Genomic DNA, 111,306 nt, shown 5'->3' on the forward strand with positions numbered 1-111,306 from the left:
CTGCTGGGCTCCAGCGATCCTTCCGCCTCAGCCTTCCGAGTAGCTGGAACTACAGGCGCATGCTACCACACCGGCTGATTTTTTGATTTATTGTAGAGATGAGGTCTCGTCAAGGCAGGTCTCAAACCCGCGGGCTCAGACAATCCACTCATCTAGGCCTCTCAAAGTGCTGGGATTACAGGCTAAGCCACCGAGCCCGGCCAATAATTCTGATTGTTATGTGAAATCTTTTCTAAAGTTGTATGGATATCTTATTAATGTAAATATTAAAAAGATTATATGAAATTTATAGAAGTCTGATGGTCCTGATATGATGCTATTGGTCATGGTTCATTGTCTTAAAATGCCATATGTAATAGAAATAACCAAATTTCTTTGTCAGTTGGGAAAGTTCATCAGATCTTAACCATGGCTAGTCTACATTATTGTCATCCACAGTTATTATTTTGAATCCTTCATCTAAAACATTTACAATCAGCTATGATACAAAATTGGATTTTTGTTTTGAGTTGGAATTTCACTCTGCTGCCTAGGATGGGGTGCAGTGGCACGCTCACGGCCACCACAGCCTCGACCTGCTGGGCGCCAGCTATCTTTCTGCCTCAGCCTTCCAAGTAGCTGGAGCTACAGGCATGTGCCACCACAACTGGCTAATTATTCTTGATTTATTGCAGAGACGAGGTCTCAAAAAGTTGCCCAGGCTGGTCTTGAACTCCTGGGCTCAGGCAACCCTCTCACCTTGGCCTCCCAAAGTGCTGGGATTACAGGTGTGAGCCACTGTGCCCAGCCACCTTAACCTTTTTAAAGCACAGTTTTCTTTCTCTCTCTCTCTCTTTTTCTTTCTTTCTTGACAGGGGAAGCTTAAGGGTTTATTAAAGGTTTTAGACGGCCAGGCTCGGTGGCTCAGCCTGTAATCCCAGCACTTTGGGAGGCCGAAGCGAGTGGATTGCCTGAGCCTGAAAGTTCAAGACCAGGCAGGGCAAGTTGGCGAGATCTTGTCTCCACAATAAATCAAAAAATTAGCTCGGTATGGTAGCGTGCGCCTGTAGTTCTGGATACTTGGAAAGCTGAGGCAGAAAGATCACCTGAGCCCAGCAGGTTGATGCTAGGGTGGCTATGAGTGTGCCACTACATTCAAGCCTGGCCGATGGAGTGAGACTCCAACTAAAAAAAAAAAGTTTTAAACAAAGAGGACTTTCCCAAACACACTTTGAAGTCAACATACTTGTTCTCAGTGAGCAAAGTGACTAACAGAGCTGCTGTTCATGAGGAAATAAAGCTCAACTTTCAATAAGCTCAGCTAAGCAATAAAAAAAGCTAATAAAGACAATTCAGGAATTTTTTGATAGCATATAAAATCTCTGTGTATATGTGTGTTTTAGGCCAGTTACCAAAAAGGGGAAGGAAAAACCTCTTGTCATATGATTGCTTCTTGTGGGAAACCCGTTTAGATAACTTGGAAGTCAAACCCAATGGAAAGGGAACTTAAATTTAGCCAGACACAGGACGCATGTGTCCAGGGGCATAATTGTACATTATATTATTTATTTATTTATTTTTTTGAGTTGGAGTCTCACTCTGTCACCCAGACTGGAGTGCAGTGGCCGCTCCCCGCCACTGCAGCCTCGACCTGCTGGGCTCCGGCGATCCTTCCGCCTCAGCCTTCCAAGTAGCTGGAACTACAGGCGCACGCTACCACGCCCGGCTAATTTTTGATTTATTGTGGAGATGAGGTCTTGCCAAGTTGCCCAGGCGAGTCTCGAACCCGCAGCCTCAGGCAATTCACTCACCTCAGTCTCCCAAAGCATGGGATTACAGGCTGAGTCACCGAGCCCAGCTTGTACATTATAGTATAAAGGGATATAAAGAAGAAAACTAGTACCTGATCAGGGGAACACATAGCTCTTAGTATCAGCATAGGGAATTTCTTATTGCATGTAACAATTTAGGCAAATCAAGAATAGCCAAGAGTACAGAATTAAGTTACATCAGAAGAAAACATTGTTTTTCTAGACCATCAAGATAAACTTTCCAGTGTCAGGCCACAACAGTGATTTAGAACCAGAAGAAAAAAGATTGTAAGTGTTAATGAAGAGAGAGTTATCACCCTAACCAAGCAATAAGATATACTTCTTCAAGAGGAGAAAGAACAAAAGTCAATGATGTATTACTTGAAAATCATGTGCAGTAAGATACAGCAAAAGCTGAATTTCTGAGATATAAATCTGAGAAGTTTAAAAAAGAAACAGATTACAGAATAAACAAAACCTTTTGTAATTTTATCAAGAGCAAGTCAATACTTCAAGAAAACTTTGTTGATATAACATAGGGAATTAAAGTTTTTAGTTTTGTATTAGAGCATTTTAAAGTCAAAGCTCAATCTTGAGAAGGATTTAGAAATAATTTTCTTTTAATTATCGCCAAATCGGTCACGTACAAAATTCCTTTCATGAATTTCCTTTTTCACAAAAATGATCCTAACCTTACCCAGACCACGTATGACATGCTTGGACTTTCTGCTTTGTCCCATATTTTCTCTTTCTTAAACAACAGTCATTTTACTTTAGAGCAAGAATTTACCATACAGAACTTTGTCTCATACAAAATTAATTTCTTTTCTTTTTAAACTTTCATACTGAAAATATATCTTAAAACATTTGTGCCTGGCAAATTTTTCTCTTTCCTAATACTGAGAGCAGGTAAAAATGTGAAAAATCTAAAGCTGGATGCTGCAAACTTCTGTCGTTAAGCACAAGTGAAATGGTCTTTTCTAAATTGTCACCTTTTTCACTATACAGCTGAAAGTTGCAGACATATCCAGTATTTGCCTCAGACAGCATTCTGACTAGCATTCCATACTTTGTATTTTTATTTGGATTATAAGCCCAAAAAGACAGTCTTCCATGATGAGGTAAATTCATGTCAGTGGCAACCAGGAACAGAATTTGGAATTAGGTAAATTCATGTCAGTGGCAACCAGAAACAGAATGTGGAATGATGTAAATCCACGTCAGTGGTCGCGAATGAGTAAATATGCACAACTTTCTTCATATCTTTCTCTCTTCTACTTACTGGTACCTTTTTATATTGTTTCTATTTCCTTCCTAAATCTATATTTTTAGCAACCTTTAATTAACCTCCAAATTAGATAAAATTATTCTTTTTAAATAAGGAACACAATTTTATGACTTTCTTATCATTTTTTCTTATTTAAAACACTTCTGGTTAGGTTCGGTGGCTCAGCCTATAATCCCAGTACTTTGGGAGGCTGAGGCAAGTGGATTGCCTGAGACTGTGGATTCGACACCAGCCCGGACAACTTGGTGAGACCTCATCTCTACAATAAATAAAAAATTAGCTAGGCGTGGTAGTGCGTGCCGGTAGTTCCAGCTACTTGGAAGGCTGAGGCAGAAGGATAGGTGGAAGAATTGCCGGAGCCCAGCAGGTCGACGCTGGGGTGGCCGTGTGCATGCCACTGCACTCCAGCCTGGGCGATGGAGTGACACTCTAACTAAAAAAATAATAGTAAAAAACAAATAAAATGCTTCTTTTCAGCACACTTTATATACAGAATTATATATAATAATTATATTTTAAAATTTTTAGTAACTTAGGAAGCAAGAAATATTGAATTTTCTGTCATATTTCAGGCAAATTTTATAGATGAAAATCATTTTATAATTTTTAGAAATATTTATACATAATTTTAAAATTGGAAATGACTCAGGCATTTAATGAGTATCTATTGTTTAATTCAATGTAACTTTATATAAAAATTTTATTTACGGACAGTTATCCTGACTACATTTATTTAATTGCTATAACAGTTTACCTAGATGACTTATGAGAACAGTGATATTAGATAAAGCTAGTCATCATTTCAAGTCATTTTCTCATTAAGAGTTTTTGTAGCTGGTGAATATCTGGTGTTCACCTAAGAAAGAACCTTAAATACATGGGTATTTTGCTAATAATTCAGGAGATTCAGCTGTTTTCATTAAACTAAAAATATTAAATTAGTCTTGCTTATCAAAAAATCTCACAAATAAAGATCATTCTCTTTTTGGCTGTGTTTATAGTTTTATAACCTTTATCATATACCATGAGACCTTAAAATATCTAGTAGAGACAAATGTAAAACTGTCTGACCAATAAATCTAGACAAAAATCCAGACAATTCTGAAATAAGAGCTTGAAAATTTGTATTTTATCAATAATCTAAGGCTCAGCTTATTTATTAAAGTTTTACTTAAATCATGTGAGCTTGGAAAATATTTGGGATTAGTAATTTATGAACATTCATTAATTTGTAAGTTAATTTGGTACCAATTAGACACAACAGTTACATGTATGTTTACATAAACACATCTAGACACACAAACACATACAAATAAAGATTTTAGAACTTTCATTTTAGAATGGTAGTTATTAGATAGTAATGCTAATTCATTTATAAAAGAAAGTTGGGTCCAAAAATTTTTTTCTTTTTTTTTTGTAGAGATAAAGTGTCAGTATGTTGCCCAGGCTGGTCTCAGACTCCTAGTCTCAAATGATCCTCTCTCCTTAGCCTCCCAAAGTGCTGGGACTACAGGTGTCAGCCACTATGCCCAGCTCTAAGCTATATTTTTGACAAAATTGGGGCTTGTTTATGTGGTTAAACTTTATTTGCTCCAATAAGTAATCTAATGAAGGCTGAACCAAAATTTTGGGTAAACTAGTTTTTTATGACAGTTTGATTTTAATAATCTCTTTACCCTTTTTTCCTTTAGTTTCATATGAATTTAGGATTTAATTTTCAATGTTTACATTTTAGCTTGGAACTGGCTGAATTGTATAAGAAAAATAAAATCTTCAGGTAGCCTTGAATTAGTAATACCATAAACAATGAGTTGTATCTCAGCACCAGTAGAAATGTCAACAGAGTCAATGTAGAAAGGGAAAAAACTGACTGAGCATGGTGGCTCAAGCCTGTAATCCCAGCACTTTGGGAGGCCAAGGCAAGAGGACTGCCTGAGCTCAGGGGTTCAAGAATAGCCTGAACATCTTAGTGAGACCTCATGTTACAATATATCAAACAGCCAGGCATGGTAGTGCATGCCTGTAGTTCCAGCTACTTGGAAGACTGAGGCAGAAGGATCACCTAAGTCCAGCAGGTTGATGCTGGGATGGCCGTGAGCATGCTTCCGCACTCCAGCCTGGGTAATGGAGTGAGAATCTGACTCAAAAAAAAAAAGAAAGAAAGAAAGAAAGGGGGAAAACTACAGAGAATAGAGAACTTAGAAGACTCCATGTTTTAGCTCTATATTTGTACATTGACCATTTGAGCTTTGAATTTTCCTTGATGTAATTTGCCTACTAGTCTAACAATGTGCACAAGAATGCACATATGTAGCCAGTCATAATATGTAGCCAGAAGGAGTCCTGGAAAATATCTTGGCATGCTTTTGAACTTTCCTGGGTTAATGCTATCCAAAGTCTTAAATAGGTGCAGGAATTTTCCCCATTGTCTAACATGAAGGCCACTGTAATACTGAAAGGTGGGTGATCAGAGACCACCTTAGAACATGGGTTACCCATTGCACTGAACTGATGAAGTCACCTCTTTCAGTGCTTTTAGAGGGAACATCCCTACAAACCCTGAAACATGAGCATATCCTACAAAGCTTGAGCATATTCTGGAAATGTGAGTGTATCCCACAAAGTATGAGCATACTCCACAGGGCCCATAGAGCCAGATGAATAGGCTCTCTGAAGAAAACTAAGTCTCTGAGACCTCAATTTAAAAATGGGATGTCTTAGCCGGGCTCGGTGGCTAAGCCTGTAAACCTGCATCTTTGGGAGGCTGAGGTGAGTGGATTGCCTGAGCCCGCGGGTTCGAGACCCGCCTGGGCAGTGAGACCTCATCTCTACAATAAGTCAAAAAAAAAAAAAAGTCAGCCGGGCGTGGTAGCGCATGCCTGTAATTCCAGCTACTTGGAAGGCTGAGGCGGAAGGATCACTGGAGCCCAGCAGGTCGAGGCTGCGGTGGCCGGGAGCGGCCACTGCACTCCAGTCTGGGCGACAGAGTGAGACTCCAACTCAAAAAAAAAAAACAAAAGAAAATAGACAAAGAACAAACCAAACCCAAAACTAGCAAAAAAAGGAAATAGCAAAGCTTAGATCAGAGATCAATGAAATAGAGAACAGAAAAACAATAGACAAAAATCAGTCAAACCAAAAGTTGTTTCTTTGAAAGGATCAGCAAAATCAAGAAACTTTTGGCTAAATGGGCTTAGAAAAAAGAGAGAAAATGCATATTACTAAAATTATAAATAAAATTGGAAAAATTACTACCAATTGTACAGAAATAAAAAGGATTATAAGCATGTACTATGAACAATTGTATGCCAACAAATTGTTTAGCATAAATAAAATAGTCAAATTCCTCAAAACACAAAACCTACCGAAAAGAAATTACAAAATAATAGAAAATCTAAATAAGCCCATAACTTGTAAGGAGATGGAATCGGTACTCAAACATTTCCCAACAAAGAAAATTTTTGAACCAGATGGCTTCATTAGCCAACATTTAAACAACTATCACTAATACTTTTTTTTATTTGAATTGGAGTCTCACTGTTGCCCCCGCTGGAGTGCAGTAGCAAACTCATGGCCATCCCAGCATCGACCTGCTGGGCTCCGGCGTTCCTTCTGCCTCAGCCTTCCGAGTAACTGGAACTACAGGTGCGCCTACCTGTCTATCATGCCTGGCTCTTTTTTTTTTAAATTGTAGAGACAAGCTCTCGCCAACTTGCTCAGGCTGGTCTAGAACCTGCGGGCTCAGGCAATTCACTTGCCTTGGCCTCCCAAAGTGCTGGGATTACAGGCTGAGGCACTAATCCTTCTAAACTTTTTTGAAAACTTGTATAGGAGAGAAAACTTCCTAACTTATCCTATGAAGCGAGCATTACCCTAATACCAAAGACAGTACAAGAAAACTATAGACCAATATCCCTTATGGACATTGATGCAAAAATCCTCAACAAAATATTAGCAAACCTTGGCCAGGTGTGATGGCTCAAGCCTGTAATCCCAGCACTTTGGGAGGCCGAGGCAGGAGAAACTCAGGGGTTTGAGACCTGCTCAGGGGTTTGAGACCTGCTTGGGCAACTTGGTGAGACCTGGTCTCTACAATATATCAAAAAATAAGCTGGGTATGGTAGCATACGCCTGTAGTTCTGGCTACATGGAAGGCTGAGGTGGAAGGATCGCCTGAGCCCAGCAGGTCGAGGCTGACTGTGGTGGCCGTGAGCATGCCACTGGCTCTCCAGTCTGGGCAAAAGAGTGAGACTCCAACTAAAAAAAAAATAAAGTTAGCAAACCACATTTAGCAGCATTTTTTTTTTTTTTGAGTTGGAGTCTCACTCTGTCACCTAGGCTGGAGTGCAGTGCCATGCTCATGGCTACCACAGCCTCAACCTGCTGGACTCAGGTGATCCTTTCACCTCAGCCTTCCAAGTAGCTGGAATGATAGGTGCGTGCCACCATGCCACGCTAATTTTTTGATTTATTGTAGAGATGAGGTCTCTCCAAGTTGCCCAGGCTGGTTTCGAACTGCTGCGCTTAGGCAGTCCTCTCTCCTCTGCCTCCCAAAGTGCTGGTATTACAGGTATGAGCCACCATGCCCGGCAGCAGCATATAAAAAGGATCATATACCATGACCAAGTGGGACTTATTTCTGGAATACAAAAATGGTTCAACATAGGAAAACTGATCACTATAATATGCAACATTAATGGAATGAAGAGGGGAAGAAGCTCACATAATCATCTCAAATGATGCAGAAATGGCATTTTATAAAATTCAACATCCCTGCATGATAAACACACTCAACAACCTAAGAATAGAAGAAAACTATCTCAACATAAAAAACACATATGAAAAACCTACAGTGACTATCATGCTCAAGGATAAAAGACTGAAAAATTTTTGTCTAAGGTTAGGAACAGAGCAAGAATATTTTCATTTATTATTCATATATTTTCAAATATATTTTCATCACTTCTATTCACTATTGTACTAGAAGTTGTCACTGAAGCCACTAGGCAAGAAAAAGAAAAGAATAAAAAAGGCACCCATTCAGAAAGGAAGAAATAATATTCTGTTTGCAGATTATATATTCTTGTATGTAGAAAATTCTAAAGCTTCCATAAGAAAACTGTTAGGATTCCATAAGAATCCTATTAAATGAATTTAGCAAAGTCATACACAAAAACTATTTTAATTTCTATACACTAACAATGAACTATCTAAAAAGGAGATAAAGAAAACAATTTTAGCCGGGCTCAGTGGCTCAGCCTGTAATCCCGCGCCTTTAGGAGGCCGAGGTGAGTAGATTGCTTGAGCCCGCGGGTTCGAGACTCGCCTGGGCAGCGAGACCTCATCTCTACAATAAATCAAAAAACCAGCCAGGCGTGGTAGCGCATGCCTGTAATTCCGGCTACTTGAAAGGCTGAGGCGGAAGGATCGCCGGAGCCCAGCAGGTCGACGCTGTGGTGGCCGGGAGCGGCCACTGCACTCCAGTCTGGGCGACCGAGTGAGACTCCAACTCAAAAAGAAAAAAAAAAGAAAGAAACTGAGTAATGGTCATAGTATAAGACATAGTTATTATTAATCAGTAGTGGGAAAAAGATAAGAAACTGTATGTTTTATTATAAATACTTGATGAAAATGAACAGGTTTTTGTGGATACATAGCCAGTTCCCTAATCCCATGGTATCAGAATAAAACTCTTCTCTCAGCTTTCTGCCTCTGGATTTTGATTGTGAGGGAAGCTGCTAATTGTTGGATCAGGTTGTAACACAGCAACTTGATGATTTTTGCTATGGAGATCTATGAAGGGCTTTTATCACAGATCCTTACAGCTGGAAGATGCCGCAGAAGTTTTACAATGTGCATGCATGCACAAACACACACACACACACACACACAATGGCCTCTTGCTTAACTAACTGTGAACACACACACACACACACACACACACACACACACACACTCTCTCTCCTTTTACGCTTTGTTTCTGCTACCTGGTTTAATCCTCACAAAACAACAGGAGATAGTTTCAGGTTGTGAACAAAAGTGAACCTGAAGGAGCCAATTCTAAATGATGGATAGCCACCAAGTGACCACTTGGTGACTAGAGGTTAAACAGTTATTCAGAATGCCGCGAAAACCCACACCTTTTTAGCTTTGGGACCTTCGGAACTCACCTGAACCAGCCAATCAGAGCTCACCTACCTCAGCCAATCAGGGCTCAGCTGTATCGACCAATCAGAACTAAGTAAGTTTGACTCCATTATTTCCATAAACAGACTTGATTGAGAACCTGGGAAGGAACTCTTGCTATAAAACCAAACTTTTCCTGCATTCTCTGGAACACAGCCTCCATTTACAAGGAAGGTTATCTCCCGTTTGCAAACTGCTGACTGGAATAAAGTTTCTTTCCTCCAAATTTATTTTTAGGTACCTTTCGTTTATAAGGTTAAAAAAGACGGTCACACGGCTGCTGACTAGACGTTGGTTTTTGATTTATAAAATCCTGCCCCGCCCCACCCTTTATTGACGTACAGTCCTATGAGTTTTATTTTATTTACTTACAATTTTTAATTTTAAAGATGTTGGGTACGATTCAGGTTAGGTATACAAATGTTCCAGTCCTATGAGTGTCCACACATGCACTGACTCTTGTAACTAACAAGACACAGAACAATTCCAACACAACGCTCCAAAGGATTTCCTCAGGCTACCCTTTCGTTGAGTCCGGTTTCTGGCCCTACTCCAGGTCTAATGCCTCATGGTAAAGAATCTAACCATCACGGGCTCTGAGACAGGAACTGGCTGGCACTGAGTCCTAAAACTTTTTTTCAACGGCTGAGCCGGACTAGGTCTGGAGCACACGTCCGTGAACTCTGGTCTAGGGCTTCTCCGGCTAAGAACTCCCCAACTTTCCTGGTTCCCAGAAAGCCGCGCGCCGCCTGCGCCCCGCGCACGCGCATGCGCCCTGGCCGCCTCCCATCCCCGCCCCGCGTCGCCTCTGGCCCCGCCCCGGCCCTGAGGGAGCCCCCGTGCCGCCCCGGCCTCTGTCAGTCCCGGCAGTCGTCCGCGGCGCGCGCCTCAGCCCAGCACCGGCCGAACCATGTCTCCTTCCCTGCGCCGGGTGTTCGTGGTGGGGGTTGGCATGACCAAGGTAACCAGAGCAGCGGACCCGCGGAGGGGGGCCCTCTGCCCCGCTCTGTGTCTGCGAGGCGGGCGACCCCCGAGGTGACCGGGAATCGCGGCCCGGGTCGGCGCCGCTCCTCTGTCCTTCCTGCCCCCGAGGGCGCCGGCTTCAAGGCGCGAGGGGCGTCCGAGTGGCCATTCGGGTGGCTGTCATCTGGGGGTCGTCGTGTCTCGGGCTCGTTGCCGCGGCCATTTCGTCGCCTCCCTCCTTCCCTTTCCTCCCCGGTCGGAGTTTGTGAAGCAGGCCCCCGGACATAAGCCCACGGTTCTCGCCCCTAGATTCTGAGTGGAGTCCCAGGGTAGGTGTGGCGTCGCCCACCCGACGGGAAGCGAGTCGTGACTGTCACCAGCGCTGCCCTCCCAGGAACACTCCCCGTAGGGACCCTTAGAGCGGCCCTGCGCGTGGATGGCCAGGAGGGACACTCGCGATGCTCAGCGTCTGGGCGCAGGTGGCAGAGGCTTCCTGTCCAAGTGCCTGCTCCGCACTCGGGCGGCCCCAGGCTCCTGCGGTCTTTTGTCCTGACACCCTCACCACCCCCGTGCCCTAGCAATGCCACACTGCGTGCAGCTTCTCCCCAGAAGGTTGTTTTAGGCCTCTGTTAATTTGCTGTCGTTACTACTGTCGCTGCTTGTACCCTTTCTCTTCACCTGGCTAATTTTTTTTGCGTTCTGTAGGTTTCAGCTCAGATCTTTTCTTAGGGAAGCCTCTAAATCCTCCAGACTTTCCCCTAAAGCCTTGTACTGTATGCACCTCTACCCTAGTACTTGCTGGGTTACGCGGTGGTTGGGTGCCAGGTCTTAGTCCCTGGTGTACCCTCTTACCCTGAAAGTCTCTGGTACCTGAAGAACCTCAATGCATGTTTGCTGAACAACGTTCAGTGGGTGTGCTTTGTCAAAGAGTTCCAAGGGAGAGTTCTATTTCAGCCAGTGGGCTGAAAGGACACAATTCAATGGAAACATGTAAATAGAAAAGTTGACCAATACCTTTTAAAACTGAAGTTTGGGCTTACCCGATTGTTTCACAGGAGAGGGGATTTCTAACATAGGAGGATACTAAGACCTTTTTAAGAATGATATTAGTGCTATCAGATCTTTCATTGGCTGTTGAGTGTCTGATTATGGGCTGTATGAAAAGTGTAGTTTTCTAAACTTTGGGGAAGTAGATGTATTTCTTTTTCCTCAAGTTGGGAGGTAGAGGTGGGAGAGTATGGAGAGTGCCATTATTGATGTGCTTATTAGGCCAATGTGCTTCCCTGTGGGTCTGGTCTTCTGGACCTTGGTGTGTGTGGGGGTTGCGTGTGTGTGGGGGGGGGAGGGTTTGATGAAGAGGGAGAAGCCCAATAGGTAATACTTTCAAGTTCCATTGATAGGTCTCAACTGGTTGGGTTCCTCTGTTATGTTTCTTAATCAGAACAGCTGAATTCTCCAGACAGTCTGAAATTCTCTTAATGAGGGTTTGTTCTTCAGTGTAGAAAATGTGTTAGAATTCCTATGGTGGATGTCAACATGTTTTTTGTATTTTGGATTGGAGTCTCACTCTGTCGCCCAGACTGGAGTGCAATGGCATGCTGACGGCCACCGCAGCCTCGGCCTACTGGGCTCAGGCGATCTTCTGCCTCAGCATTCCAAGTAGCTAGAACTACAGGCACGGTCCACCATGGCCGGCTAATTTTTTTGATTTATTGTAGAGATGAGGTCTCACCAAATTGTCCAGGCTGGTCTCGAACCTGTGGGCTCAGGCATTCCTCTCACCTTGGCCTCCCAAAGTGCTGAGATTATAGGTGTGAGCCGGCCGTGCCCGGCCGTGAACATGTTTTAACACAACTAAGTTCGCAACTTCCATCTGGCTGACCGCAGGCCAGACCTTTTGCTTGTGCTGCCTGCCTGTTGATATGCCCTTTTTTCATCAACTTAAATTTTATCCATTTTCAAAAACTAGTCCCATATTTTCTTAAAATTCCTTAGATTACTCTAATTTATACTGATCACCTTTGAAATTCTGTGCCCTTGAGGTCAGGACATATAATTTGGTACTTAATTTTTGTAATACTTTTATGTGTACTAATTCTGTGACCTACAGAAATAAGTGTATCTTACATCACAACCCAGTACCCAGTACACACAAGTGAAACAAGTTTGTAAAAGCAATGTTTATCTTTTATGTGAATTTTTGTTACTTTCTAATCTATTTCATTTAAAAATCTGCTCACAACCTAGTAAATTGATTTTGTCAGTTTTTAAATAAGTTCAAATTTCAGTTAGAAAAATATTACATTATCTCATTTAATTTGCACCATGTGATGGATTATTATACACATTCAAGTATCTGCCTCTTGAGCCTCTGAGCTGTACCTGTCTTGGTACAGCTTAAAAGTTTTGGAACTGCCTTATTTAAAATCTCATGTTCCTTCCATGCTTTCTCTACCATACATTACTGTTATAGTTAATTTATCATTTAAGCGTAGGTAAGCATATATTCAGTACACTAGAGATGCAGAGATGAAACAAGGTTTCTTTTCCTAAGGAATGTATGATCTGAAGGAGAAAAAGACAAGTCATTTAAACAGGACTAATTTGAGACATTTGGTTAAATATGGCAGATTGAAGTAATGGAGTAATCTCTATTGGTGCTTTCTAAATCTTGCTTAAACTATTATAAATAAGGAAATAAAAAGATATTAATCCATGAAGTCAAAGTGAATAGGAGAAGAAACAGTGATATAGAGATGTCAGAAGATTTTTGGAAGAAAAGCTGATAGAGAAGTGGTCACTGACTCAGAGTTAAGGAACCATAACCCAGGTTCCCAAAGAAGGGTTATACTGGCTGAGTGTCCCTGAAGAACTCCAGAAAGCTCAAAACTTAAATATACTAGGTGCCAGGTAAGGCGGGAAGAAAGAAAAAGACTCCTATGGAACAATTAGATCCCAAGATCTTTTTACCACCAGCTGGTGACCTTTCCACAGCAGAGTATCGGAGGCTTTTTCTCCGGGAAACTGAACAGATAAGGGGGCAGTAGAATCAGTCTGGACTGTTAGGCTTAGTGGAAGGCAATAGTGAGACCTAAGTTGAAGCCTAAGTTGAAAAAAGGGAATGAAGTGAAATTCTGCATGCTAAATGGTGGTACTTTCCAGCTGTGTTCTAAGAACACTAGCAGCCACACATACACCACTTCCTGGCAGAAGTTTGGAAAATTATTTGAAATATCTCCAGAGAAAAGCCAGCTTGTCACTTTATCATCTGTGGTAAAGCTTGGTAGTTGATAAACCTCATTCATACACAGACAGCTTCCTTCAAGCTTTTTATTGTCTTGCTTTTAATTATGAACAAATGGTCAAGGATCACCAGACATTTGAGGAAAATGTCCAACAAGACAGAGTCAACTTTCTACTCAAAAACAACAACAAAATACTAGGGGAAAACACTTGTAGAAGGCAGCAGAAGACATCTAGGGAACAAAATAAAACTTAAAACTGTAACTCAGGGAGATAAGTGAATGTATTACGTCTGTGAAAAAAGAACTGAATTCTATTTAAATAAGCATATAGGGAAGAGCTCTTAGAAAATTAAACATATTTTGGCCAAAACAAAAAATTCAACAGAAGATAACATAAAGGAAATCTGGAAAATGAAGTGGGAGCAAATAAATAGGCATTAGGAGAGAAAATAAAATTAAAAGATTACTAAAAACAATCTCATATTGAGTTAACGAGTTGCAGAAAAAGAAGAGAGAAGCTAGGAAATTATCAGAGAAATAATAGAGAATTTTCCAAAGCTTAAGGGCAGCTTCATTTTGAAAAGCCAAGTCAATGAATAAAAAGAAAACTCATATTACTGGACATTATTTTGAAATTTCCGGACCCTGGCATTGAATTTCTCAACAGAAACCTTGGAAACTAAAAGACAACAGAAAAATGCTTTAACATTTTTTGGTAAAAATTTTTTTTTTTTTTGAATTGGAGTCTCACTCTGTCGCCCAGACTGGAGTGCAGTGGCCGCTCCTGGCCACCGCAGCCTCAACCTGCTGGGCTCCGGCGATCCTTCCCCCTCAGCCTTCCGAGTAGCTGGAATTACAGGCATGCGCTACCACGCCCGGCTGATTTTTTGATTTATTGTAGAGATGAGGTCTCGCTGCCCAGGCGGGTCTCGAACCCGCGGGCTCAGGCAATCCACTCACCTCAGTCCCCAAAGGCGCGGGATTACAGGCTGAGCCACCAAGCCCAGCTGGTAAAAATTTTTATCCTAGAATTCTATTCCCTAATAAGATTATCCAAATTTGAGGGTAGACAATTTTTTTGAAATGTGAGCACTAAAAAACTAACCTTTTACACATCCCTACTCACAAAGCTATTTAGAGAATGTGTACACCAAAATGATAGAGTAAATCAAGGAAGAAGATACTGGATCTTGGAAACAGGGAATTCAACCAAGGAGGAAGATACTGGGCTGTAATTTTAAAATGATATTTTAGAGATGTAGTTAAACACATACAAAGCAAATGAGTTATGCAAATTAAACAAGTTTCTCAGCAGTTATATTACTGAACACTAGTATTAGTATTGTTATGAGGTTATTATGAATATAAAATGGTCTAAAATATATGAATAAATATAGGATATTCTGCTTTATCCCTTGGTGCTTGAGAACTAAGGTTCTTGGTGGAAAAGAAAAGAAATAGAGATGTAATACAGAAGAACATAAGTAAAAAATTCTGTAATCCTGAATTTGAATTAGAAGCATTAGTGTGAAATAATGAAGTATTTTATCTTTAAAAAATTTTCTAACCAGGCATGGTAGCTCACATCTGTAAGCCCAGTACTTTGGGAGGCTGAGGCAAGAGGATTGCCTGAGCCCAGGGGTTCGAGACCAGCCTGGGCAACATGGTGAGACCTCGTCTCTACAATAAATCAAAAAGTTAGCTGGATGTGGTGATGCGTGCCTGTAATTCCAGCTATTTGGAAGACTGAGGTGGAAGGATCTCCTGAACCCAGCAGGTTGAGGGTACGGCAGCTGTGAGAGTGCCACTGCATTCCAACCTGGGTGACAGAGTAAGATTCCAACTCCAAAAGAAAGAAAAAAAATTAGCCAGATGTAGTGGCATGCGCCTGTAGTTCCACCTACTTGGAAGGCTGAGGCGAAAGGATTGCCTGAGCCCAGCAGGTGGAGGTTGCAGTAGCCATTAGTGTGCCGCTGCTCTCCAGCCTGGGTGACAGAGTGAGACCCCGGCTCAAAAAAAAAAAAAGATTCAGGAGCCAGCTCTAAGTATCCACTTACCAAAGATGGGACAATTTGAGCTTTAAAAAAATTAATAATAATTGCAATTAATTAAAACCCATCAAATGGACTGGGCACGGTGACTGATGCCTATAATCCCAGCACTTTGGGAGGTGGAAGAAAGAGGATTGTCTGACCCTGGGTTCAAGACCAGCCTGGGGAATTGATGAGACCTCAACTCTACAATAAATAAAAAAATTAACTGGGCATGGTGGCCTATGTTCCTAGTTCCATCTATTTGGAAGGATCACCTGAGCCCAGCAGGTCAAGGCTGCAATGACCTTGAGTGTGCCACTGCTCTCCAGCCTGGGCTACAGAGTGAGACTCTGACTCAAAAATAATAACCAACAACAACAACAACAAAAAACAGTATGAAAAGTTCATTGATAGGGTTTCAGATTCTACATTGCTACTAATCTTTAAGAAACTCCCACTTGTTGAGTTTTAGTGTAGTGTTAAAAAGGAATATCTGACTGAGCTCGGTGGCTCAGCCTGTAATCCCAGAATTTTGGGAGGCTGAGGCGAGCGGATTGCCTGAGCCTGCGGGTTCGAGACCAGTCCAGGCAACTTGGCGAGACCTTGTCTCTAGAATACATCAAGAATTAGCTGGACATGGTAGTGCGCGCCTGTGGTTCTGGCTACTTGGAAGGCTGAGGCAGAAGGATCGCTGGATCGCTGGAGCCCAGCGGGTCAACGCTGGGTGGCCGTGAGTATGCCACTACACTCCAGCCTGGGCGATGGAGTGAGACTCCAACTCAAAAAAAAAAAAAAAAAAAAAAAAGAAATATCCACAGTTATCTAAAAAGGTGACTTACATGTACCTTCCTTTTCCAACTACGTATCTGTGAGAGGTCATATGTACTTCATAGACTTCAACCAAAACAACAAAGTTTGAGTGAAGAATCAGATATGAGAATTTAGCTATCTCCTATTAAGGCAGACATTAAAGAGAATTGCAGACATGCAAAATAATGCCTCTCTTCCCACTTTATTTTGGAAATTTTAGTTATTTTTATAAAAATTATTTATGTTAATTTGTATAGGTTTATTGTTTTTGGATGAATTTATGCATATTTTAATCTTGGTTTAAAGTTCTAATATGATAAATATTGATAGATATAACCTTCATAATCAAAAGCTGTTTGGCATTTTCAGTAACCTTTAAAAATGTAAAGGGGTCCTGAGATCAAGAAATTTGAGAATTGCTGGATCTAGTCATTGAGCACCAATGACTGCTAACAACACAGAGAAACAATCAGATATTACACACTTCCTGATAAAAGAATACTACCTATAGTTTTGTCAAAGGGATAGAATGTCTGCCCAAGCTTCTGAATCCAGTCACCAATTTACAGGAAAGACAGGGAGCATGTTGAACTACTTGAGTATGCAGTCTGCAAAATCCAGATTCTGGGAAACTATGGGTCAAATGCTTCGGTTAATTTTACTGTTTTTGAAAGGAAAAGAAAGTAGTAGAGGGGGAGCCTATAGGTTAAAAGAACATTAAAAGACATACATTTTTTAAAATGGGCATGACTAAACTGTAATGTGTTTGGATGCATGCTTGAGTGAAAAAACTATGAAATAGTCCGAGAAAGTGATTACTGTAAGAATCAGGATAGTAATTACTTTGGCGGTAGGGTGAGGATTGAGATCGGGACAGAGTGCTTGGAGGAGTTTTTGCGGTGGTGAATACAGTTCTATTTTTTTATCTGAGTGGTGGCTACAAAAGTGTTTGCCTTAAAACAATTCATTAGGATATGAATTTAACTCCAGAAAAAAAAATTGTACAGCAAAGAAAATGTAATCATTAGTAGACAACTTGGCACAGTATTAAAACATATTTACTTAATAAGGCAAACACTGAGTATTGAATTAACAACAAATTATTATTAATATTTAGTTATATAAGGAGCATGAATGAAGTGTAAATGTGTGGGATGGCAGAAGAGACTGACTCCTCATTGGTCTTTATTAGAGATTATGGCATAACGTTTTTTTTGAGTTGGAGTCTCACTCCGTCGTCCAGCTGGAGTGCAGTGGCACACTCACAGCCACCCCAGCATTGACCTGCTGGACTCAGGCGATTCTTTCACCTTAGCCTTCCAAGTAGCCAGAACTACAGGCATGTGCTACCATGCCGGGCTAATTTTTTGATTTATTGTAGAGATGAGGTCTCATGAAGTTGCCCAGGTTGGTCTTGAACCTGTGGGCTCAGGCAGTCCTCTCACCTTGGCCTCCCAAAGTGCTGGGTGTATAGGCTTGAGCCACCACACCTGGCCTAACTTTTTTTTTTGAGTCGGGTTCTTATTTTGTCACCCAGGCTGAAGTGCAGTGGCACAGTAGATCACAGCTTGCCATAGCCTCAGCTTACTAGGCTCAAGTGATCCTTCTACTGCAGCCTCCTGGGTAGCTGGAACTTCAGGTGCACCCCACACATGGCTAACTTTTTATTTTTCTGTAGAGATGGATTTTCACTATGTTGCCTAGGCTGGTCTCGAACTCCGGGTGCAGGCAATTTTCCTGTCTCAGCCTCCTGAAGTGTTGGGATTAGAGGTATGAACACCAGGCCTGGCCAATATAACTTCTTAAATTGATAAAGAAAGAAATATAGTATGAGAATATTTAGAACCATGGCAGTTTATAACAGAAGAACTATCTGAAAGAAATTGAAAGTGAATGTTTTGGGAGCAAGTAAAACAAGTTGGTGGGAGTAGTGAAAAAGGATTGCTGTTTTTATAAGGCTTCTGGTATATTTTCTCTCTTTCTCTCTCTCTTTTTTTTTTTTGCTTTTCTTTGATTAAAAAAATAATCTGGCTGGGTATGCTGGCCTATAATCCCAGCACTTTGTGAGGTGGAAGCAAGAGAATTGCCTGAGCCCAGGGTTTTGAGACCAGGCTGGGCAACTTGGCAAAACCTTGTCTATGCAATAAAATAAAAAAAATTATCCGGGTGTGGTGGCTTATAGCTACTGCAGACTTGACCTGCTGAGCTCAGGCAATCCTTCCACCTCAACCTTCCAAGTAGCTGGGACCACACCTGGCTAATTTTTTTCTTTTTTTAATTTATTGTAGAGATGAGGTCTTGGTATGTTTCCCAGGCTGGTCTCGAACTCCTGGGCTCAAGCAATCCTCCTGTCTCAGCCTTCCAAAGTGCTGGGATTATAGGCGTGAGCCACTACATCTGGGCAACTTTTGACCTTCAATACCATGGATTAATTCTGGCTTTTTTGTTCAACATTATGTTTTTGAAAGTGATTCATAATTTTTTGTGTAGTTACAGTTTATTCATTCTCATTGATATAACATTAACATATGAACATATAGCAAAGATGAAACCCTACACTAGTTAAGTGGTGAGGAGAGATTTTAATCAGTAATAACTATTGCCATAGGGAAGAGTCCAGCTTTGATTTGTACAAAAGTCACTGGGAGAATGAGGAAGTAGGAGGAGGGCAAGTAAGGGCTTGGTAGAGTCAGGGAAGTAGAAAGTTACAGTTAGTGTAAATGCAATTAGGCCAGCTGTGTCTGCTGTGTCTGCTGGCTGGCAGTTATAGGGTTTTGTGCTCCTACAGAGAATGGGAGACAGAGGTGCTATCCTCAGGGTTGTCTGGAACAAGCTGTACGTTCTTTTGGCAGCCTTGAGTTTTCTCAGACAGGTTCCTTAAGGAGGGCAGAGGTTATTTTAGGGATGTAGACTTGTGCTGTTAGAAAGTATTTTTGTCATAGGATTCAGTGTGAAGAATGTGTCTGAAGGACATTCAGTGCGGGAATGTGGCTAGAGACTGCAAGAATGATCCACTCTGTGGAGGCTGGTGGTTTTGTGGCTCAGGCGATTGTCTTGAACCACTCAGGGCAGATCCATGCTGGCTGCTCCGCAGTGCTGGACTGCCATACATTCCAGTCACCTGCAAGTTTGCTGAACTGAGGGGAAAGGCTGGTCGGTGCTCTGGCAAGAAACTGGAGGAGAACCCCAAAGCTCTGGAGTTGGGTGATGCAGCCGTTGTGCAGATGGTCCCTGGCAAGGCCATGTGTGTGGAGACCTTTTCTGTGTACCCACCTTGAGGCCATTTTACAGTGCGGGATAAGAGACAAACAGTGGTCGTTGGAATCATCAAGGCTGTGGACAAGGTCACCACTGCAGAAAAGGTCACCAAGTCAGCAGTAAGGGCCAGCAGGAAATGGAGCCCACCCTCTGCAGTTTGCTTAGCTCCCTGCCCACAAATAACATTCTACGTATTTCCTGAATAAAATTAATAAAACTTAAAATGATGTTTGTTTTGTTTTCTTTTTTTAAAAGCTTTTCTCATGCTTTTCTTATCACAGAACACACCACCTGTTATATGTGCAAAGAGGAAATGAGGGATAGAGGGAAAGGAAGCCAAATTGGGCTGGGTGGTCATTTCATTTCTTTTCCTTCTTCTTGTCCTTCTCATTCATAGCCAGGATCATTATGCATTTTTGAAGAGGGTAACGAAATCTAAGAAGAGGTCAATGCAGTGCCAGATACAATCCCTATCTCCATTTCCAGCCTTTTCAATAACGAGTTGAGTATCAAAAAGGACAAAGCCACACATGACCACCAGCCCTAAATGCAGGATTGCCTGGAAAAGCCAAATGGATCCAAAGAAAAGGTTACCCAAGGAAGATAAGAGCATCAGGCTTAAGGCTGTCATCAAGATACCTTCCAGAAGGAGGTAGCTACAGCACTGGGCATAGAATGCACTCAGGGTGAAGCAGGTGAAGATCATTGCTGTGCCCATGAAGGCAGTGGGAAGGATGCTGGGGTTGATGGCAACGCACAACTCCAGGACAGGACCAGGTCAACTCCTGTAAGGAAAGCAAATCCAGGAAGAAGTCCCAGTCCTTTCTGCTCCGTTTCATGGTTATGAGGTGTTGCCATCAGCCAAATCATCAAGCCCAGGGAGCCTAAGGTAGAAAGCAAGCCAGCCTGAATGAAGTGAGTGACCACATGGACATAGGCCCCTGCTGCCGCTGCAAACATACAGAGGGCAACACTCGCATAGATCTTCTTCAGATGCTGCTGGGTCGAGGGTGTTATGTGGGAAAATTTTAAGAGGGCATCAAAGTTAATCTTCCAATCACATGTGTTCATGGTTCCAGAGTCTGTAGGACACAGCCTCTGCTCTCTTAAACCGCCCCTCAGGAGACAACCAGCTCTTCTAACACCGGAAGTGCTCTCGATGTTTGTTTTCAAATAGAGAAGAGGGCTCAGAGTAGCCTAGCTAGAGTTTGTTTGAGAAGAGAATCTTTGTCACATACCACAGTTTATCCAGTCTGCTGTTAAAGGACATTTGGTAGTTTCCACCTAAACTTGCTTTTAATTTTGAAGAAGTAGTGTTGTATGTGTTTGTTTATTTGCTTGACAAATTTTTTTTTTTGAGTCAGAGTCTCACTCTGTCATCCAGGCTGGAGTGCAGTGGCACACTCATGGCCACCACAGGGCTCAGGTGATCCTTCCACCTCAGCCTTCTAAGTAGCTGAAACTACAGGTGCGCATCACCATGTCCAGCTAATTTTTTTTCTTTTTTATTGTAGAGGGATGGTCTTGCCAAGTTGCCCAGGCTGGTTGACTAACCTTTTAAAAGATACCTTGATTTCAGTAAGGAATTGGAAAGTGAAGCCACTTCACCATACAAATGATAATTATGAATAGATATTACTTGTTGGTCCCTAGCACAGGATTGTTTCTTTTTAGAAAGTACACTGAATAAATGATTTGACTGTAACTGGTGAATGCTGAGTTATAGAATTAAAAACGATTTCTTAATTCTTTTTTTGAGTCAGAGTCTCACTCTGTCGCCCAGGTTGGAGTGCAGTGGCACGCTCATGGCCACCATAGCCTTGATCTGCTGGGCTCAGGCGATCCTTCCACCTTAGCCTTCCAAGTAGCTGGAACTACAGGCACACGCCATCACATCTGGCTAATTTTTTGCTTTATTGTAGAGACAAGGTCTTGCTAAGTTGCCCAGTCTGATCTCAAACTCCTGGGCTCAGGCAGTCCTTTTGCCTCTGCCTCCCAAGGATTCCTTAATTCAAGAATTATGGAGAAGAAATGTTAAGTGTTTTGGTTCCATTCAACAGATATGTTTTGGCACTGTGCAATGAAATGTGACATTTAAGTATTATTACATAGTGTTTCAAATTGTGTTTTGTGACTCATTAGTGGACCATGATATTATTTTAGAAGGTTGCCTCTAGCATTAAAAAATTGACTGGGTGCGGTGGCTCAAGCCTATAATCCCAGCACTTTGGGAGGCCGAGATGAGAGCATTGCCTGAGCTCAGGGGCTCGAGACCAGCCTGGGCAACTTGGTGAGACCTTGTCTCTACAATAAATCAGAAAAATAAACTGGGTGTGGTAGTGCGTACCTGTAGTTCCAGCTATTTGGAAAGCTGAGGAGGAAGGATAGCCTGAGCCCAGCAGGTTGAGGCTGCGGTGGCCATGAATGTACCACTGCACTCCAGCCTGGGCGACAGAGTGAGACTCCGGCTCAAAAAAAAAAAAAAAAAATTGAAATAGAAAATATTGTATCAATATGACAAGGATAAGTATTTAATGACATTTTTGTTTCAATTATGTATGTATGTTTGTGTGTACTGAATTGTACTGTAAAATATATTTTATTGTGGTTTGCAGTCAAAGAATATTTCTCTTTAACATGACTGATCAGTAAACCACTCCACCTATCTATTTGGTCACCAAGTTCAGTAGATTTTGCTTCCTTTTTCTTTGTTTTGTCTATCTATTTCTTTCCATCCTTTTTGTTCCTATCTTAGTCAGCTCTCACTTTTAGAATCATGCCAGTTGGTGTCTCTGTCCCTGGTCTTGTTCCTTACATTCATTTCTCCACGTTGCATCTAGAGGGATCTAAAATATGAGTCTTCTCATTCCAATTTCTCTCTTTTAAAAAAAGATAGACTTTATTTTTTAGAGCAGTTTTTAGGTTAACAGCAAAGTTGAGTGCCAGGTACAGAGATTTCCCATATATTTCCCCTACCCCACAGTATCCAGCCTTTTCCACTATCAACAATGGCATAGCAAAGTGGTACATTTATCTGTGAACCTACACTGACACATCATTATCACCTAAAGTCTGTAGTTTATATTAAGGCGCTCTTGGAGTACAGTCTATGTTTTTAACGAATGTATAATGACATGTATTCACTAGTATGGTACATACAGAATAGTTTCACTGCCCTAAAAGTCCTCTGTGTTTCACCTGTTTGTCCTTCCCTCCCCTAACTCCTGGCAACCACTGTTCTTTTTACTGTCTCTGTAAATTTTACCTTTTTTAGAGTGCCATCTACTTGGAATCATGCAGTTTGTGTTCTTTTCAGATTGGTCTCTTTCACTTAATATATATTTAAGGTTCCTTCGTGTCTTTTCATGGCTTGATAGTTCATTTCTTTTTAACTCTGAATATTATTTTGTTTGGATGTACCACAGTTTATCTACTCACCTACTGAAGGACACCTTGGTTGCTTCCAAGTTTTGACAATTAAAGCTACTACAAACATCTGTGTGCAGCTTTTTGTGTGGACATCCGTTTTCAGGTCCTTTGGGTAAACACCAAGGAGTGCTATTGCTGATTCACATGGTAAGAGTGTTGAGTTTTAGAATAGACAAACTGCCACGCAGAGTGGCTATACTGTTTTTCATTTCTACCAACAATGAATGAGAGTTCCAGTTGCTCTATATTCTTGTCAGCATTTGGTGTTGTCAGTGTTTTGAAGTTTTGACAGTGGTTCCTCGTTGTTTTGAAGTTTTGATAGTGGCTTCTCATTGTTCTTTTTTGAAAGTTTCGTAGTTTTGGAAGTTTTGAAGTTTTGACAGTGGTTTCTCATTGTTCTTCTTTGAAGTTTTGATAGTAGTTTCTCATTGTTGTTTTATTCCAGTCTCATTTAAAAAATACATTGTCTTCAGGATAAAACCAAGACAGCATTGTAGGTCATATAGGTTCCCTTGTGAGTTGGCTCTAGAGCCAGACTGTGAAGTTTAAGCTCCACTACTTATTGGCGCTGTGCTCTTGGGCAAGTTGCTCAGCCTCTCTGTGCCCTATTTTTCTTATCTGTAAAATGCTGATAATAATGGTACCTATCTCACACCATGGACTATTATATAGCCATAAAAAGAATGAAATCATGTCCTTTGCAGCAACATGGATGGGACTGGAGATCATCATCCTAAGTGAACTGACTCAGAAACAGAAAACCAAACACTGTGTGTTCTCATCATATGAAGGAGCTAAATGACTGTAAACATGGAAATAATGACACTGGGGACACCAATACTGGAAGAGTCAGGGAGGGGGATTGGGGCTCGGAAATCACTTATTGGGTACAGTATTCATTATCTGGGGGGAATGGGCCACTGAGACCCAGTTCCCACCACGGTATTGTCCATGTAATGGACATGCATGTGTACCCCCTGAATCTAAAATAAAAATGGAAAACGTTAATAGTACCTATCACAGGTTGGTTGTGAGGATCAAATGAGTTAATACACATGAAATGCTTAGCACAATGCATAACATAGTAAGTACCCAATAAATATTAGTTGTTGTCATAATTTGTTCCTAAGTTACTTTTAGTCTTTATCACTTTCTACTTTGTGCTTTTAACCTATGTCATACCAAATGTTTGCAGTTCTTCCACAGAGACAATTGTGCCATATTCTGTCTCCTCTAGACCTTTGCTACAGAATTTCTTTTTTCTCTTTCCTTGGCTAATTTCTGCTCATCCTTAAGAACTCAATTTAAGTGGCAGTTCCTCTGGAATCCTTTCTTGTCCTCCCTCCAAAGGCTGGGTAGGTGCCCTCCCAAATCATTTTGTGATTATGACACTGTAGTGTAAGTGCCTGTTTTACATCAGACTGGAAGCTCCCTGAGGGTAAGAATTGTGTGTTATTTATTATTAGAGTCCAGGAACATGATAGGTGCTCAATATGTTTTTTGTTTGAGTAGATGAATGAAAAATTGTTGTGAAGAAAATATAACTATACTTGTTTCTCTTTCTTATCTCCTGTATTTCTAGTTTGTGAAGCCTGGAACTGAGAATTCAAGAGATTACCCTGACATGGTAAAAGAAGCAGGTAATATAGAACAGTTAGGTCTTCAAACATTCACACTTTTTTGAGTGGTCTGTCTTGATTCCATGGGTGGAGCAACCTTGCAAGCACAAAAGGAAGCCTAGTTGAGAGAGAACCTGCATGGAGAATTGCCTAGTGTGACTCACTAAAAAAGAGAAAGAAAAAGTTGCATGGGCATCTTAGTGGCTACATAGCCAGAACAGACAGTGGCTTACAGTTGTGTGTGCTGTCCAACTATTTGTCGGATGGTTAAGTGGTCTGTAGGAGAGAAAGGTGAGGTCATCCTAGTCTGTGTTCACCTCAGAAGTTATTGCAAAATTTGTATCTGTCTTTACTGTAAAAGGAATAATCACATTCAAACGTATTAAATATATGATGGTTTTCCTCCCTTCATTTCATTGAGCCAACATAGAGAATTCTTTTTCCTTTTTATTTATTTTTTTTGAGTTAGAGTTTCACTCTGTTGCCCAGGCTGGAGTACAATGATCTTTCCACCTCAGCCTTCCAAGTAGCTGGAACTACAGGCGTGTGCTATCATACCCAGCTGATTTTTTGATTTATTACAGAGACGAGATCTCGCCAAGTTGCCCAGGCTGGTCTTGAACCCCTGGGCTCAGGCAGTCCTCTCGCCTCAGCCTCCCAAAGTGCTGTGATTACAGGCTTGCGCCACTGCGCCCGGCCTGCAACAACTTCTCTTAGCTCTTTTTGCTTTAGTTCTGGTGGTTATCTAAATGCTTATTCTACCATGCTTATTTAAGTTTTTGATTTATTAATTTTAGATGCCTGTTTGTGTCTCACTGTGGTAGATGAGAATTTAGCTCACACTTTTTCTGCAGCCTCACTCTTCTCTTCTTTTCATTTTACTTACATAATTTTTCTCAGTTCCTCCCCTGGTCATTTCTGCAGCTTTGGAGAGGATCCTTAAGACTCCGTTTTTTGTTCCATAGACAGAGTCATTTCTTTTTTCTTTTTCTTTTTTTAATTTTGAGTTGGAGTCTCATTCCGTCACCCAGACTAGAGTGCAGTGGCCACTCCCGGCCACTGCAGCCTCGACCTGCTGGGCTCCGGTGATCCTTCCACCTCAGCCTTCCAAGTAGCCGGAATTATAGGCGTGCACTACCACGCCCGGCTGATTTTTTTGATTTATTGTAGAGATGAGGTCTCGTCAAGTTGCCCAGGTGGGTCTCGAACCCACAGGCTCAGGCAATCCCCTCACCTCAGCCTCCCAAAGCGCTGGATTACAGGCTGAGCCACTGAGCCCGGCTCAGAGTCATTTTTTAATCTTCGCTTTGTAAGATGAGCACATTAGTCTGTTTGCCCCAGTAATGATACTCTATCTCATTTTGCCATCTAGATGTGCAGTGGAGCCACAGGGATGAACAAGACAAGACCTTCCCATTAAAGAAATTTAAGACTTAGAATTTAATATTTCAGAATTAAGTGTGCAGCTGTGACAGAAAATGTTAAGTACCAAAAAGAAGATCTGAAAAGTGGGGCAGTAGCTTTAGAGGAAAAATGATTACTTCTGAAAGGAAAGATCTGATATGATTTAATGAAGGATTTGTCATTTGAATTGAGCATAGACTGTATAGTGGTAGATTTACTTTGTAAAAACTCTAAATTTTTACTCACAGCAAATACTTAAAGCACTTTTTGATAAACTCTTTTGTTTTTATAGGTCAGAAGGCTTTAGATGATGCGCACATTCCTTATTCAGCAGTGAAACAGGCATGTGTTGGTTATGTTTATGGTATGTGGCAAACTATATGTTCTAAAAATTATTCGCCTAAGACTAGCAGCAACTCCTAAACAATCCAGAGGCATCTGTGACTTTTATTTATTTTATTTTATTTTTTTGAGTCAGAGTCTCACTCTGTTACCCAGGGTGGAGTGCAGCGGCACGCTCACAACCACTGCAGCCTCGACCTGCTGGGCTCAGGTGATCCTCCTACCTCAGCCTTCCAAGTAGCTGGAAGTACCAGCATGTGCCAACATGCCCAGCTAATTTTTTGATTTATTGTAGAGACGGTCTCCCCAAGTTGCCTGTGCTGGTCTCCAACCCATGGGCTCAGGTAGTCCTCTTACCTCGGCCTCCCAAAGTGCTGGGATTATAGGCATGAGCCACCGTACCGAGCCGCATCTGTGACTTTTAAGCCTCAAAATTCAGATTCATTCAACTGCAATTGTATTGAAGAAAAAAAGGAAAAAAAAAACTCCTCTAAATTCAGTCTTAATTCCCATGTTTCATATTTCCCTTGTGTGTCACTCTAGTATAATTTTGTTGTTGTTATTATTATGTTGCCAAAGCAGGACATTTTTTTTTTTGAGTTGGATTCTCACTCTGTTGCCCAGGGTGGAGTGCAGTGGCATGCTCACAGCCACCCTAACATCAACCTGCTGGGCTCAGGTGATCCTTCCACCTTAGCCTTTCAAGTAGCTGGACTATAGGCTCGCACTGCCACACCCGGTTAATTTTTTAAATTTATTGTAGAGATGAGGTCTTGTCAGGTTGCCCAGGCTGTTTTCAAACCCTTGGACTCAGGCAGTCCCCTCACCTTGGCCTCCCAAAGTGGTGGCCTCCCAAAGTGCTGGCCTCTCAAAGTGCTGGCCTCTCAAAGTGCTTGAGCCACTGCATCTGGCCAACATTTCTTATCTTTTTTAAAAAAAGGATTTACCCATGATACTACTGTGTAAGAATAATTTAAAATTTAAAAATAAGATAAATTTTTGTTCTTTATTGTCTTAAAATTTGTATTTATTTACTTTTTTGTATCTAATAAAACTTTTTCATTAAATATTTTTTCTGATTAGAAAACTAACATGCTAATTGTAAAACAAAGGAACCACAGAAAAGCACAAGAAGAAACAAATCACTTCTAATCTCTTTATTCAGAGATTATTTTCATTGATTTTTTTTTTGGAGTATACCCTGCAGAGAGTACATTTGCATGTGAATATGCATGCACACATGATTTTCTCTTAAGGAAAGTAAGATCCTAGTATACATACTTTTTTGTAATCTTTTTTTCTCATTTTACTATCTGAAACATTTCCCATGTCATTAAATCTTTTTTTTTGAGTCGGAGTCTCTCTTGCCCAGGCTGGAGTGCAGTGGTACGCTCACGGCTACTGCAGCCTCAACCTTCTGTCTTAGCCTTCCAAGTAGCTGGAACCTCAGGCATGTGCCACCATGCCCTGCTGAGTTTTTGATTTATTGAGGTGAGATCTTGCCATGTTGCTTAGGCTGGTCTCGAACTCCTGAGCTCACATAATCCTCTTGCCTCTGCTTCCAAAAGTGCTGGGATTGTAGGCGTGAGCCACTGCAGTCGGCTCAAATCTTCTTTTATATACTCATTACATTTTTCAGTTAACCGTTTTTTTTTGGACTAGTTTAAATACTTACGTGGTTCAAAAATACAAAAGAGTAGATAGTGGTTACAATCTTATATGTAATATAGTGATTAGTGTGGGGGAAAAATCTTGCTCTTATTCCTGTCTGTCTTGTGGTTCCTTTCCCTGAGGCAGCTGATTTTCCCAATTTCTAGTGTATCTTTCTGGAGGTAATTTATGTACATACAAGCAAGTGTGTGTGGTATCTAATTTTCCTTTTTGCCTTGCTTTTGTTACACAGTAGCATAGCATAAATACTATTTTGTATCTTGGTATTTTTTTTACTTAGTTTTGGAGACTAATCCAAATTATAACATAAAGAGCCTTATTAGTCTTTTTTTTTATGATACTGTAATATTCCATTGAATAAATATTTATAATTTATTTAATTCATTCCCTTTTAATGAATATTTAAGATGTTCCCAGTTTTTTCATTGCATTTAAAAATATTTGTCAAATAACTATTGGATATATGTAAGATGTACAATATGATGACTTATGAATACATTGTGTAATGATTCTCACAATCAAATTAATTAGCACACCCATTACTGCCTATGCTGTACATTAGATCACTAGAATTTGTTCATCTTACAACTGAAAGTTTGTACCCTTTTACTAACATCTCTCTATTTTCCCTACCTCTTCCATCCAGCATTTTTTTTTTTTCAAAGTGGTGGGGTGTGTGTGGGAACCCCTCCAGCATTTGTAATGATTATATGATAGTCTTTTTTTTGTTGTTGAGTCAAGGTCTCATTCTGTCCCCAGGCTAGAGTGCAGTGGCATGATTGTGGCTCACTGCAACCTCAGCCTCCTGGGCTCAGACAGTCTTTCTACTTTAGCCTCTCAAGTAGCTGGGACTACAGGCTCGCACCACTATGTCTGGCTAATTTATTTATTTATTTAATTTTATTTTTTAGAAAGCAGGATTTATTGAGAGGACAGAAAAGCTCTCACTAGAGGGGGCATGAAGGGGTTACCCTGTGTCTGGCTAATTTAAAAAAATTTTTTGTAGAGACGAGACCTTGCTATGTTGCATAGGCTGGTCTCAAACTGCCAGGCTCAAGCAATCTTCTCACCTCAGCCTCCCAAAGTGCTGGGATTACAGGCATGAGCCACTGTGCCCAGCCTGATTACATGGTATTCTACTCTTAGGGATTCACTACAGTTTATTTAGAAGTAGTAATGATATCCTGTTCTTGAACACTTTAAATTATTTATAATTTCTAGTTATTATAAAAATACCACACATATTATATACTAGTATAAAAAATACTATAGTAAGTATTACTGTAAATGATTCTTTGTGCATATCTACAATTTATTTCCTTAAGATTTCAAGGTATCAAGAGAATTCTTTAAGGGGAACTTACTGGGTAAAAGGGATGCAGAATGTGTTTATTGAAAAGAAACTTCTGAACTTTGCTGATTTTGCTGAAGACTTCTAGAGAGTAGTCCTTACCTTCAGATATTCCCATCATACTGTGCTAGCGTGTCTGCCTTGGTGGCTGTGTTATTTGGGAGAGGAAGTCATGTGTATTTATCATGAATCACATTTTTCTGGAATGCCCCCGCACACAGGATCTTTTAAACTTTTTGAAGTTGTAGGATCTTTTTTTTTTTTTGACTTGGAGTCTCACTCTGTCCCCCAGACTGGAGTGCAGTGGCCGCTCCCAGTCACCGCAGCCTTGACCTGCTGGGCTCCGGCAATCTTTCCGCCTCAGCCTTCCAAGTAGCTGGAACTACAGGCATGCGCTACCATGCCCGGCTAATTTTTGATTTATTGTAGAGATGAAGTCTCGCCAAGTTGCCCAGGCTGGTCTCGAACCCGCGGGCTCAGGCAGTCCACTCACCTCGGCCTCCCAAAGGCGCAGGATTACAGGCTGAGCCACTGAGCCCGGCTTGTAGGATCTTTATATGAAAAATAAGTCATGGCCTTTATCCAATTGGTATAGCTTTAAAGATTTATATATGACAGTTATGTGTTAATGAAATATTGCTTCCTTTATCACATAACTCTAGCCAGATTGAATTGTTTGCAATTACATGGTAATTTCTTTATTTTCTACCTCTGTATCATATAAAGAAGGTGCACATATAGTCTGTTTTGAGAAACTTTTATATTTGCAATGTAAATGTTGGTTAATGCTAAAACTGTTTCTGAATAAGAGGTCATTAGCTTATTTAACTCTCCTGTACATGTTGTATGCTAGGCAAAGACATGTAATACTGAAAAAAATCATAGTGTGACATTATGTTGCATTGCCCCTCCATGATTCTGTGTTGGAGGTATTAACATTTTTATGTGTTTTTCTTTTCAGGTGACTCTACCAGCGGACAGAGGGCTATCTATCACAGTTTGGGACTGACTGGAATTCCTATAATCAATGTCAACAACAACTGTGCTACTGGTTCCACTGCTTTGTTTATGGCCCAGCAGCTGATTCAGGGTGGTGAGGAGTGCTTGTCGAGTGTACTTACAAAGATGTGCGATTGTTGCCCTCGTTTAATCATTTGGTCACGGGGCCATCAAAAATCTTATAATTGCTTTATAATATATTTCTTTTTTTAAAAAAAGCTTTTTTTGAGATATAATTCCCATACCATAAAATTCACCTCTTTAAAGTATACATTTCGCCGGGCTCGGTGGCTCAGCCTGTAATCCCAGCACTTTGGGAGGCCGAGGTGAGTGGATTGCCTGAGCTCGCAGGTTCGAGACCCGCCTGGGCAACTTGGCGAGACCTCATCTCTACAATAAATCAAAAAATCAGCTGGGCATGGTAGTGTGCGCCTGTAGTTCCAGCTACTTGGAAGGCTGAGGCGGAAGGATCACCGGAGTCCAGCAGGTCGAGGCTGCGGTGGCCGGGAGTGGCCACTGCACTCCAGTCTGGGCGACAGAATGAGACTCCAACTCAAAAAATAAATAAATAAAAAAAGTATACATTTCAGTGTTGGTTAGTATGGTCATAGAGTTGTACACCCATCACTGCTATCTAATTTTAGAACATTTTTATCACCACAGAAATAAACCCTGTACCCATTAGCAGTTATTCTCCATTTTCTCCTCCCTTCAGTTTCTGGCAACCATTAATCTACTTTCTCTCTTTGTGGATGTTTCTATTCTTAATATTTATATAAGTGGAATCATACAATGCATGACCTTTTGTGGTTTCTTCCACTTAGCATAATGTTTGTGTGTATGTATATTGCTGCTGTAAATATTTGTATACAAATTTTTTTGTGGCCATATATTTTCAGTTCTTTTGGATATATAGCATATCCTCTATTTATTTTCTTTTTAAAATATCCTTTATTTTCATATATTCTAGGAGCTTGTATTAGGCCCTCTATTCTGTTCCATGGATTTGGTTGTTTATTACTGCTCTACTACTTAGTGTTTTAATTATTGGAGCTTTATAATATCTTATTGTTTGATAATGCTAGTGCCCCATTTCTGTTTTTGGAAAGATTTTGGCAATTCTGTTGTTTTACTCTTCAATTGAACTTTAACATCATTTTTAGGTGCCCCCTGCTTGCAAAAAGAATTCTTTTGATTTTGATTGGAATTATCTTTAATTTTTAATTTAAATTTTAATATTTTAAAAAATTCTGAATGTTTTTGTTTTTGTTTTTTTGAGTTGGAGTCTCACTCTGTCACCCAGACTGGAGTGCTGTGGCACACTCACGGCCACCCCAACGTCCACCTTCTGGGCTCTGGTGATCCTTTCTCCTTAGCCTTCCAAGTAGCCGGAACTGCAGGTGCATGCTACCATGCTCAGCTAATTTTTTTTATTTATTGCAGAGATGAGGTCTTGCCAATTTGCCCGTGCTGGTCTTGAACCTGTGGGCTTAGGCAATCCACTCACCTCGGCCTCCCAGAGTTTTACAGGCTGAGCCACCAAACCCAGCCCTGTTTATTTTTTTTTTGAGATGGGATCTCACTCTGTCACCCAGGCTGGAGTAGTTGTGTGATTTAAGCTCACCACAGTCTTGACCTCCCGGGCTCAGGCCTTCTACCTCAGTCTTCAGAGTAGCTGGGACTTCTGACACATGTTACCAAACCCGACTATGTAATGTTTGTATTTTTTGTAGAGTCGCACGTGTTTTCACCAGTTACCCAGGCTGGTCTTGAACTTGTGGGCTCAAATGATTCTCCCTCCTTGGCTTCGCAAATTTGTTGGGATTATAGGTGTCAGCCACTGCGCCGGGTCTGAATTCGCTTTTTATATTTGTTTTTTACTGACGCATATTTCCACAGTAATAAAAAATTATATTAACATATTGAGAGACTCAAGGGGAGAATTAAGCACCATCTTGATTTTTCTTTCAGATTTTTATTTAGAAGCATATAAGAATTTTCTCTATAATTTTTGTTATTAAAATTTTTGTAGAATTATGTTTTGCATTTTATGTAAATTGACATACTTATTTATTTATTTATTTATTTATTTTATTTTATTTTTTTGAGTTGGAGTCTCACTCTGTCGCCCAGACTGGAGTGCAGTGGCCGCTCCCGGCCACTGCAGCCTCCACCTGCTGGGCTCCGGCGACATGCGCTACCACGCCCGGCCGATTTTTTTGATTTATTGTAGAGATGAGGTCTCGCCAAGTTGCCCAGGCGGGTCTCCAACCCGTGGGCTCAGGCAATTCACTCATTTCAGCCTCCCAAAGGCACGGGATTACAGGCTGAGCCACTGAGTCTGGCGACATACTTATTTAAATGGAAGTATTCAATCTCATTTTGTTGGGTGTCTGGAAATTTGAATTTGTAAAATAATTACAATTTCCTTAAAGGTGTGGCAGACTGTGTCTTGGCTCTTGGGTTTGAGAAGATGGAGAAGGGATCCCTTCCAGTAAAAGTGAGTCTCATTTACTGTTATTTTGGAGTTGTTATGACACTATGAGAAATCTTTGTCCATCTGACTGTCATAAATAGAGCGTGTTAGTAAGCAAAATAAAATATAATTTAGCATGGTATTAAATGAGCTGGTATAACCCAAAAGCTGAAAGGTTTTTGTATTTTTTGACATTATATATATATGCATAGATCTTGGTATTTTAGAATAGTAAAGAATCTTAGAGGTAGGCCAGGCTCGGTGGCTCAGCCTATAATCCCAGCATTCTCGGAGGCTGAAGCGAATGAATTGCTTGAGTCCATGGGTTCGAGACTAGCCCGGGCAACTTGGCGAGACTTCGTCTCTACAATAAATCAAAAATTAGCCGGGTGTGGTAGCACGCATCTGTAGTTCTGGCTACTTGGAAGGCTGAAGAGGAGGGATCACCAGAACCCAGCAGGTCGATGCTGGGGTGGCCGTGAGCATGCCATGGCACTCCAGCCTGGGTGACCAAGTGAGATGCCAACTCAAAAAAAAAAAAAGAATCTTAGAGATATGTAGTTCAAACTCTTTATTTTACCAATGGAGGTGAATCTGTTGTTCAAAGAGGTTAAAAGATTGAATTTGAGGTTGGCTTATCTATTTAACTAGAAAATCATTTATTGGCCGGGCTCGGTGGCTCAGCCTGTAATTCCGTGCTTTGGGAGGCCGTGGTGAGTGGATTGCCTGAGCTCGCAGGTTCGAGACCCTCCTGGGCAACTTGGAGAGACCTCATCTCTACAATAAATCAAAAATAAGCCGGGCGTGGTAGTGCACGCCTGTAGTTCCAGCTACTTGGAAGGCTGAAGTGGAAGGATTGCTGGAGCCCAGCAGGTCGAGGCTGCGGTGGCTGGGAGCAGCCACTGCACTCCAGTCTGGGTGATGGAGTGAGACTCCAATTAAAAAAAAAAAAAGAAAATCATTTATTTATTCATTCGTTCAACAAATGAATTCCGTTCAACAAATTAAAGAGAGTTAATAAAGTGTGGGACTTCTAATACTGGTAATGGCAAGCCAAGTTATTTTAGCCAGTACTCCCACTGATTACAACTAAAATATTTGGATAAAATATTTGAAGATTCTAAAGGCATTGAAGAACTAGCAAGAGTGAGGAACTGCAGGTGACTGCCAGAGAATTAACAGCAGCACTTGTGCTACTTTTGTCTTGAAGACCTTTTCTAATCAGGCAGCTGTGAGCTGCAATTTTGATTGTCCCCTGAAATGAAGGGGAAAGTGGTCAAAGCTCAGGGCTTCTCAAGATCAGAAGTTTAATACTCATTGCCCACATTAAACCGAGACTCCATAGGGGTAAACTCTTTGGGTAAGGATGAACCTGAAGCAAAACTGCCCACTTCAAGTGAGATTATAGGGAGAGTTGCCTGGCTCTGAGTAGAACAGGGGAGAAAAAAAAGAGAAAGAAAAAAACCACCGCCACCAGAAAAACCTTTCACTGAGAGTTCATAAACCACAGGCTAGCTCTCTTGTGAAATTGCTGCTGACACCCTTATTACCTGGGTAATCCAAGAAACTGCAAACCATGAATTGAGTCTAAATTGATTCTAGAATGGTAGTAACCTAGAAAAATTTTCTTTTGGAGGAAAGAACTTTCTTCTTAGGCCTCGAGAATCCCTTCAAGTAAATTTTCAAGGACATGCAGTCAAAGGTAACAAGGCGTCATAATTGAGAACCAAAAGAAAGAAGTAAAAAATGATCTCTGAAGACCACAGAAACTGGGTTTATTGGACACAAATAACCATGTTTACTATATTTAAAGAAATAAAAGACAGCTTGAAGATCTCTTAGGCAATAGGAAACTGCAAAAAGGGACTTCATAGGCATAAGCAAAACTCAAATAGAATTTATGGAAAAGAAAAATGAAGCCAGACTCGGTGGCTCAGCCTGTAATTCCACGCCTTTGGGAGGCTGAGGTGAATGGATTGCCTGAGTCTGCGGGTTCGAGACCCGCCTGGGAAACTTGGCGAGATCTCATCTCTACAATAAATTTTAAAAAATGAGCCGGGTGTGGTAGCGCGCGCCTGTAGTTCCGGCTACTTGGGAAGGATCGCCGGAGCCCAGCAGGTCAAGGCTGCAGTGGCTGGGAGCGGCCACTGCACTCCAAGTCTGGGCGACAGTGAGACTCCAACTCAAAAAAAAAAAGGAAAAGAAAAAGGAAATACATAAAATTTAAAATTCAAAGGATAGGTTTAATAGTAGATTGTGCAGGACTGAAAAAAGAATTAGTGAAACTGGAGTAGATTAGTGGTAATTATTTAAAATACACCACAGAAAAAAGGTGGAAAATTGGCAGCAGGTTAAGATATATGGAGGATGCCAGGATGAGGAATAATATATTTTTAAATGGAATTCAAGAAGAAGAAGTAGGAGAGAGAAAATAGAGCACAGGCATTATTTGAAGAGACAATGTAACTAATTTTCCTGCCCTTAACAAAGGACACTAATTCACAGATTGAAGAATCCCAGTGAATCCAAAGATAAGTAAAAAGAAACTCATTCATAGACACATCACAGTAAAACTGCAAAACAAAACAAAGGCAGATACTAGTGGGGTAAGTATTAGTATCTTCTTTGTATGAAGAATATTACTAGAGAAGGTTAGAGATACTCATTTTGTATATATGTGGATATTGAATTTTTGACTCATCAACTTTAGAATAATTTTGCATTGTTTGTAAAAAGCAATGTTTAAAAAACTTTTTAAAAGCTATTAAGCAATTTTAATAAATGTTTAAAGCAATTTAAGAATAATTTAAAGATTTTAAGGATGTTTGAATTTGGTTATCAACATGATTTTAAAGAGTTGTATTTTAGTTTAGCCCTATTGTCTTCATTTTTGAAGTAATTTTGATTTCAGTAATATTCATTTGGTAATACTTTCTAGTTTTCTTTTTTTTGGTGTCAAGTAGATAATTTCTAAAACACACACATCCCCAATGAGGATTGCTTCTTAAGTTATATACCTGGTGACAGTTTAAAATGTGAATATCTATTCATATTTTGGTAAATTCAGATTTTCCTGTAGAAGGCACAACAGTATAAAAAGTCAGAACCATTTTTAGTCAATGAGTCTTAGATTATTTTTAGCCAATTATCTAAGATAATACTGTTATCTAACTCATGTGATCAGCCTGATCCCATTTTTTCTGTTCAAATGTTAAATGACCTTAAGATAAATATATATAATAGTATCACTTAGAAATCACAAGTGTCTGGCACATATTAGGCACTCAAATCAATAAGAGTTGTTTTCCTCTTTTCTGTAAAGACCATTTTAAGAAAGTAGTAGGCTGGGCTCAGTGGCTCAGCCTATAATCCCAGCACTTTGGGAGGCCAAGGCGAGTGGATTGCCTGAGCCTGTGGGTTCAAGACCAGCCTGGGCAACTAGGCAAGACCTCGTCTCTACAATAAATAAAAAATTAGCCAGGCATGGTAGCACACACCTGTAGTTCCAGCTACTTGGAAGGCTGAGGTGGGAGAATCACCAGAGCCCAGCAGGTCAACACTGGGGGGGCCATGAGTGTGCCACTGAACTCCAGCCTGGGTGACAAAGTGAAAAAAAAAAAAAGGAAAAGAAAATAGTAGAAGTTAGATTGGGTCTTAAAGATAATTTAGGAATGGATAAGCGAAATGAGCTCTTTCTAGGTATCAGGGAAAAGACCCTGAGCCAAGTTACGGGTGTTGGCCCAAGTACAGTATGCTCAGGAACAGTTTGAAAGACCGTCTGGATTAGAGTAGCAGCTGGAGAAGACTGAGAAACAAGGTTATAAGCATACAGAGAAATTAGTGATCTTATTCATGTTACATTTTCAGTTAACAATTGGACATCTTTCCCAGTTAGAACATATTGATATGCTTTCCTGTTTTGAATGGTTGCTTAGTATCCTGTTACCTGGCTGTATGGTTTACCTCTCCTTTCTGATTACATTCTTGACAGTTGCTTTTTGTGTTTGTTTGCTGTACAGTGCTACATTTATCATTCGTGTACATATATCTTTATTTATTCAAGCTATTATTTATGTAGAGTAGATTCCTAGGGCATGATGAACAATTTAGACAATGTTTTAGCTAGAGGCGGCCCTAAAGATATTTTACAGGTTAAGTGCACCCATAAAGCCCAGAATGAAGTAACTACCTAGTGACGTAGTACCCATTTAGTATTGATACAGCCAGGACTAGATCTTTTAATCCAAATATAAACTTTTTGCTTTCCCCAGAGAACCTATCATTTTATTCTTCTTCTCTCCCACTTCTCTTTTTTTTTGTTTGTTTTTTGTTTTTTTTTTGAGTTGGAGTCACTCTGTTGCCCAGACTGGAGTGTTGTGGCCACTCCCAGCCACCGCAGCCTCGACCTGCTGGGCTCCGGTGATCCTTCCGCCTTAGCCTTCCAAGTAGCTGGAACTACAGGCGTGCACTACCACGCCTGGCTTATTTCTTGATTTATTGTAGAGATGAGGTCTCGCCAAGTTGCCCAGGCGGGTCTCGAACCCGCGGGCTCAGGCAATCCACTCACCTCAGCCTCCCAAAGGCGTGGGATTACAGGCTGAGCCACCAAGCCCGACTCCCACTTTTCTTTTATATTTTGTCTTTTTTTCCTTTATGTCTCTATCTGACATGACCTCCTCTTTTGGTATTTTACCACCCCCTTACAGCCATCTGCATTTCTTCTTTTTTAATCCTCTATTCATTTCTTAACTTATAACAATTTGTAACTAAATTTGTTTAGTATTTTTTTTTTTTTTTTTGAGATGGGGTCTTAGCTGGTCTCGATCTCTGAGGCTCAAGCAATCTTCCACCTTCAGTCTCCCAAGTAGCTGGGACTACAGGTGTGTACCACTATACTCGGCTTATTTAGTAAGATTTTGTTTCTTTTCTTTTTTTCTTTTTCTTTGAGTTGGAGTCTCACTCTGTCACCCAGGCATGAGTGCAGTGGCACGCTCACGGCCACCATACCCTCGACCTGCTGGACTCAGACAATCCTGCCACCTCAGCCTTTCAAGTAACTGGGACTACTACTTGGGCCATCATGCCCAGCTAATTTTTTTATTTATCGTAGAGGCGAGGTCTTGTCAAGTTCCCCAGGCTGGTCTTGAACTCAGGCAATCCTCTCACCTTGGCCTCCCCAAAAATTTTGTTTTTTGAATCCTAAATTTGAAAATAAGGTGCTGAACAACTTATTTGAGGCTAACAAAAATAACTTGCTGTTTCTGTTTGTGGCCCCTAGGTGGGTCTCTACAGCAGAGACCCATCTCATTCATGCTTTGCTGTTAGGTTCTGTTTTCTGTATTTATCATTTGTATTTCCCTTCATGCCATGTATAACCTTTCCATTTTTATGGGTATGCTGCTAACAAAAGTAATAATTTCTTCTTATATTATGGGAGAATTATTACATTGAATAAAAAGTACTTATTACAATGGGAATACTATTCACAACAAGCAAATATACATGGCTATCGAGCTCTTAAAATATAGCTAGTACAAACAACTAAAGAACTGAATTTTTTATTCTATTTAATTTTAATTCATTTAAAATTAAACTAATTCTCAGTTCAATTATTGGAAAACTTTTAAGTATGTTTGGAACAACTTGAGCATGTGAATTTTCTTTTACAACTGCAGATTTCATGAAATCCAAATATAGATACAATATTTCTAAAGAAAATCTAACATCCAAGTTGAGATGTATTGTAAGTATAAATTACACACTGAATTCCAAAGACTTATTGTGAAAAATGTAAAATATCTCAATTTTTAAATATTGATTACATATTAAAATTATAATATTTTGGATATATTGGGTTAAATAAAATATACTCAAATGAATTTCACCGGTCTCTTCTTTAATATGGCTCCTTGAAAATTTATAATTAATGTATATAACCTTCATGTTTTATATATATATATATATATTTTTTTTTTTTTTTTAAGTTGGAATCTTACTTCATCACTAGGCTGGAGTGCAGTGGCAGGCACACGGCTACCCCAGTGTTGACCTGCTGGGCTCAGGTGATCCTTCCTTCTCAACCTTCCAAGTAGCTAGAACTACAGGCATGTGCTACCATCCCTGGCTAATTTTTTGCTTTATTGTAGAGATGAGGTCTCACCAAGTTGCCCAGGCTGTTCTTGAACCTGTGGGCTCAGGCAATCCCCTCACCTTGGCCTCCTAAAGTGCTGGGATTACAGGCTTGAGCCAGTGCACCTGGCTACTTTTTACATTTTTATGACTTGCTTTTATGGGAGCTGCTTATCTTAACAATTTTATTTTCCTTGTGTCAGAGTCATAGAAAATGGAAGAAACCAGAAAGAATAAAGAAGAGGTAGTTACCTGTAATGACTCGTCAGTAATGGCTTGTTAATTTAGCAATAAAGAGTTGGTATTCTGCTGTATCTATAATTTATGTAGTTCACTTTTCACTGAGTATTATAATTTGAATATTATTTCATGTGAAAAATTGTTTATAAGAAGATTTTTAATAACTGCATGACAATTTATCCCCTGGCTGTGTTGTAGTTTACTTAGCATTTTTCTTATTGGGCGTTATATTATTATCTTAAATTATGCTAAAATGAGCATACTTCCAGTAATATTTTTCTGTATTTAATTATCTTCTTAGGATAGATTCTAAAGTTGTATTATTTAGTAAGAGATAAGAACTTTTTCTTTTATAGAATAATGGTCATTATTTTTTTAAAAAGGCTGCATGCCAATTATAAAGAAATTCAAGTAACATAATAAAATCCAAAGAAGGAAAAAAAAAGATTTCCCAAATCCCGTTGCCTGTCATTAACATCTTGTGGTATAATTAGAAATAACTATTCATTAACATCTAGTGAATAGTATGTTATGCATTTTGTTTATTACTTATAGATGAAAGAATCAGTAGACATAATTTTACTGGGGATCATATTTTACATGCTATTCTAAACAAAGGTGTTTTTTTCTTCTCAGATTTAACCAAATAAAAAATGTATTTTTTTAAATTTTTTTTTTTTTTTTTTTTTTTGTGTCAGAGCCTTTCTCTGTTGCTCAGGCTAGAGTACAGGGGGATGATCAAGGCTACCACAGCCTTGACCTGCTGGGCTCAGGCACTTCTTCCACGTGAGCCTTTCAAGTAGCTGGGACTACCGGTGTGCACCCCACACATGGCTAATTTTCTTGATTTGTTGTAGAGACGAGGTCTCACCATGTTGCCTAGGTTGTTCTCAAACTCCTGGACTCAGGCAATCCTCTCGCCTCAGCCTCCCAAAGTGCTGGGATTACAGACGTGAGCCACCATACCTGTCCAGAATTCTAAATTTTGATTCTACCCTCTTTGGCTGGATTTTTGTCATTTAGTAGTAATTTCTTTTTTTGTTTTAAATTTTTTATTATAAAAACATATGTGAGCACCTTTTTATATATATCTTTGCACACATCATCCATTATTTTTATGACTAGAATTTAGTCCTAAAAATGAAATTGCTGGGTCAGGCATATACACCTTTAAGACTTGATTCATATTACCAGAAAAATATGGTACTTTGTGCTTCCACCAGGAACGTTCAAGAATACCTGTTTTATTATTTCCTACATACCCTCCTCAAAGATACACATTATTCTTTTTGATCTTTATTAGTTTGTTAGTTGAGAACTGATATCCCATGCTCTTTTAATTAGCATTTCTTAACTGATATTGAGACTAAGCACTTTCTTTTTCCTTTTTTTTTGAGTTGGAGTCTCACTCTGCCGCCTAGACTGGAGTGCAGTGGCCGCTCCTGGCCACTGCAGTCTCGACCTGCTGGGCTCTGGCGATTCTTCCTCCTCAGCCTTCCATGTAGCTGAAACTACAGGCACGCGCCTCCATGCCCAGCTAATTTTTTGATTTATTGTAGAGATGAGGTCTCGCCAAGTTGCCACAGGCGGGTCTCGAACCTGCGGGCTCAGGCAATTCACTCACCTTGGCCTCCCAAGGCGCGGGATTAAAGGCTGAGCCACCGAGCCTGGCCGCATTTCCCTTTTCTTTTTCCCCCTCACAGAACTAGGAGTTCTAAGGTTGAATATTTTTCTGTTTGTTTCTAAACTATCACCATTTCCATAGTATTATGAAACTACTCTGGAGACTTTGTACTTTATCAATACAATATTAGGCAAAATTCAAAGAAGCAAATAACTTCAAGCCTAGAAGACTTAATACATCAGTATATGTTTTACAAAATAAGTAGGCCTGTGTTATTACAGAAATAACTTAGTCTTCCCTGTGAATTCATTGATAGAGTTTTTTTTCTTTTTTTTTCCTTGAGTAGGAGTCTCACTCTGTTGTCCCAAGCTGGAGTGCAGTGGCATGCTAATAGCCACTGCAGCCTCAGCCCACTGGGCTCAGGTGATCTTTCTGCCCCAACCTGTCAGGTAGCTGGAACTACAGGCGTGCACCACCACACCTGTCTATTTTTTTTATTTGTAGTAGAGATGAGATCTCACCAAGTTGCCCAGGGTGGTCTCAAACCCCTGGATTTAGGCAATCCTCTCGCCTCAGCCTCCCAAACTGCTGGGATTACAGGTGTGAACCACCACGCCTGAACGATAGTCTTTATTATTTTTTAATTTTTTAATTTTTTTGAGTTGGAGTCTCACTCCATCGCCCAGACTGGAGAGCAGTGGCCGTTCCCAGCCATCGCAGCCTTGACCTGCTGGGCTCCGGCGATCCTTCACCTCAGCCTTCCGAGTAGCTGGAACTACAGGCGCACGCTACCATGCCCGGCTGATTTTTTGATTTATTGTAGGGATGAGGTCTCGCCAAGTTGCCCAGGTGGGTCTTGAACCCACGGGCTCAGGCAGTCCACTCACCTCAGCCTCCCAAGGCACGGGATTACAGGCTGAGCCACCGAGCCCGGCTGAACAATAGTCTTTAAATTCCCTTTATTCTATGCTCTTCAAGGTATCTAAAACTTGTATGCACAGAGTTGTACAGTTGTCATTTCAATCTAATTTTAGAAAATTGTCATCATTCTATAAAGAAATGTTATAACTGTGAACTGTTCCCACCAACAATTTATATAACCCAGCTGCAGGCAACCACTAATCTACGCTGTCTTTATGGATTTGTCTATTCTAAATATTTCACATAAATAGAATAATACTATGCATGGTTTTTGTCATGGCTTCTTTTACTTAAAGCTTTCTTTTTTTTTTTTGAGTTGGAGTCTCACTCTGTCGCCCAGACTGGAGTGCAGTGGCCGCTCCCAGCCACCGCAGCCTCAACCTGCTGGGCTCCGGCGATCCTTCCGCCTCAGCCTTCCAAGTAGCTGGAACTACAGGCGTGCGCTACCACACCCGGCTAATTTTTTTTTGATTTATTGTAGAGATGAGGTCTCACCAAGTTGCCCAGGCGAGTCTCGAACCCGCGGGCTCAGGCAATCCACTCACCTCAGCCTCCCAAAGGCGCGCGATTATAGGCTGAGCCACCGAGCCTGGTGCTTTCAAGGTTTATCTATATTGCAGCATTTATCAGTACTTCATTCTTTTTTGCTGAATAATACTCCATTGTAAAATTATACCACAGTTTGTTTATTGATTCATCAGTTGATGGACACTTAAGTAGTTTCCACTTATTGGCTATTATAAGTAATACTGCAGTGAACATTTATGTACAAAATTTATATGGAGATATGTTTAGTTCTTTTGGGTGTCCCCTAGGTGTGGAATTGCTGGGCCAAATTTTAACCCATTATTTAACATTCTGAGAAACTGCCAAACTGTTTTCTAAAGTGTCTGTACTGTTTTACATTCCCACCAACAATTTATATGTGTATTATTCTACTTGGATTGCCATAACAAATACGGTAGACTGAGTATTTCTCACGGTTCTGGAGACTGGGAAGTCCAAGATGAAGGTGCCAGCCGATTCATTTCCTTGTGAGGATCAGCATGCAGATGGCTGCCTTCTTGATGTGTCCTCTTAGCCTTTACTTTGTGCTCAAGCTTGGAGAGAATGATTTCTCTTTCTCATCCTCTTCTTATAGGTCTACTAGATTAGAATCCCAAATATATGACCTCATCTAACCCCCTAATTACCTCCTAAAATTTCAGTCTCCAAATACAGTAACATTGTAGGTTAGGGCATCAATATATGAACTTCGCTGGGAGAAACAATTCAGTCCTTAGCAATGAGGGCTTCAATTTTGACCACATCTTGCCATCCCTTTTTGTTACCTGTCTTTTTTATTATAGCTGTCCTAGTAGATATGAAGTGAATCTCTTTGTGGTTTTGATTTGCATTTTCCTGATTGCTTATGATGTTGAGTATCTTTTCATATGTTTATTAACTGTTGTATGTCTTCTTTAGAGAAGCATCTATTCAGATACTTTGTCCATTATAACATTAGATTATATGTTTTTTCATTATTGAGTTGTAAGGATCCTTTACACCTTCTAGATAAAAGTTCTTAATCAGATAGATGATTTGTACATATGTTCTATCATTCAGTGCGTTGTTTTTCCACTTTCTTAATGGTGTCCTTTGAGACACAACTGTTTTTGGTTTGGATGAAGTTTAGTTTATCTATATTTTGTTGTTGCTTGGCTTTTGGTGTTATAGCTAAGATAGCTTTGCCAAATCTAAGGTCATAAGTTCACTCTTTTGTTTTCTTCTAGTAGGAGTTGTATAGTTTTAGCTGTTACCTTTAGAGCTAATTTTTGTATATGGTATGAGGTAGGGGCCGAATTTCATTCTTTTGTATTTGAATATTCAGTTGTCTCAACACCATTTATTGAAAAATCTGACCTTTCTCCCACTGTATTATCTTGTTGAAAATCAGTTGACCATAATTGTGAAGGTTTATTTCTGTACTTTTAATTCTCCTTCATTAATCTGTATGTCCTCATGCCAGTGCTACACTATTTAGGTTACTATTCTGGTTAGTAAGTTTGAAATCAGAAAGTGAGAGTCCTCCAAATTCTTCTTTTTCAATATTATTTTGGTTATTATGTGTCCCTTGAGTTTACATGTACATTTTAGAATCAGCTTACTAATTTTTCAAAGAAACCAGCTGGGATTCTAATAGCCATTTTATTGAATTTGTAGATCAGTTTGGGAGTATTGCCATCTTAACAATCTGAAATCTTCTATTCATGAGTATGGAGTGTCTTTCTATTTATTTAAGATACATCTTCAGTTTCTTTCAACAATATTTTGGAGTTTTCATACATCTTTTGTTAAACTTACTCCTAAGTATTTTATTCTTTTTGATGCTTTATAAGTGGAATTGTTTTCTTGATTTCATTTTCAGTTGTTCATGGCATGTGTATAGAAGTACATTTAATGTTTGTATCCCATAACCTTGCAAAACATATTTATTTTAATAAATGTTAGTGGATTTCTTAGGATTTTCTGTATACAAGATTGTGCTATCTGTGAATAGAGCTAGTTGTTTTTTTTCTTTTTTAAGTCAGAGTCTCACTCTGCCGCTCAGGCTGGAGTGCAGTGGCATGCTCACGCCCACCACAGCCTCTACCTATTGGGCTCAGGTGATCCTTCCACCTCAGCCTTCCAAGTAGCTAGAACTACAGGCATGAACCACCATGCCTGACTAATCTTTTGATATATTGTGGAGATAAGGTCTTACCAAGTTGCCCAGGCTGGTCTCCAGCTCGTGGGTTCAGGTAATCCTCTCACCTCTGCCTCCTGAAGTGCTGGGATTATAGGCGTAAACTACCATGCCCAGCATATTTTCTTTTTAATCTGGATGCTTTCTATTTATTTTCTTGTTTAATTGCTTTGGCTAGAACTTCTAGTATAATGTTGAATAGAAGTGGTAAGAACTGAAGTCCTTGTCTTGTTTCTGATCCTACAGGGAAAGTATTAAGTCTTTTACTATTAAGTTTGTTAGATTCCTTTGGTTAGGTTGAAAAATTTCTCTCCTTTTTTTAAAAATTAGAGTCAGTGTCTCACTCTGTCACCCAGGCTGGAATGCAGTGACTGCTGCAGACTTGACTTGCAGGACTCAAGTGATCCTTCCACCTCAGCCTTCCAAGTAGTTGGAACTACAGGTGTGCACCAGCATGCCCAGCTAATTTTTTTATTTATTGTAGAAACGAGGTCTCACCAAGTTGCCTAAGCTGATTGCAACCCCCTGAACCTAGGCAGTCCTTTTGCTTCTGCCTTCCAATGTACTGGGATTACTATTCATGCCTTTTGCTCACTTATTGCTTGGTTATTTTCTTGTTTATTGTAAGAGTTCTTTATACATTCGATAGATACAAGTGCCTTTTTTTTTTTTTTTAGTTCAGATCTCACTCTGTCTCCTGGACTAGAGTGTAGTGGCACGATCATGGCCCACCACAGCCTCAACTTCCTGAGTTCAGGCGATTCTTCTGCCTTAGCCTCCTGAGTAGCTGGGACTACAGGTGCATGCCACTATGCCCAGTTAATTTTTAAAATTTTTTTGTAGAGATGGGGTCTTGCTATGTTGCCTAAGCTGATCTCGAACTCCTGGGCTCAAGCAGTCCTCCTGCCTCATCCTCCCAAAATGACTGGATTGCAGCTGTGAGCCACTGTGCCTGGCCTAAGATCTTGTTAGGTATGCTTTACAAATGTTTTCTTGCACTCTCTGGATTTGCCCTTTCATTTCTATTTTTTTCTCCCAATTTATTTTTAAGACTTGATTTTTTAAAGAACAGTTTTGGGTTTATAGCAAAATTGAGAGGAAGGCACAGAGATATTCTGTGTGTCCCCTGCTTTCATGTATGCACAGCCTTCCCTTTTATCAACATTCCTCACCAGAGTGCAACATTTGTTACAGCTGATGAATCTTCACTGACAAATCATTATGGTTCAAAGTCCCCAGTTTACATCAGGGTTCATTCTTGGTGTTGTGCATTCTGTGAGTTTTGACAAATGTGTATTCTACCATTACGGTATCATGCAGAGTACTTTCATTCCCTGAAAACCTTCTGTGTTCTGCCTGTGCATTCCTCTCTCCCTTAACCCCTTGCAACCACTGATCTTTTTATTGTCTCCATAGTTTTACCTTTTCCAGAATGTCATATAACTGAAATCTTACAGTATATAGTCTTTTCAGATTGGCTTATTCTACTTAAGAATATTTATTTAAGATTCCTCCACTTATTTTCATGGCTTGATAACTTGTTTCTTTTTAGTGCGAAATAATATTCTGTTGTCTGAATGTACCATAGTTTATCTGTTCATTCACCTACTGAGGACATCTTGGTTGCTTCCAAGTTTTAACAATAGTGAATAAAGCTACTATAAGCACCAATGTGCAGGTTTTTGTGTGGATATAAGTTTTTACCTTCTTCGAGTAAATATCAAGGAGTAAAATTTCTGGATGTATGATAAAAGTATGTTTGGTTTTGTAAGAAACTTCCAAACTGCCTTCCAAAATGGATGTACAATTTTGTATTCTCACCAGCAATAAATGAGAGTATTTGTTGTTCCACATCCTTGCCAGCACTTGCTGCTAGTGTTCTAGATTTTGGCCATTTTAATAGGTGTGTTTTAATCTGCTTTCTCTAGTGATATATAATGTAGGGCATCTTTTTACATGTTTATTTGCCATCTGTATATTTTCTTTGGCGAGGTATCTGTTAGGGTATTTTGTCCATTTTTAAATTGGGTTGTTTGCTTTTTTGCTGTTGAGTTTTAATAGTTCTTTGTATATTTTGGATAACAGTCCTTTGTCAGTTTATGTCTTGGCTTTTCTTGACAGTATCTTTTGCAGAACAGAAAACTTTAATTTTGATGAAGTTCAGCTTTTCAATTCTTTCTTTCATGAAGTGTACCTTTAGTATTATAGCTAAAAAGTTAACACCAAACCCAATTTTATCTCAATTTTTGTCCCATGTTGTCTTCTAAGAGTTTTATAGTTGCATTTACATTATTGTCTATAATCTATTTTCAGTTAATTTTGTGAAGGTTATAAAATCCATTTCTGGATTTATTGTGTTATTGTGGGTGTCCAGTTGTTCCAACACCATTGTTGAAAAGAGGATCTTTTTTCCATTATGTTCCCTTTGCTTCTTTATCAAAGATCAGTTGCTTCTGTTCATGAGGATCTATTTCTGAACTCTCTATTCTGTTCCATTGATCTATTTGTCTATTCTTTTGTCAGTACCACACTGTCTTGATTACTGTAGCTTTATAGCAAGTCTTGAGATTGAGTAGTGTTATTCCTCCTGTTGAATTATTTCACATGCTTTTTCTGTATCTTGAGATATTCTTATTTTGTTTGTTATTCTTTTTGTTTGTTAATATAGTGTGTTATATTGATTGATATTTGAATATTAATCTATCTTATGTTCCTGAGGTAATGCTTGGTTGTGATATATTATTATTGTTATATTGTTGGATTTTATTTGTTAAATATTTTTGTTTTGTGTTCATGAGGGTGTTGGTTTGTTGTTTTCTTTTTGTTTTAATATTTTATTTAGTTTTCATATTAGGATAATGCTGATCTCATAGAATGGCTGGGAAATATTTTCTTCTTTTCTGTTTTTGGAAGAATTTATGTGTATAATTGGTTTTTCCCTTAAATGTTTGGTAGAATTCACCAGTGTATATTTGCCCTGGAGTTTTCTTTGTGGGAAGGTTTTCAATCTTTTAAGTTCCATTTCTTTAGTAACTATATTTCCATTCAGGTTATCTATTTTCCTTTTTTTTTTTAACAATTAGGCCAGGCGCGGTGGCTCAATCTGTAATTCCAGCACTTTGGGAGGCCAAGGTGAGAGGATTGCCTGAGCCTGGCGGTTCAAGGCCAGCCTGGGCAACTTGGTGAGACCTTGTCTATAATAAATCACAAAAGCTAGCTGGGCAAGTGTGGTAGTGTGCGTATGTAGTTCAGGCTACTTGGAAGGCTGAGGCAGAAGGATCACCTAAGCCCAGCAGGTCGAGGCTGCAGTGGCATGAGTGTGCCACTGACTCCAGACTGGGTGACAAGAGTAAGACTCCAACTCAGAAATAAAAGTATTAATGGATATTTTATCAATGTAATAAAATATATACACCTTAGTCCTAAAATCAGCATTTTACAGATGACATAATAATATATCTGCAAAATCCTAGAGAAGTAAAGTAAAACTGACCAAGCAATAAAAAATTCTAAAATTAGCAAGATGCAAAACTAACATAACAGAAATCAATAGACTTTTTAATTTTTTTTTTTTTGGAAGAAAAATACTGGTGAATTAACACCACTGAATTTTATTTTTATTTATTTATTTTTATTTCAATAGCTTTGGGGTGCAAATAGTTTTTGGTCTGGGCATTAAGTATACCCACCATCCCTATCTGTGCACACTGTACCCAATAAGTGATTTTTCATCCCTTCACCTCTTCTCCTTTCACCCCTTCTGAGTCTCCAATGTCTATTATACCATTCTCTATGCCTTTGCAGATCCTCAGTTTTAACTCCCACTTATCAGTGAGAACATGTGGTGTTGGGTTTTCTGTTCCTATGTTGGTTCGCTTAGGATGATGGTCTCCAGTTCCATCCAAGTTGCTGCAAACGACATTATTTCATTCTTTTTGATAGCTGAATAGTATTTCATAGTATTTATATACCACATTTTTATTATCCACTAATCGGCTAATAGGCATTTATAATTGATTCCATATGCAATTGTGGATTGTGCTGCAGTGAACATGTGGGTGCAGGTGTCTTTTTATATAATGACCTCTGTTTCTTTTTGTTGATACCTAGTAGTGGGATTAATACTGGGTAAATGGTAGTTCTATTTTGAGTTCTTTGAGTAATCTCTATACTGATTTCCATAGTGGTTGTACTAATTTATACTCCCATTAACAGTGTATAAGCATTTCTTTTCCTTCACATCCTTGCCAGCATCTATTGTTTTTTGATTTTTAAATAATGACCATTCTGGCTGGTGTAAGATAGTATTCTCATTGTGGTTTTGATTTGCACTTCCCTGACAGTGAGTGATGTTGAACATTTTTTCATTTGTTTTTTGGCCATTTGTATATCTTGTTTTGAGAGATGTCTGTTCATGTTGTTTGCCCACTTTTTTTTTTTTTTTTTTGAGTTGGAGTCTCACTCTGTTGCCCAGGCTGGAGTGCCATGGCATGCTCGTGGCCACCCCAGCATTGACCTGCTGCGCTCAGTCAATCCTTCCGTCTAATCAGCCTTCCAAGTAGCTGGAACTACAGGAGCACACTACCACAATTGACTAATTTTTGATTTATTGTAGAGACGAGGTCTCGCCAAGTTGCCTGGGCTGGTCTCGAACCCATGGGCTCGGGCAATTCACTCGCCTTGGCTTCCCAAAGTGCTGGGATTACAGGCTGAGCTACTGAGTCTGGCTGCCCACTTTTTGTTTTTTTGTTTTTTTTGAGTTGGAGTCTCACTCTGTCACCCAGACTGGAGTGCAGTGGCCGCTCCCGGCCACCGCAGCCTCGACCCGCTGGATTCCGGCGATCCTTCCACCTCAGCCTTCCAAGTAGCCGGAATTACAGGCATGCGCTACCACGCCCCGCTGATTTTTTTATTTATTGTAGAGATGAGGTCTCGCTGCCCAGGTGGGTCTCGAACCCGTGGGCTCAGGCAATCCACTCACCTCAACCTCCCAAAGGTGCGGGATTACAAGCTGAGCCGCTGAGCCCGGCTTGCCCACTTTTTAATGGGGTTATTTGCTTTTTTTCTTGCTGATTTTTTTTTCCCATCTCTCTCTGTCTACTCCCGAAATTTCCTCTTTCTTGCTGATTGTTTGAGTTCTTTGTAGATTCTGGAAATTAGACCTTTGTCAGATGAATAGTTTGTGAATATCTTTTCCCATTCTGTAGGTTGCCTATTTGTTATGTTGATTATCTCTCTTGCTGTGCAGAAGTGTTTTAGTTTAAGTCCCACTTATTTTCATTTTTGTTGCATTTGCTTTTGGGGTTATAGCCATCAATTATTTGCCTAGGCTAATGTCCAGGAAAGTTTCTCCCAGGCTTTCTTCTAGAATTTTTATGGTTTCAGGGCTGACATTTAAGTCTTTAATCCATCTTGAATTAATTTTTTTATATGGGGAGAGATAGGTATCAAGTTTCAATTTTTCTGCATGTAGCTATCCAATTTTCCCAGCACCATTTGTTGAATAGGGTGTCCTTTTCGCAGTGTATGTTTTTGTCTGCTTTGTCAAAGACCAGACGATTTTAGGTATTTGGGTTTATTTCTGGATTCTCTATTCTGTTCCATTGGTGTATGTGTCTGCTCTTGTACCAGTACCATGCTGTATTGGTTACTATAGCCTTGTAGTATAATTTTAAGCTAGGTAATATGATGCCTCCACCAGCTTTGTTTTTTTTTTTTTTTTTTTTTTTGCTTAGAATTGCTTTGGCTCTTCTGGCTCTTTTTTGGTTCCATATGAATTTTAGGATTTTTTTTTAATTCTGTGAAAAATGACATTGGTAGTTTGATAGGGTCATTTTAACAATGTTGATTCTTCCAATTCATGAACATGGGATATTTCTCCATTTGTTTGCGTCCTCTAAATTTATTTCATCAAAATTTTGTAGTTCTTCTTCTTTCGCCTCCTTGGATAAAAATATTCCTAGGTATTTTAGCTTTTTGGCTGCTATAGTAAATGGAATTGAGTTCTTGATTTGATCCTCAGTTTGGTCACTATTGTATAGCAGTGCTGCTGATTTGTGTGTTGATTTTGTATCCTGAAACTTTGCCAAATTCATTTATCAAGTCTAGAGGTCTTTTAGAGGAGTCTTTAGGATTCTCTAGGTATCAGATCATACTGTCGGCATACAGAGAGACTTTGATTTCTTCTTTTCCTGTTTGGATAGTCTTTATTTCTTTTTCTTTTCTTTCTCTCTCTCTCTCTCTCTCTCTCTCTCTCTTTTTTATTTATTTATTTATTTTTTGCCTGATTGCTCTGGCTAGGACTTCTATTAGTATACTGTATAGGAGTGGTCAAAGTGGGCATCCTTGCCTTGTTCCAGTTCTGAGAAGGAACTTTTCTTTGTTTAGGATGACATTGGCTGTGGGTTTGTCACGTATGGCTTTTATTATTTTGAGGAATGTTCCCTCTATGCCTGTTTTGCTGAGGTCTTTTATCATGAAGGGATGCTGGATTTTATCAAATGCTTTTTCTGCATCTATTGAAATGATCATATGATTTTTGTTTTTAGTTCTCTTTATGAATTGGATAATGTTTGGATGACTTGTATATGTTGAACCACCCTTGCATCCCTGGGATAAAACCAACTTGGTCGTGGTATATTACTTTTCTTAAAGTGTTGTTGAATTCAGTTTGCTAATATTTTGTAGGATTTTTGTTTCTACATTCATAAGGGATGTTGGTCTGTTGTTTTCTTTTTTTGTTATCTTTGCCTGACTTTGATATCAGAGTGATAGTGGCCTCCTAGCATTGAGTTAGGGAGGGTTCCCTTCTCTTCAGTCTTGTGGAATATCTTCAGTAAAATTGGTACCAGTTATTTTTTGAAGGTTTGGTAGAATTCAGCTGTGAGTTCCTCAGGTCCTGGACTTTTTTTTTGTTGGGAGAATTCTAATTACTGTGTCAACTCAGTATTTGTTATTGATCTGTTCGGTGTTTCTATTTCTTCCTGATTCAAGATTAGGGGCTGGCATGTTTCCAAGAATTTAACCATTTCTTCTAGATTGTCTAGTTTGTTCATACTAGTCTCATATGGTCTATTGAATTTCCACCCTATCAGTTGTAATGTCTCGTTTTTCATTTCTTATTAGCTAATCTCTTCATGTCTCGATTAATCTAGCTAGTGGCCTATCAATTTTGTTTATCTTTTCAAAGAACCAGCTTTTTGTTTCCTTGATCCTTTGTATTTTTTTAAATTTCAATTTCATTTAGTTCTACTCTGATTTTTATTGTTTCTTTTCTTTTACTGGCTTTGGGTTTGGTTTGTTTGTCTTTTTCTAATTCTTTGAGGTGTGATGTTAGGTTGTTGATATGTGACTTTTCAGTCTTATTAATGTAGGCTTTAACCACTATACATTTTCCTCTGAGTACAGCTTTGGCTGTTTCTCAGAGGTTTTGATAACTTGTTTCACTGTTGTCATTCATTTCAAGGATTTTTAAAATATCTTCCTTGATTTCTTTGTTGACCCAAAAATCACTCAGGAGTAGATTGTTTAAATTCTGTATTTTTGTTTGGTTTCACATTTTCTTGGACTTAATTTCTAGTTTTATTCCACTGTGGTTTTAGAAGGTGTTTGATATTTATTTTGATTTAAAAAAATTTTTTGAGACTTGATTTGTGGCCTATCATATGGTCTGTCTTAGAGGATGCTCCATGTACTGATAAGAAAAATGTATATTCCGTAGTTTTGGGGTGGAATGTTCTGTAGGTGTCTGTTAGTTCTGTTTGCTCTAGGATCATTTAACTCCAATATTTATTTGTTGATTTTCTGCCTTTGATATTCTGTCTATTGCTGTCAGTGGAATGTTGAAGTCTCCTACTATTATTATATTGCTGTCTGTCTCCTTTTTTTTTAATGACTTGTAGAATTTGTTTATTAAAGCCAGGACCTCTGATATTAGGCACATATATATTTAAGATTTTTATGTCTTCTCATTGGATTGATCCCTTCATCATTATACAATAACCATCTTTGTCTTTTTTTTTTTACTGTTTTTACTTTAAAGTCTGTTTTATCTGGTATGAGAATGGCTACTCCTGCTCATTTTTGGTTTCCATTTGCATGGAATATTTATTCTTACCCCTTTACCTTACAAGATACTAGTCCATTCATCATACTGGTTGTTATCTGATTGCTTTATTTATTTATTTATTTACTTATTTTCTCTTTTGTGTTGGTGTTCCATAATACCTGCAAGCCTTTTGATTTTCAGCGGTTTTCTACTGGTGTATTTAAATCTTTTGTTTCAAGATTTAGAACTCCTTTGAATATTTCTTGTGGAGCCCATCTAGTGGTGACAAATTTCCTCAGTGTCTACTTGTTTGAGAAAGACTTCATTTCTCCTTCATTTATGAAACTTAGTTTTGTGGGATGCAGAATCCTTGACTGTCAGTTACTCTGTTTGAGGAGATTGAAATGAGGCCCAGTCCCTTCTGGCTTGTAGGATTTCTTCTGAGAAGTCTGCTGTTAGTCTGGTAGGTTTACCTTTGTAAGTTATTTGATGCTTTTGTCTCACTGCTCTTAAAATTATTTACTTCACCTTAACTTTGCTGATTATGTGCCTTGTGGATAATCTTTTTGCAATGAATCTTCTGGGGGTTCATTGGGCTCCTTGTATCTGTTTAAATCTGGCAAGGCCAGGAAAGTTTTCCTCCATTATTACCTCAAATAGGTTTTCCAAACCTGTTGCTTTCTCTGCTTTCTCAGGAACACCTATGATTCTTAGGCTTGGACATTTCATACATTTCTTGGAAATTTTGTTCCATTCTCTTGATTCTTTTGTCTTTATGGTTGGCTACTTGAGTTAATTAAAAAACCTTACTTCACCTTATGAAATCATTTCTTCGGCTTGTTCTAGTCTACTGTTAAAACTTGCCTCTGCATTTTTCACTTTCCTAAATTATTCTTTTATTTCCAGAATTTCAGCTTTTTTTTAAAAGGTGTCTATCTCTTTGGAGAATTTTTCATTCATGTCCTGAATAGTATTTAAAATTTCTTTATGTTCGTTTTCAAAAATTTTCTCCTGAAGTTCATTAATTAATTTTATAATTAGCCTTTTGAATTCTACATTTGGGATTTCAAATATTTAATTTTGGTTAGGATTCATTGCTGAAGAGTTAGTGTGGTCTTTTGGGGTGTTAGGGAACTGTTTTATAATATTGTCAGAATTATTGTTCTGGTTCCTTCTTATCTGGGTAGTAGTTCTTATTTGAGGTTGTCAGAGGGCTGACATAGGCACTGTTGGGTTTCCTTAGTTATATTTAGCCTTGATGTGGTGAGTTTCTCAGTTGCCAGCTCTGATAATCCTGTGCTGGGTGCCTGCACTGAATCACAGCATCCTGAGTGACCATAGTGACTTGAAAAGTGGTATTAGCTGGGGTCTTGGACCAGGCCTTTTCCAAAACTGAGGTATTATATCCCATGTAGTGGGCTGTGCTGGTGACCTTCAGCCAGGAGGTATTGCTTGTGGGAGAAAGTCAGCTGCAATGGTGGCTATGGGCTTTCTCTTTAGCTAGTGTCCTCCAAGGTGCTCAGTCAACCTAGGTAGAAGGTAGGGCTCTGGAGATTGCTCAAATTCTGTTTTGAACCTGTGATGGGAGTGCAAGGGGAGCAGGGAGCTCAAGCGCTCTACTTGTGTGTACTCTTGGCTACCCCAGTGTGGATTAGGAGGGAGTTCTAGGCTACTAGGGTAACGCTGTTGTGCAGGGCAGGCACAGAAGAGTTTACACAGTGAGGTTGCTTACCTAGCTCTTTACCTCAGCCTAGCTCCTTACCTTAGTCTCAGGCAGCCTACCTTCCAAATGCAAAATGCAGTGTCCCTGGTGTTCTCAAGTAGCCTACCCCAGCCAGGAACTGTCTGCCACTGAGGAATTTGCCCTTGGGGTCCATTCCATCTGAGGCTGGAGTTCCTGTTGATATGACAGCCAGAACTGCTCAGGGCTCTTTTTTCCTGCACCACTCCAGGTAGGCTTTGGCAGAGCATGGCTATGGGTAAGTCAGTTTCCTGTCTAGCAAACCAGGCTAGGAAACCAGACTAGTCCCTCAAGACTCAGGGAGCCTTCCGAGTCTGCAAAGAGGAGCACAGAAGTCCTGAAATCCCCTCATTCGCCTTTCCCATTGTGGAGGCTGCTGAGTTCTGTGTGATCCAGGCAACAGTTTGTCTAGTTCCAGCCCAGAATGATGGATTTTTCTCTTCTTTGCACTATGTGGTTATGATAACTTTTTTGATGAGTTGTGGGGTGTGCTGCTGGTCCTGTTCCTCTCTGGGAGCTGAGGAAACGCTATGTTGGTTTACGCCATTGGAGAAACATACTCTAGCTGCTTCACGGTGGCCATCTTAATCCGGAACTTTATTTTTCTTAAAGTGAAGCTTGATAGTGTGCTTCAAGGAATTTGTCCATTTCATCTAAATTATTAAGTTTATTGGCAATAAGGTTTTCCCTTAGTATCTCATTACTGTAGGATCTTTAGACACATCCTTTCCTTCTCATGTTGGTAATGCGTTTTCTTTCTTTTTTCATGATTACTCTGACTAAAGATTTTGTATATATATTTTTTCTATTCTATTCTGCTCATTTCCATTCATTCTTTTGCATTCTGTTTATTTTCTACCTTAGTCTGCTCTCATTCTTGATATTTTCTTTCTTCACCATGCTTTGGGTTTAATTTGCTCTTTACTTTTTTAGCTTCACAAATTGGTAATTGATCTTAAACCTTTCTTCTTTTTAAATATAAGCATTTAATTATTTTTTCTTTTTCTAATTATTTTTTCTTTTTTAGTGAGAGCATTTAATTCTGTAGATTTCTTTTAAAACACAGCTTAAGCAGCATACCACAAATATTTTTATTCTATACTTTTATTTTCATTTAGTTCAAATTATTTTGTAATTTTCCATTATGGTTTCATCTCTTGCCTATGTGTTAGAAGTGTGCTGTTTAGTTTTCAAGTATTTGGGCATTTTCCAGGTATTTATTTTTTCTGTTATTTGTGTCTATTTTAATTCTTTTGTTATCACAAAGTATATTTTGTATGGTGAATTTTTTTTTTTTTTAGCTTGAGACTTGTTTTTTGGTTCAGGATATGGTTTATTTTGATACATATTTTGTGTGTGCTTGAAGAGGATATGTACTCTGCTCTTATTAGTTGGAGTGTTCTTTTTTTTTTGAGTTGGAGTCTCACTCTGTCGCCCAGACTGGAGTGCAGTGGCCGCTCCCGGCCACCGCAGCCTCGACCTGCTGGGCTCTGGTGATCCTTCCGCCTCAGCCTTCCAAGTAGCCGGAATTACAGGCGCGCGCTACCACGCCCAGCTGATTTTTTGATTTATTGTAGAGATGAGGTCTCGCCAGCCCACGCTGAGGTGAGTAGATTGCCTGAGCCCACAGGTTCAGCCTCCCAAAGGCGCGGGATTACAGGCTGAGCCACCGAGCCAGGCCTGGAGTGTTCTATAAATGCTTTTTAAGTTGACTATTAATGTTGGTTAAATCTACTATATCCTTATTGATTTGTCTGTCTAATCATTCTATCAATTATTGAGAAAAAAATATTGAGATCTCTGCTATTTCTGTAGATAGCTATCAATTTTTGCTTCAGTCTATGATATCAGATATATAAACATGAGAATTTAGGGTTGTTATGTCCTCTTGGTAAGTTGGCCTCTTCATCCTTATGAGACTGCCCTCCCTATTTCTTGTAATTTGTTCCTTGATATACATCTATTTTATTATTAACATAGCCATTCCCAGCTTTCTTTTGAGTAGAATTGGAATAGTATTTCTTTTTCCATTACTTTTTGAGTAGAATTTAGAAAGTATTTCTTTTTCCATCTCTTTACCTATTTTTGTCTTTATGTTTGAATTGGGTTTTTGTAGGGAGCATATAGTTAGGTCTTGCTTTCCAACAATATAATAATCTCTGCTTTTTTTTTTTTTTTTTTTTTGAGTTGGAGTCTCACTCTGTCGCTCAGACTGGAGTGCAGTGGCCGCTCCTGGCCAACGCAGCCTCGACCTGCTGGGCTCCAGTGATCCTTCCGCCTCAGCCTTCCAAGTAGCTGGAACTACAGGCGCATGCTACCATGCCTGGCTAATTTTTTGATTTATTGTATAGATGAGGTCTCGCCAAGTTTCCCAGGCGGGTCTCGAAACTGCGGGCTCAGGCAATCCACTCACCTCAGCCTCCCAAAGCATGGGATTACAGGCTGAGCCGCCAAGCCCAGCCAATTTCTGCCTTTTAATTGGGCTTTTTGTATCCTTTCCATTTAACTCACTGATTGATATGGTTGGATTTATTCATTTTTGAGTTGGGGTCTTACTGTTACCCAGGCTGGAGTGCAGTGGCATGATCACAGCTTACTGTAGCCTCGACCTCTTGGGCTATAGATGGAACTAAGGATGCATGCTACCATGCCCAGCTAATTTTAAAATTTTTTTGTAGAGACAAGGTCTCGCTATGTTGCCTAAGCTGGTCTAGAACTCCTGGGCTCAAGCAATCCTCCTGTTGGCCTCCAAAAGTGCTGGGATTATAGGCATAAGTCTCACTGTGCATGGCCTGGTTGGGTTTAAACTAGTGCTTAGCCAGAGCTGATGTATACTGGCTTGTTTCAGTTTGTGAGATCTTATTATACACATCTTCTTGCATCTTTGCTTTCAGTCCATATTAGTAGATTCAGATTGGCCATGGTATGAATTTTTTTTTTTTTGAGTTGGAGTCTCACTCTGTCGCCTAGACTGGAGTGCAGTGGCCGTTCCCGGCCACCGCAGCCTCGACCTACTGGGCTCCGACAATCCTTCCACCTCAGCCTTCCAAGTAACTGGAACTACAGGGGCACGCTACCACGCCTGGCTAATTTTTTCATTTACTGTAGAGATGAAGTGTTGCCAAGTTGCCCAGGTGGGTCTCGAACCCGCGGGCTCAGGCAATCCACTCACCTCAGCCTCCCAAATCGCGGGATTGCAGACTGAGCCACCGAGCCCGGCTCAGCCATTATTTCTTAAAATATTTTTCCTGCCTTCTCTCTCCCTTCATTTTTTTAAAAATGGGACTCCAATAATGCATTTTCTAAACTTTTTGAATTTTTCACAGTTCACTGATATTTTGTTTCCAGTTTTTTTCATTCTCTGTATATTTCATTTTGAGTATAGATTGTCATGACTCCAAGTTACTAATTTGTGCTAAAGTGCCTTAATTTTTGTTAATTCCACTCAGTATACTTTTCAGACGTATTTTTCATCTTTGAAAGTTTCAAATGGGTCTTTAAAAATATCATCTATATATTTTTTGTCACAGTCATGTTTTCTTATAACTTCTTAAACAAATGAAGAGTATTATAATAACTGTCTTAAATTTTTTGTTTACTGGCTGAGCTTGGTGGCTCAGCCTGTAATCCCAGCGCTTTGGGAGGCCAAGTTGAGTGGATTGCCTTAGCCTGCGGGTTCGAGACCCGCCCAGGCAACTTGGCGAGACCTCATCTCTACAATAAATCAAAAAAACTAACTGGGTGTGGTAGCGCATGCCTATAATTCCGGCTACTTGGAAGGCTGAGGTGGAAGGGTTGCTGGAGCCCAGTGGGTCAAGGCTGTGGTGGCTGGGAGCATGTCACTGCACTCCAGTCTGGGCGATAGAGTGAGACTCCAACTCAAAAAAAAAAAAAAAATTTTTTTTTGTTTACTGATTCTATCAGCTGTATCATTTCTAGGTATATTTCTGTTGATTGATTTACTTACTACAGTTTGTACTTTTCCGTTTTATTGCATGCCTTGTAAATTTTTTTTTTTTAGTCTGAGTCTCACTCTGTTACCCAGGCTGGAGTACAGTGGTGTGATCACAGCTCACTGCAGCCTCGAACTCCTGGGTTCGGGAGATCCTTTCATCTCAGCCTCCCAAGTAGGTGGAACTATGGCATGTGCCATCATTCCCAGCTAATTTTTAAATTTTTTTTGTAGAGATCGGATCTTGCTGTGTTTCCCAGGCTCTTCTCTAACTCCTGGCCTCAGGCAATCCTCCCTGCTATTACAGATGTGAGCCACTGCACCCAGCCTATGCCTTGACATTTTTGACTGTATATTAGACATTGTTGGCAGTTAGATTTTTTTATATTCCTTTAAATATTGTCGGGCTCGGTGGCTCAGCCTGTAATCCCACGCTTTGGTAGGCTGAAGTGAGTGGATTGCTTGATCCTGCGGGTTCAAGACCCACCCAGGCAACTTGGTGAGGCCTCATCTCTACAATAAGTCAAAAAAAAAATTAGCCGGGCGTGGTAGCACACGCGTGTAGTTCCAGCTACTTGGAAGGCTGAAGTGGAAGGATCGTCGGAGCCCAGCAGGTTGAGGCTGTGTTGGCTGGGAGCGGCCACTGCACTCCAGTCTGGGCGATGGAGTGAGACTCCAACTCAAAAAAAAATAAATAAATAAATTTAGGGATTTGTTCTAGGGAAGTTTTGTTTAGAAATGATCCTTTTGAGATTTGCTTTTAAGCTCTGTTAGGTAGAATCAGACAGCCTTTATTCTAAGGTTAAACTGGTTCTGATACTCAAGCAGTAACTTTAGGAATTTTTAAGTGTCCCATTAGGAGAACTTTTCACTATGATTAGAGGGAGTAAGAGCTGTTCCTGGCCCTGTGTGAGCTTTGAGGATTGTCCTGCCTACTCCTTTCCAGTGATTATTTTCCTTATCTTTGTAGTTAATTCATATTCATTTGTTCATCAGACTCACTGAAGACTCAAGGGGAACCCTCTGCAGACCTTTAGTGCTTTCTCTCTTTCTCTGTCACTCTCTTTGTGTACCTTTCTTCTCTCCAGTGCTCTTCTCTGTGAAATGTAGATGCCTTGGTCTCTGAACTTGGTTTCTTTAACTCAGTGAAACTGCTGAACTCTATGGTATTCTTCCTTACTCTTCCTGAGTAGTAATCTATGGAAAGTCATAATATTCACCTGATGAAATTTCTTTCTCTCAGAGCTGTCTTGCACTTTATGTTGTTCATAGTCTGAAACAGTTTTGTATATTTTGTCATGGTTTTTAATTGTTTAAGATAGAAGGGTAAATCTTGTTTCTGTTAGTCTATACAGCTAGAAGAAATTGTATCTAATTGTTTTAATTAACATTCCTTTTTTACTTAGATGTAAACATTTTATGTATTTTTAATATATAATGTAATATATATCTCTTTTTTTCTGTATGACAGGCTAAAATTTTTTTGTTGTTGTTTTCAATAAAAGTTTATTTAGAAAGTAAATTACAGAGAGAGAGCGATTGAGTCACCTCCCTAAGATAGAAGAGAGGGCCAAAGCTAAGGAGACATGGCAGTCTTAGCTCAAAGAACCACTTGGAGATACCAGAGTTTAACAAAGCAGTGGTGGCTTCTGTTTGAAGTCGAATGCCTTCTAAACCTTCCCTTTGGTGATTGGGTGGTGGTCGGTTCCATGTCATCACCAAGCAGCAAACGAGTGTAGGTACTGACAACACGTGATCAATGGCAGGCAGACGGGTGGTGACTGCCATGGTGATGCAGTCTGTGTCGTGAAGGTTACAAAGGGCTGATTAGGTTAACCTGTTTACAAAACAAGCTGGGAAGAGGGTGGGGTTGAGCTTTTTACCTTCAACAGGGAACCTGAAGGATTTTTAGTGATTATGAGCTGAAAGTTTGGGCCATCCTATTCTTATTTCTAATGGGATTTTCTTTTGACTTGCCAAGGGGGGGTGGGGTAGGCAGCAGTTTGGCCTGCAGTAAAATGTAATTTTAAAAATCTCTGAATTCTTCCTAAAACCTACCTATGGGAAATTTATCTATGTCCCACCTGTGCTGGCTATCCTGCCTCAACTTGTACCCGTAACCATATTTCCCTATTAACATCTTATGTTAGTATGGTATATGTATCACAATTAATAGAGCCATGTTGACATATTTTAAACTAATTTAGAGAGGAAAATTATTTTTTTCTGTACCCTTTATAGTTCTTAACTAGAGCTATTACAAAAGACATTAACAAGAGAAAAACTTTAAAAGTTCATTAACATTTATATTCATGTATAATCCCATAGTATAAATGGGTGAGAACCCAGGGAAACAAGTAAATCTCCAGAGAAAATATCAAAGAAAAAACTTTAAACTTCCAGTTTAAATACTATTGTTTTCAAACAAAGAAAAATGAGTGTGTGAGGAAGGGCCCCCGTTAAGACAAGAGGGTTAGGAAAAGCACCTTAAACAAGGGTGAACTTTTGCTTTGCAGATTGAAGTCAATGCCTACTTTATCCATTAAGATCCTCTAGTAATTTAGTCATCCTTCTTTTCCTGGTACAGAGAAGGAAATACCTTTACAAATGAATGTTTATTGTATAGTCACAAATTTAATTTTTTTCTTGTGACAAGATAAAAAAATTCTCCTGATAGCCATCCAGACATATAATAATAATTATTATTTTTTTGAGTTGGAGTCTTACTCTGTCACCTAGGCTGGAGTGCAGTGGCACACTACTCACTGCCATTGCATCCTCTACCTGCTGGGCTCAGGCAATCCTTCCACCTCAGCCTTTAGGTGTGTGAACTACAGGTGTGTGCCACCACACTCAGCTAATTTTTGATTTATTGTAGAGATGAGTTTTCAACATGTTACCCAGGCTGGTCTCAAACCCCTGGACTCAGGTAATCCTCTCACCTCTACCTTTCCAAGTGCTGGGTTTACAGGTATGAGCCACTACACACCCGGCTTCAAGCATATAATTATAGATACCTGTTTTACAGATATATGTGTTCAGAGATTCCACAAGACTCATTTATCAACTGAGTTATCTTTACTTTTTAAATTGTCAGGTTGTTAGTCATATGTAACTAAAACTATTTATTTTCTTCTTTAAGTCTATTTCTCAATCAAGGAGAATGAGCAGTATTCCCTTTAGAACCTCTCTATGGACTAAAAATATCTTAATTTATTCTTCACAATTTATGCTAGCATTGGGTATATGTACTAAGGTGTATGAAAAAGAGATCCAGCCCTCAGGCAGCTTATAATCTAATACAGGGATTCTCCCACTGGTTGTCAGGAACTGGGCTGCACAGCAGGAAGTGAGAGGCTGTGAGCAGAGGCATTAGATTTTCATAGGAGTGAGAATCCTATTGTGAAATGCACATGCTAAGGATCTAGGTCGTGTGTTCCGTATGAGATTCTAATGCCTGACGATCCGTACCCTGCCCCCTGTCCGTGGAAAAATTGTTTTCCATGAAACTGGTCCCTGATGCTGTAAAGTTGGGGACTACTGATCTGATCCAATAGGTAAACTGACAAGAAACAGCTTTTTCTTTCTGGGCTATTTGCAGTGGAACTGTAATCTTCTATTCTAGAACTAAGGAAACAGGGCTGCACTCTCCGAGCACCACTTTATACTTATTCTGATAGCGCATTTTCTCAAACCTCCGTTTATGCTCCTGCCTTAATGTTTTTGTTCTTGCTATTTCATCTGTTTAAACTGTTTCTTTCCTAAGGTGGTCCAGCTGACTTATTCCCCACTCCTTTTTATTCCGGCTTAAATATCACCTTATCTTTGTGACCTCCTGACTATTGTCTACAAAATAGCACTTTTCACCTTCAGTCTTTATCCTATTACTCAGGTTTATTCTTCTTTTATAGCACTATTATTTGCATTTTTATTCATGCTTGTCCCTTTAACCTTCTGTCTCTTTCTCCCCCAAATGTAAATGCCAAATGAGCAGTCTTTATCAAATTTGTCAGTCTTTTATCTCCCATACATTGACTAGTTACTGGCACATAGTGGATACCCAGTAAATATTTCTTGAAAGAATTAATACCTCTTTGATCACTTGGTTGTTCTTTTTTTTTTTCCATGTTCCCCTGCAGAGCATTTCCTAATTGGTAGTATCCTTATTGACCATTTTGGGTTTACTGTGTTCCTAGAATAAACAAATGTCTTAATAACACTATAGTAGTGAAAGAGGTACTTATGCCAGTTGCTTATGAAATTTTGCTTCCCCCATTCTTAGTTTTCAGAGAGGACCCATCCAATTGATAAACATCTTGATGTCCTGATCAATAAGTATGGATTTTCTGCCCACCCAGTTGCTCCTCAGATGTTTGGGTATGCTGGAAAAGAACATATGGAAAAATATGGTATGTTACAGTTAAAACACTTTGACTTATTATTAGTTATATACATGAGGTGAGAAGAGATATTTTTTAGGAACTGTAAAAGATGCCAGGATATATAAGATATAAAATGGTTTTTTAATTAAAATGAAGCAATAATTCTTGTAGAATGTAGTTATAGAGAAAGTATTTATACATACGATATAGCAGGAAACTGAAATAAGAAAAATAATTGCAAATCTTGTCTTCTTTAATCACAGACTGTAAATTGAGGATTTTTTTTTTTTTTTTTGTGAGTCAGAGTCTTACTCTGTCGCTCAGGCTGGAGTGCAGTGACACAATCATAGCTCACCACAGCCTCAAATTCCTGCACTCAGATGATCCTTCTGCTTCCTTAGCCTTTTGAGTAACTGGGATTATAGGCATGTGCTACCATGCCTCTTTTTAAAATTTTTTGGAGAGATGAGATCTTGCTATGTTACCCAGGCTGGTTTTAACTCCTGGGCTCAAGCAGTTCTCCCTTGGCTTCCCAAAGTGCTGGAATTACAGGCATGAACCACTGCACCTGGCCTGAGGATCTTGATGTCAATCAAGAAGAGGCAAAAGACCAGACTACAAAGCAGTAAGACAATGTGTTTATTGGGGTCTTAGGAATTGCACTTCAGGAGACACCGATTTGGCTAGAAGACAAATTGTGTTCCTTAAGAGACAAAAGGTAGTAGGAATTTTTTAAAAGAACGCTGAAGGTGATTATGCATGTTGTTTTGAAAGAATTATCATTGGTGGAGGCAGCTGGCTTAGTACACGAATTAATTGGTTATTTTGCTGTTCTGGAATTATAGTACTGGTGAATTCAGCTGTTTTCCAGAATTTTATGGTCATGGCTGACCCACTTCAAAGGTTCAAGGCAATCCTGCAGCTCATATAGGTAGCCCTTCTTTGAATGCTTCCTGACGCCATTTTAGAGCTCTTAACCAGAATGACACCATTCTGTACATCATATTTCATAATCATTTTTTTTTTTTTGGACAAGGTCTTACTCTTTTGCCCAGGCTGGAGTGCAGTGGCACAATCATAGCTCTCTGTAGCCTCAAACTCCTGGGCTCAAGGGAGCCTCCTTTCTCAGCCTGGCTAATTTTTTACTTTTGGTAGAGACAGGATCTTGCTCTGTTGATTGGGGTGGTCTTGAAGTCCTAGCCTCAAGCAGTTCTCCTACGTCAGTCTCCAAAAGCACTGGAATTGCAGGCCTGACCTACTGCGCCAGCCACCATCAGTTCTAAAAATGATGAGACTTAAACAGCTCTTGGTAATAGAATTATATAGCCAAATTTTATTCTTAGTACTTGAATGTATAGTCATTTGTCATTCTTAGTGTTTTATGAGTTTAAAATTTCATAACTGATTTTTATTTTGTAGGTAAACATCCCAGTTCTTTGATAGTCAGCAATTGACATGGGATAGTGCAGATAGGGTTTTTTTTTTCTATTGTATGACCCTGAACCAGTGCCTTGATGTGATATAAGAATACTATGAGATAAGAATAGTGTCTGGCACACAGTTGGTATCATATAATTAATTTATCTTTAAAAGAAAGACTCCCCTTGACTATTCAAATTAAAGTAGCCCCCTCTTGTTGTTCTCTTTCTTAGTCTCTTATTGCTTTCCTTCATAACACTTAGTGCTATTTATATTCGTATGTTTTTCATAGGTAGTTATTTAATTTTTGTCTTCCTTATCAGTCTATAAACTCCATGAAAGCAGGGACAATGTCTGCTTTGTTTACCTTTGATATATGTAGCCTAGCACAGGACTTAGCATGTTATCTAATCAGAAGGAAGTTTTTTTTCTCCTCTTTCTCTTCTATAGTCTGTAGCATATTTAAATACTCAATAAACATTTGTTGAATGAAGGAATAGATTTCCATATGTATGCTTTCTCATCCAATTTTTATAACAGTCCATTAGAATTCAGAGAAGGTTTTTACTTGCCTAGGATCGTATGGTTAACAGGTAGCAGAGCCTGTGTTCAGGTCTAATTGTCTCCTTCAAAAGCTCATGTCCTTTCCATGTGCGGCCCATTCTCCTAGTAATAGTAGCTGCTCTTTGTTGTATGTCCCACACATATTCGATATTTTACATACCAAATATGACAACTATCTTAAGAGGTAGGTATATGCCTATTTTTCATATGAGAAAACTGAAGCTTGGAGAATTAAAGTGACTTCTCCTTGTAGGTGATAGAAGAGGGTTTCAAACTCACATCTGCCATACTGTAAGACTTCATTTCTTTTCATTGTTTAATTTTATGACCTGCTATCTCACTGAAGTTTTTGATTTTCTAGTTAGTTTTATTATTGATTCTACTTGTTGAGGTTTTCAGGTATGCAACTATATCATCTGCAGAAAGAGATAGTTTTACTACTTCTTTGATAACTATAATACTTTGAGTTGTTTTCTCTTGTCTGATTGCATTAGCTCAAACCATCAATACAGTGTTAAATAGTAGTAGACATAGCAGGTATCCTTGCTCTATTCCTTATCCTAGTGTTTTCTCTTTAAGTAAGAGCTTGACTTAGTACAAAGATATATCTATTATGTGTTGAGAAAGTGTCCATCAATTCCTATTTTTTTGAGTGTTTTTTTTTTCCCTCAGAGATGGGTATTGAATTTTGTAGCTTTTCCAGCATCTACCGAGATAATTGCATTATGTTCCCCACTTAGATCTACTGCTAAAGTATTTATTAACGGATTTTTTTTTTTTTTTTTTTTGAGTTGGAGTCTCACTCTGTCGCCCAGACTGGAGTGCAGTGACTGCTTCCGGCCACCGCAGCCTCGACCTGCTGGGCTCCGGCGATCCTTCCGCCTCAGCCTTCTGAGTAGCTGGTTACAGTTGCGCACTATTACGCCCGGCTAATTTTTTGATTTTATTGTAGAGATGAGGTCTCGCCTGCCCAGGCGGGTCTCAAACCTGCGGGCTCAGGCAATCCACTCACCTCAGCCTCCCAAAGGTGCGGGATTACAGGCTGAGCCACCGAGCCCAGCAGGATTTTTTTTTTGAGTTGAGGTTTTACTTAGTTGCCCAAGCTGGAGTACAGTGGCATGATCATGGCTAATGCAGCCTCAATCTCCTGGGCTCAGGTGCTCTTTCTGGCTCAGCCTCCAGAGTAGCTGGGACAACAGGTGTGTGCCACCATGCCCAGCTAATTTTTTTATTTTTTGTAGAGGCAAGGTCTCACTATGTTGCTCAGGCTGGTCTTGAGTTCCTGGGCTCAAGCAATCCTCTTGCCTCAGCCTCCCAAACTTCTGGGATTACAGGTGTGAGCCACTGTGCCTAGCCTGGATTTTTTGTTTGTTTGTTTGTTTTGAGTTGGAGTCTCACTCAGTCGCCCAGACTGGAGTGCAGTGGCCACTCCCGGCCACTGCAGCCTTGACCTGCTGGGCTCTGGTGATCCTTCCGCCTCAGCCTTCCAAATAGCTGAAACTTCAGGTGTGCGTTACCACGTCCGACTAATTTTTTGATTTATTGTAAAGATGAGGTCTCGCCAAGTTACCCAGGTGGGTCTTGAACCCGCAGGCTCAGGCAATTCACTCACTTCGGCCTCCCAAAGCATGGGATTACAGACTGAGCCACCAAGCCCGGATTTAGCCTGGATTCTTAATATTAAACCAACTTTGCATATCTGGAATAAATGCCATGTGATCATAGTGTATTGATTTTTCATGGAGTTAGATTCTGTTGCTATTATTTTCTTTAATAATTTCAAATCACTATTTATAAGTAATAGTGATTTATAATTTTCCTTTTTTATGTCTTTATTTGAGTGTTAATTTTATATGTGCTTCACAAAAAAAAAATAGGAAATTTTTATTCATTTTTTTTTAACACTCTGGAACAATTTATGGAACATTGTGACTATCTGTTTGAAGGTTTGGTAAGATTCCCTTTGAAACCATATGGGCCTGGTTCTTTTTTAGCTGGGTTGTTGCTTGGTAATCTTCTGTGTTTCCTTTTTTTTTTTTTTTGAGTTGGATTCCTACTCGTTGCCCACGCTGGAATGCAGTGGCATACTCACGGCCACCCTAGTGTCGACCTGCTGGGCTCTGGAGATACTTCCGCCTCAGCCTTCCAAGTAGTTGGAACTACAGGCATGTGCTACCATGCCCGGCTAATTTTTTGATTTTTTTATTGTAGAGATGAGGCCTTACCATGTTGCCCACTGGTCTCGAAACTACAGGTTCAGGCATTCCTTTCGCCTTGGCTTCCCAAAGTGCTGGGATTACAGACCTGAGCTTCCATGCTCGGCTCTGTGTTTCTTTTATGTTTAAACGTTCTGTTTCCAATGGGGTCCATTTTGGTAGTCTAATTCTCCAGGAGATTATCCGTTTCACTTAGATTTTCAAATCAATTTGTATAGAAGTGTGAAACTAAACTTTTATAATTTAAAAATTTATTTATATTTCAATGACATTTCCCTCTTGTTATTTATCATTCTTGTGCATTTATGGTTTCTCCTCCTCCTTTTTTTTTTTTGAGTTGGAGTCTCACTCTGTCGCCCAGACTGGAGTGCAGTGGCCGCTCCCGGCCACCGCAGCCTCGACCTGCTGGGCCTCCGGCGATCCTTCCGCCTCAGCCTTCCAAGTAGCTGGAACTACAGGCACACGCTACCACGCCCGGCTAATTTTTGGTTTATTGTAGAGATGAGGTCTCGCCAAGTTGCCCAGGCGGGTCTCGAACCCTTGGGCTCAGGCAATTCACTTACCTCAGCCTCCCAAAGGCACGCGATTACAGGCTGAACCACCGAGCCCGGCTATCTCCCCCTTCTTTTAAAAAAAATTTTATTAAGTTAGGTAGTAGTTTGTCTATTTTGTTAAATTCTTCAGAAGAACAGGATTTTGGTTAATTTATGTCTACTCTTTGTGTTCTTTGCCCTCATTACTTCTTTTATCTTCCTGATACTTTCTTTTGGCTTACTTTGTTGTTCTTTTTTAAAGTTTTTTGACTTGGAAATTTAGTTTTTTTTCTTTTTAATAACAGCTTTATTGAGATATTATTCATATCCCATGCAATTCACTCTTTTAAACAGTTAAGTAATTTTTAAGCAGATTCATAGAGTTGTGTGACTATCACCAAGATCTGGTTTGAGAACATTTCATTACCTCCAAAGAAAACTTTGTACCGATTAGTAGTCCTCTCTATTACCCCTTCTTCCTCCAGCCACTTGCAACCACTATCTACTTTGTTTTTCTATGAATTTGCCTATTTTGGACACTTCCTTGTATTTGTCCTTTTCCTTTCCTACTTGGCAAGATTTGGCTTTTCATTCAAGGTCTTTGTCCAGTTTTATCTTAGTGATAACCACCTTGCTGGGGTGAATGCCCACATGCACAGTTGTGTCATTTGCCTTTTCCCGCTGCACTCGTTCAACGCAGATGACATATTTCTTCCTATAAACCTGGACTACTTTGCCAATTTGCTAACCTTTATCATGTCCTCCCACAACCTGAACTTTATCATCTTTTTGGATGGGCATGGATCAAACATTGTACTTCTGTCTCAGCTCTTTGGTGAGAGAGGAAGAAATAATCTTCCTGCAAATGTGGGAAGGCACATTGAAATGCCTTTTGCAATTCTTGCTTAGGTCTGAAGTCACAAAGGGACTGAAATTCATTTTGGCCGCTGCCGCTTCGGCGATGGCCACGAAATGAGAAAACGCCTTTTCTCCCAATAATCTGCCTCATGTCAGTGATTTTCAGTGAAACTTCAGAAAGCCAAGACCCTTGGTCCCTACAATAACACTTCAACTAAAATAGTGTACATTTATATTTCAAATTTTAGACGAGAAAACTATCCAACCATTCTAAGCAATTTAAAACTTAAGAAAATATATAAGATTAAAACCACACCAGCAGCCAGGCATAGTGGCTAATGCCTATAATCCCAGCACTTAACTGCTTGAGACCAGCCTAAGCAACATAGCAAGACCTTGCCTCTATAAAAAAAAATTTTAAAATTAGCTAGGTGTGATGGCAAGCACCCATAGTCCCAGCTACTCTGCCAAACTTCAAATTATCTATAAGCTCAAAAGAAAGAAAGAAACAGCTGGGCTCAGTGGCTCAGCCTGTAATCCCACGCTTTGGGAGTCTGAGGTGAGTGGATTGCCTGAGCCAACGGGTTCAAGACCTGCCTGGGCAACTTGGCGAGACCTCATCTCTACAATAAAAAAAAAAAAAAAAAATTTAGCCGGGCGTTGGTAGCGTGCCTGTAGTTCCAGCTACTTGGAATGCTGAGGCTGAAGGATCGCTGGAGCCCAGCAGGTCGAGGCTGCGGTGGCTGGGAGCAGCCACTGCACTCCAGTCTGGGTGACAGAGTGAGACTCCAACTCAAAAAAAAAAAGAAAAGAAAAGAAAGAAAAAAAGACCAAATCCTAGCCAACAGTTACTCGTATTCCTGCCACAAGCCTTTGGGTGAACAAGGGCAGTCTGAGGAAAAGTTGTACAGAAAGAAGAGAGGAGCTAACAGCAGGTGGACAACTGCTTTAAAATTACCACCAAGAAGAAAAAGAGTGCCTGCCTAAATGTGAAAATACTAAGAAAATACTACAGAACAAAGCATGAGGCTGGGCGTGGTGGCTCATGCCTATAATCCCAGCACTTTGGGAGGCTGAGGTAAGAGGATTGCCTGAGCCTGTGGGTTTGAGACCAGCCTGGGCAACTTGGTGAGACCTCATCTCTACAATAAATCAAACATTAGCCGGACGCATTAGTGGTGGCGCATGCCTGTAGTTCCAGCTACTTGGAAGGCTGAGGAGAAAGGATCACCTGAGCCCACTGCACTCCAGCCTGGGCGACAGAGGGAGACTCCGACTCAAAAAAAAAACAAAAACAAAGCATGACTCCATGGAAGAGTATGAAAGGTAAGGAAAATTTTAGGTGGGAACCTTAAAAGCAAAGATTCCTAGAGAAAAAAAAGGCAAAAAGAAAGGGAAGGGTGCTCTTTGGCACTTGGGTAATTAAATATTAAAGCAGCAAAGGAGAACATCTGTAGGGTTTGCAAGACAAACAAAATTAAAAAAAAGAATCAAAGCCAGGAACCCCATAGCTTGCGCCTGTAGTACCAGCAATTTGGAAGGCTGTGAAGGAGGATCGCCTGAACCCAGGAGTTTGAGGTTGTAGTGTGCTATGATTGTGCCTGTGATGAGGCAGCCTGGGCAACATACTGAGACCTCATCTAAAAAAAAAAAATCATAAAATCAAAAGATAACACAACTCATCTTTCATACACACACACACACACACACACACACACACACAAATACAGTCAGGCACGATGGCCCACACCTGTAACCCCAGCTACTTTGGAGGCTGAGACAAGGATCACTTGAGCCTGTGAGTTTGAGGTTACAATGAGCTAGGATCAAGCCACTGTACTCCAGCCTGGGTGACAGAGCAAAACCCCATCTCCAAAAAAATCCACTATAGAAATAGAATTTTATTACACTGACAGAAGAGGATATCACAGAACTAAGAAGCCCCCCCCCAATCTACAAACAATACACTTAGTCACCATGCAATAAAACTAGAAATGATTAATAAAAAAGTTAAAAGTCCATCTGGAAATTAAAAAACGATTTCCATGAAATAATTCTCAGGTAAAAAAGGAAATACAAATGGAAATTATAAAACTTTTTAAAAGTAATGACAATGAAAACACTACATATTAGAATCAATGTGTTACATTTAAAGCAGTAATCAGAGCCTAGGTAGTATAGACTCTATCCTTACAAAAAAATTAAAAATTTGCTAGGCAGTGGTGCACACCTGTGTTCCTAGCTTTTCTTGAAGCTGAGACAAGAGGATCACTTGAGCCCAGGAGTTTGAGGAGGGCAGAGAAAGACTTCATCTCAAAAAAATAATAAAAATAAAAAATAAAGCAGTGATCAGGAAAATACATACCACTAAGCATTTATCAATATGAATGGGCAAATGATATAAGGAATATTATTAAACAATAAAAAGGAATGAAGTTCTAATACATGAACAAGTCAGTCACAAAAGGCCACATATTGATTACAGCTGACCCTTGAACAACATGAATCTGAACTGTGCGGGTCTACTCTACATGGATTTTTTTCAGTGAAAGTTACAGCAAGTGAGCCTGTCTCTCCTGGCTCCACTTCCACTTCCTCTCTACCTTTTCTGCCTCTGCCACCCAAGACAGCAAGACCAAACCCTCCTCGGCCTACTCAACATGAGTACAATGAGAATGAAGACCAACAAGGATGGAGACCTTTCATACTGATCTCCTTCCACTTAATGAGTAGCAAATATATGCTCTTCTTTATGATCTAAAAAACATTTTCTTTTCTCTAGCTTACTTTATTGTAAGAATATAGTATATAATACATATAATATTAAAAATATGTGTTAATCAACTATGTATCTTATCAGTAAGCCTTCTGGCCAACAACAGGCTATTAGGAGTTAAGTTCTGGGGAGTCAACAGTTACATGTGAATTTTTTATTGTGCAAGGGAGTCAGCGCCCTTATACCCTGTGTTGTTCAAGGCATACTCACAGCCACCCCAGTGTCGACCTGCTGGGCTCCAGTGATCCTTCTGCCCCAGCCTTCCAAGTAGCCAGAACTATAGGCATGCACTACCATGCCCGGCTAATTTTTTTATTTATTATAGAGATGAAGTCTCGCCAAGTTGCCTGGGCTGGTCTCTAACTTGCGGGCTCAGGCAGTCTACTCGCCTCGGCCTCCCAAAGTGCTGGGATGACAGGCTGAGCCACCGAGCCTGGCCAAATAATGTAATCTTATACACAACTTCCATTAAAAACTGCTAACATGAAAAAAAAAATAGTAGAAAAGGCATACAAATTTATTTGACATGTATATATGGATGCCTTCAGAAATGCTACAAGGGAAATTGTTCATTTTTATCTTTAGGTTCAGAAAAGTATGGACAGCTGTGTAGAAATACGATTGGATTAAAAGGGTATGATCAAATGCTAATAGACTGATTGGGGAAGCCCAGCAAGGACTGTCTGTCTAGATTCTTCTTGGCTTCTCTGTGCAGCTTTCCTTTCTTCTGAGTATGGCTTTACATGGACAGAGGTAAAATTAGAGTAATACTTCTAAGTTTTATGACTGGTTTTAGAGAAAAGAGGCTCTGACCCACCTTGGGGAAGAGAGATTCTAGTTTTTATGGCTAACCTTGGGAGAGAATGGGACTGAGAGACAGGAGGAGAGGAGAAAATCTGAGAAAAACTTTTGCTTCTAAACTTACTCTTGAGACCTTCATTTTGGAGTATTGTTTTCTGAGCCCCAGCATGATTCTTCATACAAAAGATTTCTCAATGAATTGTAAAATTTTATGAAATTTTATTTGCGAATGTATACTAGAAATAACTAGTTTGTAGTAGCTTAAATCATTTAGAGAATCAGCAGATTTTGTGGCTTTATAATTTGATTCAAGGAGATTGAAGTCTTTTTACATACAGGCATAACCTTTGAACAGCGAAAAATCTTAATTGACAATGTAGTCAACAAGTCCTTCATCAATGCCCAGGCTTAAAAATATGTGATAAGTGGCTGGCAGAATATTATTCAAGGGGATGCCGTCTTTTATTCATTATAATTGGATTGATTAATTGGATCCTATGATAAGAAAACAGAGGAAAATATATCAACATATATTGAATATCTCTTATGTCAGAAATTATGTCAAGTTCTTCTTTTTTTTGAGTTGGAATCTCACTCCATCGCTTAGGCTAGAGTGTAGTGGCACACACATGGCCATCCCGGCATCGACCTGCTGGACTCTGGAGATCCTTCCACCTCAGCCTTCCAAGTAACCAACTACAGACGCATGCTACCATGCCCGGCTAATTTGTTTTTAAATTTATTGTAGAGATGAGGTCTCACCAAGTTGCTTCGGCTGGTCTTGAACCCGCGGGCTCAGGCAAGTCACTCACCTCTGCCTCCGGAAGTGCTAGGATTATAGGCTGGGTCACTGAGCCCAGCCCAAGTCAAGTTCTTTAAGTTCAAGTGTTAGCTGCTCCTCTTCCTACCAAATCCATGCATGGATTACTTGTAAATCTTTGAGTAGAGACAATAAAGCATTTGTAATTTCTATAACGAATTTGTCACCAGCTGAGACCACTAGTTACATTTTTGGGAGATTCAAGTTCTTGATAGTGCTCTTTTTTATACTGAACTCAAACGTCTCTCCCTGCAGTTTGCATTCATGTTCTTGTTTTTGTCTTCTGAGACTCATAGAACAAGCCTCTTTCACATTATAGTTCTTCAAATACTTGAAGTCAGCCTGACCCTGTGTTTAATTTTTCCTCTTCTCTTTACTCTCGTTAGTCTTGTTTCATAAGCCATTACCAGTCTAATTGCTGTACTGTGCTCACATGTAAGATTTTCTGGTAGTCATACCACACTTATATCTTGTTGAACTTGAGGTTGATCAGAACCTCAGAGTCTTTCTCATAGTTGCTGCTCCTTTTTGCAGGTTGTTTTGGGATTCACGAACAGACTGGGCATTTAATTTGTATTCTGATCCACTTCGTCCATAGACCTTGTTGAAATATATTTGGATCCAACATTATAGGATCTCCTCCCAGCTTTAGGTTTGGTGAGAGTGTAGCAGGATTTTACAGAGAGAGTCGGGATACCGAGGTCAGGAAGGTGCTTTATTTGTGCCGGCACTGGCTCAGCGGATTCACATACAAAGGCTGAGCCCCAAGTGCAGGGGGGCATTGCCTTTTATACAATTTTAGCTTCCTTGTCCCCCGATAAGGCTTACATAGTAGTAACATACTGGCTAATTGGGTATTTCATAGCTCAGGGTTACAGCAGAGTTACACTTGAGCATTACAGATAGGGGCCACATTTCTTTTTAATATGTATCATTCAAGAAAGTTCTTATCGTATGGTGCTAGAACTCTTTAATTATCCTGGGAAGGCTTTTATCTTTTTGTACTAAAGGGAGGGCCCTACTTTGTCCTTGAAAGGCCTTTACCTTATGAGGCTTGGGGAAAGGGCTTTCTGCCTCATTTCCCCTTTGATGCTAAATCCCTTTTTAGGGTCATAGAGCATCACTCTGGTTTAAGGGATTTTACTTTTATAACAGCTTTACATGCGTTGCTGTTTTTTTTTTTCCCCAACCATGGCCTCAGTGAAGCTGGAGACAGACCTTATAACTAAGGGAGCTAGACAGGGAAGGATTAGACAAATTCCCAACATCATGAGTACAATGCCTATGAGGATTTTAAATCCTCCAAAAGTTGAGAACCAACCTCCAAACAGTTCTTCGAGGTCCCAGCCTTTCCAGGTTTGAACTGGGACATGAGCAAGCTTTTTTATCCTATCAGTGGTTTTCTCTCTGATCTTTCCCTCATCATTTATTTGTAAGCAGTATTTGTTTAAGTTAAACTTTTTACAAACCCCTCCAGAAGCAAGCAAGTAATCTAAAGCTAAGCGGTTTTGATACATGGCATTGTGCATCTTAGTTTGCTGTTTGGTCAATATGTTAAGGGCCTTTGTAGTTTCATTAGTTATAATTTTAACAATCGCCTGTAATTGAATTATGTGGTTTAGCATGTAAATGGGGGTCCGATAGCCCCAAGATCCATTTTTTTCAAAAGAGATAAAATATGAGTGCTAACAGTAACATTTTACCATGGGTCCAGCTTTCTGGAGCAACCAATGTCAAACCTGCAGCAAAACCCAAGACAAGAATTACAGCAACAGACAATAGCAAAGGATGACACTGCATTACATTAAAAACACAGTCCGTTTGTTTGAGTGATGGTTGATTCCTCAAGATTTTTTTTTTTTTTTTGAGTTGGAGTCTCACTCTGTCGCCCAGACTAGAGTGCAGTGGCTGCTCCCAGCCACTGTAGCCTCGACCTGCTGGGCTCCGGTGATCCTTCCGCCTCAGCCTTCCAAATAGCTGGAACTACAGGCGCGCTACCATGCCCGGCTAATTTTTTGATTTATTGTAGAGATATGAGGTCTCACCAAGTTGTCCAAGCGGGTCTCGAACCCGTAGGCTCAGACAATCCACTCACCTCAGCCTCCCAAAGCACGGGATTACAGGCTGAGCCACAGAGCCCGGCTGATTCCTCAAGCTTTTGCTGTGTGTAGATTAGTCAGCTTTTGGAGTGACTAAAGCAGGGCTGTAGTCCTCTAACATCCTGGGGTTGCGGCTTGTTTTTTTCGGAAAGTCAGCTTCTGGGCATTGATGGATTAGCAGTGTACTTTCAGTCTCAGAAGGCGAGTTTCACTCTGCTGTGATGAATCCAGGGGCCCATCTCAGCTACCTTTATTGCAGTGGGGTGGGGGTGGGAGGACAAAACAACAGTAAATGGATCTCTCCAAAGGGGCTTTAGTGGCTGGATGCTCCTTTTTTTTTTTTACCTATACATCATCCCCCGATTTAAAGGGGTGTGTCTGTGATTAAGCTCACAGATAGCCATTCTCTAACCCAATGATGTATAGCAGTGAGGGCTGAGCCTAGAGCCTGTATCTGTTGTCTTAGAGTAAGATTACCCCCCTCTTTAAAATTTTCTTTTATACCTTTAACAATGGGGGGAGGGTGTCCATAAATAATTTTAAAAGGGGAAAATCTCTGTCTGCTTAGTGGTACTAGACCTGATTTTTAGCAAAGCAATTGGCAACAGCTGGTCCCATCACAAGTGAGTTTTCTGACAGTTTACTCAGTTGTAGTTTTAAAGTCCAGTTTATTCATTCCTCTTTTCTGGAGCTCTGGGGATGATAGGCAGTGTGTCATTTTTATGTGATTTCTGAGTCCCTTGCCATTGATTGTATTACCTCAGCCACAAATGCTAGCTCATGTCTGATTCTATAATGATTGGGATTCCAAATCAGAGAATGATTTCTTTTAGAAACAGCCGTGCCACTTCATGTGTCTTTTTGGTGTGGGTAGGAAAGGCCTCTACTCAACCCGAGAAAGTACACACAAAAACTAACAGATATTTACAGCCTTGGACCCGGGGAAGCTCAGTGAAGTTCACAACTATGTTTTCAACTGGGTCCCCTTCAACACTCTGTGTTCTCAGAGAGATCTTAGGCCCCTGCCGCAGGTTATTTTGGGCACATACTTCGCATTGTTTACATACTGCATGGGCTATACTGGAGAGTCAGGGAACATAAAAGTGCTGGCCTAATATAGTCTTGAGAGCTCTTTGGCCTGTATGAATTTCTTGATGAAAATGCTTGACAAAAGTTGGGGCCAAAGCTTCAGGGACAGCAACTCACCACCCATTTTAAAATTTCCACCATCCACCTGGGAGATAATTTTCATCTTTAATTTTGAACCAAGTTTGCTCATGCTGTGAATAATTGGGGTCTCATTCTGCCAATGGACTTGGGAACAATGCAGCAGCCCAAGTCCTTGGCTCCATTGTTCCTTGGGAGGCCACGAGCTTTGCTTCCTGGTCCCTGGTCAGCCGTCTGGTTTTCTTGAGTAACCATTGTGTCTCCTCTCTGGTATCCCTGGCAATGCATGACTGTTACCTTTTTAGGGGCACATACAGTATCTAAGAGTTTAAGAATTTTTTTTTACCATATTTTATGTCCTTGTCTCCTGAGTTGATTAAGCTCTTCTCCTTGATTAAACCTTCCCAATGTATACATTGATATTTATTCCAGCTGCTAGCTGGAGGGCTTGGGTTAGCACTATTAATTCTGTCTTTTGGGCTGAAGTCCCTTTTGGCAGAGGCTTTGTCTTGATGGTGGACTGCAGGGTTACTACAGAGTATCCTGTAAACTGTTTTTACACACTTATGAAGCCATCAGTGAAACATTTCACATCGAGATCCCTGAGAGACTGGTCTGTTAAGTTAGGTCGGCTGGAGAGCACCTTGTCCATGACCTCAATGCAATCATGACAGGGCTGACCTGGCTCGGTAGGCAGCAAGGTTGCACGGTTGAGAGTCCGCACCACTTCCAGGTGAATGCAGATTTGGGCCTTTTTCTTTGAAACTTTGTAGCCAGCCTTCCATAGGAGGGTAAAGAGTCAGTGCTGATTGTCCACATATTGGAGCAGCGTACAGCTGTACTGATCTGCTGGGAAGGCCTTTAAGTCAGAGGCTAGTGCTGTATCAAAAATAGTTGGGGAATTTTTGAAACCCTGTGACAGTTTAGTCCAAGTTAATTGACTTTTATAGCTGTTATCAGGATTTTCTCATTGAGAAGCAAAAATCAGCTGACTTTGAGGAGCCAGGCAGACACAAAAGAAAGCACCTTTGAGGTCTAAACAGGTACAGAAGGCGACTTTAGTGGGGATAAGACTTAGGAGAATATAGGGGTTGGGGACAACCAGGTATAAAGCAACAGTGGCTTGATTTACTACCCGTAAATCTTGAACCGACCAGTAATCATCTGTCCCCTGTTTCTGAACTGGCAGTAGCAGCGTATTCCAGGACAACTGACAGGGCTGGAGGAGTCTGTATGTTAAAAGTCTCTCCAGGTGCTTTTGGATCCCAACCTGTGCCTTGCATGGGATGAAATACTGTTTTTGACGGAGAGGCACAGCCCCTGGCTTTCGTTCTATTACTACTGGGGGTATGTCTCCGGCCAGTCCAGGGGAATTATCCTCAGCCCATACCCCAGGCACCTCAAAAGGAAGTTCAGGTTCTTGCCATGGCTCTTCTGTGAGGCTATAGAAGCACTACTCTTCCCCTCGGGGGACTGTAAGAGTCATGATTTTTGTTTCAGGATTCCCCAGGGACAAAGCTGCCTGGACAGTGGAGTAGAAGGTTATTTGGGCTTGCAGCTTTCCTAAGAGGTCTCGGCCCATTAAAGCCACTGGACAAGCTGGGAGGTACAGGAATTCATGGACAACTTAATGGCCCCCTAGATTACATCACCGGGGCTGTAAAAAGGGGCGATGGGCTTGGCCACCAAGGGCTCCCACAGTGGTAGCTTGTCTTGGTGAAAGAGGGCCCACAGGCTGGTTTACTACAGAATGTTCTGCCTCAGTGTCTACCATGAAGTTAAGGGGCCGGCCTCCCACAGTCATTTGGACCATAGGCTCCTGGGGGCCTAGTAAAATGGAGCCTGGACTGTCCTAGTCTTTCCCATAGTTTTCCATGGCAGCTAGGCCAACAAAATGATTCTCAGGGGCCACATATGGTTGGGGCGCAGGCTGGTATTGTTCCTGAACCACCTGACCTCTCCCTTTTCCTTGAGGAGTGGCCAGAAATCTTTTGGCTCTGGACATTCATTTTTCCAGTGCCCCTCTTGGAAGCGAGTACATTGGTTCCACCCCAATCTTATCACTGGGTAGGGCGGCCCTTCTTGCTGGCCTCTCTGTTTGCCTCAGCCTCGGCCCTGGCCCTGGCCTCAACCTCAGCCTGGTGGGGGAGCTCCCTGGGTACATGCTCTGCCAAAACAGTGGCAAGCAAGTATACTTTCTTTTTTATTTTCCTGTCTGCCTCCCTTTGGGCCTCTAGGTCTCAATTAACAAATATCTTTGTTGCAACCTTTATCAGTTGGCTAGCATTCATCCCAGCAAAGCTCTTTAACTTCTGTAATTTACACAGGATGTCTCCCTTAGCTTGGCCCACAAAAGCTGCGTTAATCATTTGCCGATTTTCAGCTGTCTTTGGGTCAAAGGGAGTGTAGAGATGGAATGCCTTACGTAGCCTTTTGTAAAACTGGCTGGGGCTCTCTTTGGGCACCTGAGGTTCTTTAGTATATGAGGCGGTGTGATGCTTCCAGCTCAGGAGGTTAGTGGTGGCGAAGGGCTGATATATAATAGTATGTTGCCCTCCTTGTTTTTTTCTCAACAGCCTCTTGACATCCATGGGGAGGGGGGGTGTCAGCAGTTTTCCTGAAACCTTTCTGCAGAGGTGTAAGGAGTTAATGGTGGTGGCTCTCTAGTAGCTGCTGCCATGGGGCATTTCGGGTGACCTTGGGGAAGGGGTGGATTCTGGGCTGAGGCCAACTTCTGAAGCGGGCTTTAGCTACAGTAGTTGTAGGAGGTGTGGGTGGCAACGAGGGGTACAATGACATGTAAGGTGGTGGTGGGGGTCTCCTTAGGTTCTTCAGACAGAATGGATTTTATCAGCTCTGGTCGGCACCTTGAGGGAGCTGTTGCTTGGGCCAGCATTATTCTATAGCTGTTTTCTAGACAGACTTTTATCCAAAGTGGGTGAGAGAGGACTACATCTTGCCAACAGTTAATGTAGGGAAACTGGTCTGGGTGGCCTGGATCCCCCACAATGACATCAAACACCTTACTAACTTGTCTCTTTTCTAGTGACCCCTCAGAGGGCCACCCCACTGCAAACAAAGGCCAGTCTACTTCACAGAGGGTCCAGAGCTTTCCGGGAGTTAACTTAAATACCATAATTCCCTGAGTATCTGTTTTTGAAATTCTTTACCATGCATTCTAAGGGGGTAAGCTTACTCTGCCACTCATTTCCTCCCACTAAAAGATGACAATCACACACAAGGTAGGAAGGAATGGGGGAGGTAAGAAGATTGGACAGCCCCTTCACCCTTCTCCAGCCATACCCCTTGCGGGGATATTTCAGGTGCCTCTGGCAATAGGCGAGTCGGTATAACACCCCCCGCAACCAGGTTTTCACCTAGGATGTCGTACTCCCACTACAGGAGGTATTTCATGTACCTTCTTCGCAATAGGTGAGTCAGTATAATCCTCCGACCAGGTTTCAGTCCCACTACAGGACTTAATCCTGCCATTTAGCCATATGAAGGTCACCACTGGCCCCCGAATCTACTCCCCATATAGTTGTGTGAAGGTCACCACCGGAACCAAATCAGGACTACAGCACTCGCTTCACCACCAGGTGGCCTCTCCTTCACTCACATTCAAACAACGTCTCCAATCCGCTGCCCAGTGCCTTACAGTTACAGTTTTGTCCCCCTGTGGGACTACTTGGGCAACTCTGGCAGGTGATCAGGCTCCCCTTCTGCCTTTTAAGGGCAGGTCTACCAAATTGAACCCGGGTTCTTACCAACCTGATGGTCGTGGCTCCCTTGACTGGTTCCTGAAACCTCACCTGTTCCATTGTACTCCCAAGGTCCTCACCCCAGGACGCCGGGATGGCTTGTCCCCAGTGGATCAAATGGCCTGCTGACACCAGGTGATATCACCTCTTCAGGCATCCTGGGGGTCATTCCCCAGCGACAAGGGAGGTGGAAACACCGTCTCCGCCTCTCAATTCCTGGCCAATGCACCAGAAATGTAGCGGGATTTTACAGAGAGAGTCGGGACAGGAGGCCCTGGAAGCCGCTTTATTTGTGCTGGCACCGGCTCAGCGGATTCGCATCGAAAGGCTGAGCCCCGGGTGCAGGGGGGCATTGCCTTTAAAAATTTTAGCTTCCTTGTCCCCCGATAAGGCTTACATATTAGTAACATACTGACTGATTGGGTATTTCATAGCTCAGGGTTACAGCAGAGTTACACTTGTGCATTACAGATTGGGGCCACATTTCTTTTTAATATGTATCATTCAAGAAAGTTCTTATCTTATGGTGCTAGAACTCTTTAATTATCCTAGGAAGGCTTTTATCTTAGTGTACTAAGGCGGGGGAGCCCTACTTTGTCCTTGAAAGGCCTTTACCTTATGAGGCTTGGGGAAAGGGCTTCCTGCCTCAAGAGTGCCTTTAATTTTATAATTCAGTTTTTGGTAGAAATATTAAAAATAGACGCTGAGCTCGGTGGCTTAGCCTGTAATCCCACGCCTTTGGGAGGCCAAGGTGAGTGGATTGCCTGTGCCCGCGGATTCGAGACCCCCTGGGCAACTTGGGGAGACCTCATCACTACAATAAATCAAAAATTAGCCGGGCATGGTAGCGTGTGCCTGTAGTTCTAGCTACTTGGAAGGCTGTGGCGGAAGGATCGCCGGAGCCCAGCAGGTTGAGGCTGCGATGGCCGGGAGCGCCCACTGCACTCCAGTCTGGGTGACGGAGTGAGACTCCAACTCAAAAAAAAAAAAAAAAGAAATATTAAAAACAGTGCAGCTGAGGTTAGAAATTAGTGCTAGAAACTTTTCTCTGGGTTGATGCATTAATTAATATCTGCTGTTTCCCAGTGAATGTTCTGTGGGACATTAAGTTCATAGATGTTCCATGACATGGGTCAGATATGTTGGGAAATGCTTCAGACTTTAACCTTCTGGACAGTCTTTGTACATGCACTAGTGAAGATGTTGAATGTCTTACAGTAAAGAAATCTGTTTAACTTTGGTTAACTTTGTCTAAACTTACTTGACAGGATAACCCTCATTTTCTCTGTAACATCAAAACAAAAAAAAACACACACTATAACATTTCCTTATCTTGTCCAAAATGTTCTGAGAAATATGTCTTGTTAATATCTCGTTACTATGCTTACTTTGATCTAATTGTCAATTCAATCATAAAAAGACAATACATGATTTGACTTGGCTTGTTCTTATTGATCCATATTGGCCTCTTCCTGATTCCCATTTTACTGTTAGAAGATCACCATTGTGGAATCTACCGCCTTCATTTTTTTATTAGAATTGGGATAAGATTTGCTCAATTATAGATATTTCATTTCTGTTCTGAATATCATCCTCCTTGACAGAGAAGAGTAAAACAAAACAGAAGAAACTTTCTGCTTTACTGTGCCATTCATGGACATAACATTGTCACCTCCATTCAGTGGATTTTTTTCTTCCTTGGCCATTTCTAGCACCAAAGAAAAATTCAAAGCCTGTTATATTTTTTTTAAAGTAGTAATTTTTTTTTTTTTTTACAAGTTTTACCTCATTAGTATACTTGCTTTGTTTTCCTGACACTATTCTTTAAATTTTCTGTTAAGGAATTTTAAAAAAGCATATATATGAGCACATATATTTCAGGTCAGGTTATAATTCTTTTTAAGGCCCTTCTGCCTTATCATAAGGAAAGGGAAGAAGTTGAGATGAGATATTCATCAGGCCCAGGAGGGTATGAGTTATACAATTCATTCAGTCTGGAGCACTGAGATGTTTGGCAGATACCTAGAAAAATCGTTGGCAGTGTTCTCCTGCCTTAAATCCACTGTGGTCCTGACTATATTTTCTCATTTTTGAAACTGGACCCTAGTTATCCTAAGTAGATTGGCCAGTTTGAATGATTTTCATCTTGTATTCCTATTAGTTGATTTAATTCATTAAATATATCCAAATTTAATATAAAAAATTTATGTGAATGATGGGTGTTGAAGTTTTCAGTACTGATGCTGTCTATGCAGGGGAAAATATGGAAATACTTAGCAGAACACTGAGTACTATTGCAACATTTGTTAATAAGCAGCAGAAAAACATTAACCTACTAATAGATGTTTGCTTTCTCTACAGGAACAAAAATTGAACAGTTTGCAAAAATTGGATGGAAAAATCATAAACATTCAGTTAATAACCCGTAAGTATTTCAGAGACATAAGATATTGAAAATCTGTGTCATCCTACAGTGTAATATGCAACTTTATAGTTGAAAAGAAAATACAAGACCTCAAAGTACTCACTAGAATCTTTTATTTATATTTTCTTATAAAAAACTTGTGCCCAAGCAAACTTTTGATAACTTTTCAGTTCTAGTTTTTGGCCTGTTTATATTTAGAATATCACTTAAGCTGTTAATAATTTTTGTGGGAGATAACCAGTCGCCATTTACTGCCATTCCTTGATATTTTCTTCAGTTTGTTTTGATCAATTAAAATGATTTTAAAATTCATATTAGTAACTGGGATGTGTTTTAATTACTTTTGTGTCATTAAATCTTACTCTGGTAGAAAAATATGGTTGTTTATATTCTTTAAAAATCTGAAGAAAAATGACATCAAATGTATTACAAATCCATAATATTTGAATCCCTAGTGCCTAGCGTAATACCTGGCTCATAGCATATATTTCATGGTTGTTGAGTAAAATTAGTTCATTGGGAATTTAATTGAAGTGATGCCACGTAACTAGAAGCAATACCACCAGACAATAAAAGAATATTAAATTCAACTATGTGTCACTGTGCTAAGTATCTTTATGTACAGTTTTATTTAAGGATTCTATATGGTAGAATTCTGTATGGTAGCTACTTTTATTCTCATTTTATAGATGAGAAAATTGAGCCTTACAGAAATTGAGCAACTTGCTCAAGTTCATTCTACTTAAGTAGTGGCAAAATAATAAACATATATATTTTTCTTTCTACTGATTATAACTTTCTTGAGGGCAAGAGCCATCTCTTATCTTTATGTTTTTGATCCTTAACATAGATTCTGTGCTCTGTGCTGACATAACAGATGCTTAGTAAATTGTTTCTGAACTGTTAAACAAATTTGCCATGTTTAATACATATAAAACCATGACAAGAAACATTTTATGCCACAAGTGAATAATTACCACATATTCCTAATCCTTCTAATTGTCTGCATTCTCCTGATTTTAAGTTGATATTTGAATTTGGGATATACCTAATTGATAAATAGTATCTAATTCCATGCCCTAGATCTAAGGGTATCTTTTTTTTTTTTTTTTTGAGTTGGAGTCCCTCTCTGTTGCCCAGACTGGAGTGCAGTAGCAGCTCCTCGACCTGCTGGGCTCTGGCGATCCTTTCGCTTCAGCCTTCCAAGTAGCCGCAACTACAGGCGTGCGCTACCACGCCCGGCTAATTTTTTTATTTATTGTAGAGACGAGGTCTTGCCAAGTTGCCCAGGTGGGTCTCGAACCCGCAGGCTCAGGCAATCCACTCACCTCAGCCTCCCAAAGTGCTGGGATTACAGGCTAAGCCACCGAGCCCGGCTCTAAGAGTATCTTGTGAAAGGTCTAAGGGTTTTATGAAATCTTTAGTGAATTCTCATTGCTTTCATGATAAATTCAAACTCGTTTGTGTGAGATAACAGGCCTGTTAGAATTTGGCCACATTCAACTTTGCAAGTCTCATTTCCTACCACTTCCCTGGATATGCCCAGTCTCTAGCCTCACCAAGTTATGTGGTTTTCTCCAAGTGTGTTGTATAATACTTGCTTCTGTGTTTTCACTTATGCTGGAATATTCTTCTGTCTTTTGCTTTGTGAATATCTACTTACTCATCAAAATACCAACCCAAATATCATTGCTTCTCTTAACACCTTCTTAAAGCTTCTTGGGCATAATGATCTTTTTTCATGAGCTTCACCTGTGTTCTGCATACTTCTATTATAACGCATCACACTGTGTGTCACAGTTAGTTATTTATGAGTTTTTCTTTTCTGATGACGATGATTCTTGAGCAGGGATTATGTCTCATTTTTGTGTCAGTAGTATAGAGGTACTGGGAGCATAGTATAAGTGCAACAAAACTTTGCTGTTTCTGAATAGTACAGTTAGGATAAGCGGTCTTAAACCCATAAAGATGGTCTAGAGCTGATTTATTTGTCCTTCAAACTTGGAAAACCATTAAAAATCCTTGTGACTTACTGAATCTAGTAAGGAACTGTATCAGTATGCTGAGTAATTGACAGTGCAGCAATTGCCTGGCCTGAGAGAATCAAAGCTTCCAAGTCTTTCTCTCAGCTTCTAGTGTAACAGGCACTTAGTTATCCACTCATTACAGCATTTTTCTTAAGGAATTTATTCATTCAATAAATATGTATTCAGTATCCACTGTGTGAAATTCAGTATCCACTATCTGAAATTGCTGTAGCTGCTGCTGATAGAACAGTGAGCAAGACAGATAAGTTCCTTGCTCCCTGGATCTCCTGTTACATATAAGTTCTCAACTATGTTAAGTAAGCAAATGTAATTTCTGGATGTCGTTTTCATCACTTAAAACTATGAAACAAGAGTAGCCTTCTGGGTTTGCCTCTGACATTTCAGATGCTAACCTCTTCCACTAAGTTTTGCTTGGCTAGTGAAGAAAGAGAATTCTGGGTTTGCTGACTAATCATTAGAGATACTCTATTACATAGTTTTAAGAAGGTTGAATTAAGAAACTATTCTCAAATGCTTCCTCGCAAATTAGAAGAATCTTTACAGGGAAGTGAGAATCTGTGATAAGTAGTTCAGGATTAGGGGTAGACCAAGGCATTTGAGCCTTCACATCTGTGTCTCTAACATCCTTCTAGTTGTCTGCACTTAAGTATACTACAGGTGCCTCAGGTCAACATGTCTATGCAGGATTTATCATTTTCCCTCAACTCTGTTTTTCCTTCAGTGTTCTCCGTCTTGGTGTGAATGACATCAACATACACTTAGTTATCTAAGATAGAAAACTACAAGTCACCCTTGGCTATGCTTTCTTCCTCAGTGTTCCGTATGCAATTGGGTCCCATCTGAAGGCCTAGGGATTCTCCTTCCTTACTGTTTCTTGAGTTCATCCCTTTCCTCCATCTTTCACATCCAGTTCCCTACTTTAGGCCTTTATTCTTGCCTTAGTTGTTTCCCCCTCTTTTAACTGGTTTACTGCTTTTGGTAATGCCTTTTGTGTGTGTGTGTGTTGGAGTCTCACTCTGTCACCCAGGCTGGAGTACAGTGGCACACTCATGCCACCCCAGCATCGATCTGCTGGGCTCAGCAGATCCTTCTGTAACGTTTGGAGATACCGAAAGAGGCACAGGACAAAGGGCCGGTATAAACCAAGCGTTTATTGGGGGAGAAACTCCAGGGCAAGGTTCCGTGGTTCAGGAAGATGGGCCAGGGGAGTCGTGCCCAAGGAGGGGTGGTGTGGGTTTTTAAGGGTGGTGTATCCGGGAGGGTGTTGGGGGCAGCAGCGAAGCAGGGAGACAAAGCGTCGCATCTGACATGGGCTGGAAAGTCCCTGTCTGGCCCTTCTCGGCAGCTGGCGACAGGTTCTGGAAGGTTTCAAGCGAGATATGCGGATGTGGGCTTGGGGCAGATGGGCAGAGAGGGAAGGGGGAGGTGGGTGGAAGAGTAGATGGGGGTAGGTGAGTGCTGCTTCCCTCCGAACCTAACACCCTCTGCCTCAGCCTTCCAAGTAGCCTGAACTACAGGCGTGCGCTACCACGTCCAGCTAATTTTTAAATTTACTGTAGAGACCTGGTCTCGCCAAGTTCCCCGGGCTGGTCTTGAACCCGCGGGCTCAGGCAGTCCACTCGCCTCAGCCTCCCAAAGTGCTGGGATTGCAGGCTGAGCCATAGAGCCCAGCCGACAATACCTTTTTACCAGCCTTTTTTCCATACCTCAGCTTTCTTGCTGAGATACAAAGCTGATGATGTCACTCCCTAGCTTAATATCCTTTAGTAGTGCCTCCTTGTTTTCGGTGTAAAATGTAACCATTATAAAATGGTCTTTCGTGGTCCGATTCCTGTTCATTTCTCCGGCCCCATCTTGACCTTGTCCATCTATAACATTCCCTCTCAAACTTCATGCCCTCACTCGGGTGCACTATTTTACCTTGAGAAACTTTGCATGTGTTGCTGCTTCTGTCAGGATTTCTCTCTCTCCCACTTCTTATTTGTCTAATATTGTAGAGGAAGCCCCTTCTGGTTCCTGGATTTGATACATGTCCTATGTGTTTCCATAGCATCCGGAGTAACATTTCTATCATAGCATTTGTCATATTGTATTTAGAATTGTTTAATTCTTTCCCACGGACTTAAACTGAGCTCCTTAGGTGTAGAGACTGTGTCTGTGTCCCTGGTGCCTGGTGCAGAATGTGGTACAAATAACTTTTGAAAGTTGGTGATGGTGAAAATTAACTTTAGAGGCAAAGATGTAGACACTAGTAAGTAGATCTAAGTCACATACGCTTTATCCTCTAAACATTTTAATTGCTTATTAATTTCTAAGCCAGTTGAAATTTGTTTTTAGAAACTCCCTTGTGATATCTGTTGCTGTTGCTATTTTTGCCAGAGCAGTTTCTGAAGCTATGTGATTATACTGTCAAGGAGGCAAAGGGGATAAAAATGAGTTTCTTCTTTGCAGTGATCAGAAGGGAAATGGGTTTTTGAGAATGCAGATAATTTGTTACAGATCTTGTACATTTATTTAAAAGCTCTATTAGCTTTCATTAAATGTACTTGTATAATATCATCACAAAAGTTGACTGAATTGCAAGTCATTTAATTTTGCTTTTATTCTCTTTATTTCTTCTGGCATGTTATACCTCTAAAAATTTTGCTGTTAAGGAACTAGTATTTTATAATTTTGCCGGGAAGGATAAATATAGTACTCTGTTTTAACCCCCAACTGGTCTAACACCAATTGAGTATACTATAGCTCCATTCTGACATGAACCACTTGCCACAAACTATGTATTTCACATGGCATGAGCCACCACATTTAACACAGACCCCATGAGTTAAGGACTCAGTTCTCCACAAGACTGTCCTCACTTCGGACATCAACTGCAATTGGTATGCCCAGGCCACCCATACTTCTGACCGACTGGCTACAAATCCAAGAGTTCCTATGATTGTCTCAGGTTTGATAATTCACTAGAATGATTTACAGAACTCAGGAAAGTGCTGTACTTACAATTACAGTTTTATTATAAAGGATATAAATCAGGAACAGCCAAATGAAGAGGCACATAGAGTGAGGCCTGAAGGATCCAATGCAAAGCTTTCACGCCTCTCCCTGTGGAGTCAGGTCATGTTAACCCTCCCATCATATCAAGATATTCACCAACCAGGAAGCCCCACCCAGTTTCTGCATCCAGGATTTTTATTGGGGCTGCATTATGTAGGCATACGCGATTAAATTATTGGCTATAAGACTGAACTCAAGTCTCCAGCCTTCCTCTTATCAGAAGTTGAACTGGCTCAAAGTCTCAACCCTGTATTGACATGGTTGGTCTTTTTGGTGGTCATTCTCCCATCTTGAAGACCAAAAGGGGCCCACCATGAGTCACTTCATTAGCATAGCAGAGGCTCCTATCACTCAGGAAATTCCAAGGGTTCTTTTTTTATTTATAAAAAAGTGTGTATTTATTCTTACATGTTTAAACTTCAGTCACCTTCAAAGTACTTTCTGTTTGATGCAGTACCCCCATTGAAACACTTTTCCTACTACTCAAAACAGTATTTATTTATTTATTTAATTTTATTCCAAGGGTTTTAGAAGCTTTGTGCCAGGAACCTGGGACAAAAACCAGACAATTTTTTTATTTACAACACATGGTATTTGGAATTAGGATTTTTAAAAACTCAATTCAGATGACTTATTTATTAAAGGTTGAAACTTTTCATAAAATTCTGTCTTTGGGTTGTGAAAAGACTATATATTTTGTCTTTAACTCTGCAACAAAAATTGCAATTGCTTTCTCACATTCTATAACAAATATTTATTTTGTATTTAGGTATTCTCAGTTTCAAGATGAATACAGTTTAGATGAAGTGATGTCATCTAAAAAAGTCTTTGATTTTTTGACTCTCTTACAATGTTGGTAAGAAAAACATATTTTAACGTTTAATAGAAAGAAGTAACTGCTCCCCCCCCTGTGATTAACCCTTAGGTTCTGCATCTGGGTGTAACTTTTGCAGACTCTGACCTCTGTAGTCCCCACTCTGGATTACTTCATTAGAGGATCCTTACTTCCTACTCTTGCCTGGAGACAGACTCTCTCTCCTCTTAGAAAAATACACTTTACTTCCTTCTCTCATGATTCATAATTTCTGATTTTTTAAATTGTATTTATTTATTAAAATGTGGCTTAAGGGGCCAGTAGAGTCCAAAGGGTTTTTTTTTTTCCCTTGAGTATTTTGTTTTTCCCTGCTGTATACTTCTACAGGAAATTCCACTCTGTAATAATAGCTATGAGCAAAAGTAATATAAGGAAAAAAATCATAGCTCTAATGATGATAATAGCTGTGTCTTACAAATTGCTTGGCAATATCTGTCTCCTAGAAAATTGAGTGAGTACTGCATAGCTCCTGCCTGTTTCCTCGTTAATACCTGGTTGTGCCCGGGAGATACTGGCTGGGATGGAAATCAACAAGTTGGGTCAACTTTTATCTGTTGCAATATGGGAGTCTGCGCATTTAGAAAGGCCAGCTAAACTTGCAGTGGACTTCTTGTGTTTGCCACTTTCCTTAACGGCTGGCTGTAAGCAAAAGATTTATTTTGAGATCTCATGAATCTTAACTAAACCATCTACTTTCTGAAATCTCCTTTTCTGCCCTTTCCCAGTTTCCAAAAGGATTTCAGGATTGAGTTAATTTGGGAGATAGCCAGGCTGGAGCTAGATAGATCTGTAGTAGAATCTTTATTGTACTAGAATAGGAGTAACTTTTTGGACTCAGTCCTCAGAAGTCACCAGAAGGTGCCTTATGCATCTCCAGAGGCAAATCTGGGATTCTTTTTAAGAACTTTTTGGGAGACTCTCAAAGACCAAGTAGTGATTGATAACATTTAAGTTCTTGTTTAGTGTTCAGCCCTCAGGTGGGATGCATGTACAATTTATAACTGTAGATATCACAAAAAAGACAATCCACTGACCAGCAAGCATATTTGGCCTTTCTTCTCATATAGAAAGGACTCCTAGTCTGAAATCCTAGGATCAAGGTGATACTGGGTATAAATAATTATTTTTACTTCCCTTTAGTCCCACTTCAGATGGTGCTGCAGCGGCAGTTTTGGCTAATGAAGAATTTGTGCAGAAGCATAACGTGCAACACAAAGCTGTGGAAATTTTGGCACAAGAAATGGTGACTGATTTGCCAAGTTCATTTGAAGAAAAAAGTGTTATTAAAGTGGTATGTCTGATAATTCTGTTTTATTAATCAGATTAAAGATTTGCTGTTTAAAATTTCAAAATGCTGTCATGTCATCATTAGCTCTGGAAGTTGTTTACCTACAAAAATTGGTCTAGAGATTGTGCTACTATAACTCTTCCTTTAGAATCTGTTAAGAGAAAACAACTAATAAAAACAGATGCTTCTTATGACAGAGGCATGCATCATTATGTGATAACTTTTTGCTTCTTTATTTTTTTTTGAGTCAAGGTCTCACTGTCGCCTAGGCTGGAGTGCAGTGGCATGATCATGACTCACTGTAGCCTTGACCTCCTGGGCAATCCTTCTACCTCAGCATTCCAAGTACCTGGGACACACTTGGCTAATTTTTTAATTTTTTTGATTTTTGATTTTTTGTAGAGATGAGGTTTCACTGTTTTCTCAGGCTGATGTCAAACTCCTGGGCTCAGGCAGTCGCTTACCTCAGCATCCCAAAGTGCTGACATTATAGGCGTGAGCCACTACATCTGGCCTGGCAACTTTTAATTAACTAGATTTGATGTTTATTTTTATTTTGAGTTGACTAAATGTGCATAGAACTCTAGTCTGACAGACGTAAGGGAAAAATAAGGATGTTGTGCAGAGAATGGGGTCTTGCTCTATTGCCCAGGCTGGTCTTGAACTCCTGGCCTCAAGTGATCCTCCTTACTTGGCCTCCCAAAGCACTGGGATTACTGGTATGAGTTATTGTGCTGGCCTAAGACTGTTTTAAAATAACTTTCTTGACCTTTAATACTCAAAAAATCCAGATTAAAAACTGAATACAAAATGGAGAAAGTAAAAATGATGAGAATTCAGACCTAGAGTTAGTTGAATATTGGAAGACACACACATACACACACAAACAATTATATGTTAAATTACAGTTTACAAAGTAATTTTACAACAATGCTGTGAATTTGAAAACATTCTTGTAACTTGCTCAAGATCACGGTTAGGTTGTGACAGAGTTGGAACTTATATTCAGGTTTTCTGATTATAGTATATTTTTCATTATACCATTGTTTTATTCCTTGAAGAAAAGTTAAGTTGCATATTTTATTATCTGGGACCAAGGGAGTGTTAGGATCATAGACTTTGGAAAAATGGTTTGAATTCTATATATATGATCTTCTAAATGAAGTTTGTGTATTCTTGTATAGCAATTCCCTCATATTTTTTTAGTAGTGTATCTAACTGATAATCTGTCAATAAATCTTTTCAACTTATTTACCACAACTACACATTGTAGTTTGGCAGAGGCTTTTTTTTTGAGTTAGAGTTTCACTCTATCACCCAGGCTGCAGTGCAGTGGCATGCTCACAGCCACCGCAGCCTCAACCTGCTGGGCTCAGTCGATCCTTCTGCTCAGCCTTCCAGGTAACTGGAAGTAAAGGCATGTGCCACCACGCCCAGCTAATTAAAAAAAAAAATTTATTGTAGAGATGCTGGCTCTCCATGTTGCCCACGCTGGTCTCGAACCCGTAGGCTCTGGCAATCCTCTTGCCTCCACCTCCCAAAGTGCTGGGATTACAGGTGTGAGCCACCGTGCCCGGCTGTTTGGTAGAGGTTTTATAATTTAGCACAAGATTTGGTTTGGGAAAGTCTTTTATATATTTTTTATTTAAAATGCTTTTCTTTTTAGTACAAAATTGAATAAATACATTTTTACACCTAGATATTATTTTATTTGGACTTTCTGTGTAACATAGAAACAGCTATTAAGGTTATGCATATTTGAATCTCTTAAAATTTTTGCCCAAAAGGCCCAGTTTTCATACCCTTAATTTATTTATATATGGTGTTGGCTTTAGGTTGGCTTTGATATGAGTAAAGAAGCTGCCAGAAAATGCTATGAGAAATCTGGCCTGAGACCAAGTGATATTGATGTAATAGAACTTCACGATTGCTTCTCTGTCAATGAACTGCTTACTTATGAAGCACTGGGACTCTGTCCAGAAGGTAATACATTTGAAGAGGGCAGATTAATTGGGTAAATTTCACTGAGAAAGCTTCACTTTCACCATTAGACAAAATAATTCACTAATTTCCTTTCCTTCCATGTTGGTTCTACCACACTGTGCAAAGTGAATGTGAGCTATTTTGGTACTGAACTTTTTAGAACATGTAGCCTTGGACAAAACCAACAGTAACATAACAGAGTGTCCAAATAATTTGTATTATGTAAATCAAGGGTACTTATAATGTACTGTTAAGTTTAAAAAAAGATATAAAATTACATATGTAATTCCAAATATTTCAAATTATGTTCGAAAAGATTTGCAGAAAGGAAAATGGAAAAACTAGTTGGTAGGATCTGGAAGCTTCTTTTTTCAGTTTCTAAAGTGGTTGCTAGTAACAATGTATGAGAGTTTTAGATGCTCTATGTCCTTGCTAACACTTGATATGGTCAATTTTTAAAATTTCAGCCTTCTAAAGAATATATAGTGGTATCGTATTTTAATTTTAATTTGGATTCCCTGATGACTAATGATGTTGTACATCCAAGTACTTGTTGGTTATTCATATATCTTCTTTTGTAAAGTGTCTGTTCAGATTTTTGCCCATTGATTACTTGGCTATCTGTCTTTGTTGGGTTATAGGAGTTTATATATATGTTCTGCATACAAGTCAGTTATCTGATACATGTATGTTGTAAATATTTTTCTTCTAGTCTGTGACTTGCCTTTTTGTTTTATGAATACAGGTTGAATATTTTTTATCCAAAATACCTGAGACAAGAAGTGTTTTAGATTTCAGATTTTTAAATTAATGTCATCTCTTTCTCTTTAATTTTCAGTTCATCACGATAGATCTTTGCATGTTTCATGATCAGCATACCATTAAGTGGCATGTGTTCACTGTAAAGCTGATGGATCCATCTTTCAATACGTATTTGAGAGCCTCATTTTTAGCTTTATTCAGTGTTTTTCTGTTTTTCATTAACTTATATTCATCACTTTCAGCATAGGACTTTAGTTTATTCTTCTATTTCTTCAGTTCATATATGGTAGTCATCTCAACACCATATTCTTCTGTAAGACGTTTCACATTTATACTGCTGTCCAGTTTCTATGCTGTTACAGATAAACATAAATACTTCTTTTCTTTTCTTTTCTTTTCTTTTGAGTTGGAGTCTTAACCTTTTGCCCAGGCTAGAGTGCAATAGCATGATCATGGCTTCCACAACCTCAACTCTCTGGGTTCAGGTGATCCTTATGCCTCAGCCTTCCAAGTAGCTGGAACTACAGGCACACACCACCATGTCTGGCTAATTTTTTGATTTATTGTGGAGACGAGGTCTCACCAAGTTTCCCAGGCTGGTCTCGAACCCTGAATCAGACAATCCTCTTTCCTCCACTTCCCAAAGTGCTGGAATTACAGGCATGAGCCACTACACACGTGAGCATCTACTGCTGGTGCATCCAGCCTGCGCATGTGCCATTTTATTACATTTTGTGGGTGTACTTGAGTGGGGAAATATGGACAGGCATGGAAAATATATATCACAGCTGAAGGGGGCTGTGAGGGTCTTTTTCCTCTTGGCAATGCTGAATAAACCATGTGTTATGTGCCTGTGTTGTGACTGTGACCCATCACATGAGGTCAGGTGTGGAATTTTCTACTTGTGGTGTCATGTCACTGCTCAAAAAGTATCAGATTTCAGATCCTTTCAACAAAATTTTACGTTTTGATGAAGTATAGTTCATCAATTTTTAAAAATGATTCTTGCTTTTTGTATTTTAAGAAACCTTTGTCTACCTCAGGGTCCTAAAGATTTTCTATTTTTGTTCTATAAGTTCTGTAGTTTTAGGTTTTACATTGAAGTATGTGGTCCATTTTGAGTCAGTTTTTGTGTCTGGTGTAAGATAAAGGTCAATGTTAATTTTTTTCATACATATACCTAACACCATTTGTTGAAAAGACTTTTTTCTCCTCATTGAATTGCCCTGGCAACTTTGTCAAAAATCAATTGCCCAGATATACATGAGGGTCCAGTTTTGGATTTTCTTTTCTTTTCCATTCATCTACATTTCTGTCTTTTCAACAATATCAAATTATCTTGAGTACTATCTTATTATACTATAGTATATTATACTGTATGGTAAGTCTTGAAATGAGATAGAGTAAGTTCTCCAACTTTGTTGTTTTAAAAAATTATTTTAGTCATCTTAGGTTCTTTGTTTCTCCATATATGTTTTAGAATCATGTTTTTAATTTCTAAAAAAAAAAATTCTGCTGAAATTTCCACTGGGATTTCATTGAATCTATAGATTCATTCAGAGAGAATTGCCATCTTAACAAGGCTGAAACTTTCACTCCATTAGATGGAATATGTTGCTGTTTATTTAATTCTTTAACTTCCGTCAAAATGTTTTGTAGTTTTCATTACAGGTATTAGATATTTTTTGTTAGGTTTATTCTTAGATATTTTGTACTTTTGGTCATAAAATTTTTTAAACATTTGCCAATTGTTTGCTTACAGTATATAAGAATAATTTTTTTTTACAGACCTGCCTCAGTTTTAGCAGAATAAAATTGATTCCAAATGTCTTTAATGATTTTGCTAAATTCATGTATTAATTGTAATAGTTGTCTTAAAGATTATGAGGGATTTTCTAAATGAACAGTCATATTATCTGTCATTAAGGACATTTTTACTTCTTTCTTTCTGATGTTTTGCTTTTTATTTATTTATTTATTCTGTATTGCAATGGCTGTGATCTCTGTGTGTGTACAGTATTAAATAGAAGTTGTGAAAGTGGGCATCATTGCCTTATTTGTGATCTTGAGAGATGCACACCATTAAGTATGATGTTAGCTGTAAGCTTTTTATTGATGTCATTTATCATGTTGAGAAAATTCTTTACTATTGCTAGTTGGCTGAGAGGTCTCATTCTTTTTTTATGAAGAGGTATTGACTTTTTGTTAAATTCTTCTGCATCTATTAAAATGATAGCATGGTTTTTTTTCTTTTATTCCATTGACATGATGAATCATATTGATTGATTTTGAATATTAAACCAATCTTGTATCTCTGGGATTCGCCCTACATGGTCATGATGTATTTTCCTTTTTATATATTGTTGGATTCAATTTGTTAGCATTTTATTAATGATTTTTGCTTATATATTCATGAGGGATATTTATAATTTTCTTCTTTTTCAGGTTTTGGTATTAGAGTTATATTGGTCTCATAAAAAAGATTGGGCAATGGTCTCTCATTCTTTGTTTTCTGAAAAAGTTTGTGTGAGATTAGTGTTTGTTTTTCCTTGAATGTTTCATAGAATTTACTAGTGTTACCAAGGGGCCTTTAGTTTTCTTTTTGGGAAAGTTTTTGATAACAAAATAAAATTTGTTAATGCATATAGTGCTGGTTGGTTTTTTGTTTCCTTTTGTGTCTATCAATTTTGGTAAGCTATATTTTTCAAGAAATGCTTCCATTTCTTTAAGTTGTCAAATTTTTTGGCTTAAGTTGTTCAAAGTATTCTCTTGTTATTCTTTTAATGTCCATGGGATCTATGATGATAACTTTTTAAAAATTCTTGTTATTGGTGATTATTTGTGTTCTTTCTCCTTTTTTTTCTTGAGCTTTTTAGCTAGAGGCTTGTCAATTTTAGTGAGCTTTATAAAAAGCACTTTAGTCATTTTCATTGGGTTTTTTTGCTCTATCTTTATTATTTGCTTTCTTTAACATACTTTGGGTTTATTTTATTTTCTGTTTTAATTTCTTATGATACAGCCTTAAGGTATTTTATTTTAGATCTTTTTTCATGTAAGCATTTAAAGTGATATGTTTCCTTTGAGCAGTATTTATTTGCAAATTTTGATGTTTCATTGTTATTGTCATTCAGTTCATAAATATATATACTCATGTGTGTGTATATATAGTATGTATGCTTATTCTCTGAATGATGTATTTACTTTTATTCATTTGCTTTCAATCTATTAATATTATTTATTTAAAGTATATCTCTCATAGGCAGCATTTAAGCAGTAGTAAATTGGTTTTTATTCACTTTGTCAATTTCTGCCTTTTTACTAGAGTGTTTAAACTTGTGCTAATACAGTAGCCACTAGCTATACATGATTATTGAGTCCTTGAAATGTTGCTAGTCCAAATTGATGTGTCCAAGGGATTTTGGAGACTTATGGGAGAAATAGAATGTAAAGTATTTCACTAATAATTTTTATACTGATTGCATGTTGAAATGAAAATACTTTAGATATATATTAAATAAAATGTGTACTAGAAAATTTTAAAGTACCTATGTGGCATTATGTTTCTGTTGACAGTGTCAATTTAGAACGCTAACATTTAATGTAATTATTGATATAGTAGAATTTAGGTTGACTGTTTTATTATCTGTTTTCAGTTTGTTCTCTCTGATTTTTATTCCTCTTCTCCTGCCTTCTTCTTTATTATTTAGTATTTTTGGTATACCAGTTATATCTTTTTGTTTTGGCTTCTCTTTTTCCTCCAGTGGTTGCTATAGGGTAGGGTTTCTCAACCTTGACACTGTTGATATTTTAGCTCTATTATTCTTGGGCTAGAGCTTGTACATTGTAGAATATTCAGCAATATTCATGGCCTCTTATCTACTAAATGCCAGTAACACCTCCCCCCAAAGTTGTGACCAAAAATGTCTCTAAACATTGCCAAATGTCCTCTGGGGGACAAAATCTCTTCTAGTTGAGAACCACTACAGTAAGGGTTATGGCATGCATACTTAACCATCTCCTCTTTTTCTAAATCCCAACATACGGTGTTATACTTTCAACAGTCACACAGTCAGTTGTCCCTTACGTGCCATGGGGGAAAAACCCAGTCACATATAATTTTAAAGATATTAAGAGGGAAAAAGTATTTTATGTTTATCCAGATATTAGCATTTTTATTGTTCTCTCTTTATTCTTGAACACCTAAGTTTTTTTTTGTAATCATGTCCTTCAACCTAAATAACTTTTTTTTTTTTTAAAGCAGGATTTATTGAGAGGGCAGAAAAGCTCCCACAGTGGGAGGGGACCTGAAGGGGTTCCCCTAAAGAACTTCTTTTTAAGCCGGGCTCGGTGGCTCAGCCTGTAATCCCGTGCCTTTGGGAGGCTGAGGTGAGTGGATTGCCTGAGCCTGAGGGTTCGAGACCCGCCTGGGCAGCGAGACCTCATCTCTACAATAAATAAAAAATCAGCCGAGTGTGGTAGCGCATGCCTGTAATTCCGGCTACTTGGAAGGCTGAGGCGGAAGGATCGCCGGAGCCCAGCCGGTCAAGGCTGCGGTGGCCGGGAGCAGCCACTGCACTCCAGTCTGGGGGACAGAGTGAGACTCCAACTCAAAAAAAAAAGAACTTCTTTTTAGCATTTCTTATAAAGCAGGAGATAAATTCTCTTAGTTTTCCTTCAACTGAGAATATCTTTACTTAACCTGAATTCCTAAAGGAAATTTGTGTGGGATGTAGAGTTTTGGGTTGACAGGTTTTTAAAAGCATGTTGTTTCAGTCTTCTGGGCTTCATGTTTTGTTTTCGTTTTTGAATTGAGGTCTCACTTTGTCGTCCAGCCTGGAGTGCAGTGGCATGCTCATGGCCACCGCAGCCTCAACCTGCTGGGCTTAGGCGATCCTTCCACCTCAGCCTTCCAAGTAGCTGGAATCACAGACACATGCCACCACACGTGGCTAGTTTTTGTGATTACTTTAAAGATGCGGTCTCACCAAGTTGCCCAGGCTGGTCTTAAACCCCCAGACTCAGGCAATCCTCTCGCCTTGGCCTCCCAAAGTGCTGGTATTATAGGCTGAGCCGGCCTCCTCCATGGTTTTTTTAATGAGTTTGTGGTCAGTAAAATTGTTGTTACCCTGTATGTGATGGGTCATTTTTCTCTAGCTATTTTCAAGATTTTTAGCAGTTTGATTGTGCTATGTCTGAGCATGGTTCTCTTTTAAGTTATTCTGTTTGGGATTTTCTGAGCTTCTTAAGTATATAAATACATGTATTTCACTAAATTTGGGAAGTTTTCAGTCATTTATTTTTTTTTAGTGCAGAAGTGATGTGTGTTATTGGGAATTACAACGGGTCTTTCATACACAAAGTCAGATGTGGGAGGGGCGTCCCCCACCCACCAGAAACCTTAATCCATGAAAACTTAATCAATGATTGCCTTTAAACCCTTTTCATATGATAATCTTAAAATCCCATAACTAATCATTTCTTTAAACATCTTTTCTCCCTTAATTTTTTTCTCCTTGCATTCTAGGATTTTGATGATGCACATATGAGATTTTAAAAAAATATTGTCCCAAAGATACCTGAAACCGTTCCATTTTTAATCTCTTTTCTCTCTGTTCTTCAGATCAGATCATTTATATTGCTGCCTCTTTAAATTCACTGACTCTTCCTTCATCCTCCTTTTACTTTTGAGCTATTCTAGTGAGTTTTTTATTTCAAATATTATATTTTCAGTTCTAAAATTACCATTTAGTTTATTTGATGATTTCTATTTCTCTGCTGAGAATTTGTATCTTTTAGTTCATTTCTAGAATGGCTTTCTTTATCTTGTAGTTCTAATAGCTGTTTTAAAGTCTTTGATAATTCCATAATCTGAGCATTCTTGATTTTTGCATCTCTTGGTTATCTTTCACCTTGAGAGTATTGGTTCCATTTTTCTGATTCTGTATATATTCACTAATTTTGGATTGTATCCTGGAAGGGTGAATGTTACGTTATGTAGATCTTCAGGAGAATGTTGATGTCTTTGTTTTAGTAAGCAGTCAAGCCAATTTGTTTCAGCAAGTTCAGTCTTGCTTTCTGTGGGTGGTGACTACAGACTTTGTTCAGTTCTATAAGTGCATGCTTTAGCTTAAGAGTGAGCCTGAGACTGACACAGAATAAGGGAATCCCCCTTTCTGGTTCTCTCAACTGTGGACTTTTCTTACTCTCCAGCCTGCAGGGATTTGTTTTCCTGGTTCCTTTGGTAAGAAAGATGGGGATTCTCTCAGAGTTTTAGCTAAATGTGCTGCCATGCTACTCCAGGACTGTGTTCAAACTTGGGGTAAAGCTGTTAAGAGAGAGAACCTAAAAAAAGACAAAAAACTCACCCTTATGCAGTGACCTCACATTTTGCCTTGATCTGTGATCCCCCTGCTTTTATTTACTTTTCAAAGTTTTCAGGTAGTTGTTTTTTTAAAAAATTTTATCCAGTGTTTTCAGTCGTAATCGGTGGAAAAGATGAACTGTAGTGAATACTTACTGCCTTAGCAGAACTGGAACCCAGTCTCAAGGTTAACTATTACATATATAAACATATATATAATGATGACTTTCAAACTCATGCCCCCAGCTTGAACTGCTTCCTTAATCTCTAAACTCACGTATGTAGCTGCCTGCTTTGTAGGGGTTTCTTTGGATGTCTCACAAGCATCTGAAACCTAAGTCCAAAACTGAGCTCCTGATATTTCCGAAACTTTCTCCTCCCTCAGTCTTCCCTATCTTCTCATTGCTTAAACTGAAAGCCAGAGAATCACGTTTGATTCCTTTCTTTTTTTCACAATCTTCATTGAATCTATCTCTAAGTCCTGTTGGCTATAGACTGTACCTTCAGAATAAATCCAGAGCCTGACCACATCACACCATTTTTTGGCACTACCAGCTTGTTTTTTCTCATTTAGATTTTTGTAGTAGTCTCGTAGCTGGTCCCCCACTTGTGCCTCATCTCCTTACGATCTCTTCTCTAGACTGAAGCTAGAATGTAAAGCAGATCAGTGTAATTCGTTCAAAACCCAGGAGTTTCTCATCTCTTGCAGAAATATAAGCTAAATGTGATCTGCCCTCCTTACTCTCAACTCCCCACTCCCATCTCTCCGACTTCTCTTACTTCTCTCTGAATCTTCTACTCTGCTGCAGCCACATTGGCCTCTTTCTTCAAGTACTCAAGTTTCCAGGTTAGTTTTTGGCACATAATAGGGATAATAAGTATTTTCCAAAAGCGTGTATACATGACTTTTCCTATCTGTGCAAGGTGAGGATGGTTATTTGTAGTATTTTTGTCTCTGAATTTTTTTTAGTTGATGAGTTCAAGGTAGCTTCCCTCTGGAATGTTTTTTTTTTTGAGTTGGAGTCTCACTCTGTCGCCCAGACTGCAGTGCAGTGGCCGCTCCCGGCCACCGCAGCCTCGACCTACTGGGCTCCGGCGATCCTTCTGCCTCAGCCTTCCAAGTAGCCGGAATTACAGGCATGTGCTACCACGCCCGGGTGATTTTTTTGATTTATTGTAGAGATGAGGTCTCGCTGCCCAGGCGGGTCTCGAACCCGCGGGCTCAGGCAATCCACTCACCTCAGCCTCCCAAAGGCGCGGGTTTACAGGCTGAGCCACCGAGCCCGGCTTGGAATGTTTTAATACTTCACAGGTTGTATATATTATGGGAAAAACGGTGATAAATTGTTTACTTTTGGGGCTAACTTTTGTTCAGTCTGCTATTACTTGCTGCAGAAGCAATATTTAGCAGTTGAAAGTAGCAATAGCAAATAGATTATCTCCTATTACCAGAGCCATGTAGCAGTTCTAAGGTAGAAACATACCAAAAAATAAAAGAGAAAATACCTTAACTAGTGTTTTTCTTTATCTCCAACTTCGATTTAAAGCCGAATTAGCAGGGTTAGTCATTTAAAACTCTGTGATTGGTGTATTTCATTTTACCAACACAGAAACTTATTTTTAAAGGCAATGTAGTATATTGGTTAAGAACACAGGGTATGGAGTCAGGCTGTCTGAGTATTAATCCTAAATCTTTTCCTCTTGCCTTGGCTGGTTACTTAACATCTCTGTGTGTGTTTTCTTATCTGGAAAATGGGAATGACAGTACCTACTTCATAGGGTTGAGTGTTAAATTATATAAACACCGTTGTCCCCTTGGTATCTGTGAAGGATTTGTTCCAAGACCTACCGCAGATACCAAGCTCAGTGTATGCTCCAGTCTCTTATATAAAATCACATGTATTTGGATATAACTTATGCATATCCTCCCTTATACTTAAAATAATCTCTAGATTACTTAATACAGTACCTACACATTAATTCATTCTCATGGATTCAACATAATACTTGATACACAGCAAATTCAAGTTTTGGTTTTTAGAATTTTTTTCTGTCTGAATATTTTTGATCTGTGGTTGGTTGAATCCATGATGTGGAACCCACAGATGCTGACTCTATATGAAAAATAATTAGAGCAAGACTTGACACAGGGTGAGAGCTCAAAAGCTATTAGCTGCCTTTAACAGCATCAGTATCACCGTTATCGTCATTATCTGGAGCACCCAGCTCTTACTACTTTTTCAGAAATATTATTTGGAAGAATTTTTTGTACAATACATGCATTTTTATTTATTTATTTATTTATTTATTTTGAGTTGGAGTCTCACTCTGTCCCCCAGACTGGAGTGCAGTGGCCGCTCCCGCAGCCTCAACCTGCTGGGCTCCGGCGATCCTTCTGCCTCAGCCTTCCAAGTAGCCAGAATTACAGGCATGCACTACAATGCCCGGCTGATTTTTTTCATTTATTGTAGAGATGAGGTCTCGCTGCCCAGGTGGGTCTCGAACTCGCGGGCTCAGGCAATCCACTCACCTTAGCCTCCCAAAGGCGCGGGATTTCAGGCTGAGCCACCGAGTCCGGCTTATTTATTTCTTAATCACCTGGAAGAATGACCAGGAAATTGACAGGAACATTAAAGCTGCCAAATATGTAATTTTTAAAAACTTACTTTTGTGGTGCAACAGTATTTTCAGCTATTTTTCTTCATTTAATAAAAGTGCTTTTTCTCCCTGTTTTTCCATGTTAATTAAAACTATTCATATAGCATATAGCAGCACAGTTGAAAGTGGAGAGAAATGAATACATTTTGACAAAATTATGAATTTTTAAAGCTGGTGTAATTATTTTAGTTACAATATTATAGTCATTTCAGTTCTTTCCTTCTGGCTCTCTGAATCTCTATTATATTTGGAGCAATTTTGGAAGCCATAAAACTCTAAGGAACTAATAGGAACTTTGTTTCATGCAGGAAATGTTCTGAAAATATAAGTATTTATTACTTAACTTTTAGAAGCGTTTATATCAAATTTTTGTTAGTTTGCACTGTTAAGAAATGTTTGCAAAACTTCCCGGGGGGTGGGGACACACCTCATCAACAAGGACACCTGCATAATGAACATTTGTATACTTAATCCTGAATTGTACCTCACATCTTTAAAATTAAAAATTTTAAAAAAAGAAATGTTTGCTCTGATAAATTATTGGCTATAGAGACATTTTATAAAAGCATACTATTCTAATTTTTTTAACATGTGTGAATATTATTTTTCCTTCAATAGGACAAGGTGGAACACTGGTTGACAGAGGAGATAATACTTATGGAGGAAAGTGGGTCATAAATCCTAGTGGTGGATTGATTTCAAAGGGACACCCATTGGGAGCTACAGGTAATACATACAGATTTCCTACGTTTTAAAATCATTTTGTCCTAAATGTGAATGACTTAGTCATTGATTTGAATAGCTGAACTTGGTAGCTGATGTTTAGATGATTATTTAGGTGGAATTTTTTTCTATAAGTACAGTACACTTAACTAGTCTTGATTAATTGAGAATTTGAATTAATCAGAACTCTAAATTCAATAATATATGCATTTTTAAATTAAAATTGTTCTTTTGTGTGTTGGGGGTCTCACTTTGTTGCCGAGAATGGAGTGCAATGACATCATCACAACTCACCACAGCCTTGACCTCCTGGGCTCAGATGACCCTTGTTCCTCAGCCTCCTAAGAAGCTGGGTCTACAGGTGTGTACTACCATGCCTGGTTAAATTTTTTTTTTTTTTTTTTTTTTTAAGAGACGAGGTCTCACTATGTTGCCTAGGTGGGACTTGAACTCCTGGGCTCAAACAGTTCTTCCGCCTTGGCCTCTCAAAGTGCTGGGATGACAGGCATGGGCCAATTTGTTTAGCCTAAGAATGTATATTTTTAAAGTTTGATTATTTTCAAATAGGTATGTAACTTAACTAACAGGATGCTTTCAAATAGAGATCTTGTTAGACCTGCTAGATAAAAATCACTTGGCTGGGCTCGGTGGCTCAGCCTGTAATCCCGCGCCTTTGGGAGGCTGAGGTGAGTGAATTGCCTGAGCCCGCGGGTTCGAGACCCACCTGGGCAGCGATACCTCATCTCTACAATAAATCAAAAAATCAGCTGGGCGTGATGGCGCATGCCTGTAATTCCGGCTACTTGGAAGGCTGAGGCGGAAGGATCGCCAGAGCCCAGCAGGCCAAGGCTGCGGTGGCCGGGAGCGGCCACTGCACTCCAGTCTGGGCGACAGAGTGAGACGCCAACTCAAAAAAAAAAAAATCAATTGAAACATTATTTATATGTAGTTGTAAACATGGTTGGTGTTGCATGGAAATTATTTTCTCTTGAAACTACTGGACAAGAAGTTATGAAATAAGAATTTTACTGTGGCTCTGATGTTGACTGGTCATGTGACTTTTTTTTTTTTTTTAACGTGAGAAAGCAGGATTTATTAAGAGGATAGAAAAACTCTACAGTAGGAGGGGACCTGCGGGAGTTGCCCGTGACTTTTTATCAGTTCATTAATAGCTTTAAGTCTTAGTTTCTTAATTGTAAAATGCAGACTTGTACGATGGAGTTTCTAAAATAACACTCGGTACTAAAATTCTGTGTTTTATTTTTGTGAAGATAGGTAGCTTTTGTGTTTTTTTCCATATTGTCTTATTATATTAGTTAATTAATTTAGTAAAATTTTATAAATTCTTATAAATTACAAAGTAGAAAAGTTAAAACTAACAGTATAATCATTATAGCAATTAACCTTGGTTAATTTCTGTTTGTCATTCATATTTTGGTAAGCTCATAATCTAGTAGAGAAAATAGATGTAGAGGGAGGCTGAGGAGGAAGGATTGCTTGAGCCCAGGAGGTTGAGGCTGCAAGTGAGCCATGGTTGTGTCACTGCACACCAGCTTGGGCAACAGAGTAAGACTCTGTCTCTAAAAAAACAAAACAAAACAAATAAGGTGGAGAGAGAGACAAAGAAAGAGAGAGATAGGCAGACAGATTTACATGCATACATAACACACAGATAGTTGCAATATGATATGCCACCTTGCTGTTCGTTTTCTTTTTGTCTTGTCTTTTCTTCTCTTTTTAATGAATTTTTAAAATTAATCAGTTTTTTTAGCATTTTATTTTTTTTCTTTTCAACATTTTTATTGGTTGCTCTAGGATTTAGAGCTTGCATCTTATCACAGTCAAATAGGTTACATATAATGTAAGACTGTGACAACAGCATATTTTTATTTACCTCTCCTAGCCTTTGTGTTATTGTTGCCATATTTTTACTTCTAAACATATTATAAACCCACAATGTACTATTATTATTATTTCTGCTTTAAGTAATCTACTATCTTTTAAATAAATCTAAAAATGAGATGAATGAGAGCAATGCCGTGGGAAGTGGCAAAATCACATCCCCAAATCTCCTTCTTCATTAAAGTGCCAAGAACACTGGCAAAAATTAAGATCAACTTTTTTTTTATAACTTTGAAAATTTTCCAAAGATCTAACAATGGGGGCGGTGTTTGTTTAAAACAACAGAGAGCAGAATCTCCATAAGAACAACAAGCTTTGTGGCATTTTCACATGGCTTAGTACCGGCCCCTCTCCCCAGCTCCATAGTAGCTTTGCAAACCAACAGCTTGCAATCATGGTGAAAATTAGCAACCTTGCCGGGACTGAAAGAATCAAAACAGAGTTGGAGCTCTTTCCAAGCCCCATCCTCAGAGAATCACCATCATTTGGCCTGTCTGGCAGTATCCTGGTAAACCTCGCTTGAAAGGTTTGTCTTTTTTTAACCTGACTGAAAATTCATCCAGTGCAGTGTATTTTCCCTAGAGGCATTTGTCAAAAATAATCAGCCACAACTGTTTAACAGAATAGCTACTTGACGTGCCAGTTTTGTGTGTGCACGCGTACACACACACACACACACACACACCAAAATAAACAAAAAACTTAAAAGGAAAACTAAGGAATGAGATGTCCATGGGGGGCTTTGAAAAGATCTGACATGTTTCTGGGACTCCAGAAGGCCAAGGGCATAAGACTGTGCATGTGGTTAGAGCTGTGTGCATGCTCAGGAAAGACCTGAGGAGGTCCTAAGCTCACCTCTGGCTAACTTTGGGCCTCTGCACAAGCAGGAAATAAAACCTAAGGTGGTGTTGTAAACTGCCTAGCTGAGAATCACAACACACAGAGCTCCAGCAAAGACCAAGAGATTTTTTAGTTCACGCATTTAAGGAAATCTCTGTCTAGTCAGTAGCTAACCATTAAGCTAAGAAGAAAATTTAGTGACCATATGTGACAAAGAATACAGACTTTACAGAATTAGTTTGGAACTAAATAAACAATAGTAACAACAACAAACAGCAGCAACAGTAAACTCTGGGAAAGAGGAGAAATCTAATTGATTTTTAGAGTAGCCACATTATATTATATAAAATGTCCCGTTTTCAACCAAAAAGTAGGAGACTTATAGATAAACAAGAAAGTATGGCTTATATACAGGGGGAAAAAAGCAGTCAATAGAAAATATCCCTGAGGAGGCCAGACATGGTGGCTCATTCCAGTAATTCCAGTAATTTGGGAGGCTGATGTGGGAGGATTGCTTGAGGTCAGGAGTTCAAGACCAGTGTGAGCAACATCGTGAAACTCAAGGAAGGAAAAGAGGGAGGGAGGAAGAAACCATTCCTGAGGAAACCAAAATATTAGACTTACTAGGCAAAGACTTTAATCAAATTAGCTATTTTAAATATGTCTAAAGGACTAAAGGAAACCATAAATAAATTACTAAAGGGAAGTATGAAAATGATGTTTCTCCAGATAGAAAAATAAAAATTTTTACTAGAAAATAGTCAAATATAAATTATGGAGTTAAAAAGAAATCCAGGACAAAGAATCAAGGAGAAAACCCTAGGTTTAGTGGACATAAATGTAGGTAGAGAAGAACAGTCATTTAAGAATAATGAGAGGGAATGGTCAGTTACCCAAGGGAGGAGAGTGTTTCAAAAGAAGATTCAGGCCACAAAAGTTAGATAAAGAGTGAAAAGTATCCTTAGAATTTGACTGATAAAGAGTCATTAGTAGTCCTGGAGCAATCGTGGTGAAATGTTTTGCATGGAAGCACATGGTGTTCAGAAAGACTCCGAAGTGAGAAAGTGGCAACAACAGTGCAGATGCACTTTAAGGAACAGTGGTGGTGACTGGAAAGGGATATGTAAGGGATATGCATGAATTGTAGGTATATGTTCCATATGAATGAAATCTTGGGTTGGGTCCAGGCCTGTTCCTCTCTTCTGTACATAGTTTAGCTAGTTAAACCTAGTTTTCTTATCTGTAAAATGGGGACAAACTTAGGACCTACCTTATAAGGCTGTTCTGTGGATTTAATTAGGAAACATATGTATGTAAAATATATAGTGGAGTCCCCAAAAGAGAGTAGTAACACAGTAATTTCTAGTATTCTCTTTGCAACTTTTTCTAACAGGAAGCCACGATGGATCCACTTAACTATTTAAAAAAAAATAAAACCCTTGTTCATATCACAACCTGAAAAATAATTTATAACCATTTTAGGAAAAATATGTTCTTTAATTTGTAAGGAAAATCATTTTTTTCCTAGTGTGACAGCTTCAAGGCATCATATCTCTATGTAAATGTTGTACTCAATGCTACACAGACATTCTTTTAAAACTATTTTTTGCCTTTGGTAAATAGACTAAACTGTTTTCTTTATCCCTCAAAAGAATTAGATCATACTTCAGTGTTGATTTTGTTGCTAATGGGACATAGAAAAGTCAGGATGATAATAAATATTTCTGTGGTATGGTCACTGAAGCCGTAAAGAGTTATATCGTAGTTTGTGTGTGAGGCAATGACTTAAATTCTCCTTTCAGAAGGCTTTCTCATTCAGAGGAAACCTCTGCTTCATCAGGATATGAGTATGACATTTCAGTTTGGTTCTTTGTATCAACATGCAACTTTTTTCTCCTCTGAAAAAACGTCTTTATTATAATCTGCTTGTCTACCATTATTGAATGCTTTTGTTCTGCCATCCACTGAAACACTCAGAAATCATGCTTTAAGTAACAATGTGATTTTTCATATATATATTTATTCTTAAAATTCAGGTATAATTTCTGTACAGTAAAGTGTACAATTCTTACAAAAATTTGTACGTTAATATTTATAGTAGCATTATTCATAATAACCAAAACACTGGAAACAACTCAGATGTCTATCACCAACAGATGAACAGATAAACAAAATGTGGCATATTTATACTATGGAATATTCTTTGACTATGAAAGGAATGAAGAACTGACATATGCTACAATATAAATGAACCTTGAAAACATTTTGCTAAGTGAAGAAGGCAGTCACAAAAACTCATATATTATATGATTCAGTTTTTATGAAATGCCAGAATAGGCAAAGCCATGGAGACAGAAAATAAATCAGTGGTTACTAGGAGACATAGGAGGGTGAATTTCTTTTTGAGGTTATGAAAACGTTCTCAAATTGATTATATTAATAGTTGCACAACTCTGTGGATATGCTAAAAACTATTGAATTGTACTCTTTAAATGGGTAGTTGTTTTTGACAACTGTGTATATCCAGATAACTGCCAGACAAAACAAGATAAAGAACATTTTCATCATCCCCAAAAGTTCCATCCTATTTCTAGTCAGTCCTCTGGCTTCTCTCAAACACTTTTTCCCTACTCTCTACCACCACCAGGCTAAGATGTTTGATTTCTTTCATTGTAGATTAATTTTGCTGATCGTAGAACTTTATATGAATGGAATCATACAGTGCATTTATGAATTCTTTTGTGACTAGTTTCTTTCAGCAGAATATAAAATTAATCCAAGTTTTTCTTGTTATCAGTAGTTTGTTCTTTTTTATTGCCAAGTAATATTCTATTGTTGAAATATACCAGTTGTTTATCCATTATCCTGTGGTTGGACATTTGGGTTGTTTCCTCTTTAGAGATATATCAGCAAGATTGCTATGAATATTTGTGTACAAGTCTATTTGCAGTTATATGAGGGGGACCCAAAAAACACCAGAATTCTCTCTTTTTGGAGGGCAGGCTCCTTTGTAGTACACTTGGAATTTGTTCCTCCAGATCAAACGGTCAACAGAAATTTGTATCTGGAAGTTTTGAAAAGATTGTGTCATGATTTGCAGAAGAAACATCCTGAGTTGTGGCAAACAGGTGACTGGTTCTTTTACTATGATAATGCACCTGCCCACACTGTACTGAGTGTTTAGCAGTTTTTGATCAGAAACAGCATGAGCCCCATGCCCCTCCCTCCCTATTCACCCAATCTCACCCTGAGCAACTTGTTTTTTGTTTGTCCGGTGAAAAAAGTCCTCAAAGGGAAACATTTTGCTGATGTAGAAGAGGTGAAACAAAACAACAGAAGCATTAAAAGGCAACACAGTTGATGAGTTCAAAAATTGTTCTGAGCAGTGGAAAAAGCATTTTGGTAGATGTATTGCATCAAACAGAGAGTACTTTAAAGGTGACTGAAGTTTAAGCATATGAGAGTAAATACACAATTTTTTATAAATAACTTCTGTTTTTTGGGGGGTCCCCTCTCATATATTTTTATTTCTCTTCGAGTGGAGTTTCTGGGTCATAGGACAGATGTATATTTAACTTCATAAGAAACTGCCAAATAGTTCTCCAAAGGGTTATCATATGCTTTTAAATATTATATCTGGATGACAAATTTTAGCATTTAATAAGTCTTTCTCTTCTTTTTTATTCTTAGTTGTACTTCTCAGAATCAATATCTATTAATATTTTTTTTGTATTTTCCAAAAAATGTTTATGCTTATACAAATGCATTTGTCTGTGTTCTTTATATAGTCTTTATGTATGTGTGTGTGTGTGTGTGTATATATATATATATATATTTTTTTTTTTTTTTTTTTTTTTACTGGTGTCTTAAAATATTTCTGTATTATCACTTATAGGCAGTTCTTCTTTTTAATGCCTACTTAGTATTTTTATTGTAAAAAATTTATCTAGTAATTCAATTATTGGATAGACATATAGGTTGTGTCAAGTTTGCTATATAAATAATACTGCAGTAAGTGTCCTTGTGTCTTTGCATACTATCGCAAGTGTACCCACAGGATAAATTCTTTTTTTCCCCAAGTTCACAAAGAACTAGGAAGGATAAATTCTAAACAGTGAACTCACTGTGTCAAGGGGTAGTATATATTAAAAAATTGGTGGAGATTGCCAAATTTTCTTCAAAAAAGATTGTATCAATGTATATTCCCATGAGCAGAGTATAAGAGTGCCTCTTCTTCAGTCTTGTCAATATTGGGTTTTTGTTTGTTTGTTTGTTTTTAGAAAGTAGGATTTATTAAGAGGACAGAAAAGCTCCCACAGTGGAAGGGGACTTGAAGGGGTTGCCCAATATTGGGTTTTTAATCAAATGTTAACAATGTTGCCATTCTTGACAGGTTATCTATTTCTTTTCCCTGTGTACTGAAAAAGTAACCTAAAACACCCCAGGAAGATAGAATTTACTCAATTTTTAAATACTTCAAAGAGAGACTTACATTTTCTGCAGTATCCTTTGATAACCCTTTCTAACATTTGAGTCTACATAGTTGGTCAATTTTCTTTTTATCATCAGTGTTTGAGATATTGTGTTTAGTAATGGTGTAGCATTTTGAGGAAAAAACTTATAAATCTTGATGACTTGAGTGGTAGTCTGAATAGGGATGAGGAATTATTGAAAAGTAAATGTTTACTTGCTACATATTGAGGATTTGGATATATTTCAAATAAATCTGACACGTTGCCATTAGCTGTAGTGCAGCCCAGGAAAGAATTTAAACTCCTGGAAAATATATCATGATGACAGCTCTGAGTAGTTTAAATATTTTTTCCCTGGTTGCTTGGATAACAAACTGCAATAGGATTCTAAGGGAATCAGAAAATGATCAAATAAATTCCAAAACACAAGACTGGTGGTGAGGGTAAGAGGTTCTCTTCTGCCAATAGCATTAATTAAATTAATAATAATAAGACAGTGCTATTTTGGTGGGAACTTAGTATTGGAGGATTCACTTTAAAATTGAAGCTTTATGGTATTGGTTTTGATTTTAACTTGTATAGGTATGGATGAAAATTTCTACTGCTATGACAATGTCCATAGTAGAAGAGATAGGTGTAAGCATTTGAATTAATCATTTCTTTTGTTCATTGTCAATTTAAAAGCATGAATTCCTTTTAACTTTCCTAACAGAAAAATCACATTTTGAGCTTTTTGTTTGCTTACTTTGCAGTGGTAATGTGACAAAAACAAAATTAGTGTCCAAGTAATAGTATTGTATTTTGTTCCAGTTTTTAAAGTCCTTTCATATATACTACCCAATACTTAACGAACACATGTTTAAAATGAATAAGTAAAATTTGGCTTTAGCTTATTCTTCGCTATCTCTGCTTTTTAAAAAATGCATGTTAATATCTGCAGTTACTGAAAGGACATGGAAATGTTTTTGAGATAAAGCTCTTGGCAAGGGATTATTGCTTTGAAGCTGGAAGTTGTTTTTCAGTCTGACCTCTTGTACCAATTCAGTATGACCTTTTAGGCCTTTGAGAAAGGCCTTTTGTGCCTTTGTAGTTTGGCTTCACCCTAGTTTTTTGCCCTGATCTTCCATTATTCAGTCAGTGTCAGTTCAAGAATGGCTTATTGTGCACCCACTTTATCATTAGTTGCCCTAGGTCACTGACTCTCAAATATGAAGTCTACTCATAGACTGATTCAGAACCTTCTGGATCTTTGAAAAATATATGTTCCTGCTCTACCTCTAGAAATTCTGATTTGTGTATGTGTGTGTCAGAGTGTCACTCTGTCACCCAGACTGGAGTGCAGTGGCATGCTCATGGCTACTGCCGCCTCTACCTTCTGGGCTCAGGCAATCCTACTGCCTCAGCCTTCCAAGTAGCTGGAACTACAGACACACACACACCATGTCCGGCTGATTTATCGTTGAGACGGGGTCTCACCAAGTTGCCCAGGCTTGTCTCAAACTCTTGAACTCAGGCAGTCCTCTTGCTTCTGCCTCTCAAAGTGCTGGTGTTACAGGCGTGAGCCACCGCACCCGGCAGAAATTTTGATTCTTAGGTCTGGGTTGGTTTTAGACAATTTATATATTTTAAAAATTTCCTAAGAACTTCTCATGCAGCAGGTTTAGGGGCTAGGGTTAGGATACACAAGGTAACTATTGCCCTGAGGAAGTGTACAAGAGGCAGATAATATAATAACACAAATAATTATATATTTAAATAAGTAATTATAATACAAGACAGACTATGCCTTGGGAGAAGCACAAAGCCAGAACTATGAAGAGGAGAAAAAGGGAAAGGGTATGGCAGGGTCATGAAGATTTGCTAAATGCCTACCACAGGCCAGGGGTTTTGCTAGCATTTATCTAGTTGAGTTTTGCGAAAAGAGATGCCGAAAGAGGAAGCATGTTTAAAGTAAACCATTCATTTGGTTTTGTTTTTTGTTTTATTTTGTTTTTTTTAGTTGGATTCTTACTATGTTGCCCAGGCTGGAGTGCAGTGGCACACTCACAGCTACTGCAGCCTCAACCTATTGAGCTCAGGTGATCCTTCCACCTCAGCCTTCCAAGTAGCTGGAACTACAGGCACGCACCACCATGCCCAGCTAATTTTTTGGTTTATTGTAGAGATGAGGTCTGGCCAAGTTGTCCAGGCTGGTCGAGAAGTTATGGGCTCTGACAGTCCTCTCACCTCAGCCTCCCAAAGTGTTGGGATTATAGGCATGAGTCACTGCACCCG

General features: G+C 39.4%; 1 protein-coding gene and 2 pseudogenes across 1 annotated transcript; 1 reads left to right on the forward strand and 2 right to left on the reverse strand.

The window, feature by feature from the left end:
* The first annotated feature begins 10,124 nt into the window (after positions 1 to 10,124).
* On the forward strand, positions 10,125 to 101,850 carry LOC103251566 (non-specific lipid-transfer protein). Its single transcript, XM_008050160.2, has 11 exons — positions 10,125 to 10,225; positions 24,585 to 24,642; positions 26,318 to 26,389; positions 30,351 to 30,482; positions 32,824 to 32,888; positions 62,526 to 62,652; positions 82,001 to 82,064; positions 87,939 to 88,025; positions 89,184 to 89,334; positions 91,167 to 91,314; positions 101,714 to 101,850. The coding sequence occupies exons 1-11, from the start codon at positions 10,175 to 10,177 to the stop codon at positions 101,848 to 101,850; spliced, it is 1,092 nt and encodes a 363-aa protein (XP_008048351.2). The 5' UTR covers positions 10,125 to 10,174.
* On the reverse strand, positions 19,933 to 20,653 carry LOC103251565 (annotated as a pseudogene).
* LOC110594825 lies at positions 67,723 to 68,296 on the reverse strand (annotated as a pseudogene).
* Positions 101,851 to 111,306: the final 9,456 nt, after the last annotated feature.

This window comes from Carlito syrichta, unplaced genomic scaffold (assembly GCF_000164805.1).
Source record: "Carlito syrichta isolate Samal-C Ts95f unplaced genomic scaffold, Tarsius_syrichta-2.0.1 Scaffold143105, whole genome shotgun sequence".
NCBI lineage: Eukaryota > Metazoa > Chordata > Mammalia > Primates > Tarsiidae > Carlito > Carlito syrichta.

Bases quoted from the DNA above. Each gene is read 5' to 3' on its own strand.
- LOC103251566 (XM_008050160.2), top strand. From the start codon at position 10,175: ATGTCTCCTTCCCTGCGCCGGGTGTTCGTGGTGGGGGTTGGCATGACC. The intron at 10,226-24,584 runs GTAACCAGAGCA...CTGTATTTCTAG, and splicing joins TGGGGGTTGGCATGACCAAG to TTTGTGAAGCCTGGAACTGA. The intron at 91,315-101,713 runs GTAATACATTTG...TTCCTTCAATAG, and splicing joins ACTGGGACTCTGTCCAGAAG to GACAAGGTGGAACACTGGTT.